The 135,932-nt window shown below is 39.2% G+C and overlaps 3 protein-coding genes across 4 annotated transcripts; 1 reads left to right on the top strand and 2 right to left on the bottom strand.

The window, feature by feature from the left end:
• Positions 1–28,747: 28,747 nt before the first annotated feature.
• LOC133994222 (GDNF family receptor alpha-4-like) lies at positions 28,748–53,852 on the bottom strand. The gene is made up of 8 exons (XM_062433446.1): positions 53,477–53,852; positions 39,427–39,693; positions 39,227–39,319; positions 38,755–39,124; positions 35,426–35,535; positions 34,771–34,905; positions 33,454–33,590; positions 28,748–31,616 (listed from the first exon to the last, which is right to left on the bottom strand). The coding sequence occupies exons 1-8, from the start codon at positions 53,529–53,531 to the stop codon at positions 31,416–31,418; spliced, it is 1,368 nt and encodes a 455-aa protein (XP_062289430.1). The 5' UTR covers positions 53,532–53,852; the 3' UTR covers positions 28,748–31,415.
• A 3,792-nt stretch (positions 53,853–57,644) lies between these two features.
• On the top strand, positions 57,645–59,977 carry si:dkey-251i10.1 (uncharacterized protein LOC100038774 homolog). The gene is made up of 4 exons (XM_062433445.1): positions 57,645–57,856; positions 58,696–59,182; positions 59,273–59,413; positions 59,538–59,977. Exons 1-4 carry the CDS (start codon positions 57,746–57,748, stop codon positions 59,693–59,695), a joined length of 897 nt encoding a protein of 298 aa, XP_062289429.1. The 5' UTR covers positions 57,645–57,745; the 3' UTR covers positions 59,696–59,977.
• Positions 59,978–64,534: 4,557 nt separating this feature from the next.
• zbtb20 (zinc finger and BTB domain containing 20) lies at positions 64,535–98,393 on the bottom strand. 2 transcript variants are annotated; one of them, XM_062433444.1, is made up of 4 exons: positions 98,379–98,393; positions 80,749–80,893; positions 77,939–79,465; positions 64,535–75,218 (listed from the first exon to the last, which is right to left on the bottom strand). In XM_062433444.1, exons 3-4 carry the CDS (start codon positions 79,443–79,445, stop codon positions 74,683–74,685), a joined length of 2,043 nt encoding a protein of 680 aa, XP_062289428.1. In that variant the 5' UTR covers positions 79,446–79,465; positions 80,749–80,893; positions 98,379–98,393; the 3' UTR covers positions 64,535–74,682. The 2 variants fall into 2 exon arrangements, with proteins under 2 accessions (XP_062289428.1, XP_062289426.1); XM_062433442.1 differs by lacking the exon at positions 98,379–98,393 and adding an exon at positions 98,209–98,353.
• Between the last annotated feature and the right edge of the window lie 37,539 nt (positions 98,394–135,932).

Genomic DNA, 135,932 nt, shown 5'->3' with positions numbered 1-135,932 from the left:
TTTACCTCCTGAGCTATAGAATCACTTGCATCACTAGGGCTATAATAAAAAGAATAATTCTCGGTATATCTGTCAGAGATCAAAGGTTCAATGAGCTTTATGTGGTTGAGGATTTATCTGCTGCAAAACCAGAAAATGCACACTCCTTCTCTGAAAAGTAGTAGGCTACTCTTACTTTTTCCTCTTCTCTCATTTCATATTGCAGCTCTGTATCCAAGAAAGGCTCAGTCTCTGTAGTTTTGATCTTCAGGGGCTCAGCGCAGGACCCTGTGATTGGCCACTGCTGATGCTGTTTAGTTGGACTGAGAACAGCCAACAGCCATGTCTCATCAGGGCAGCCACCACCTGAGCACTGGGCACTGCACCACACCGCCTTCACAAACACACAGGTCTGGTCTGCACTGGATTTTATTTATTGGATTTTTTTAATTATCATGACACTGTGGATAATGAGAAAGTCTGACATTTTATTGCTCTCTCTGTTGTCTGTTCTTTGCCATAAAGAACATGTTTTGATTGAGGTTATATGGGGAGAGTGGGGAGATAGAAAAAGATGGTGATAGCCTTCTGCAAAAGAAAAAAAAAGAAAGTGCCAGTCAGGCAGAGCAGAGCAGTAACCACATCCTTCACGTCAAGGTGGCATGTGATGTGTCCCAGAAACATGTCAGGCCGTGGATAATGGCTGAGACAGATGTGTCATGTCTGTGCACAGAGGGGGAGCGGGGGATATGTTTTGGGTACAGGATTAATTTGCCTTTTGGGACAGGTGCTGAGAGGAGCGGGAGCAGACACAATAACTCTAATGTTACGTGCAAACCTTCCCTCCCCCTCCAGTCAAATCCACAGGACACTGGGAACATGTAGCTAACTAATTCATATGGAAAATCTCTGTCAGCGATATGCTTTTACACAAGTGTTATTATTTCCTGTAATGTGATACCCTTCTTGCTCTCCTTTGAGCAACATGGATTGTGGCTCTGTACTACATTGAGCTGGTAGCACTCATGTTACCAACTGGTAACAACAAATTATACTTAGTCAGTCTGACTCTGCCTTGATTTAAACCAGATACTACATCATATTCTAACTGAAACTGAAAAAAACATCATGCCCCGGGTTTCATTGAGTACAGGCTTTTAATCATTTCATATCGCTGAGTCCCCGGTCAACTGCAAGAGTTATGGCGCATGGATGAATTTTGATATGTAATAAGCCAGTCAAACATAATTATCAACAGATGTAATTCAGGTCAAAAATGGCAGCACTCAGTTTGGATGAAGATGATGGGTTGTTGCACCCAAGGCTATGTATATATCTCATTTAATATTTAATGATTCATGACTTTATACATGAATTCTGATAGCAATTCTTTTTCCTCCATATAACCCAGAAGAGATATTACTAAATTATAACAGGACTACATGTTCTCTGTTCCTTCCTCCAAATGGTGCAATGCTGTCAGGTAATGGATGAAAGGGATCAAACGTGTGTGTTGCTATTATATCCTTTCAAGCTGGTCGACTCTTGTAAATTGGCTCTTTTTCAGAACATCAGGTGATCAGTGTGAGAAAACAAAGTGTTCCTTACTGTTGCTACTGCTTGTGCAGAGACTGAGGATGACGACACCCAAAATCAATGTAAATGTAATCTGCAAACCAGCTTGTCATATGTGGTTATTTGAGACAGCTAAACATCAGAGTTCATACCCATTTTTGGGAACGGCTCCCTTCTAGGCACCCAGAAGTCGAGAAGTCAACACTGAGGTCGAAAGACTTGACCTTTCTAGCCTCAGCTACTGCCACTGCCATGCTGACCCTATAAACCTCACTGACCTGCCCGTGGGTCAGTCATCTCAAAATTATTTACACTCACAGAATTGTATTTAAAATTCTAGTTGTAATTTGTTGGTGTCTTTAAAAAAAAGCCATATACTTCACACACAATAAGAATTCTGTATGAAATAATGCATTAGACATTTAGTATATTTACATTTCATGAAAAGTGGCAGGCACAAACAAACATGAACTCTTGGATTTGAATATTTCATTCAGTGTAAACATCATACAACTTCAGTGAAGAGCGGATACAGAACATATATGTCAGATAGCATGTACTATTTTTAACAAGTCTCCTGTGTAGAGCCAAACCAACAATGAACTGCACTGTGTGTGTATCCAAAGCCTGATATATCGTATTGCTCTGTGCCATAGACCTCTGTTGTTGCCCAATGAAATCCATTGCTGCCAAATGCAATGTCAATGAGCCACACTGCTGCACAGGGTGACATGTTCCTTCACCAGGAAAAGTTTGGTCACGGTAGTTTGTTTACAAACCATCACATTTTCACCCACACTGATGTGTTAATAGTTTTTGGACAGCAATGGAGGTCTACAGCATAGATGATTGTGATAACAAGTTAATTGCCAGTCTGGTTCTGCACTTGAGCGTCGATGACAAGCCATAGCCTTTAAGGGGTTAAATGCTCAACCGCCTGGGTAAAAAAATTATACTATTCAGAGCAAAAAAATTCATCTACACCAGAGGTGGAAATGACCCCTGCAGACCACTCGATTTTTCATGCTGACAGGTGAACTGAAATAACCTTTTAATTTAAAGGTGAGGTTGTTCAGTTCATGGTTACACACTGCTGCTGCCACATCTCCAGGAAGCATTTAACAGTTTTTCTCTCCTCACTAGAAATTTACACAGTCCATTCTTCCTCCGAGCAGAGTTCATTTCCATTGTTGTGGCCGACATTTACACCCTGCATGAAGCTATACTGCCTTCCTTTTTGAATTGGCTCACCTCATCTCCTCAATAGAAGGTTCCCACGGTAAGCGTTGTTATCGTGTTTGGTAACATTAACCACACCAATGTGGCTTTTGAGCTCCTTAACGACAGGCAACAGATGACATGCCCCAGCGGACACTCAAGCAGCATTAATGTCAAACACTGATGCTCACCGCCTGCTCCTAAAGGCTCTGTTGGGACTGTCTGACCATATCACACTGGTTCTCTCAGGGAGTGTTTCGAGTGCACAAATTGGGTTATGTTCCCTCCAGCTTGGGACACTTGATGAACTCACTGACACGAAAACATCACACACAGCACATCGTTGTGTGTGAAGATATGTGCATCACTGCAACCGCTGACAGTGAACTGCTCTTTTTGACATCAAGGCTCAGAAGAAGCAGAATGCTGAAGACCTCATCAAGGCTTGAAGAGAGGCGAAATATCACTGAGTCCCCATTATGCCACTACTTTATCCCTTCAATTCAGACTGCTTTTGGCATTATTCCTGCTTGCAGATGGTTTTTAAAAGGGAGGAAGCTATATTCATTTGGAAACAAAAAAAAAACTTCCTCTCCTTCTCTGTATTGCTCTTTGTTTCTCACTCTGAAATACACATAGTGGCCTTGAAACAAAATTAATTAAAAACGAAGCAGAATAATTAAAAACTGATAATATGTGAATAAGGACAAAGGAATCATTATGATGACTAGAAAGCTGATAAAAAAACAAAGAAAAACAGACTCACTGCTTTTAGTTTTTGTAGAAATTATGTTCAGGAAGACGTTGATCTATAGTTGCATATTCACTTAAATTTTAGTTTTGAGTGGCGTTTTTTACATATACAAGGTGCCTACCTTTCTTTAAATGTATTTAGAGGTTAACATATCTTAAGGGTTATCAACTATTCATACTTTATAGTTAGAGAGGGGAAATGTCTATTCTGATTCTGTTTTTCTGTGGTTGGGATTTATTGCAGTTAATGAAACACAATCAAGAGCATGTGGCTGAGCTGTTGTTTTAAAGTCAGATTTAATTATTTTACATAAATGACTTACTCTGGTGCACAGAGAGAAGAGCTGATTTTAAGAGTTGAATTTATTCTTATAGCACCTGTTATAAAAATGAGCTTGTCAAAGAAGATGACAAAACAAGAGAAAAAGAAATTGATTTACTTATGATTTTCTTGAACAGCGGGCACATCTCCACATATCACATCAGGAAGACTATTTGAATTTTTACCACTGAAATGTCAAAAACTGATTAAAGAATGACACTCTTGAGAAAAAATAAAGAGTTTCAAAGACGTTTTTGCCAGCACTGGATGAAGACATCCATCCATTATTTAGGTTTGACTGCATGCGTGCATATACACGCACAATCACGCACACAATCACGCACACACACACACACACACACACACACACACACACACACACACACACACACACACACACACACACACACACACACACACACACACACACACAAAGAGAGAGAGATGGAAGTGGAAAAGGAGAAATTAATTTTTCATGTGTCAACACTGGGGCAGGAGTGTGCACAGAGTTTTTACAGTTTTCACAATTCATGTTTTGGTTCAAACTTCAATATCAGTACATTACATACCCACAATAAGGTATGTAATACAATACAGTGTATTATTAATCTAGTCTTTTTATGTTTTTTGTCTAATGTGTCAGAAGCAAAACAAATACACAGTATGACCCCAAGTAATAAATATTGTATATTCTTAAAGCCCTTGAAATGAACTCACTGTAACACCCTCTTAAAGCTTTTATCATGTGATGTAATTATGATCTAATAATGGAGGCCTCTGATGTGCTCAATTACTGTGGCATTCCTCTAAATGTCAAAAAAAATTTAACATCTTTGTAGTATCCCATTTTTTATTTCAGTCTTGTCTGCTTCTAAAGGACAACTCTTGAGTCAGCTCTGGATTAAATAGATCTATGGATCAATTTTTCATCCTAAAAACCTTTTTCAAATGACTCGAGGCAATCACTGCAGAGTTTGCCAAAGGTCTGTCTCTGTCTTTCCTCTCTGTTCTTCCTTTGCTTTTCCTTTGCTTGCATCACTCACATCTGCCTTTTGTGGAGTGAATTAGTAAAAGACAGCACTAATAAAAGAGCAGTCAACTGGAGCTGACTGATTGAATTAATAAGTGATATAATCATAGCTGATCTGTAAAATTATGTACAAGCCAAAGCATTAAGAGCACTGGGTGTAGCACACTGGAGAGTCTGGCTGTCTGTCATATTTCCTGCATCTGCTCTCTGCTCCTGTCAATCCCATCTTCACTTAATTGCTTAAGATGGAGGGTTGCAAGTCTTAAAGAGCTCCCTCTCTGTTTAATTCTGCTCAAATAAAAACTTGAGATGCTTGGCTTGTTTATGGCTGCCTCTTTTGAATGTTTACTGCATTAGAATCAAAATTAACTTTGAGATTTGGAGTCCCTTAAGATATCTTAGCATTTATAATTAGACAGCTGGCAAATTTTGACATTATAATATGTCAGACTGTTTTGCCAACGTCACATATTAATATATTATATTAGAGAAACACCCTCTGAGCCAAAATAAGAATCCATCCAGCGCTCACAAATGTGCATGTGGCTGCTACCCTCTCAGTTCTGTTCATGTGTTTGTTATGTGAGGGCAAAAGAATGGTATATTTCATCAGTGATTGAAAAATTAAAATTCATGGCTCGGAGGCTTTGGGTTAAAAGTTAAAGGATGGAGACGGAGCTCCAACCAGCTAGAGTTCATCGTAATGCCATTGGAATGTATGGCACTAAATCGCATTCATTGTGTAGAGTCCTGCAATGAATCGTGTTGTTCAGCCTGGTCCTGACTGCAAAAAACTGAATGACTTCTAACTGAGCACTTCCCTGAGGAGGCAACCAACACCTCAAACACTGGGATTCAGAATGTGTAACAGACAGGAGGAAAGCTTAATTCTTGTTGTAGTATCAAGTATCAGTATCAGTATGCTTTACAGGTCATAATACTGAATAATTTAAGTGATACCAGATCGATTTTAAAGGATACTTAAGAAATACAGAATTTGGCAATTTTACATTGTCAAGGAAAACAAGTTAGCCAATGCTCCTGTAAGTTACTGCCTATTTTGGATGTGTTTGATTGTCTGTGTAACTTTATCAAATGCTGGTACATTATAACTATATCTTAATGAATCTTATGTAAAATTCATGACTTTCTCTCACTACCTGACACCCTATTTATTTTAATTTTTGAACAATCACTCCTTTCATTATACACTCCAACATCTCCTTTACAAAATACATCAAATTGAGGAACAAAATACCAGTATGCCCTTTTTACACTGTGTTTCTGTGATTTTAAACAATTATTGTCAAATGTTCAAATTTTCTGTCCACACAGAACAAAAGACCTCTGACAAAGAAGCACCAAGATGACATCATGTGTCTACCTTTGTGTTTTTTTAGACTCAAACACCATTAAACACCAGCAGTGTGTAATTTCTCTCGTCACACCAGTGGCCCCTCACAGTCATGGCAATCAACAATTCTACACGCTCATTAATGATCACACCCTTGGCTGTACTGGGGCTCTGGCCGTGTTATTAATTTCCATGTAGCGATATCTATGTTTATTTATCCACAAAATTCCTGTAAATAATCTGTGTTTGTGGTAGGGAGCAGCAGTGTGAAAGAGTCACTGATACCCAGTCTATTAACTTGTTGACACTTTGGGGTCGGCCCGACTCTGGGCTAATGTGGAGTGTGACCGAGCAGAACCATCTTCATTATCCCGGCGTAATGTTTCATTGCTTCGAGCTTGTGCACTGATGGCCACCCACCCACTTCTGTGCCTCCACCTCTCCTCTTCTATTGCTCCATGTCTCTATCTTCTGTAAATGTGTGGGTTTGAAGGGCTGCTTGCCAACCGGCATTTAAAAAAAAAAAAAAAAATTTCCTCTGATTTCTAGTTTATTTCACCCTCCGTCCATCCATCTCTTTCTTCTAGTTCCATCTTTTGCTGTAGTGTCAGAGCTTTATTGCATCATCTTTCTTTGCTGTACTTGCACTCATATTTCTTCCTCTCATTTTGCTTTCAGATGTTGCCATCTGTCTGCACTCGCTGGCCTGGCTGCTCTTGTATTATTTGTACGTCTTCCTCACAATTTTGTTGGGGTAAATCACAGCTGCTCTCTGTCTGTAATTTTCTCTTTCCTTTGACTTCTTTCCTCTCTGTGGCACATTGAGGTTTTTCAGCTGTTTTTAAGGTAACAGACCCAGGCCTGCAGGGTATCTCGTAATAGCTGATAGAAATGTCCATATCAATAGAGACATTTGTGCACTACTGCCATGTCAGAAATGCATTATAAAACAGTTAGAAATGCATACATATATACATGATATACACCATTTCAGTGTTAGTAGTTGTGACAAGATAACAGGGGAACACAGTGGCTTTTCAAACATGGCTCCATTTTACTTTATTTGCATTCTTGATCCTTATTGGAAATCATTGCACATCTATATGAGCTGTGCCAATTAAAGTTCAGGGAGTAAACAGCTCCAGAATCATTATGCATTAGAGGAATAACAAGTACTATGGAGCTGTCCAGAAGAATCTCTCACTGCCATTTCACTCCTTCCCCAATCTGTCATCTTGTCACTTGCTCTTTCAGGAGTTCTTAAGTCACGCTAACATGGATGCATGAGGAAAAAAACCCAACAAATTACCTTTTCTTCAGTAAGATTAATTGACACAGATGTGAGGAGGAAGCAAAAGAAAAAAAGTAAAGCTCAACCAGGTGCATATGATCGATCTGAATCCAAAACATGACCTTTATAACAAATCCATCCCACGTCTCTCCCAAATTTCCTCACTCTCTCCTCTCAACACTGTCTAATACAGCATAAATGCTGCATGCTGACCCTGAAACTATGCCTTATTTTGCTGTTGAAGTCATTGTGGGAGAAAATGGATTTGTAGAACTGGCTCGTCATAGATGCAGCCTTTAAGCAAGCTGAAATACTTCAGGAAGATAGAGTGAATTGTTCTTCGTTCTTCTAACTGGTCATTATCTGCTGTAGGAGATAGAAAAAGTGGATGTAGAAGAAGGTAAAGTGCAATTCTTCCATGATTTACAGCTGTTCACTAGCACATGCTCTTGGTGTCTGCAGGTCCCTAATCCATAAAACATAACTTGTAGTCTCTGCAGACAACTTGTCAGCGTTGCTGTTTTCTGCATTAGAAGCTGACTAACATATTCTGAAACTGCTCACTTGACCTTCCAGGCACTCTAAATAGGCCACTCCCATACCAAAAATTATCATTCACTCTATTGGTGAGGTTTACAGGTTTAAAGTCACCCGTAACTGAGACGAGTAGCTTCTGTGATGTTGGCCACCTGCTGCCCCTAAGTAAAAAACAGCTGGACTGGCTGTGTCAACACATCCTCCCGCTTGGCTGCAAATTCCCTGAGCTCCCGGCCAGTGAGTGTAACATGATAAGGACCATACTCCTGTTGGCTGGCTATGATCGGAATAGGCCTTAGCCCAGTCTCTCTAAGGACAGATCAACTGGATGACAAAGGAGGCCAGGTCTAGGTGGCAGATGTGGATTGACCTCTGACTGAGGCTTTACCTTTATTTTGCATTATAGTTCCATTTATTTACACACAATGAAGTGACCGTGCTTGCATTGTCAAAGTCATATCAGCCTTTGTCATCAGTGTATGAATGTGTGTGTGAATGGGTGAATGTGAAATATAGGGTGAAAGCGCTTTGAGTGGTCAAAAGACCAAAAAAAAGCACTATATAAGTACAGTTCATTTACCATACCAATTTGAAATAAAAAGTTCTTCCAGATGTTGCAAACCTTCATAAATGATTAATTGTTGTGTTAGTTGTATTAAAATAATGAAAGATAGGTGCACATAATTTTACTGTACGATGATGACATTGACGATCTAGAAAGGTGACAGAGTAAAAACATACATGTGCTGTCTGTGAAATGAATATTGTGTCAGGTTTTTTTTGTATACGATTTTTTCTGACATAGACGCCTTTATTTCACAGTAGAGAGACAGGAAATTACGGGAAAGACAGGAGGTGTGACATGCAGAAAAGTCAGCCGGTCGGGACTCAAACCAGGGTCCACTGTGTATATGGCATGTGCTCTTAACCACTCGACCACCTGCACGCCTCCAATATTGTGTAAGTTAACTCTAAAACTGTCAGATGATTTGCTAATAGATGAAATTATTTCAGCCCTGACCTGATGTCATTACAACAAGTCCTTGTCTGTTATTACTGCTGTTTTGAGCTTGATTTAATTTATTTCCCAAAAGTGGTAGCAGTGTAAACATTGCATCAGCCAATCAAAACGAATCACAACATCTTAATGAGTTCCTCTTTGTGTGAAATACTCTGAAAACAACACCAGACTAGACCGGCGCTGACTCTTGAAAGGTTCTCTGATCTCTAATTTTCTGTCACATTTCATCTGTTAAGGTCGTTTTATAAAAGACAGCATTCTCCTCTTTACTGACAAAGCTACAAGTTGATCTTATGTTATCCTGATGATAACTTGTTCTTTGTTCTGCACCATGATCCACTTTGACATCCTCAATTGATTTCACGTGTTGTGATTGGCTGAGATGCCACACAGGTCTCTGCGGCACTTGACATGATTGTACTCGTGATGAGTTTGCCACGACTGTCATGAAAATATAAGCAATACATGAGTAATGTCTGCGTTATCTCAGAATGATTTATGGTCAACCAAAACATTTCTGTTGTTTTTGTAAGTGGTGAGAGGTCTTTGACCTTAAAATGCATCAAGTCCAGTCAGAGAAGATGCTGCTTCTGCCCTTTAATTTTCTTAAACCGTCTTGAACTTCTGCAGTATTTGATCCTTTCTTTCCCTTTCAGTTCAGGTTTACGTCTGTTCTCTGTGCAATGATTCACTTTGCACAGGACCCGTAACTAATCAAAGCCTGCCTTTCTGCTTAGCTGTCATGCACACAAATTCCCAACAGCACATCCCTATTAGCCCTGAGTTTAAAGCGCACTAAAGTCAACTGACAGTCCCTCCAGGCCCTTCCAAGAGCAATTCTTAGGAAGTGTTTCAATCTGTCTGTCATACATATGTGGATCTGAACTGATGACTTTGCATCTTATGTTTGGGTATTTCTCCTGCCACCTCTGCATTTATGTTCAGGGTGTAATGATTTAATTGAAGGTGGGTTTCACTTATGTACGGCAGCTGCAATCATTTTGATCAAATGAAGCCAAATTTAATCTGATTTGAAGATCCCAGAGCTGTTTTGATAACATCACATCATCAGTAAGTGTCCTTCTTGTCCCCAGAAACTAGAACCACGTTTCAGTTTTTTGGTGGCAATGGCAACTGATAAGCCGCTAAGGTGCATGGATTTTTTCCATACCTTAGGGTTTAGTGAACTTGTGAAGAATGAAATAGCTCTCTTAAAAAACTTTCTGCATGTTGTCACTACCTCAAGCAGTGAGAGGGGACTGATTTATGTTCAAACTTCAGTTAATATCTGCAGAGTTGTTGCAGGAAGTTTTGCAAGTTTGCTGTTTATTAGAAATAGCTAAAGAAAGATACCCGAAGGATGTATCAGCTAGGATAGTGTAGTGGTAGGAAAATAAATCTAAAGGTTTTAATGGACATATAATGATGATATCAGTGCATTTTCTCTGTTTTGAGCTGGTTTTATTGCAATTGTCATCCATCACAGTTTTGACGAGAGCCAATCAACATTTCTCAAAACAGAGTGCACAGATTGTCTCACGCTGCTGCACACATATCTTGATAATGTATGGGGAAAAAACTATTATATTCTAGGCATGTTCTGTCATGATTTGCCATCTGTAATTGTTTTTGCAGAGCTGTGAGACTTGACTTATTTTATACTTGACCTGACTTGAGCCTTGAAGGTGACAGTACAGCAGTGTGATGTATCTAAGTATATATTATATATACATAATAAGTATCGAAAATATGTCATGTCATAATGAATTGACCTCTGATTTCCAAATAAACACGTGTGACTTGAGACTTCACTCTGACAGCCTTGAGGCTTGATTCCAGACTCCTGTGGATACATTAATATATTCTTAAGCATATGTGTCTTCAGTTTAATCAAAGCCAATATGAAGTTCTCTGTAGGTCTTCTTCCCGCTGTGAGCGCCTGCAGATGTGTTCCCACCACAGCTTACTCCATCCTCTGTTCTTCTGCGGCTGTGACAGATGGATTATTCAATAGTGTAATGAATGAGGTGTCAGAAACATTCAGCTCCGCTGTTGGGCACAATGATTTCTCTCTGTCTACCTCTGCCAAGCTATACATTGCTCTTATTGATTATGATGAGGCTTTCTCCTCTCCAGTTATTACAATATTGATCTCAGACAGATGCAGAAGAACAGAGCGAAAAGAGGAGTGAAATTTCAGACGCTGAGAAACTAAGAGTAGGGACAGTGGTTAGGATTGATGTGATGGGACCACATATGAGCACAATGTCAAGCTAAGTGCAGTTTAAGTATGATGGGATGCTTTTTTTTTTTTTTAATTTTGAGGTCTTCATTATGGGAGGTAACGTTCCAGGAAGGGTTATTGTAACTGTGACTTTCTCTAAGGAGGAGAAATGTGTTTTTATTTTTACATCTTGGTATTGATCTAAAACATAATTACAAGACCAACTTTTGCATGTCGAGAACTCATTGATTTTTTTTTGGTGCTGTCTTTTATTTTTTATGCGATTAAAATCCTGCGCATGCACGTTATCTATTGACATTTCTGTAAATTATATTGAAAACACTGCTGAGTTTCAGAATAGTTGGGCTCAAGTTGAACTTCACACTGACCAAACCTCCCTTTAGTCTTGTGTTTAATTTGACCAAACTTTACCTCTATTGGGCTTTACTGAGGTCATCCTCAGTTTGTCCCTTGCTGCCTCCCCTTACTTTGTCTCTAAACACAAACTCCAGAAGGTCTGGGGAGGATTGCATCCCCTCAGTTAATTTCTGTGTCTGTTTGCTCCATCCTTAGAGCTTAGCAAAGCAGAAAGCCAGTCCTCTCTCTAAACTCAGGCTCCCTTGGTGTGTGACCTCAATTACAGAGGCAGAGAGATTATGGGTCAGAATTAATACCACTCTTAATCTGTACACACTCCAACTCCAACTCCCTCTATCTCCAACACTTTCCACACATTGTTATCAGACTTTGCTATCAAAACTTTGCCTTCACTTGTAATATCAAACCCATTATTCTGCAATCAAACTTTAAAATTCAGAATTTTCCATGCCTGAAATTTCTCATTCAGTTGCTTTTAGAGAAAGTTGACTAAAATTATTATTTTTTGGCAGTGACTTGACTGTCTTTACCATCAGAAGGAAGACATTTATTTCCTTACAACTCATGTCAGTAACCCCACACATTGGCATCATTACCTTCCTTGCACACTCTATTTGCCAATCAAATTGATTATACATATGCACAAACCAAACTCCACAATCACACTTCATACCTTTTGAGGCCAAATTCTACACGAAAGAAAGCTTTTTTCCCCTCTATGTCCATGTCTCACACTGTCATTTTGTTTCCTGCCACCTGCATTTTTCTTACTTTCTTCTTTTTGGACTGATAAAACCCCAACAAATTCATGCAAAGTGCTTCAGATGAATTGCGCCTGCACTTACACACACTCATATGAATTTTGAATATGGCACACCTCTTGAATATTATTTGTAACAGGCTAAAGATGAAGGTGTGTATGAAAAATACTTAGACATACAGTATGGGTAAATGAATATATATATAATGAATATACTATATAAATAGTATGGAAAAAATATGATGTTAAAACAAAAATGAAATATATTGTAGAAAATACAATAACATTGATATCCTGACACTGCCAAAGATAATTCAAGCACTGAACATAGACAGATTAATTTGAGTGTAAGCAATAAAATAAAGAGTGAGTTATGAACATTGTGGCCTGGTGCAAAAAGAACATGAGCATGTTTATGCAAGTTGAAGATAAATGGTAGCCTTTTTTGCAAGCAACCAGTAAAATTTGAATTATCTCACAATGCAGTTCATTATTCTACATTGTCAAGAGCTCAATAAGAAGGAAATTGAGCATTATGATGCATAAGCTGAAAGGCTTCAGTTCACAGGTAGTTCAAATGATCATTTCCTGGTATTAAAGCTGAATTACCCACACTCTACTCCCTTGTCATCAACGTGAGAGCATATTTTCTTCTGTACCAACGCTTGAGGCTATCCCATAAGAATAGCTGGATTTTATAAGTAGTGCAGTGGTTCGTCTGTTGGAGTGTGTTTGTGCATGTTAGTTTCTGTGTTTCTGTGGATGTGATTGGGGGAGGGGTGGAAAGAGAGTAGAGTAAGAGGGAGAAAGAAGAAAAAAAACATCTCTCAAAGAAACGAGGATTTACAGCTTTAAAGCACTTGGCTGTATCGTTACCTGTGAGATATCCCATCTCCCCTTCTCCTTCCTTACTTGTGCTCCTATTCTTATATCTCTTCATCCCATCGTAATTCTCCATGTTCCCGGCCATTTCACTGTATTCTCTCCATCCCATCTATCTGAGCAGAGGAGAGCAGAGATGAATCCATTAAGTTGCATAATTTACCCGCAAAGCAAAAGTCTGAAAAAGGGCCTCTGCCATTGTGCGAGTTTCAGTAGAGAGGAAGTGCTTTTGTATAAACCTCAGGCTACCAGACTGTAGAATTTTAAGGTCTGACCGATAGCCCTGTTGTACTCAAAGGCAAAAAGACAGCTTGGAATCAGCTGACATCTGACCTGAACTGACTCTTACTGAAATTAAATGGAAAAATTACTAACTAATACACATGAAAATGCATTTAGTTGTATCTTTCAGAGATTAATGGTGACATATGGATATGTTGGTAAGTGTATTGGAAGCAAAGGGCTCATATGGGTCTAACAGAAGTAAGTGCAGTGACATCATCACAGACACACTCTGGCTGGCATTTATAATGTCATAATATTTTGTGTGTAGACAAGGGCAACTGTGGCAGTGTGATGTTCTTTTTTCATGTTGTGTGTGTGTGTGTGTGTGTGTGTGTGTGTGTGTGTGTGTGTGTGTGTGTGTGTGTGTGTGTGTGTGTGTGTGTGTGTGTGTGTGTGTGTGTGTGTGTGTGTGTGTGTGTGCATGTGTATGTGTAAAATGTTGCTGTATAAATACAAGCACTTTAAATCTCAAGGTGGATTTTAAAATCTCAAGGTGAAATATAACCTAGTGCGACTCGACTTCATTACACAAGAGTCTACAGCCATGCTAGCAGATATTCAAGAGTGTACTTATAGGCAAAGTGATGGTATGAGTGTACAAATCAGCAAACACTGACAATCCTTTGAACCATTTTCCCCCTACAAACTCAGTTTTCATTAAAAAACAAAAAAATTAAAAAATCTGAGATATCTTATTGTGCTCATATGAAAAAGTACAGTAGAGTGGAGTTTCTTATCCAGATTATAACATGATTTTAAAAGGTAATGAAAATCAAATGCAAAACAAGATATTGACAAACCTTTAAAGCACTGACTTCATTATACATGGTAATATATTCAAAGCAGGTTTTCAAGTCTGATAAAAGTGGCTGTTGGCTAAAATGAAATCTTTTTTTGATAGCTTGCAGCGGTGGGAATAAAACAATCAATGTGGGACCACCCCACCAAACCCACCTGGACATATATCTCCATACATATAATAGCCCAATTATTACCATTTGCAGAATTACACATTAAACATAACAACCTGTAATGTGTTACATAATGAAAACTTAATAATAATAATAATAATAATAATAATAATAATAATAATAATAATAATAACAATAATAATAATAATAATAATAATAATACTAATAAATATACGAATGTATTCATATACATATTTTAGTAGTGTTGTATTTGTTTTTTAAACAGTTGTAAAATCAGATTAAAATGGATAACCTATGCATAGCAGCGATGGATAGCGATGACATTGCCGAATTAAAACATTTACGAAATTTAAACACTCCTGATGAAATTAATAAAACAAAATGAATTTTATGTAACGGAAAATGACTTACTCACTGTTATATACAACATAGTCATTGAGTTGTTGTGTACACATCTGGGCATTTGATCTTTACATGGCTGGATGTGGATTTTGAATTGGAACAGTAGTGGGCTGTGACTGAGTACAGGCAAGAACACAGACTGAGAAAGGCCTAGAGTGATCATTTGAACATTTTTTAACAGTAATTTGCATCTATTTTGGAAAGCACAGACAAATGATGTTGTCCTGCCAATAACCACACAATGTTGTCATGTCCTGCTGATGACTACCAATAGGGTTGTTAGATTTTTTTTAAAGGCTACTATGTGTTGTTTTGAGGTGCACATGGTCAAATGTTGTATTTGGTCGTTTAATTTCAAAGGACTTGTTACACTGCACTGCAATAGTGAATAGGAATAATATTAACTTGAAAATGGAGTAGTTAACAATGTTGATATAGATTACACAACCTAGTACTTACCTCCAAAACACTTGTCCTAATTGTGAGAACATTAAATCCACCGTCTTTTATTCCTTGAAGGCCTAACCTGTGCCATAATTGTTACTTGCCGAACCCAGGCATTAACCTTTATGTTCCCAGATGGGAGCTGAGTCCCCACAATGTGACAATCGTGGCTATGGTCCTCATAATGTGTTACATACATGAACACACACACACACACACACACACACACACACACACACACACACACACACACACACACACACACACACACACACACACACACACACACACACACACACACACACACACACAATTTCAAGTTTCTTCAAAGAAGGTTGATTTATTACGGTCTTTGATATAAAGTTCACAGAAGACATGTTGAAGAAAAACCTTGAATCACTAATGTTGGCATGAAAATTACTGTCTGACATGTCTGCTGAATAAATATGTTTTCTATGACAGCTTTTATAGAGTCATGTCACATCTACAACTGGGTTAAAAAATAAGTTGTTTCATACATTTGGTGGAGTAATGAAGAGAGATTAAACATGCTGAGTTTCATTGACTGAAATTGTAAACAAATTTGTGATTCTGGTCACATTTACTGAAAATTGAGGTTTCTGATTCAGAAACAAATCATGTTTTTTCATTTGTGGCTAAACAGAGTGGGTGCTGCCACTTTTAAGTCAGCACTTAATTACAGCTATGTTTTATATTCACAGGCCTCCTCTGTGCCTCCATCACTGTGCATCCTGGAGCATGAAGGTTTAACAGTGCAAAGCTCTCACTCATCACCTTTTATGCTTACGCTGACAGTACTGCCCCGTCCACTGGCAGACTTATTCATTGGCAGTGTTTTATCATTAAGGCCACTCTTGTTCTGAAGACATACATCAAACACTTCATCTTCATTTTCCTCCTCCTCCCTCTTCCCTTGCTCTTTCTATCTCTCTTCTCTTTAAGCACAGACATTATGCCCAGAGAAACCGAGCAGATGATGAGACATTAGGACATATACTCTATCAGCACTAAACACAAATAAAATCATAGGTGAAAAAAAAATACCATTACTGCTTAAATATTAAATCAAAATTGTCATTATTTTTGTACCCGCACATTTGCAGTACCACCATCTCAAGCATAATAGCCTCATACATATCAATAGATTGTCACATTATTGCTTTTCCTAATAAGGTTCTGATAGTTATTCAGTGGACCCAGGGCTTCACCCCCTTCGCCTCCACACTGCTTTCTTTCTCTCTGGAGTATCACTGCTATCAGCAGCTCTGGGCCTCTTCTCTCCATCTGTTGCCTCATGTCTCTCACTATGCTCTCTCACAGAAACATTTCCTCCACCCTCCACCCCCACCACCCCATCACCACCATCAACACCCCCTCCAAAAGCTGCCACTCTGTGTCCTCTCAATCCCTCTCATTCCTGCTTTTGGCCATCTAAAAAATATGCAGTTTTGTTTTGTAGGAAAATAAACTAATGCATTCGTTTCTCCTTGTACTTGTTTTAGTTCTTCACACACAGTCACTTATAGGTCTGTTTGCATTGGCTTTTCACTCTTGAATTCTGCCTGTAATGGAGTATCGTAGGGGGAAAAATGGAAGGTCTGCTACAACACACACATTCTCCCATACGCCTGTTTTCTCAGTCTTTGTTTGATAGACTCTGTGGGAATAGCTCCTCTCTCTTGCTTCCTCTCATCACTCTGTTCCTCCACCCAGTGGTTTTACTTATTCAGCCAACAGCTGTGTTTTGGCTAAGGCTTATGTCCCTCTAGCTTTCTTTCTCTCCCTGCCTGTGTTGTAGAGCTTTCCTACTCTTATCTATTGTTTTTACATACAAACATCTGTGTGTCATTTCTCTGTGGGTCAATATTCAAAGCTTAGATTACTTTTCTGAGTCTAATAACAATTTATGTGCACCATTGTTGCAATGTGCAAAAGGTATTTGAGCTATTTATCTTGTGCAGAAGCTCTTTGTTGTATATTAGAAGATATTTCACAGAGAAAAAAAAAAGTTGAATGTGGAATTGCTTTGGCCTGTTAAACAATTCAGAGGTTCTTAAGTCATATTCAATATCCCATAGAATTATTTTACTGCTATTTTAGTTTAGATAAATCCCTTTGCACTGTTAGTTCAGGATATCTTCTTCAAGACTAAATTCTACTGAATTCATTCAAAACGGTTTGAAATGTTGGTTGGAACAGGAGCTTTTTACCTTTTACATAAAATATGTAAAATGTTGGAAGTTATTTAATTTAAAATCTTTCTGTTTTCGCAGCTGTTTGGTTGATCATAAAACTACAAGCTGTTGTATGTTCACACACCAAATCAATAACAAAGAAAAATTAAAGCCGCAAGCGGCAATGGCGGGTCCTCGCTCAGCCATGCCACCGCGGGGCCTGAGGCATGGCGGGGCTGTGGCGTGAAGCAGAAAGTGAGAAAAAACCTGGAAGGAGGCCAAAAATGCAATGTTTCGTTCATCCAGTAGAGGGCAGTCACAGGTAGTTACACATATGGTCTGGTGTGGTCTGGTGTGTTCAGGGCGGCCACTCATCAGTCATGTGAAGTTTGGAGTGAATTGGACAAAGCATGAAGGAGTTATGAGAGGTTGATGGTTCATCCACCAGGGGGAAGTAATGGGATGCATGCAGGTGTGTTCAGGGTCAGTCCCTCATCACACATGTGAAGTTTCGTGGAAATGGGACAAAGCATGAAGGAGTTGAGAGCAGTTGATGGTTCATCCACCAGGGGGCAGTAATGGGATGCATGCAGGTGTTTTCAGGGTCAGTCCCTCATCACACATGTGAAGTTTCGTGGAAATCGGACAATGTTGATGCAAAAAATGGCACATCCTGTTTCCACTAGGGGGCGACATGAGCGACACCCCTATCAGATGGAAGAGGTCTCCACCCTGGACCTGTGTATCAATTTTCATGATGATACGTGTTCAATAAAGCCATCAAAAAGCCAAGCGTATTTTCATGGCGAGGAATTGATGGTAGCCACGCCCCCACAGGGACGCCATTACTCGTAGCTTCACAGTGTTCATAATGTAGCTTAACCAACTGGTTCTGCATGTTTTAGAAGTGGAATGAAGTTGATGGGGTCAACTATGTATTTTTCATGAATTTAAGTTCACTTCCTGTTACCACCGGGGGGCGCTATGAGTTACGTGGGAAGTTAATATATCGGGACGTTCAGGGCGGAGCCATCATCATGTCCAGCAAGTTTGAAGCTGATTGGATGAAGTATGTGGGCGTGAGAGCCACTCGTATGTACATGGCGAGCACGCCAAAGTTAGTTGAGCCCTGGCAGACACGCCCTTTGACCTACGGATGCGCAGAGCAAAACTTAAGCTCAGTTAGTCTGGAGATGTTGCGTACCTAATTTGATCTTGATCGGGCAAACGCTGTGGGAGGAGTTAATTTTAGGCGGGAAAAATCAAAACCAAAATGGCCGACTTCCTGTTGGGTTGAGGTCATGAGGTCAAGAGGCTTTTTTGCATATGTGGGTATTATACATATGTGTACCGAATTTTGTGAGCATAGGACAAAGTTAGCAAAATTCCCTATGGGCATTTTTGGACTTTGTAGGGGGCGCTATTCCGCCATTCTGCGTCGACCATGTGCGACCACCCAAAAATATCGAATTTCGGATGAGGCCGGACGTCCGTGCAAAAGTATAAGCATTTTCGCATTTGGGAAAGGGGCGAAATTGGGGCATGAAATGTCGGAAGAATAATAATAATAATAATAATAATAATAATAATAATAATAATAATAATAATAATAATAATAATAATAATAATAATAATAATAATAATAAACATTACAATTTCAATAGGGGTTTCGCCAGGCGACTTGCAGTCGCCGCTCGGGCCCTAATAAACATTACAATTTCAATAGGGCTTTCGCCAGGCGACTTGCAGTCGCCGCTCGGGCCCTAATTAAAGCCGCAAGCGGCGATGGCGGGCCCTCGCTCACCCATGCCACCGCGGGGCCTGAGGCATGGCGGGCTGTGGCGTGAAGCAGAAAGTGAGAAAAAACCTGGAAGGAGGCCAAAAATGCAATGTTTCGTTCATCCAGTAGGGGGCAGTCACAGGTAGTTACACATATGGTCTGGTGTGGTCTGGTGTGTTCAGGGCGGCCACTCATCAGTCATGTGAAGTTTGGAGTGAATTGGACAAAGCATGAAGGAGTTATGAGAGGTTGATGGTTCATCCACCAGGGGGCAGTAGAGTGTAACAAAACACAAGCGGTTGAGTTCAGGGTGGGACAGTGATTACACATGTGAAATTTTGTGGAAATCGCACAATGATGATGTAAAATATGGCACTTCCTGTTTCCACTAGGGGGCGACACGAGTGAGATCGCCTATGAGCGAATGGAGACGTTGAGGTCGGCATCCTGGACCTGTGTACCAATTTTCATGATGATACGAGTTCAATAAAGCCATCAAAAAGCCAAATGTATTTTCATGGCGAGGAATTGATGGTCGCCGCGTCGCCACACGGACGCCATTACTCGTAGCTTCACAGTCTTCATAATGTAGCTTCACCAACTGGTTCTGAATGAAGTTGATGGGGCAAAGTATGTAATTTTAATGAATCTTAGTTAACTTCCTGTTACCACCGGGGGGCGCTATGAGTTACGTGGGAAGTTAATATATCGGGACGTTCAGGGCGGAACCATCATCATGTCCAGCAAGTTTGAAGCTGATTGGATGAAGTATGTGGGCGTGAGAGCCACTCGTATGTACATGGCGAGCACGCCAAAGTAAGTTGAGCCCTGGCAGACACGCCCTTTGACCTACGGATGCGCAGAGCACAACTTAAGCTCAGCTAGGTCTTGAGATGTTAGCAAAATTCCCTATGGGCATTTTTGGACTTTGTAGGGGGCGCTATTCCGCCGTTCTGCGTCGACCATGTGCGACCACCCAAAAATATCGAATTTTGGATGAGGCCGGACGTCCGTGCAAAAGTATAAGCATTTTCGCATTTGGGAAAGGGGCGAAATTGGGGCACGAAATGTCGGAATAATAATAATAATAATATTAATAATAATAATAAACATTACAATTTCAATAGGGCTTTCGCCAGGCGACTTGCAGTCGCCGCTCGGGCCCTAATAATAAACATTACAATTTCAATAGGGCTTTCGCCAGGCGACTTGCAGTCGCCACTCGGGCCCTAATAATAATAATATAATAAACATTACAATTTCAATAGGGCTTTCGCCAAGCGACTTGCAGTCGCCGCTCGGGCCCTAATAATAATAATAATAATAAACATTACAATTTCAATAGGGCTTTCGCCAGGCGAATTGCAGTCGCCGCTCGGGCCCTAATAATAAACATTACAATTTCAATAGGCCTTTCGCCAGGCGACTTGCAGTCGCCGCTCGGGCCCTAATAAGGGGCCCTGTCTAAATTAACTGGTTGTTCATGTGTGTATGTTTGGGGGTATGACTTAAGTCACTTTCAAGGACACAAACCAGACTTAAGATAGCTTGGGAATGGCTTGTGCAATTGGGGACAAAAGCCGTGTCCCCTAATTTTTGGCTCAGTGATAAAGGTTATGGTAAAGGTTAGGTTAAGTCTCCAGGAAATTAAAGTACGTCTATGTAAATGCCCCAAAAGTGACTTAGGCCAAAGGTGACTGAGTGTGTGTGTGTGTGTGTGTGTGTGTGTGTGTGTGTGTGTGTGTGTGTGTGTGTGTGTGTGTGTGTGTGTGTGTGTGTGTGTGTGTGTGTGTGTGTGTGTGTGTGTGTGTCAGAGGGTTGGGGACCACTTCCCTTAATTATAGCAGCCTGACAAGGACAGAACAGAATATAATGACGCTTCATCCCTCATCAGAATCAGAACCCGTGGTGTCTGAAATGTCACCTCAGATATCTGGTTTGATAGATGTGTTGAGGACAGATTTGGTCCGCATGTAGTAAGACTAGGTAGGAAAATGGATAGATATAGATTGACACTATCAGGCATTTGGATTTCATCGCTGCAGAATCCCAGTAAGATTTTGGAAAACTAAAATGTTAAAGAGCAGATTCAGACGTTAAAGCACTCCTCGTGTGGCTTTGTATTGACAGGGGAAGTAAGCCTATCCAAATTATTTAGAAGGTTTAAAGGAAAAGTTTGAAAAAAGCTTATTTGCTTTCTTGCAGCGTTAGATGAAAATATTGATACCCCAAAATAGAGCGCTGTTTTCTCACATAACTCTTGGCAATAAAGAGAATAAGAGCATGTACCAAAATGTCAAATTTTTCCTTTAAGTGCGTGTGTTAAGATACTGCTGCAAATGAAATACAACACATTGGAGTCTAAAGTCAGTGGTGCAGCACAGCTTCAGTGGGATGCAAATTAAACCAAAGAGACACAGCCAACAGGCACAGTTAGAGCTCAGACTTGATGGGATGAAGTAGGGCAGGTGCAACTTAGGCCACAGGGCCATCGGGAAAATAAATGGTTATGGAACAAATACAGGAGGAGGAAAGGAGGGTCAGAAGCTGAACTGTGCAGACATGAGGAAACTCAGCTGAATCGAGGTTGTGGAAAAACCAAACCTGTCCTCATGTACGTCCTCCTGTGATAGGAATTGCTACACAGTATCATCCCATGAACGATTAAACTCATGAGTTCATCATCAGTTACCATCTTTACATCCGCCTCAAAAATCTCTCTGTCATCTGTTTTTTTCATAAGGAGGAATCAAAACCCTCCACACGCAACAGCCAACTTCCTGCTGACATCAATGGAAACTATTCAGTACACCACACGCTCAATGACCCATTTCATTGCAGCTACAAACTATATAGCCTATAAAATCAGATTGGCCCTTAGCGTATAAATGTTCTATTATCACAGAGTCCAATTCATGGCATCATCACATAATCCTTCCATGGTTAACAAACACAATGTCCACAAAACAAAATCTGCATTTCATATTCTCAGGAAAACTCATTTCACAAAATGTGTTGACTTTAGCAGCCTGGCAGGCCTATAGTTGCAGCACTGACATATTAGCTATTTAGCAGCATTTATGTTTCACTGTAGGGCCATTTTTATATAAATAATAATAACTATAGTGAGGGTTGCTACTGTCCATATGGAGGATTTTTTTGTAAATTGCTACTTTCTCAAATATACAGCCACAGTATGAGGTGCATTCAATGAGGCATTGTGTCTTTGAGCATTTGTTTGTGTTTGCGGGGATAATTTATTTTTTGCAAACAAAGGAAAACTGAGATTTGGTAAATACAACTTACTGCAGAGTCCCAGAGTTTCAGACATGAATTACAGGTCTATAGTCAACACTTGCAGTCAGGATGCTAATTTATATTATAGAAACTGCTTGGTACATTTTCAATTGTAATATTTACCCTAACCCTAACAGTACATTTTAAGATTACGTGGTGTTACAGGTCAATGATATGAATATAAATTATTGTAAAAATCTAAGTATATCAAAGTGAGAAAATATACCAAAATATTATAAAAGAAACTTGAAAAACATCTTCTATCTGCTTGATTTTAGAAAAAAATAAAAGCCTAATTTCAATGTTATACGCCCTAACCCCCCCCCCCCCCACACACACACAAACACACACACACACACACACACCACATACTGTGCTTACATATGTGTGTTCACTAACCATAATCATTATAATTTCCTCCCTCTTCCCAAATCTTTAACCATTAACCTAATCATTATTGCAACAACCCACAACCAAGTCTGAACTATAAAATAATGATTCATATGTTCTCAAATGGGAATTCCACAATGTGACCATGGACAGTCCCAACAATAACAATGAATTAATACCGCACATACACACACAGCGTCAAACACAAAGGGAATGGCTGACTGCAGCCTGTCATCCACGTCACTTTTATCACTTAAAGACATATTAAAAACAGGAGAGTGATTTGTCAGTGACAAACAACAAATACTATTTAATTAAGCTCACCAACCTGGAATCATTAAACAAACAAAAGCCTTCAAAGGCTCCAGGCTCCAGGCTCCAGGCTGATGATCTGGACATTACACAGCTGTTTTAACAGCCCTGTTCCACTAAAGCCTCTGAGGCTTCATTCACTGGTGTAATAAGATAAAGTGCTGTGTGACAACCCAGTCAGTCAGATTTGGAAGCTGTGTGGATATTAATAAAAGAAAGGATGAGATGAACACATTTTGTTGGCTGAGATGAGGGCGACCTAATGGAAAATATGGACTGTAGTACTAAGATTAGAAAAATTTGGCGGGTTAGGGTTAGTTAATTTCTGCAAGCAGTAGCATATGAAGAACTTTTCAAAACACATTTTAGCAATACAAATTTGTTTTTGCTTTGTTTTCTGTAGATGATGTTACCACCCATTTTATGAGCTTTATTGAAAAATGTAATTTTCAAATAATAGTGCAGTATATCCATGGCATCAGAAATCTTTGGCATATGTCTGAATACAATACAATAAAATCCTTCAAAAGCTTGATGATTAAAGTTGCTCATGACTACTTTTTTCTTTATACACCTTTTTAAAGTTTTAACTGTAATTAGTAAGTAAGTAAGTAATAATAATTACACGGCATGAGACATTTCAGTACTGTAATCATATGGTCCAAAGATGTACATTCTGCTCATAATTAAGAGACTACAGAAAATTATATATAGAATTTAAATTTGATAGACCTCGAAGCATTAACGTAATTGCAGAAAGCCATTAGGGCACCTTTACGTTAACATTTTCACACCATGTCGACAGGTGACAAGTAATTATTCATTCTCACTACAAACGGAAGTGGTGAAAACCTCCAGTCACACATTCACATCGGGGGGAACTTTGTAAAATGCAATCATGATAAACTGAATAGGCCTATTTTCCTAGTAAATGTCAGTGGATATTAAAATCAAGGTCTCCCACATGTGGATGAAAATAATTGCACGGCATCATTCTTTCTTTGTCTGACAGACATGTGCTCCACAGGCACTGTATGTACAGGTGTGGTGATTGTTGTTATTGCTGCAGAAGGTCTTAAGGCCACAGAATGTGATTACAGTCATTTTCTCTGAGTTCACTTTGAAAAGTAAGAATAAAGTATTTAATGATGCAATTGTGAATAATAAACACAATCAAATGTTTTACATTTTAATATTGTAACTTTGACTGTAAGTCATCAAGAAGGAGTGAACCCATCAAAAAGCATTAATGAAATAAATAAGTGTTACATTGTTCCTCATATACTTTATTTTTTTTAGTACAAAGAGCAGCAAAGACCTTGAGACCTTTGCACAATTATACAGTTATATCAGCAGCTATGTTGCTCTCTGTGTGTAGCATGTGCAGCTACACAGGAAAGAAAAAAGAAATATGGCAAAAAAACAACTTGTACAGTTCAGTCTTTATATAGAAACTAAGGATGCACTCAAAAAAGCAAAGGAAAAAATGCTGCTGCCTACAGAGCACTTTCACATAATGCAACTTGCTATAAAAGTAATGCAATGCCCCTTAAGCAAACATCACTCACTAAATGTATGAAGAGTCCATTTGCAACATATCATAGCAACAGAAGATGTCCAACTTGCACACAAAAGAACATCCACAGCCTTTAAAGCACAGTCTGAACTATTGCCATTAAAGGCAAATTTAGACTTCTATACACAAGAATATGATTGTCCACAAAACAATCAGAGTCAAAATGATGGTTATTTTTTAATATCAAATCCAGAGCTGCATTTGCTTTTCTCTGATTGGTGTCCTTTCTGGTTGAAGGGGTGCTAATCGGTGAAATTGTGTACTGTTATGTGTTATTGTGCTGAAAGCTTGCAGTCACTTGGCCCTCCAGGGCACCGTGTTGTCCATCCCTGCTTTATTGTCTGTGTACAATTAATTCTTATTTCACTTAAAATACCATGTTTAAAAACTCATTCTGTGTTACATGAGAACATTTTTATAAATGTAATCCAGATTTCTCTTTCCTTTATTTTTTTTTGCAAATACTAAGCAGTCAATGCCCTTTTGTAAATATGTTTGTAAGTTTTTTGTCAAAAAGTCCAAGTTACATAGACTGCTATTTAGTTATAGCCATTCAACAATATGGTTACAGTCATTTCAACAGAGCAGAGCAGTGTGATAGCTTGCTTGCTACATATATTTCTGAATTTTCATCCATTTATTGGAATTATATGTTGAATCACAGACAGTATTTAACATTTTGTTTTGTTTTGTTTGGCTAATGTTAACCCATGAATATAACTTAAAAGTTATTTTGAGGCATCAGAAAACTTGAGAGTGAGAACTCAAAAGCAAATTCAAAAAAGGAATTGTTATAGAGTTTAAGTCTCTACTTGATCAGTGACCAAAAGCAGTCAGAAGTGCAAAACCAAAGGAACTACGGCCAGTCTAAAAAAAAAAAACTAAAAAAACTAAGGGTCATACAGGCTGGCAGGCAAAACAGAGACATGACAAGGAGGTGAATAATAGTAAATTAACAGTAGAATAGTCAGGCGATGGGCTAGAGCTACGACTTCACAGAGGACAATAAACCTTTGTTACAGCAGACCTTTTAGACTTGTCAGAGTAGGAAAAGTGCAGGTGATACTAATGTCATCAACAAATCACAGGAAGCCGTAACTGAAGCAGCTGAATGGAATTCAGATATAATTAATTGTATTATTATGCGCTTTTCCTACTGTGACATGTCAAATGTCAGTACCAGGGTCTGCAATGACAGGAAATGGTAAGTGGAATAAAATTACATTAATAATGGACAAAGAGAAAATAATAATTGTTAATTGTTCTCAGTCCACTGGATAACAAGTTAGGGGGTTAGGTCCTGGTTCCAAATTTTAAAACATGGTTTGTAGCTCGATTTAACACCAGTCAAGTGTGATTTTATATTTGGAGCTTTATTTAAAAAAAGTTATCAGAAATTAGACAACCCTGGCATTGCTCAGGGACAGAGGCACCCTTTTAGGGTTTGTTCATATAATATTATTAAAATGGGTAAAAATGTGTAGTCAAAGAAAAGTTGTAAAATCACTGAAAATATACGGAGTGTAAAATTACAGCCCTAATAAAAATCCTAACACGCCTAAAGCAAGTGAGTGCTGACAATGATGACGTTGAGGCCAAATTCAACCTCCTATCCAGCAGCCTACTTCTCCAGCTGCCTGCATAATATTTCCTTGACACAGAAAATATTTGTACTGGCCCACAGTCTGAATCAATGGAGCAGTAGAATCACAGGTAATGTATCACCCTTACACACAAGGTCATGCTTTTTACCTAAATTGTTTTATACCTGATTCCCTCTGGCTCTGGACCAGCTTTGTCCGTAAAGTACCCTGCACTTAAGTATCCTGACAGCATCGTTTTAGTATGCCGGTCCAATTATAAATCTGATTTCAGTAAAAGATTTAAGTAAGATTTGTGCTTTTCAAACACTTTTTAGGTAAATCTTGTTTATGTTTACACAGTGGCATCTGTCAGACACATTCCCTGAAAGTTGCCAAGACACGAACAGTACACAGTGTTGGACTGGAGAGAAACTAAGTGGGTGATCTGATTAGATAGTTTCTTGCTGCACAAATTACCATATTAATAAGAAAACCTAATTTTCCTTAGTGCAGTATGATTTTGAGTTCATGCCTGAGTTCATATTAATGCAGGCCATGTAATATGTGAGGACAAGTACTGTATGTTGACATAGGATTATCTGCAAATGAATGCATTGATGATTAACATGACTGCTTATCTTTTATATTGTGGGGATGGAGCTGGGATATTAGCAAAGTATCTCAGTTGATTACTGTCACGTCCATTATGAATATAGATAGAGGTGTGTGGAAGTGTTGTTCTCCCCTGTGTTTGCATCTTACCCCCCCCCCCCCAAAAAAAACAAACAAACAAACAAACAAACTACCTAAGCTAGTACTAGTGCTGTTTTTGCCCTTAAATGACCATATCAGTGTATCTTATAATTTCACTGATCAAATAAATGTATGTAACGCTGTTACATCTCAGCCCCCAACACAGAAATAAAAAGACAGTTTACCACGACAACTGTTTGGCTTACAGCTTTTTATGAAGAGGGGAAGATAACTGCCCCACACCTTAATGCCTAATCTACAGGAACAACTATCAAATATGGCATTGGTACCAAACAAGAAATCTTGAGGAAGTGGTGTCGTGGTTTGAAAAAGTTTGGGAAACACTGCCCCACAAATCATTCAGCAGACTCTTGCAACTTAAACAGTGAGCATTAACAGGCCATATTCACAGACCACGTTTTAACATGTCACAGTAAGAAAAGAACAGGTGTAAATAATATAACAAATTCAGGCAGATTCAGTTTCAGTGCCCTGGTGTTGTGCGTGCTGGCTCTCTGTCACACTCATGACTTACTGGGACACTTGAATAGGGCTAGGGTTAATGTTATTAGTAACACTTGGGCTTTGTCTGATACTACTAATTAAAAAAGTCTGTTGTGAATTTTTTGTTAACGTTATCATTGCATGGTAATGGAGTTTAAGAGCAGGTTGATTTGAAAATTCTGCTTTGCATTAACTCATGACGAAAATTAACACAGATTTAATGTTCCCTGTGTACAGAACTCAAACAAGTTTGGATACCTGGAACTGCAGAAAAAATGCTCTCCATTTTCTGAAAACACCAATAGCTGCATTGTCTGCAAAATATTAGGTGGTATAGTAGTACAGTAGTACAGTTGTAGAAGAAAAAAACAATTCTTTTAGGCTTTGGCCTCAGAACTAAATATTTGGTCAGGATAAAAAGCAGTAGATATTTTTTCCTCAGGAGGATTAATAAAGCATAATTTAACTTTGTAGACACTGTGCTGAATTTTGCCACAAAAATCAAAGTCTGAGGGCCCTTATGATACACTTTTATAATTAACGCACAGGCTAAAACCAGTTACTGTCACAGCCTCTTTTTTTTGCTTTAAATCATTCCACTGTAGCTTGTTCCTGTCGCATTGGTGTCATCTTGAAACAGAGAAGCCCCACAACTCTGTAATCACTTCCGTCGAGTAAAGTATAAACACAAGAGTCTTGGCTCGGTTTGTTCAAAGTGAGCCAGTAAAAACCAGTGAATTATCATTTAATTTCTGAAGCATTCAGTAATTTATGCAAATTAAAGTAAGTAAGTCCAAATAGCTTTCAAGCTATATATCTAACCATGTATTTAAAATTCAACTGATTAACACACTAATTTGCACTGAAATTGACATTAAACTTGTTCCAATCCCATCAGGAATGGTGTGTTCATCTTCTCCTGGAACATTTATGAAAATAATTTTTCTCTGTTAGACGTTGGAATTGCCAATGTGGCTTTTTATTCTTCTTTTAACAAATTGGCACACTGTTCTGCTATGTCACAAAATTACACAATTATTACACATCATAGTCAAAATCATTTGGCATGTTTGATATGTTTTAAAAACAAGGTTAGCATGTGAAACATATTACTGTACATAGTCTCTCAAATGGATCTTCAGGATACAATCTACAAACTGCCTAACTGGACGGTATTCACATATATATTTTTTATGAATTTGTGGATGAAGAAGCTTTTTTTAAATGTATAATTCATTAACTCATCAAAAAATACAAGCCATGTTTGATGCAAGTGTTTAGTTTACATAGTTTACAAATATGAACAAATGTAATGAAATGTGAAAACTCATGTAAACTCACATTCAGTCATTAAGGCCAGAGCGCACTGGATGTAATTATTGACAATTTGATGCTTTAGCTGCAAGATGAGAATTAGCAGCATCATGGATACTGCTCTACGACACTGCGATGGGTAATGTTTCTTAAGCACATTTATCTATCAATACATCTCTTCAGTGGTCGGGTTCTGGTTTTGTATATTTGGAAAGCAGCTAGACTCAAATATTCAATCCAAAGTTCAAAACATGTTTTTTTTTTCATTCCTACAACTCTTTCTGTCACACTTCAGAGCTTTGATGACCGGCCTTTTCTTCATCCACTTTTTAGCCTCCTGTAGCTGAGCTTTCAACAAGACTGGCGAAAATCCTACATGGTGTCATTTTGCCCTGAAGTGGGTAATGGTCACTGCAGTTCCTCTAACCTTACATTGATTTCCGAACCAAGTTTGATGTATAGTGATGCACCTGCATTTGCAAAAGCACAGCTCATATGCTTCCAGTGCATTTCTGCCTTTTTACAGTCTGTCTTTATCAAATGTTCAGTATTTCATGTCAATAACTCATCATGTAAACAAGTCCAATAGCCAGGGTGAAAAGGTTAGTTCATACTGCCTCCTCAAGTGATATTCAAACAATTACGTTTTATTAATACTACCAACAACATTCATAGTCAGTCTGCTGTAGGATTTGATGAGCATGTAGAGCTGTACTCCTTTAACATGTGCAATAAACCATTTTTTTGGTGTGATGTGCCTTTAAGATTGTACTGACTTGAGTGATTGACTGCTTGAAGATGGTCAGGTAAGTGTGTGTGTGTGTGTGTGTGTGTGTTAAACTTTCACATTATGATAGTAATGATCACATTTTGCTGCTCAACAACAACGCAAGGTCTGTTCGGTGAATAAATAAAAATGAACGCATAACCACAATGAATTGATAGTTTGTTTCACCAGAGACCTCATGAAGCAGTAAAGTTAGAAAGTTTCATTGCAGAGCTTTATTTGCTGCAAATTGGTCCTCAAAATTAGAAGTTTATCCCTCTAAAAAATCTTCGCTATACTTCTCTTCACCTACATCCCTGCAGCCGCGTAATTTCACCAGAAAATGAGCCATAAGAGAAAAAATCATTAACATCAGCAAAAGATATTTCAGGCAGAGATAATGGCTCAATGTGCTGCTCAATGATCAGAGCAGCCAGCAGGCTTTACAGCCTCCTGTGTCCGTCCCTATCTGCGCATCTCACACAACGTTTAAAGCACATGATGAAGGGAAGGAGCACTAAAAACACATCTCCTGAGGACAAAAAAGTGAGAGGGTATGACAGCAGCAAATTGGCTATTTCCTCCCCTGAGCCTTACTCCAGACTTTCCCTGCATGCTGCGCAATTTGAATTGTGCTGTAATTGCTTATGTTGCTTTTCTTGGCTCTTCATTTCTACAATAGAGTTTGATCTCATTGCTTTTGCCTGTGCTTGAAATCTCAGCCACTCACCATGGTAGGAATAATACCATGGTGGCTTGCTAACAAAAGAAGCAGAACAGGGTGACTGCTGCACTCTGCTTTTTAGTGAAGGTTCAAAAGACCTAAGATCTCTCATACATAATGTGATAACACGTCTTATCACTTTTTTAAATGGTGCAATTTAAAAAAAAAAAAAAAAAAAAAAAGTAGAAGTATTTTTAATGATACAAAGCAGTTTAAGAGTGGTGCAGTCTCCTATTAACTTGTTGTAAAGTGGATTATCTTACTGAACCATAGTATGAAGGAGGGAAAGGAAGAGCCGAAGGGGCAACAGAGAAACGGATGTGACATGAGTCATGAAATAGAAATCAAAAGCCATGCTCAGGCTTAGTTGCAGTAGAGAAGACTGGTTATGGTTTTTGGAAGCACATGAAGTGAAGATGGCCTCAGGCAATGTGCTTCTTGTTAAAAGAGGTGATGTACTTTGAGTGTGAAGCAGACTCTAGATAGAGTATTTGCCCAGACAGCACTTCTCAGTTCAACCATGCACTCATATATCTGCTCACGTTGTTCCCTTCCTTTCACCGGAGAGGACTCCAGCAAAGACATGACAGATACGGCAAGACTACTAATATCTTTAACTCTTGAGGAGGCAGTGATAGGAGAAACAGAATCATAAAATAAACGCAGCGGGGCATTGTGACGATGAAAAACAGAAAAGGAAATGTTAAGAAGTAGCTTTTTAATTTTCTTTTCGCAACTGTCCTCTGTGGTTTGTTCTGAGGGCTGTGATGGATTTGAAAGTGGTAGCGAGTGTAAAATGTGAGCACAGGATGGGAAGGAGGATGGATGGAGCCTTCAGTAGCTCCAACACTCCCAGTCCAGGATGAGCGTCAGCAGCAGCATTAATGGAAACACGGGTACTACTCGCGCAGCTGCTCCCCGCTGACTCCCTGTGGCCCCAGATTCAATGTTAGAGTCCTTCTCAGAGTACGGCGGGATTACGTTGAATTCCTCGCTTTCTGCTTTCTGCTGCTCCTCTTCCTCGCTGTCCTCCATCTGAAAGAGTGGAGAAAGAGTGATTTTTCCAGTTAAGAGAGCAGGTGAAGTGTGGAGGGGAGTTCAGGATGTTCAGAACTTCAAGAAACACAAGCAAGTCAATAGAAGTATTGATTATTTTCTTTGACAGTATTTGAATTGTTGTATTACTGTTTTCATATTACTGTACTATGTTGTACAAGAGTTGCTCAGATTGGGGGTCAGACTTTGTATTTTTTATTTCAGAAAAAAGAAGCACATGGTCATAAAAGATATCTGGGATGTCCAAAATCCCAGGACAAACACAAACTAAAATGTTATCTTAATTGCATTTTATTTGAAATTCTGCATAATTTAAAAGTGAATTACAACACTAACCATCTTTGATTAGCACTGTTGTATATTTTATTCATTAGAACAAACAAGACAAAGCTTTTCTTCTCATATTTAAAATAAAGCTTTCATTTTTGGTTTAATAGTCCTTTTTTGTTCTTTGTTTTTCTTTAAAGTATGTGCATTTATTATTTAGTAATCAATAAGCCTCCTAGGTTTTTTTCCTCTTCTTCCACATTAATTTTTTTTCATGTGTAATGTGTATTTGTTTGATTTTAACCTGTGCAATAAACAAAACCTCAAACAGAGAGGCCTCCTTGTGCATAAAACACTAAGAGGTGGTAACACTATCGTAAGTAGAGCAAGATGATGCCTTACTTACATACCTTATACATTATCTAACGTTAATGCTGATTTGGAGGAAACTATAAAAAGAAACCATGCATGGAAGGCTCCTGCACACTGTGGGGCAAAAAAAGATTGTTAGCTCGCTAAAGGAATTAAGGGACCAGTGCTTTAAAAGAAAAAAACAAACAAACACACCTCCAGTTACTTAGATTTTGAATAATACTCATTCATCAACCCTTAAAGCAAAACCACAACCATTTTATCTCCATTAGTTTCATCGCTGTGGCTGAGAAAACAATAACAATGTATTGGCAGAAATCCCACATCGAGGTCAGTTCCGAAAACTATCTGATAGTTACTCGGCTCAAAGCCAATCTGTCCAACAAAACCTGTTTCTGTGCTTTAATGGTGACATAAATACAAACACAGTAAGTGAAGACAATATCAAGGTGCATCGAACAGGAGTAGTCTCTGCAGTGTGATCTGGTCCCTCCAAGCTCCACATGAAGTCATATTTGCAGGTGTAGAGGGCGGAGGAGGGGCAGGTGGGGATGGATGCAACAGTGGTGTCACAACTGTTGACTCCACAATTGCATCATGTGGGCTCAGAGATATATGTTGCAGAGATATAGACTTTTTTTGACCACAGCCACCAACATCACGATGGTCAGAGGTGCAACACACTTAGTAATATGAAACTTTCAGGAGACTTTCACTTTTTTGCATAACATTATGATTTCACAATGCTACAGTACATAATAATAAAAAAACAAAAATGCATCATCTTTAAATGAACTTTGTGTGTGGATGTCAAATGCAGGCCACCAGTGGTACAGTAGAGGATTGTGGGAAGAGGAGATGCAGAATAAGGAGGATTAGGAGGGAGAGAAAATGGGGAATATGGAGCAGCTGGGTGTGCATACATAAATATTAAAAGTATGGGTTCATTCTAATGCTGCAAACACCTACAGCTAATCCTCAGCAACAATGAGAGGGAGGGGGAGAGAAATAATCTGAGTTTACACATGGAGCTGCTAGGCCCAACTCACTGCTACAGTCCCTTGTGATACCTCAGTGTTACCACCTGATATACAGTCAACCACTTCTTCAATTCAGCTTGTAACAAGTGTCTAACATCAGCATATGGTGCGACTGCGAAGATGCAGAGAGCTCTTACGCTGTTGAATTCAGGGAGAGTGTTAACGCTGACGTGGACCCTCTCCTTATAGACGCGTGTGGAGGGCTGAGGAGCTGGCACTGGAGTGTTTTCCACAGGAGGAGGTGCAGATATTCCCATGGAGCTGATGGCACCGCCTGAAACAAAACCAGCAGGGACCATCTTCACTTGCTTCACATCATTACTCATCCTTGAAGCATCACTAAAATAGTGTGAATTTATTAGCAAAGACAAAGCTACAACTAAAACTAAAGCTGGCAATGATTATTAAAAAAAAACTTTTTTGAACTAGTATTTCTTTCACTTCTGTTGTTTTACACAGTAAAGATCATATATAGGAACACATACTGTGCATTTTATAGTGGCTGAGTTACTTATACCTAAGCAGTACTTCTTGAATAGGATCTTTTGCTGCTCTTTCCACCCCTGCTGGTTTGGCAACAATTCAACAAGAAGCCGCTTTATGTTTATCAGATCTGGAGAAAGGATTCATTGACTCCACAAGAACTTGGAAACCACATTCATATTTGGCAGCCAGCCAGACTCAAGAGAGAATGTCTCTTGGCGTTCATTTATTTATCTGAAAACTTTACGGAACAGTGGTTTGCACACTCTATCAATAATAGCAAATTTGAATTCTGTATTAATGCACATTATAAAATGCATCTTAAGATCAATTTAGTGTTTGATAGGAAAAAAGCATCTAATATCTCCTCTGTCATTATCTTTACACAAGAGGAATTGCCAGTAATAGTTGATGAGCTGCTTTTGGCTTTTGCGTTTGGAAATAATCTGTCAGTCAAATTACTGGATTGAATTTTACAAATAATAAAGTGTTCATGCTTTTACTTAAATCTCTTAAATACCTGTTTCAATATCACCATGTGTAATAATCATAAATAGCTCCTGTATTGATTTGTATTTAACATATTCTTATGTGTCATATATACAGTAATATGATCATAGTTGACATGACACTAAATGCACCCTCATCTTTGCTGTAGTTTCAACATCTAGATGTTTAATGTATGCACTTTCACAGGTCTATATTTTTATTTCTGGGACTCTCTTTTATTATGATATATTAACAACAACTTTAGCAACAAAGGCTTTGGAAAGATCTGACATCATCGTGAGGAGGAAGTAGAGTTAACTTGAAGCATTCATAGCAGGCTGAAGCCATGGTGTTTGACTCGCAGGGGAGCATTTTACATATGTTCACCTCAAATTTTTACCATATTTGTGTCTTTCTGACTCACTAAGTATAAGCAACCCTGAACGTGCATTGTACAGTCTGCCACATGACTCTTCACTCACGCAGGCATATATTGTTGTTGAACATGTGCAGGATACGCTGACAGCCCTGCCATTCGTTCCCACTTCCGTCACATGTGCACCACTGGGCCACATCTGTGCTGCTGTTGCTCACATAGTTGGGAGTCATGATGGTGCCTGGATATAGAAAGAAGGCAAAAGCCATATTACAAGTGCAACTTTGAAACACTATTAGAGTAATATTTCCCTTAGCCAGAATATTTTCATTTTCAGCACACACCTCTGTGGAAGGTGAGACACAGTCTGTTAACAATATTAGTTGCTATGGGGATCCAGTGTCACCACATTTGCAGCTATCGATATTGATAACTGCAGATACACAAAATTACTTTCTGAAAAATACAGCATGGGAAACAGAAGGAAATAATATTACCTGGATCTTTTTCTCCGAGCTGCTGGAAACGCAATTTTTAATTCAAGTTTTTTAAAGCAGACTGGATCCCCAGTGCAGCCAATATAGCAGTTGACTATTTATTTATTTATTTTCTGCAACAAAATAAAAATTACATAAGGAAAATATCACTGTTAGACACCTACTGATGATTTCCAGTAACGAGTCTCTTGAGTAGCTCTATATCTGTTTTTTCCCCCTGAACTATTCCATCTTTCAGCCTCTATTTCTTTTCTTCCACCTCACCTATGAGTCCAGCGTAGGCCTTCAGGCACATGGCTCTGCTCTCACGCATACAGCCAGAGGCAGACACGGGGGAGGGCTGACAGTTGTGTTGGAAATCAGCAAAGCGGGATCTGAAAAAAAACAAAAACATATAGAAGTATAGACATGAAATGTTTTTCATGTGTCAGCACTGGGAGAAGAGTGACAATTTTAAAAGGTTGGCAATTTTATTTTTGGCAAAACCAAAAAAACAGGAAAAGATTGGTATGTACTTGTGTTTAAATCACATGTTATATTAAAACCATGTGAAAAAACGTTGTTGTTTTCTGGCCCTTAGTTTCTAAAGCCAGTAATGGTGGCCCTCCTGCACAATAACAGTCCCCCAAAACACCCACCTCTCTTTGGAAACTTCAAAGTCAAAAACTTTTTTGTTTTTGTTATGCAAAATATAAAGTCTACTATTAGTATTGCATTGTAATCCTATAGTCAAACAGAAAGTAGTTTTAAAAAAAGCAGATTTACTTGATTAGTATTGATGGTATGAATAACATCCTCAGTGCTGACAGTATCTCGGGGTGGCCCGATGTTCCCATTGTTCACAATACATCTATTAAATGTGCACACACAGTCTAAACCATTGTTACTTGTAATTTATAGCTGAATCACTCAGTATCCATGATCAAAAGCAGATATCTTGAGTTGAAACTGAAGACACTTCATGAAGGCTGTGAGTGTTTCTTTGCTTTTGCTACACTCTTCAGAGGAAACACATGGTAGCCATGAATGCAGAACAGAGGAACCTCATGTCAACTGTAGTTAGAGCTCCACTCATTTGTTTTGAATTTGTTAACAAATGTCAAAAGGGCCACCTGTATATGTGCTGTCTGGGTCACTCAGAATGGTTCATTGCATTGTTAAAAATAATAATAAAAATTACAATTTTGTCTTTGATGATTGTGATTCAAAAAGTATTTCATGCATGCAGCCCATGCAACCTTTATTATACACATTTACCCATGATTCCCTTGATGTAGCTAATTGAAAGGTCAGGTGAGGGCAGGAATTGGAAATTGAGCAGGTAAGAAATACAATTATGAATACTATTAGCTCCTGCAGCAGTTGAACTTGTTAAATCATGTGTATCACACAATAGGCTCAACCTATACATTTTTGTTGACCCTCTCCCGCATACAAGTGGCATGTGAAAGTTTCTCCACACTGAAGCTTATCAAGCATCGCCTTGGGAGCAAAATATCACAGCACAGTTTGGATGCCGTCAAGGACTCGAACAATGTGATTGACAAGGTTGCGGAGAAAAGTAAATTCCTTCATAGCTTGTTAACCACATTAAGGTAAGGCACATTTATTTATTATTATATACTGTGGCTGTGCAGTGCTCTTTTAATGTTCTGATGAAGATATTGTAATATGAACTGTGGCTGTGCAGTGCTCTTTTAATGTTCTGATGAGGATATTGTAATATGAACTGTGGCTGCGTAGTGCTCTTTTCATATTCTGGTGATGCTGTTATATTATTATGCACTGTGCCTTAATGCCGAGCCTATGTATTTGTGCCTTTAGTGGAGCGTATTGTGTTACAGCACCTAGCGCTCTGCTGCTCTCAGATCGTGTTAAATCATTGTCGGCATATGTCAGCGACTATAGCGATTATAGTGTGTGTAGTTTTGAGTGTGTGTTAATAATAATAACAATAATAATGCATTTTATTTAAAGGCGCCTTTCAAAGCACTCAAGGACACCTTACAAGGCACAAAAAACACGACAACAGTACATCAAACAATAAAAATCAGGTAAATTTTAGTGCAAAGATAAAGAAATAAATATGAATGTGACTATAAAGTACATCAGTGCAACAAATAAGCAAGAACATGATTGCATAGTTAGTGTGAGACAGAGTATGCCACTCTGAATAAGTGCGTTTTCAGGCGGGATTTAAAGGTGGAAACAGAGTCCGAAGTGCAAATGTCTGGTGGGAGAGAGTTCCAAAGGCGGGGGGCAGATCGGCTGAAAGCTCTTGACCCCATGGTAGTTACAATGTTGCAAATTTCTACATTCTATTGAGTCTGTAAGGTTTCATCTCAAGTTTTTCATATTAGCATTTGGGTGGGGTTGGTGTTAGGTTTGGAAATAGGGCCGGTCTGTTGCAAATGCCACAGCTGTTTACTGATCCCAGTCCGTCACTGGTTACCAATATGGCAATAAGGGATTTGGCACAATCTTCTCAAGTCAAAGTACAAAGTACAATTAGCCTCACAAAAGCCACTTAGTTGTGAACACAAAACTGACATCATCACCTTTTAGGTTGACAGGACACACTTCTATGAAAGTTGGGGAACTTGATAATAATGTTGCCCCGTAACTGCTGGATGTGTAAATAAGCAACTGTTTGCTAAACAGTTGCTTATTTACACATCCAGCAGTTACGGGGCAACATTATCATCCAGTTGGAGTCGTGTTTCTGTCCACCTAGTGAATGTAAGTCCAATATTTACTCTCCTTGAGCTCCTTTTTTGTCTCTACCAACTTCTGAGGGAAATATTTGTCTCTTTAGCTGCTAAATGATCCACTGTGTTCACCTAACTGTGTCTGTTTGCCATTTGATACTGAGCTTGTTTTTGCAGCTAAAAACAATGCTAAAAGGGCAGTGAGAGAGAACCATAACAGTGAAGTTGTAGCTGGACAGATAAACGATAAATGAAAATATTTATAAAGCCTTGTAGAGCTATCTGCGATGCCTCTGACACTACACATCATCATTTAATACATTGTAATTACTGTAGATTATCTTCGCTTCAGAGCAAACTGCTCTGAGCCCCCTATTCTTAGTTTTTGTCTGAAAAAAAATCCCTCTTGATTTTTTTGTGGGCACCTCCTTTTATTCCATCGCAATCAATTTTCTGGTACATTATTACGTTTCTTAGTGTGTTTCTACCGCTAAATGGTGGTCACTAGAATAGTGTGAAACCAACAGATATAACAGTATACGAGTTTCGTCCGCTACAGATTTACTACCCTCTTCAGTTAGCTGAGATGTGTATAACATTGCAAGCATGCTCATGGTACCTGCTTATCAAAACATTGCTCCATAGCGCCACTATAGGTCAAAAACTCGACAGTGTTCCTTTAAAGTTGACATTTTTGTACACTATGTTGAATGTGGACCAACTAGCTTAATCAATTTTTTGTGGTTAGCTTTGTAGTATTTGTGTCCAATTACTAGTTCAACAATTAAACTGATTTATTTTTTTCTGTGTTGTTCTATACTGAAAGACCCTTATAAAGGGCACTTGATAATGCACTGTATCAATACACCCAAACAACCTTCTTACCTACACAGCTCGTCTTTGGAGCAGTAGTTCTGCAGGCTGAGGCAGTTGGGCTTGCCCACTCTCTCCTCCCCTCTCACATTCTCCTCATAGGAACATGACGGGACGATAGTTTTCCTCCGGCGCTCCCCACACAGAGTATCAGAGCAGGGACAGAAGAGCAACGCAAAGCTGTATTCCTCTGGCACGCGCTCCAGGAAGCGCCGCAGGGCTTTGTGGCATTTCTGACGGTTACAGCTGTTGTCAGAGGCTGTTGCTCGCTTGGTGCAGGCTACAACATATTCTGACCGCAGGGCGCCACATTTCTCATACAGGCCACAGTCCTGGGCTGCCTTCAGACACTGGTTTTGTCCATCCACAGAAAGAGAAGAAGCTGGTGGTTGTCATGAGGAAAACAGAGTTATGTATATCAGGAGATAAAAATTGTGACACGCTGTTATATTTGTGGCAAACTTTTAAATATTTATAGTAGTACCTGCCATGATGGAGGCCATACGTGACATCTCAATGTTCCTCACCAGATTCAACTTCAGTTCTTCATATGGGGACACTTCATACTCATCATATGCTAAAACAGCAGTTAAGAGTATTATTACATTGATTATTCAGGTGAGAACTTAAAAAGACCCCCTTCTTGTCACACACACACACACACACACCAATGCTTAAGCCCACCTGCAAATCTCACTGTCCAGTAGACCTTGAGGCAGTGCTCCTCCCTGCGAGAGCCCCGCTGACACTTGCAAACCTGGAGGGGGCGGTAATGGTGCAAGCTATTCTGGGCCTCCAGGCACTCCAAACGGGCATCTGGACCGAGAGGCGACACCGCCTCCTCAGCTGCACAGTACTCCAGCAGTCGATAGGGGACCAGGCAGGACTGCTCCTGGATGCAGCCCTGCTCCGCCACCAGACAGTCTAAGGACGCAGACACTGGCACACTTCCTGGAAGAGAGTTGGATACTGTGAGTGGACATAGCTGCTGGTTGTCAACATTACCACCAATATGTGCATTAATGTGTTTTGCTGAGTAGCTGGGTTTATGGTACCCCCATTCACTGTTGGTCCTTAAGCTAAATAGGCTCCACAGACCCTCCACTGTGCAATGGGTTACCATAATATCCAATGCAGATGATTAAATTGAAAGCACACAAGTGTAATACGGTAGAAATGTGGGTGAAACCAAGTAAACACAGGAGTCTCCTGGATATTTAATAACTCTATGGGTTACATTAGGGTTATAATAATTTCAGAATAGTTTATTCTTCTTCTCACTAGGACTCCTTGTTGACTTCTCTCCTCTTGGATCTCTTAAGTATGCGATCTTACACCTTTGCCTTTTTATTGTTCCATCATTTTTTCAACACAGTGTTTTGTTATTTGTACTAAGGAGAGTTTCAGTGTACTGTGTGGAGTCGAGTAACATATCCTAGTCTTACGTTTCTTATCACACAACGCAGTGCTCCTGGGTCAGCAAGCTCAACATACGGTATCATAAATTCAAAGAAATTGATAAATTGTGCCTTGATGGATATCAGGCTGTGCATTATTCTCCTCCATGGAACATTTTCCTATCAGCATTCTGTAGAAACACCTTATATTCAGCCAGTGGTACTAATTAGCTTACATGTCTATTCACCACAGAGATAATGTATTAATGATTTTAGTCATTTATTTTCTTGTACCTCCTTTTCATAAGCTGGTACCCTATAAATGAACACTGCCAGTTGTCCCATTTCCAGAAAACACTAACCATTGTCTTTCATTTTTCATACCAATAAGGACAAAGATATATTTCCAAACTGTATTCAGATTAGGTTAGATTAGATTGATACCCTACCCTGATTTTTTGTAGCTTGAATTTTGTGTCTTCTAATAATCATGGGCATCCAAGATTTGAGACTGGATCTTCTACTGGTTCTCCTCAGGGCTGTATTTTATCCACCTTACTGTGCATACTATATACTGACAGCAGCAAGAACCTGTATGAGAATAGGTATATTACCATATACCTGACAATTCAGTCTGCTTCACAATGAGAAGTCTGGGCACGGGAAGGTTTTAGATGATTTTATTGACTGGTGTAAATCTTCCGACCCAAAGATCAACAAAAGCAAAACGAAGGACATGCTGATTGATTTACCCCACTCCACCTCAGGCTGTCAACACAACACAGTTGAGACTTAGTACCTACAAATATCTGGGCACAATCATCGATGACAAACTGCAATGGGAGGATAACAAAAATGCCAACCACTGCAGAGCACAACAAAGATTGTTTTTACTGAGGAAGCTACATTCTTTTAAAGTGGATGAAACCGTTATGACTCTGTTTTATAGATATTTTATTAATTCAATTTTAACTTTCTTCCTGATCTGCTGGTTTGGGAATCATACGGTGAGACCTAAAACAAAGCTACAGAGGGTGGTGAACACCTGCTCTACAATCACAGGGGTCTCCCAGCTCATTCTTTCCGCTCTGTGCAACAGACACCTGGTCAGAAAGGCCATTTATATCCTGCGATGTCCCACCTCCCATCTCCTAACCCTGGCACCAGGAAAACCACCTTCTGCCCTCTGGGTGGAGGTATTGGGTCCAGGGCTCTAGGCTTCTTTATTGCTAAGGCGATGGCTGCCTTTAACCATAAACTATGGTCTACCTTTGATTGTTGCACATTGCAAACAAACTTGTATCTTTGTTGTTTTTGTTGTAACCGTCTGTACAGTATGCTTCATGTTACTTGGTGTTAACAGTTTTTTGTTGTTTTCGTATGCACAGAATGTTTCTCCCATGTTTTTTTGCTCTGCCAGAATTGCCATCCAGTTGAAAAAAGAAAAGATTTTGTGAATTGAATTAAGGTAGTCATAAAATAAAATCTAGAAGATGAATCAAAAAGGACGTTGTGGAAAGTGAATTTGGTAGTTTCCTGCATCAATAAGGATGCTTCTCAACAGTCAACTCTCAAGTCTCGGATGCCTGATCTTCCTTTAAGTACTTCCTGCAAGTACCACACTTGTTCATTGAGTATCATGTTATTCTTGTCATATTGGCATAAACACAAACTAACTTGCACAAAAGCACTGCTGATATTATTGTGGAAGGACACATGAACAGCTGGGGGCAAAACCTTATGCAGCAAGGTCCCTTTCACTTAGAACAAGCTTTACACCAAATCTGTTACAAGTCTCCATGTAACCAATTTATGCAGCACAATTTACCTTATTTCCCACCAAACCAACCAATACTTTTGCTCCCAGTTTTGTTTTCAGCTGGATCATCTGTCTGGATTCAACTCAAATGTCCACTATGAGGATGTGTCGACCCCTGACATTCCCTCAGACAAATATTTTAATCTGACAGATGCATTTGCACATGTTGTATCAAACTATGCTACATGAAGTTATTGTAGAATTACATCTGCTGTATGCCTTGAAAAGGATTCATCCCTCTAAGTTATGAGTACAAATGTGTCGCATATCACCAATCACATTACTTTCAGTAGAAAAACATGTCATGTTGGTCCATAGTAATTAAGCATTAAGGGTGTTTTGATTGGCAGTGTTCTCTCCAGAATGGCTAGAAGTGGACAGACTACAAATTATTTCATAAAACTGATTGTTGCTCCAACATAATGCTGGAAGGCCAGAATCAGCCTGAGGGAGACGAAAGAAAGAAAGTGAAAGCCCTCTCCATAAAAATGCATTTTGATGGAGCATTTCAGGAAATTAATTTTCTCAAATGTGACACATAATTGTCCCCAAAATTACACTTTTTACACAGTGATTTCAGACTGAGAAAGAAAACAGCTTGGGAAGGCAATATACACACACATTTTCCGCTTTGTCTCATTAATTTGTTATATCCTGTCACATTTTAAGGAGTAGGCGGACAAACATTTTGAAAAAAAAAAGTTCTCCAACCAAATATAAATGTTTGAACTGCATGTCTGTTAACAAATATCCGTACCTATTTTATTCTCACATGTGCTTATGCTTCAGCGCATTAACATACACATCACACAAGCTCATGTACAAATACACACAGCATTGTGTTAGATCGGTCACACACTTCGATTAAGCTCCTGCTGACTGGTGGTACAAAGTGTGGCTGCAATCCAATTCTTCTGCAGCATATTTTGCAATCTCAGACGCCACACGAGGTCCACATCTCACTTTGGCATGAGACATATCATAAACAGAGGCTACGCTTCATCGACACTACAGGAAACCTGCCAAGGATACTGCAGTGACTCCAAAAGGGGAGGTGAGAAAAAAAAAATCAACAACACTAGTTACACACAGGGCAATGAGTCATATTCACAGTTACAGCTCCCCAAGGTGTGTAAAAGTGATGATTACATGTCTGTCTGCTTATTTATATATCATGATACCTTGATAATTACACTAAAGCATTAAATCCCACTGTGTTTAGCTGCAGTTTAAACGTACTTCATGTAATCTCCTGTTTGGCCAGTGAACAGTTTATTCATTATTCCTTCTCAGTGTTTGCTCCCTCAGGCTTACCACTGATAAAGAAAGACTATCAGCAATTTTATTTTCAGAGAGACTTCCTTTGTGCGCACTCTCTCTCTCTTCTCTCTCTCTCTCTCTCTCTCTCTCTCTCTCTCTCTCTCTCTCTCTCTCTCTCTCTCTCTCTCTCTCTCTCTCCCTCTCTCTTTCTCTCACACACTCACACAGCGATAACAAAAACCTATGAATGTACCAAGCAGCTCCGTTAAATCTTGTCCAGTAGACAGGTCATAATTATTTTAATAACTTGAACATTATTTAATATCATAATGATGAAGAGGCACTGAACTCACACCAAGCTGTTTGTGATGCAGCAAATTACTGAAGTAAAAGTCTGGGTTAAGTCAAGTCTACTCAAGTCAAACATACGTTATCTCAGGGCACTTTTCAAATAGAGCAGTTCTAGACTGTATTCTTTAATTTACAAAGACCCAACATCTCCCCACGAACAAACACATGGTGACAGTGGCAAGGAAAAACTCCCCTTTAATGGAAAGAAACCTCAAGCAGAACCGGGCTATAGGTGGGTGACCAATTACTTCGACTGGTTGGCTTGAGTGAGAAAGAGGGAGGGGGAGAGAATAGAGAGAGACACAGAGAAGCACAACAATAATAACAACAATCGTTTTAAGAAGAGAGAGAGCAAGAAGGAGAACCAGACCCAAACAAACTGAAACAGAAGGGGGAAAAAAGGCAAAACAGCACTATTAACAATAGAACAGGCAAGCAAAATAAAAATGTTTTGCATGTGTATCTTAGATTTTCTTATTTTAGTAAGCATTCGTGTAGGCTAAGTGTGTGCTATGTGGGTACATTCTCTATGTGAAAGATATAGAGGGAGAGAAAGCAAAAAGATGGAGGGGGTATTAACCAAAGGAAGACAGGAAAAGAAAAAGAAAGAAAACAAAATAACATAGCTGAATTGCTCTAGAAGGGCATCTCTGTTGGGCTCCGAGGACAAAGAGGCACCAGGGGTAGGTCAGGTCAGGACAGCTGGGTCAGGGCAGAATGTATTTATTTATTTTCCCTTCCGTTTTCTCCTTTCTTTTTTATTTTTGTTTGTTTGCGTGTTTTATCTTCTTTTTTTCTTAATCTTCAGTTCCTGGAGTGGCTGGTCTGTTGGAGGTCAGACCCCCTTTAGAACAACCTCCACTGCGACACGAAGGGTCTGTTCAACTGGATCTCAGGAGCAGCTTTCTATTTGTAGAGGGGCTTAGCAGGGGTTCAGGTCCTCCGTGCCCAAGCTGTCCCAAACTTGTCTGGTCGCCCAAGCCCCCCAGGCATCCCCTAGGCCCCCAGGGCAGAGTCTTCCGTGGTCCCATCAATCAGATATGGTTGGGATAAAGTGATGAATATAATATAACATAGATAACATAACAAAATATACATGAGTATGCAAACATGTTCATTATTATTTATTTACATGAATTAGTAAATAATAATGACACATTTAAAAAATAATTAGAAAATGAGAGAAAGAGCAAATAGAAAGAGAACATGTAGATGTAAGTGAGGAGGTTCAGTGTAATAGTTAATTGTATGCGATATATGACCTGAATGTTAAGATGCCTGTGTAATGTCCCGCTTGTAAAATGGTAGACATGAATAAAGTTAAGTTTAATAATTGAACTGAACCTAAGAGAGTGAAATTCTTCTTTTTACCAAATACTTAGTTCTATTAACTCTTCAAATTATATCAAACATATATTAATATCACAATAGTAATAATAATAACCATCAAATTCTAAAAATAATAAAGATAAATAATATCATGCAATAATTGATAGTCCATTATTATATATATTTTACACAGTTATCAGCATCATAATCATCATTCTATGAACATGGGTAGTAATATTAATTGTAGTCTATATTCTATAATCATGATAATGATCATTGACAATAATACCAATAATTATCATCATTGTGAAAGATGATAATATGTAAATATAAATCATATGCAGATAAACAACATATCAATACATCCTGATATATTATAATAACAATAACAATAGAAATACAACTGATAATAAAAATAGCAGGTGTGGGTGTCAGGTATGACCACGGCAGCAACCACAAACAATGGAAGCCTGTGATCCATAACCAGGTGCTCCGCGACTATGATCCATAGAGAGCAGTGAGACGGGTTAAGGGAATGGATGGGGTAAATGCGAAGTGTGTGTTTTAAGAAGAAAAAAATGAATCCGAGAAAACCGAATGGGAGATGAATTACTTTGATATGTGAGCCATAATACACTCTATTGATTTTTCACTGAGTTGATTAATAGAATTTGTGAAGCAAAGCTGAGGAAGGTTAACGCCATAAATGGCAAAAACGCACACCAACGTTTACAGGGAGTGAATCGGTTTGGCAAATTTCTCTCTCGTCCTTTCAAACATCTAAGATGGGCAGCAGAGCGTCCAGATTGTTGGGTAGTAATTTGACGTGAGAGGAGACCGTGGCAGGAGAGTGTGACTCTGATGTGAAGTGTGTTTGGGGACTGTAACAGAAGGGACTTCTTGGAAGGAAGTCACAGGCTCGAGGAGGCAAAAGTGACACATGCCCCCAACTTCTCTTTGCACTCATTCATCTCACCTGCAGTAAAACCAATGAAGTCCTAACTGGGCTGGACATAGAGTGTGTTTACATGCACATTAATATTCCACATAAAAGCCTGCTATGGTCTTCGTTTGTATAAGGTTACTTTGGTTCTGTGTCTGTGGATACCAGAATTGACTGATGATAACTAATATGTTTGAGCTTTGCTGGATATAATTTTATCCCGGTTTGTGTAAATGGGATATGATATTCTTATGTGCTTTCTCCTAAACTAAATATATGCATATCCTCATTATTGCACTGTAAATTTGAAAGTAAATGCACTAATTGACCTTTATTATAACAGATCATACTGGAAAACATGGCATTAACAAATGGCAGCAAATAATCTGAAGCACAATAGAGCACATGTTTGTAAGTCAAAAGTAATGATGGTTTCCCTGCCAGAATGCCTATTTTAATTTTGATGCAAGGCACTGAATTTAAAAAATATATAAACGCTGGACAGAGCAGATGGCTAATGAAAAGCAGGCCTTTGTTAACATTAGCGACTAGTAGATTAGGTCCAAGCCTAAAAATAAACAAGAAATTTCCCAATGAGTGACCCCATCTTATTCCAACAATTAAAATACCTTTATTTCACACAGTAAGGCTGGATTAAAAGCATGGCACCATAAGCTTCTTTTAAGAGGCATTAAAGGGAACACATGCACATCGTGCACATTTCCAGGTCTATATTTTTATTCAAGACCTCAACTGGCAAATCTTTGCATAATTTACAGTTTTAAAAAAACGAATTATTTATCTTATATTAGCCATTTATGCAGCCCTTCAGTTCAGCTTCTGTCTGAAACAAGCCGTTTTACCTCCTGCCCCCCTCCCGATGACCCCACTTTGTTCTGATTGGTTAGCTCCTGGATGCTGCCCCTTGGCCGACTTCCAGTGGTTCCATATGCTATGTAAACAGCTATGTAATAGGATTTCACTCCTTTTCTTGTTCTTTACTCGAAATGGAAACTTCTCTCAGATACATCTGTAAATGTTCATGCCTGAATCAGATATACATTATTTTTATGTATTTGATGGTGCCTTGTGGAGTCCAGTGCTGTTGATTACGTGTCCCAGGTATTCGACAGAAGGTTAAAAAAACTCACACTGTCTTTCCGAACTCTCAGAGCATATTCCTCTGACCTTTGTAGTGTTGCATCCAGGTTCCTTAAGTGTGATTGCTTATCTGGTCCTGTGATAAGCAGGTTGTTTAGGTAGCACTCATAAAGTGTATTGGAGCAGAGATAATCCCAAAAGGACCTGTACAGACCTTTGCATGTCACTATGGTCAATAGTTCCTGTGACTCTGGATCAATATGTATCTGGAGATATGACTGACATTAATCTATCTGACTAAACTTCTGTCCTCCAGCCAAACCTGAAAATTGGTTGTTGATGAGGGGTAATGGATACTGTTCTGCAGTCAAGACAGGGTTCACAGTGACTTTTGAATCACCACAGATCCTTGGAGTCCCGTCCTTTTTCATGATTGGAACAATTGGTGAAGTCCATTCGCTTGTCCTCTCTCGTTCCAATCCTCCGCTTTAAACTAATCTGTCTAATTCTACCTCTACCTTGGGTTTGATGGCATACAGGACTGGTCTAGCTTTTAGACACTTTGCTGTGCTTCCTGATTTGTGCTTAACAGTAATGTCTATCATGCTGCCAAGTTCTCAGTCAAAAACTTTGGAATGAGATCTCTTTTAGGGGACCCGTGTCTCCATCACTAACCAAGAACACTTCTTGCCAGTTAAATCTGGGCTTTTGCAGCCACCTGCAGCCTGGCAGAGCTGGACAGTTTCCTTGAATGATGTACAGTAGACACGTCTTTTTTTCTGCTTGTTGTGTTCAACACTGTCACATCCACAACTCCTTACACTGGAACAGCCTCACCAGTGTAGGTCCTTAACTTGAACTTGGTCAATCAAAGAGTAAGGTGCTGCAGCTTCTCCTTGTAAACAGCATCTGATACCATGGTTACACAGATACTGTGTCCTCTTGTATCTGCATTGCTTTATTCTCCAGAAGTGGTGTGAACCAGCAGCCATCATCACTGTGCATAATAGATAAAGCATGCACTGTATCTTCATCATCATTCTCACAGTCACTCTGCTTGTCCTGGCTTCAGGTTAGCCTCAGTAAGTGATAGTTTCTGTTTCTGTCACATATGGTGTCATTGAGTGAAAGTCCAAATTTACAATGTTCAAATAACTGTTTCAGTGCAGCTATGAACTGTGAAATAGATTTACTCTCTTCCTGGTTCAATTTATAGAATCTGAACCTCTCTGTGATAATCAGTGGCATAGGAGAGTAGTAATTTGCTAATATTGTCACTATTTCATCATAGGACATGTCCCCTGGCTTGTCAGGTTGCACTAGACTGTGCAGTAGGTTAAATGTTTTTCCTCCCATAACACTTAAGAATGTTGGCACTATGACATCTCTTTTAATCTTGTTAGTGAGTACAAAATATTCAAACCTCTTGATGTATGAACTCCAGTGTTTTGTGCTTTCCTCAAATGGTCCAGCATTTACAACCAGCACAATCATTTTCAGTATTCATTATTTTCCTCTGATTTCAGCAATTAGCCTTACCCGTATGCTTATTTTTGCTGTTAGCCAGTTCTCTTCCTTTTCACTTTCCTCATTTTCCTCTTCATTATTTCATTTGACATACTGATCTTATGTTATTTGTGGTCCAGACATAGTCCTTGTCTTCTCATTTGATGTCAGTCTCCTTTCCATCGTGGAAAGCACTCTCCACCATTCTAATGCTATCTTGTCTACACTGCAGTAGCTAGCTCACATCATTAACCAGCAAGTTTGACCTTGTGCCGTACACCCAAGTGAAACTTGCAAAGAAAGCATTATCTCATAACCAGTTTTGTTGTATACTCATTCTATCATTTTGTAAAACAACTAATAATGAGGGGCTATGATACCATGTCACGAATGTTACACAAGGGGGGGCATGACCATATCACAAAAGGCACACACTTTCAATACACAACAAATGTGTTTTGGTACTGTAGATTTCCAAGCATCCAAAATCAATATTCACATGAACACATAATCTACACAGCAGCCATTTACTGTACAAAACAGCTTCCTAATACCTCCAAAAAATTATTGCTGAGTAAACAAGTTATTCTGCACTCAATTTTCATAACAACTTGTATTGCACTTAATTGCACTTAAAAGTTCCCCCATTGTTCTGTGCGTCATAATCCCAGAGAAACTTTTGTGCCATCATCTTTAAAACTCCTTTCTCGTTAATCTCCACCTGACACTGATGGATGTCATTATTCTCTTCAAATTGTCTACCTCCAATTTTGGCCAAATCATTCAAAATTTGTCTGTACTTCATGTGTCGATCCCACATTTTGTCTTCAGCAGCTCCTGTGGCTTGCTTCACGCAATCACATCAGAACCACACTGATGGCGGTAATAACATGTCAGTAAAGAACAAATATGCAGTCCCACTTGATAATGAGCAGAAGAAAAATACGAAGTCCACTTCAAAGAACACCTTGAGTTCTTTTTTTTCAATCGTCTTTATGGAAAGCTGCAATTTAATTTAATCATACATTGGCTGAAACAGATGCCCTGCTAACTTCTTTACAAAAAGCTGTAGGCGTAACAAAGTTTCATATACTGTATTGTAAGTCCAAAATTGCTAGAAATTGCCTTACATATGTGAGTAAATTACACCTTTGTTTACTCCTCAATTTGTGCAAGCTAACAAGAGTTTATCTCTGTGTGACTGAGACTGCAGCACAGTTGCACTTGCCTTGATCAGTTTTTAGGCACACACCCCACAGAGACAACTCCAGCCCTGGAATTATGTGGAGGCCCATGCAGCTTTCAACAAGGTGAACACTTACAGTGAGGAATAAATAACTCACTGGGTGACCATTCTCATTATTGTGGCATACATCAGAGACCAGACCACCCAAAAAGAATAAGCAGAGTAGCTTTTCCCAAACAACTGACATGGGTAAGAACGGGTTCTAAAAACCTCTCCATACAGCTTGTTTAACATAATCCAGGCATTCTAAATGCACGTAGTGATGAAACAAACATCCAATATTAAGGCACCACCAAAGCTTACAACTTTATATCATGTACAACAATCATCATTTCATGTTCTGAATCAACAGCACATGGTTATGGCATTGGATTTTGCAGCCACGTCACGTAGGCTACATCCTTCCTCTGCACTCCAGGTAAAATGCATACTTGCATCAGGTGCCGCATCAACCAGTCAGGGTGTCTGGAGCTATGTAAATATTCCAGGCTTCTACATTCTGCTGCATGGTGCAGTCCTAAATTACGATGTGCCAAATCATTTCTTGGCCAGACGGTGACACACATATCGAACCAACAAGGACGTTTTCCATTGGGCCGTGGGTTTTTTGCAAAAATGGCTGATGCCATCAAGTGTGTGAATGTCAATCAAGATGCAGAGCACACACAAACATGTTAAGTATAACTGGTAATGACACATTGATATAAATTCAACAAATTAACATTCAGCAAAGTGAGTATTACCCCTGCAGGGTATCTTCACAGATAGTTGAGTAGTCTATGTGTCATTCAGAAACGCAGATTTTGATATTTAAGTTATTCTGTAAGAATTTTAATTAAAATTATTTCTTTAAAGTGAAACATCAAATATTTGAAATAATTGCATATTCTGAGAGTACATTTTATGTTTTTTTTATCTAATGTCCAATGGGCATGTTGCCAATTTAATCTCTGTGTGCTGTAGTCCTAAATGAAACTGAATTACAACCACGCAGTATTTAAAGACAATGTCTCAGCAGAAAGAGAGGAAAAAGAGAAGAGTATCGCACAGCAGGGAAGATATAGAAGCCAAGGATTGAATAAACCTGAGCGCAGGAGGTCAGGGCACGCCAACCCCTCAGCTTGTATATCAAATAGTCAAACCCTGAATAGAAACAGCTCAAGCATGCAGATGTTAGTCCACCTAAGACCTATGTAACGATCCTCAGCCTGAAATGAGCTCTAAGAAATGTATGACAATCGTGTGAGGGCTCAATCGCGTCCACTAAATGAAGTACCGAAATAGCAACACTCAATCACCAATTGTGGTCTGTTCTGGGACTTTAGGAAGAATTCACAGAGGCCTTGCAGCAAAGGGTCAAAGTCAGGTTTAATGTCATTCAGCTAGCGTTCCATTGATTTATCTGTCAAAGGTACAGAATGGCCATTCATACTGATTTCATGCATTATTTGTGAGATGTCTTTCCACTGCACTGTTATTAAGTTGGCAACAGATGAATGCAACAATACATGCAAACAATAAAACATAGCTGGTAGAGAATAACTGATATGTCATTTGAGTATTAGTTTAAATCAGTGAAACATATCGGGTGAAATAACAGCTTTTAAATCTTTGCTGCAAAGTATGAATCCTGCAGCTGACATGCGATTGTGCATTAGTTCACAAGGGAGTAAGAAAATACATGCAGGTGTTATTCTCCTGCTTTATTGTGGATTGTTTCAATCCTGAGAAGATACATTAATGGCGATGAGTTTTAGCCATGAGCTCTGCGGATCATCAGTGGTGACAGACATTTTAGAAAGGCTACATCTACAGCTGCTCCCACTGTTACAGTGACATTGTTGAGTCACTGTAACAGTAATATCCTACCTTGAGTTTTACAAGGTCAGATATATTACCATGTAAAAATAGCATTGCATAAAATAGAAATCCAGTATACAGAAGCTGTTTATACAAAATTTCAAGTTTCAGTTAGACTAATAAGCAGCTCCTCAAAGATTTGTCTGAAAGCAGACTAAAGTCTAGGGACATCTGTAAACATTTAACTATTCCACCTCTGCTGGAGTTTTTTTTCCAATGGAGTCAGTTAACAAAATCTAAATCCAATCATTTCTTTTGCAATTAATTATAAATGCACAGCAGTTTATCTACTATAATTTGCATTTATAATGACTCAGATCTTGATTAAATAGCACTGCTTTGCCTGGTGTGAATTGCACAAATACCTGACAGGTGGGCTCAACACATGGGATGATATACTGGCTGCCTGAAAGGTTTGACATTCACAAGAAAGCATTTATCATTTTATGATACTAATCTCTAATGGGCAGCCTTATCTGACATTATCTGAATTTTCCTGAATGTTGAAGCCCCCTCCTGTACAACAAGCACTCTGAAAAAATCGAAACAATTACAGTATTTGCGTATAGCTTAGGCTATTAGAGGTGTGTTTTACATGAAGACTATTTCATGTGGTCTGTGTTAACAGTGGGGTTCACAACATACACACAACGACATTCACATGCTAAAAAAGCATTTCTGCTCCTACTAGAGCAGTGAAGAAAACTTGTGACCAAAAATCACATAATTCAACATCAATAACCATGGATCAACAAGCTTTCTGTTCTCCTGGAAGACTTCTTGCTCAGCCACAATCAAGTTATTGACTTCAATGATTATAACTCATTTAGCAGGAGCTTTATACAGTACCAGTCCAAAAATTGGACACACCTTCCCATTCACTTGAATGACAAAGTGTGTCCAAACTTTTGACCAGTAGCTACTGTATGTGTGGATGTGGCAGCAGAGGAGCAGATTACTCCAAATTATTATATATAACACAGACAGCTACTAAATTTCTGTAGTTTTTATTAATTTGATAAAGACAAGTGCCCAGAATTATAAAACACTGAAACTGCAAACTAGTTAGTTATGTTACTGTCATGAAGTCATGCAATCAGTACGTTTTTTTTGCTATCATATAATCCTTCATCCTATCAACTTCTAAGGCACATTTCATGTAAAATATCACTGATTTATGATGTGGTAACCCAAAAGCTTTCAAGTAAAGGAGAACACCATTTAGTCTAAAAGTTGATGTGTGATATTTCCATGACCTGGGACAGTCCAATCAATATTTGGGAGATGAACAACTTTCTTTGGAAGGCATCCAAGAAAGAAAGAACAGACCTGAACCTATGATGTCATCCAGATGTAAAATCTAAGGCTGCTGCTTAGATAATGAATGTGAACCGCATTTTATGGTCGGACCTGTTTAACATCATTTTAAAGGTTGACTCAGAAGTTTCACTCAAACATGGAATAATGTTCTCATCTGTTATTAGTACTCAATATGTCTCACTTTACCTGATTTTGTCTTCTTAAAAAATAAAATGCCCTCTAGTAAATTTACAAAAAGTTACCACTGTATGATTTACTTATTATCAGAGCGTGGGGAGTCTTATTAATATGGAGTATAATCAGCAATAACTGAAATCCAGCGTTATCATGTGCATTTGGGATAGGGGGCTTTGTTATAAGCTACAATTGTTGCTCTCCCGCAGACAGATGCAGGAAAATCTCTGGCATACATGCATCTTTTTCAAAGTTCTTCATACTGGAAAATTAGATATTTTCCGGAAGGAAACACACACTCGGAGCTTCACACCGGCAGATTTAACAGACTAAATTATAACATTTCAACAGTATACATGTATGGTGGGTTATCCTCTAAATCTAAAACAAAGAGACCAGCTGTGAGAGATGAGAAAAGATGTGCTTACCATGAGAGAAGACATTGAGCAGAAGTCCAATGATCATCATCCTGCCCGGTGTCATTGGAGAGTTGAGGTTCTGAGGAAACTCGCACCCGGCTCTCTGCAGCTCAGTGACCTGTCTCCTGCCACATCCAGCCTGCTCTGCTCCCGCTGCTGCGCCCGCACGGACTGACACAGATCGGATAGGCTACAGCACTACACAAAGTTGCCAAAACTCAACCGTGCACACAAACTGAAGCGATTCAAGTTCTCGCGATTTTTGTTATCCCATTTATTTTTCGGATGTTCATCTCTAATTAACGCATTTGGTAGATTTCAATTTCATGGCAGTAGTACTAGGAAAACAGATGTATCCAAAAAGTTTTGCTGCAGCTTATCTCCAGTTCAGTCGGACACTAGTCTCCAAGTGCGAGTTGTGTCGCATTTGCGCTTGCATATGGTTGAGCTGCAGCTCCACAGTTGTCCAGCCAGAGTTGAGATCAGAGAGACTGTGAGACTGCATGGCGCATCTCTGCTAAAGGCGCAATGTGATTGGCCCCTTGAAGGACTGAGTAAGCTCATGGGATGTTAAAATGTTCCCTGTAGGAGAACAGCTGGGTTGTAGCAGCCTGCTCATAAGTTTATGCATCATGATGGACAACAAGGTGTAACTATAGATTGTAGCCTATTAAAAAGTCAGTTACACTGAGTTGGCATGTGTGTAGCATATCAGCAGCATTAACACACACTCATCCACATATTTGTAATTATTATCTGTTTCCATTTGGCTATATCTTATAGGACTATGTTTCTTTTTTATAAATAATTGGCTTGTCCCCTTATGTGTCTGATGAGGTGAGGTTAATGTTAAATGTTAAATTAAATATGTCCCTTTTCCTCTTCTGCCTGGAGACCAGTATGCAGTCCCACTAACTGGTCTGCACCTTTTCCATTCATATCAGCTTACAGCAGGACTGGGACTGTGAAATTTCCACTTGTTCCACTGCTGCAGCCTATACCTGTGGGATAGTGGAGAGGGGTTGCTTGGTCCAGCAGGGGTGACATGTTGTGAGAAATACTAAAATCCTTGGAATACACCTGCAATACTGAGTGGTGTCTTTTTTGTTTGTTTGTTGTGTTTTTTGTTCACCCAAAAATAAATTAATTGTGCTGTTTTTGTGTATACTGTTAGTCTTATACGGTGAAATCTGTGGGACTGGATCCTATGAGATATTTTATCAACCATTAGGCACAGAGAATGATGCAAGCCTCTTTAGTATCCCCCTCTAGGATATAAACAAAAAACAAATTTGCACATTTGATCACACTGTAGCTTTTCAGGAAAAGCAGTTCAGCTTCTCACACACAGCAGCTGTCAATTTTTGGTTGCACCTTCTGAAGGACACAAAGCATTAGAAAGCCTCATTTTAGGTTTGGTTAAAAAAAATCCACAAAATGGATTGCTGATCTCATCTACTTTTTAAAAAGTCTGTCAACACTTTGTTTTTTCATTTTGCAATCTTTTATAGATGTTGCTTTGATGCATTTCTCTGATACGAAATTACCCAATGTGCAGAGAAAATACTGCACTCTTCATATTATTAAATAAACCTACTGTCACCTCTTACTAAAAGAGAACAAGAGCAATTAAAAACTGCAAAGTGCAAGCTGATGACCTGTTGTCCTCACTGTAATTAAAAGACAGCAGAGGGATTAGTGGATTAATTTACACATCCTGTTCAACTGGATGCTCAAGTGGCAGTAAGAAATACAAGTGGAAAGTGAATGTCATTAACATTCATGTCCACCCAAACAAAAACAACTAAACAAAAGTGCATAATAAGGCAGCTAGTATCAACAGTAACCATGGAAGCAGGAAAACCTTCACTCCACTGACACTAAAAATGATATTCTTGCAAGGTTGCTTCAGAAATCAAACAAAAATATTGAATAACACTTAACAACTTGTTCCCAGTGTTCTCAGCAGAGTCAAATTGTCTCCCACTCCAACTCTATAAGTTGGTTTATGGATGGAAGTGGCAGGCTTCATCAGAGGAGGTATGACTCTGACTACACAGCAACACAACAACTCCACCCTGTGGTCAACACTGTGCATGAAATAAGACAAGCACTATAGGCTACTACACAGACTCCAGTACTCCAGTTATGTGGGCATTGGCCTATAACAGTGAGATAAATGACTGTATAGCATGTGTTTTAATTAGAGCAGTCTGAGTTTAGTGTGATCCCACTAAATGTGGCTGGTATAATCAACAACACATCGGAAACAACTATATTCAGCACATTTTCAATACTCTTACAGTATAGTATATATTCTTCGATGGGGCTTGAGACAATTTCAGCTTCAAATTGGGTTTGTAGGGGTCTTTGCACACTTTAAAGGCTGAATAACCCCCCCCCCCCCCCCTCCCCCCAAAAGAAACCCAGTTACGACAGTTAAAATATGTCAGTGGAAACTGTCTGTCTTTGGATGCAGCCACGATATTTATACACACTGCAATTCCTTCCCATATGTCTTATTGTATTACATGTTGGGGGCAGACTGGAGAAACAGCCTTAGGACCTTTTGAGTCCTTATACAAACTAACTCTAAAAAAAACAAAAAAACAACTCACAACAAAAATCACTGTAGGATACTGGAGAAATATAATTTACTGAGCTTTGAGAATTTAAGATTATTTTCAAATTTGTGCCTGTTTTATAAAATGTTAAATGGTTTGACCCCTCCTCCACTACATGACTTTGTGTATACTCACTCAATAAGTAATTATCAGATCCTCTAGGATATCCTCTATAAGAGTTTGTACCATAGTATAATTTTGTCCCACTACATTTGGGCAGACAGCTTTTGCTGTGAAGCCACAGCTCAGTGTAAAGCCCCACCTGCTATGATTTGAGGAGCTGCAGTTACAACAGTACAGTTAAAACCAAATTAAAAAGTCTGCATAAAGTTTATCAGCTCTTTAACCACTGACTCTACATTGTGTGTGATGTGCTTTTGTGTGTAGTTTTGTATTTTGCATGCGTGCTTTGTGTTTTTTGCTTTGTACTGTTTGCTACTGTGCTGTTATATGTTTCACTATTGACCTACTGAAGGGACTGCAGATGAAAATGAGCTACAAGGTCACACTGTTACAGTACATCAAATGGTAACATTATATATGTAATATTGTTCCCTCCAAATAAACAAATGACTTCTACTATTAATGTTACACAATGTTTTAACGTCTCAGTCTAATTTGTAGTTTTTCTATCTAAGCCTGTGCTCATCAGCTAAATAAAGATAAATACTTTAAATCTCGTGTCGCCATCTAGTGGCCAACTTTGATCTAGCATAGATTGAATCAATCAAACTTTTGGGATTTCATTACTTTTGCAGCACTTGTCGCTATAAAAGACATACCCACACTTATTATCTGTCTCTTAAAACCCATGACTTTGTAGGTACTCCGAAGGGTGATTCACTCGTGGTGCCAGCTCAACAGGTGCAGACATGACAGTATGTGTCTCAAGAACATTTTGAAGGTGAAACCAAACATCTGACATTCAAGAGGCTAGCTCCCTGGTTAGCCTTACACAGGCAGCACACACATAAATAGACACAAGTCGAAAAAAAAATCCAACAGCTGAACTGTCAATGGTTAACAGTTTATTATAGCTCTGGTAGGTTATATAATACATGTTAATTCAGAGGAATGTTATTTTACTTTGGAGTCAGTATATTCACTGAGTTTGTCTCATGTTATAAATTACAACTTACACCTCGCCCATGCAATTAAAGCTGATTAATGTTGATTGAAGGATTTTAGTCCTCCACACACTGAGCTCTGTACGACCCTGTGACTTTCCTCCAGTATTAACAGCTCAAATCTGTAAATGCGGAACCACTGCTGTCTATCTATGTCTGTGGGCGTGATGAGCGGTAAAGCGACCAGCTGCAAGTCCTCACAGTTTGATTTACTGCCTAAATGAAGTTATTTCACTAGTATTTTTTAATCATTTCAGGATTTACTGGCCTAGGGCAAACGAAAGTACGCAGTGACGATGAGCTGCAGTGTAATTGGTGCACGATGTGTAACGTCCCGGATCAACCAATAACGTCAGACCTCAGCTCTCGCGTGGTCCTGCATTGTCTCGCGAGTCATTGTTTTAGATAAATCCGCAACGCGGCTTTACAATCGGCCATTTCGTCGGTGCAGGCCATCAGCTTAAAGGGCAGTGGGGACTTCCTGAATACTGGTTATCTGAAAAAGGCACATCAAGAAACATCGCATCATGAATGAGACAGCAGTTTCTTTCGCCAAGGACTTCTTGGCCGGTGGTATCTCGGCTGCCATCTCCAAAACAGCCGTGGCCCCGATCGAGAGAGTGAAGCTTCTCCTTCAGGTAAAATCTGCTCTGTCTTCCGGATGCTTCACCGCATTACCGGGTAGATGCTAACATGCTACTGAACATATTAAAGCAGTCGTCTTTAAGGGCCTGTAATCACGCCTCCACAGACAGTTTTAAATAGTAGTTGAACAGCATTGTGTTGTAGTTGTTAACGCTGAATTCGCCAGACTATCCGAGCTAAAGATGTAAGGTCATCATTGGATGGGGGAATGACCTACACGAGCCGGGATGCTAACCTAGCTTCCCACGGTAACCTTAGCTTGGCGCAGCTAACAAAGGACAAACGCCTGTACTATCATTGGGACACTATGTACAAGCAGATGAAAACTCCTCCAAATGACTTACAACCCTGTTATTGTGTAGGCATTCTCAACTGCACAACATGTCGAACATATTTATGCTTTAATGATGGCAAAATTGTGAAGTTGGCTAATGTACTTGACGCTACTTGAGATGTATGTAGCTAGGCCCGTCATTCATACCCAGGTCAACGAGTTTTACATCCTTTTCTGTCAAACCTGCTTAACAGCATTGATGATAAAACCTTACTAGACTCACCCTGACCAGTCTCACCTTACTGCCATTTTTATTAGATGTGTCAATAATTTGATATTCATTATTTAATGGATCAAAACTCGCATAGCAGCTATTATTATTGATGGCTAGTAAACCCTGATGACTGTCAAATTGCACTTGATTTTAGATGAAGTGTTATAGCTTTAATGTGCATCAAGGTCACAACAAGGAGACCGTGTGATTGTCACATGCCCATCAGTTAATTGGCTTCCCTATTTCACACCTAACTGCTCTTTCTTTCTCTTTCATCGTTCCAGGTCCAGCATGCCAGTAAGCAGATCACCGCAGATAAGCAGTATAAGGGCATCATGGACTGTGTTACCCGTATCCCCAAGGAGCAGGGATTCCTTTCCTTCTGGAGAGGTAACCTTGCCAATGTCATCAGGTATTTCCCCACCCAGGCCCTCAACTTCGCCTTCAAGGATAAGTACAAGAAGATCTTCCTTGATGGCGTTGACAAGCGCGCCCAGTTCTGGAGGTACTTTGCTGGTAACCTGGCCTCTGGTGGTGCCGCCGGAGCCACATCACTCTGCTTCGTGTACCCTCTCGACTTCGCCCGTACCCGTCTGGCTGCAGATGTGGGAAAGCCTGGAGCCGGGAGAGAGTTCAACGGTCTGGGAGACTGCCTGGTGAAGATCTTCAGGTCTGATGGTCTTAGAGGCTTGTACCAGGGCTTCAATGTGTCCGTGCAGGGCATCATCATCTACAGGGCTGCTTACTTTGGCATCTATGACACAGCTAAGGGTATGCTGAGTTTTAAACATGTTTTTCCTTTTTTGAAGAAATGTAGCTGAAAAATCTGATCTAACATCTTTTATTCCTCTGCATTTACAGGTATGCTCCCAGATTCCAAGAACGCCAGCATATTGGTGAGCTGGATGATTGCTCAGTCTGTGACAGCTGTTGCTGGCCTGACCTCCTACCCCTTCGACACTGTCCGTAGACGTATGATGATGCAGTCTGGACGTAAAGGAGGTGAGTTTATTTGTATTCATATAAGCATTTTCAGTCAGATAATTTGAATAGCTGTCAACTGCTGCACTGCACCAATTGTTATTTCCAACCGCTTTCTCTAACTGATGCGCTCTTCTCTCCTCAGCTGACATCATGTACACCGGGACCATTGACTGCTGGCGTAAGATTGCACGTGATGAGGGCGGCAAGGCTTTCTTCAAGGGAGCCTTGTCCAACGTGCTCAGAGGCATGGGCGGCGCCTTCGTGCTGGTGTTGTACGATGAGCTGAAGAAAGTCCTGTAAATCTTCATGTTGTCACTTCACTGTCCAATTCGGCTAAATGTAATAACTTTCCATTTCTATGGACTCAGCATTCTGCCTTATTTATGGGAACAAACTATAGTGTCTCACCTCTAGCTGTGGGCAATGGCTGTACGTTGTGCATCTTTGATTTTAAACGTTCCACACCCTCTATACCAATGTCATTCCTGTTAAAACAAATATCTGATACCTCCTCCTCCTGTCATTCACTAGGTTTGTATGGTCCCAACTTGAATAAATCTATTCTGGGGAACAAACTCTAAACCATTGCTGTTAACTGTCTCCTCCACTGTTAGAGCATGAGATGAGCACTCACTGGATAATGAAATGCACGAAGTGGATTACACCCAACTGCTATATTTACTCGCGCTTATCTCCTCCTGAGCCTTCTGGTCTGACAGTGCTCACTACTTGGATTGGAGAGTTGATCACTTGAGTGTTTGGTCTTACAAATAGAAATGGATAAAGTCAGAAGCAGACAGTGATTTTTCTTTTCTTTTCTTTAATTGTGATATTTAGAAGTAACCAAACTTGATGTTTCCATAGTATATCTCAGTAAATCTAAATGTCTTTGAGGGATGCAGTTTTAGTTATTGACCACAAATGGCGAGGAAATGTAGGCATTCATTAAAAATAAACAAAATATATATTTTGTAAATGCATATAGGAACATATTACTTTCGCATCAGTTCTTGTAAATAAATACTTAACCCAAAAATCTTAATCCTAATCAAAAAGTGGGATTTTGGTGCAGACCCTGCAATGCACCATAATTAAAATCCATCTAGGTGCAGTGTACTAAGGACTAAAGTGTATTTTGACATCAGTCACTATTAGATATTAAATGAAATATGACATCCCACTGCATGAATGAAGCTGTCATCAAACCTGTTGGTACATGATTAAAAGGTGTGCCAGTGTGTGGTTAAGGTTGGGTTAAATGAACTTTTAATAGTCATATCTACACCCAATGAGCTTACAACCTTGAATAAAACATGTCACGTGTGTACTAGAATAGTGTATAGATGTGATGCCAGATAATTAAAAACTGAGGCGTCTAAATTTATTGGTTGTATAAAGATTTTGAGAGCTCCATTCACAGATACATTACTTCCTACATACTTTATAGTCTTGTGAAATATATATATATATATTTAAATGTTATATTAACTGCAAACCAGACATTCTTTATTGCTCTACAATGTCGGTTCAAGGAGAAGACATCAGGGGTGGCACCATACAGGAAGTGGCAAGGTAGACGCCTTAGTTTTAATCCTCCTTTTGTCCCGAAATACTTCAGACTCACAGCAGGGGGCGCGCGTTTCATACTTAAAAGAGCGAATCACGCGCGCCCCTGTGCTCTGCGCATGCTCGTTTTTCTCAATGAGGGAGCAAGGTTTACATGCAGACACACCCACTTTACAACTCACACCCCCCTCCTTAACCATGTAGTGTGTGGTGTTGCAATGAAGAGTGACAAGGAAGAATAAAAGCATCTGATGTGTCTACTTAACAGTATTTAATCATCAATATAGTTATTATCAGTATATTTGGTGATAAAGGGTGACTGCGTGTCCAAAAGTATTCACCTGTGCTATAATGCATTTAATACTGTGAGTTCTGCTGCTTTTATGGACCATCAATCAAGGCTGAGAGACATATTTTGGTTGTTGTGCTGTTTTGCCCCCACTCCCTTGTACAAAATAGATGAACACCTTACAGTATAATGCGCTAAACACATCAAAAAATAAAGAATAGTTCTGCTTGAATAAATGAACACTGTCTGGTTATTGAGTTGGCCACAAAGCAGTGAATTAATGGTTTATATGCTTCTGCTGTGTGCAGTATTCTTTAATAAATACACCTCAGACGTTGATGGTTTGTGTCACAGAGTAAATTTTAACTGCAGTTAACTTTATACACAAAGAAAAATTAGCATTTAAAGAAAATCACAAATACTTTTGATAATTAGGCTGCCATTGTATTTTCACTGATGTTGACAGTGTGTGGTTTCAGCCGTAATATATAAACTGAAAAGCTTAGAAAAAATGAATGAGTCCTGTAACAAAAGGAGGAGAAAAAAGCCAGTGGGAAGCAACCATTCTTCTGCTCAAACGAGCTCATTCTGAATTCATAAACACTTTCACCAAATAAATTTTTCAACGCAGCCTGACTCCAGCATCAGAATACAATAAGGAGCCTCTTCATCTTCTTTAAACTGCTGTTTTCACTCTTTAATCATACCAGATTATAACTTCAGTGTAAGGAGCCTCAACTGTGTAGCATAATAATGATTACAGATTGTACAACAATTTAATATCAAATTCAAAGTTGATTAAGGTCAATTCTCTGCCTTGCTGACATTTAATTTAATCTTCATTTAATCTCAACTGTCTGCTACTGTTGAATATGGCTATTAATAAAAATAAAAAAGACTGGGTAAATGAGTATGCTCATTTTATTTCATTTTGTGACGATGCTGATTATTATTTGTATGTGTAACAGTACAGTTTGACACTTTGCTTGGTTAATCTTGCAGTGAGTCTGAATATCAAAGAAAAATGGTACTCTAGGTCAGAGTGTGTAACAGCGACAGTGAATTCAAGAAGGCCTCAGACCCGTCAGGGAAGAGCCGTACAGCAGCTCGGGGATTAAAACACAATTACCTCACATCCACGAGCGAGACAGAGCTTGGCTTTGGCTCCTGGAAAAGCTTTTCTGTGTAGCGTTTACACGTCGGCTTCTTTAGTTTCCTCCCACTGTCCAAACACATGAGAGTCAAGTGAGCTGCTGCACACTTGAAATGCCTGTAGGTGTGAAAAGATATGTGACTGTAATTGTTTATGAATCAGTGTTGGTTTTGTAAAGGACTGGCAGTGGTGTTTCCTGCCTTCTGCCCAGTGCATTCTGGGATACAATCCAGCCTGGACTAATATTATTTATGAGCTTAATTTAGCTACAACTGTTCCTCTATTTGATTGTATTAATTTCCAGAATAACATGTATGTATGTATCTATCTGGCTTTATAGGTTCATTTGAGTTGTCACAGGCAGCTCTGTGAAAGGTCATGCGCCTCGGTGCATAAATCGTGAACTTCTGAAGACAAAGGGTTTTGGTTTTTTTTTTGGTATATATTTCTAGAACGTTTATTCACGAAGAACCACATGAAACTGTTTGGGATAAAAGAACAGAACAAAGAAAAACAGCAACAAGACTTTCTGTGAAGTACAGGAAAGTACTAGTTTTTATTCCTTCATAATCAAACTTCACAAACAGCTTGAACTTGTACAATACCTCAGAGAGTGAAAATTACAAAAAAAGTGCTGGTAACATTTACAAAAATCATCCTTACTTAGCAACAATCAGTTTATTCTTCCACACTTTTTTTAGTCTTTTGTATTAAGGCTTAATACTTCTGTATAAAGTATATGCAAGATAAGTCTTCACAGTTTTTCGAAAAAAGTCACAATATTATGTAACATAATGAAGCTTTTACGGCTATTTTCTTTATAATAACAAATACACATCACTGGTAAATATATGTGAAATACAGGGCTTATTGTAAAATGGCAAGTAATGATACTGTTTGCTGAGATAAATTGATTCCACACACTGTTATAGGAAAGTTTTGACATACCATTGCTATAACTGAAGGAGGAGGAAAACAAAATGATAAGCATAAACACTTGGGAGATCGCCTCCAAACTTTGGCACATCCCATGAAAACAATTTCACAAAATATGAGATTTATTTTCGAAATCATACATATGGAAGAAGAGCTAAACTGGCATAAGGTGAAAACATGCTGTGTAGTAAGGTGCTAAATCAGAGATATTACATTGCCAGCCTTTTTTTTTTTTCCTTTTTTTTCCCCACATGGACTGACATGAATAAGGTGCATTTGTAAGACTCAAAGCATGTAGGCCTTTTCTTAGATGTCAACAAAATATGTAATAAATACAAGTTTTCAAAAACAACCTAAATCAATTTGACCAATAGTCTTGAGGCGACCTCGTATACTCATGCATTCCCATGGATTCAGAGAAATGAATATCTCTACTGCAGTTGTGTAACTCTCTAAATGTGGCATGTGAAAGTAAAAGCTGTATTGTATTCATGGTATGTGTTATTTGATTTTTTTTCCCCGATTTTTATTTATTTCCTTTTTTCCTTTTTTTTTCTTCCTTTTTTTTCTTTTTTTTTTACAATTGAAATAGTGACAAACTTGATGAGTAAGGAGATGGAATTTGAAAAAACTGAATGCGAAACTAAGCCAAGATATATTCACAAGATCCTCTAAGCTGCACTGGTTTACAGGTCAACAGATGAGAGCTCTAGCCCTAGACTTACCAATTTCACCCTCATGCATACTGTACGGTTAAAGTGACGCAACAAGCTTGCTTAAATAGTCTACATCACAAAAGCAATTTGGTTTTAGTGCAAACACAATTGGCTGGCTTCAGCTTCTCAATAATAACAAGCTCACCAAGGAGATTACAAGAAGGCACATACTTATGCTTCCTCTAACACGCAACATATTTAGACAAACCGCAACATCTTTCAACAACACCACAAAGCGGTGAAAACAGGAAAAGCTACTACGTCCAGATAAAATGGTGAAGTTTTGCTGTTGGTGAATTATTGAAAAATGTACACTTATCCATCGACGAAATAACAACGTCAAGGTCTAGAATCACTCCGGGTTGTGAATGACCTCGTCGGAAAAAGGATGAAGTATGATACATTTTGGTGGACACATACGTAGCCAATGATGCTGTGTTTATACGACAAAAGGTGCATTTGGATTTATTTAAAAAAAAAATCTTCTTCCTCCAAGAAGTATTTGATTATTGTTTCACTTTTAAAGCATTTTTTTTGTAACATCCCAGAAAAAAGCACTCAAAGTGACCAAATATGCAGAGATATAAGACGAGTGTTTTTAAGGGGAAAGGCGTGACAGTGGACAGCAGGGTTGTCTTTTGGTATTTGTATTTATCTTTAAATGTTGTATGTGATGAAGACACGTCGACATTTGACTCATGGGTAATGATTCCTTCCCTCATACATCCCGTCTCTCACTTCATATCTACAAGAGCTGCTTGATTTGTCCAAAACAATCACAGGAGGAAACAACAGTTTTAATGCCCCTCAAATCTGGACACTAATACTCGGGGGTAAAAAATAAAATAAAATAACCTGCTACGGACAACAATATGTGGATGTCGTGTGCATTTAAAAAGGCGACTGATTCTGTACCTCTGAATACAAAAACAATGTTCAAATCAAAAAACATTGTCAAATATCAACATTTACTCAGCATTCCCACTGTGGGCAGACAACCGTCACATGCTATGGTTCGAGTGAATTATATTGCTTTTGATAGAAGAAGACCAAAATAAGTCTAGTGCAAATTTCTTTTCTGGTTTGAGAAGTGGTGGATTGGTGTAAATGAGACTCAACTGTTATATCTGCATTACCATAGCAACAACATATCAGGTGATTTTGATAACTGGATAGCTGTCAAGTGGTATCCCTTTATGATTTTACAGAATTTTTAATTCAGAAAAAGAAAAGAAAAATCTGTCACCAGTCGATGCCATGCAACAATTTGGAAGGAAAACCCTAATAATTACTTTCCTATCATGTATAACCCATCACCCAATGAATGCAAAGAATCAGCACAAAAGGAAATGTCTTAACTTCTACATGAGTCCTATTTTGAAAAAAGAAAAAGAAAAACAAAAGAAAAAGAAAAAGAAAAAAAAAAACGGGAGAGTGGCGGCCATGTTAGTCACCCCTCCCCCCTCTGTACAGCTGTTGGGAGGATGTGCTTCGTCTGCCAGCTCGCATCTGTGCTAACGGGTGTCATCTGTGCAGTTATGTCTGTCAAATACATCTCTCAACTTGGAAATGTTGGAAAACTCACTCCAGTCCAGTGTTTGACAAATCATATTATAAAACGTCCTTGCACATACATTAAAAAAAAGAAGAAAAAAAAAGAAAAACTTTATCCCCTATTTCAAAACAGCAGTCAATACATTTCAAACAAGCTTGTTTCATAACAATAATAATAATAATAATAATAATAAAATACAAACCAACTTGGAGCATAAATTATCAAAAACAAACTGAAAACACATTACTGCAGCATATATTTCAGGGTTGCTTAGTTGTGATGTTAACTACCTTTACTACAACAGCTCCACTTCTGCCAAGTTCATAACTATAAAGGAGAAGTATATTTTTTTAAGGGAAATAATAAAATAGCAAGCTAATGTAGGCAACAAAAAGCCTAACAAAATATACACATATTTATAAGCACATCTCATAGTTCAACTCAAGTGCATGTTTTACAAAAGCATCTACATACAAGATATGGCAGCAAAAAAGCCTGAAAAGCCAGATGACAAAAACCTAAGCTGCTTTATATCAGGGCACAAGTCATTTCTGATTCGTAATGTCAATCTTTGAGGAATTATGTCTTCAGCTCAGGTACAAAACTTTAGCATGAATTACAGTAATTTGATTCTTTCCTATTTTGAACACACATGATGACAAGAAATATACAGCAGATTTCACCTAGAATTAGACCTTAAAGACATAAAATAGTCAAATTCGCCAAATGGTTTACATTCTGCTTACAAAAATATACTGTAATCACCTTAAATTCATCTTACAGTTTGGTTTTGTTTTGTTTTTCATCGTGTAGTGATGGCTGGCTCTGACGCATGAAAGACTAATATTCACTCAGCTAGATTTGACTTGAATTGTTCAGACTAAATGTTGTGTATCTTGATTCTGTCTTTTCTTTTCTTTTCTCTTTTTTTGGCTTCATAAACAACCTACAAATATGTGCAAACTTAACATCTTGGTCCATCTCAAGTATAAATGGCTAAAATTGTATTTCTAAGTCACAATGTCAGATTAGTATTTTAGGGACAGCCTGAAGAAAACTGGGATAACACAAAAGAACAAAAACAAACAAAGTATTTAGATATAATCCAATGTGAAGGTGAATATTTGCTAAATGTGTATATAGTAGACAATAACTGATGAATTATTGAGTATTATGTTTAGTTTCAGAGGAACAATGCAACATTTAAAAAAAAAAATCTATGTTTTAACATGCGGTAGTTTACATCACAGCTACCGTGTCGGACTCATTTTTAATTTTTTGTTGCATTTCTTATAAAAAAATCTATTTTGGTCTACAATAGGCAAAGGAACACAACCACAAAACTATAAACAACCAATAGTGATCAAGTGACACAACATAGATGCATTTTCACAAGCACCCTGCCATGAGAAGAGAAACAAAGAAACCCCCCCCCCCCCCCCCCCAAAAAAAAACAAAAAAAACAAAAAACTGTAGCAATCTAGCCCGATTGAAGGAACCCCACACACATAGAAAAGAAAACTTATTTTCTCCACAAAACATACAGTATCTCAACCTCTTCTTTGGTTTGTGAAAACAAACATTGTCTAGAACAGCTTTTTTTTTTTTCCATTTGACGTCTAATGATTAGCATGGCCCCTGTTTTTACAATTTACCACCTGCAGCCCCCCTTTTAGGAACATGACAGTGCCAAAATATTTAGTGTGTGTCTGCACGTCCTTTATGGCAGACTACGTGTTGGCGGAGACAGTGGCCAACGTCATGGGGAAGAAGTCGCTGGGCTTAGTTTTACATGTTTTACGTCTCTGCAGGCCAACAGAGAAACCTCCATAGAGAAACGGAGCGGCAGCATAGTGCATGTTGTCTCTAGAATCAGTCTACACAAGCTCTACGCTCATGAGGTTTGCGATATAATGGCAAAAAATTTGAATAAACAGCAAGATGAGATCTTTAAAAAAAATCAATCTATTTGAGTGAAATGTAATGGGCGATGTTTGCAACTACATGATCAAACATCCAACAGATCTGTAAAATGATTTAAGCATTGGAAATCCACCTTTAAAATTAGGTTTGTTTAAGTGTGGAAAATGAGTGCCAGACTATAGGAGCTGGAATGTTCTGGACTTGACAGGAATGCATGTTTCAGTGACGCTGCTGCTGCACACTTTTTTTTGTGTAATCGAGCTGAGCTAAGCCGTGAACTACAGCGACTGAGAACACAAAGAGGCTTAATGTTTAGTCTTCGGAGGCTAAATCCCGCCTAAGTCTCCTCATCATCGTGATAAATAATAGATACTGAAAGCCTGTTATCGAGGGACACTCAAAATATAGTTGGTGCTCCATCAAAAACAAAGAAATCCCCAAAGAAAAAGCTGTGTAGACAGGAACTGCATGCTTCATTTGGACTGATAGATAGATGATAGATACCTGATGGTGATGCTTTATTAAAAACCTCATCAGGGTAGTGTAATAACTGCATGTTCGGACAGAAGCATCATAGTGAATATATAATCTAGATGTTGTTATAGCTTAGTTTAGCTTAGAATCTGGATGTTACGATGATAAAATCTGAACAGAGGCTGACTGTGTGACGGTTGGATGACAGGGACTAGCTATATCACATTGCCTATATTATCAATGCTTCATTTGAACACAAGATGTATGAAATGTTTGTTAATCACAGCTGTTTTCTCCTATTTATTTTGAAAACTATGTATCATGGAGGATTTAAAGATTCAAAAATGAAAGACAATCACTTCATTTTGGTGTGATGTATGTTTAGTTGTTATAAATGATGTGACAGAAGTTTTCTTCTTTACTTATTTGTTTATTTATTGCTTTGTTCCTGCTTGGGTCTTGCATCAAATTTAGTGGTATGATTTTTCTTTTTCCCCTAAATTTGGCACATTAACAAGGCTGGAGAGGGTTAGAGAGAAAACTGTGGTAATTAGTCCACAAGGGACAGAATAATAAGCCAACCCCAAACCTTTTATCTCACAGCCACTCAGTCATCTGAGTCCTGAAACTTGATTTGTGGTTATTATTCTACCATATTTTCTTTCAGCTTTGTTTTCACGAACTCAAAGCAACCACTTAAATATATTTGTATAATAATTTTGCATGTTGTGTGGTAATCTGTATTCAAAACTTTTAATTTGTAATCTCATTTTGAGTTTTATAAGTGGTTATAAAAAATCTAATCTCAGCCTAACATTTAATGACCAGTTTCTTTTATCAAGTTGCTCGCTGATTGCCCTTTAAAGTTTCCAGGCTGTACATAAACAACAAGGCTGCAAGATAAGATAGAAAATGTTAATGATCATTTTGAGGGGAAATTGGGCATTGGCTTGCACAAGGGAGGGCCTGGCGCCAAGGTCGAAGGACACATATTGAACATTGAACAGTACAATGTGTAAAATGTATATAAATAGTATTTTACTATATATAAATATATATAGTACAATATTAAAGCAGCTGCCAGCTCTCAAATCCTTTTCCCTCATTCACAGGAAGTGATCTGCCTCACTCACAGAAGTAATCATAATCTGAAGATTGGAAATATTTACCAACAACAAAGTCAATAAATAACCAGATCTTTTGCTTTGTACAGGATTGTGTTTTCATTTAGCGTCTCTACTTCAGCTCTTCCAGTTGATGTGTGGCTCCCTCTGCTGTTCACAAAGCGCTACTGCCCCCCCCCCCCCCCCCAAAAAAAGTACAGTCCATTATATGGCTTGTTTGCAAATGGCAAAAATTAATTAAAAAAGGGCATGTGCAAGATGCTAAACACCTGTGAGAGCGAGCAACGTAAAAGAAGAAAACGGTCATTCAATGTTAAGATTTCACATTACAATCTGAACCTACTAAACCTATTTGTATATCCTTTTAAATATAAATTGTGATTGCATTTGATATCTTTGAATCCTCCAAACAGTATGAATGTAAAATAAAAATACAGATGTAGCCTTTGCTGTTTATGAATAGGACATTTCAGGTATTTTAAAGGGTTCTCTTAGGATGCACTCACAACCACCAGGTTTTAGCAGTAATAGCATAAATAGTATATTTCTAATAGACCATTGTGTATATACTGTATATGTGCAACGTAGGAGAGAAAAACTATGAATATTCTGTATAGTTGCTGTATGTACTGATAGGCACTTGATAGGCATATTCCCTATATCCCACAAGGTACTGTAGGTAGCTGCAATTACTTGTCTTTCTATCTGAAAACTAAAACTATCTGAACATGTATTCTTAATCTGTGTGAAGATGGTGATTCTTATATATATATAGTATATTTGTAAGATCTATTTCACTCTTATGTGTACTGTAGAAGGACAACAAAAAAAATGCAGTAAAGTATTATCTGAACGGTGTTTTCTGTAATCTATTCTTAACTTTGTGACTTAATTCATGCTTTGAAAAAAAGAAAATCTGACTTAAAATGTGTGGAGACAGACTGAAAGACAAACAAGAAGACAGACACATGCTTATCAGAATAGAATGAACCTGTTCCTCACTTAACATGACCCTCACCATCTTACCATTTCCTTGTTTTCATCTCAATGCAAAGCGTATATACCGTATGCATATATATAGTACACTGTGAAATATTACTCAATAACTGACTATCCTTTATCCAGCCGCGTGAAGCTATGTATAAACAACACCACTATGATCACCAGGAAAGAAAAAGCAAGAGTAAGTGTGAAATAAAGAAGTATAACGATGAATTAAACATACTGCAAGAAGGACAACAATGTACTGTAGACTCTTTGTCTCTATGCTAAGATAAACAAAACATGAACAGTAATATATTTGAAACACAATACAAACAGCTGCAGGCTCAAGGCTATTATCTACGATTCAATATGTTTTGTTCTGGAAAATACGCGTACACTTTGCAAACATAAGTCTAGACTCTTTTTTTTCTTTTAAAAACTAACAACTAGAAGAAGCACAATTGAGATAAGGACTTATTTTCTGGATTATGTTGCAACGCTTCTGAAAAAAACAATTTTTAATCAACTTTTTTTGCAACACTGAGAAAAGAGAATTAAGCACCACCACGAGTAGCTGAAGCAGTATAAGGAATATATAACTATGGACAGTGAAGAGCATGTGATGCTAATGCAACAAGGGGACGGGGGGAAAAACGCCTGGGTATGCTATAGCATGTTTATGACACACTGGAGAGAAGGTTCTTCCCCTTCCGAGCCTGGTCTGCTATCAAACACCTTATGATACAAGAAGTCAACTTGACGATGGGACGAGTTATTAGCCCTCATCCGGATAACGTTGAGATTGGCTACTTTTGTTATTCCAAGAAAAAAAACAAAAATCCAAAATGATAGAGAAACAGTTGATAGTGTAATTCTGAAATCAAATATCTCAAAAAACCAACATCGAGCTACTTAACCTACTATTTAGACCAATGATACCACAAAGCTGGTTGTACTCATCTAGCTACAGTCAATAGTGCATTTGATATATGTGTTTACACAAAATATGCAAAAATTTAGGTGCCATGAAGGAATGCTAGATTACTGAATACACACATTACACTGAAATTTATGTCTCTGCCTTTGCTTTCAAAGAAGTGATGATGTTCATTTTTGGCAGTGTTTAAACTTGGTACTGAACAGACAACAAACACCAACGTCATGAGCTGTGTGCCAAACTTGTGGCAATACTGTTGGAAAGAGATCTCGGCAGTTGCTTACATATTCTATTTAGTGCATTGTCTGTTAAGGCAAGAGATTACCCTCCACGTGCTGTGTAGAGACAAATATAGCACTAGCATGCAGCAATATTGCCATCCTGGCAACCACAGCTACAAACAGGAACCATACAATTTAGGCTTATATGCACACCTTTGGAGACAGGCCCGATCAAATGTTAAATAATGTGCTACTTTTACTGAGGACTCACCTCACGCTTTTTTTCAGCATATTTCACGTGTGACTGATTTTTTTTTTTCTTAGCAGAGGAGAAACCTGAATACAGGAACTTTCTGGGTCTCATACTGTATGTTCATCACTTGACCTCACTTCAACCGACTCCACAGGGATTTGAAATCTAGTCGCAATTATATGAAATTCAGCATCTAAATGCTTGACATTACTTCTCTACACGGGCACAATGAAGTCAACAGTACTTGACCTAGGCTTGAGTCAAATCTCCGAACAAATGTCACAGGTGCCTTATTAGCCCAATAGGTTTGGAGAGCTGCTTTTCATAGTACCTGCGCTGCATATTGCAAAGGAAGCCCTACAGTTCAGATATTCCACTTATCAACTGTTTGATTAGGCTATATACCAACACACAGACACTCACAGACATACGAACACTAAGGAAGGGACACAACTGTGTACAACTGACAGACAGATATCAAAGAAGCTGCATTCCATCACCTCACCACACCCTTAAACCCACACAAAGTTGTTCTAGGACACGTATATCATTTATGTTACACACACACACATTATAAATGTATTATTATTAATAATATAATAATAGCTATTATTATTACCTCCGCCAACGGAGTTGGACGGGAGTTGTGTTTATTATTACTGTTGTTGTTTCACTGTTAATGTTGTTTGGCTTGGATGTTCTTGTAGGAAAAGTCTGTCTGTTTCTAAAGAAATGCAATTGAATAACTGTTATAGGGAACTGACTCCATAAAAGAATGAATTAAAAGGTTAAAACATAGATGAGCACACGTAATGGTACAAATTTAAATAAAAATAAATGCTTGCATTAACACGGCATGAGTATATACTGTAGGTAACTGCAAGCAATAACAAAAGCCAAGAACCGCTGAATTACTTAATGAATAACTGAAACAAAGCTATTCTATTACATGTGAACTCTACAACCAAATGTTAGATTTAAAAAAAAAATCCTCTTTTTTTTTCTAAAACTATAATATCTCTGTTAACAGTAGTGCACTTATTGGTTTAAGCAGTGCAACATATATGCAAGAAAATAATGCAGTCCACTTATCAAGATTTAAAAAATGTTTTTTTTTCCTTTGAAATTGAATAAAAGAAATCATAGTTCATTTAAGGAAAATGATTAAATATTAAGCACAGGCATTTTAAGAAAATGTGCAAAGTAGCACTTTGTTTTTTGTTTTTTTAAACCTACAGCTGGGTCTTTTTAAGACCGCTGTATGCAGTTAGTTATTCTTTTTAACCATACAACTACAAAAAGTGTTTGCTCACATAAATGAGCAAATCCTTCAGAATGCAGTTGCATTTGTGTGGTGTGTGTTCGAGTGTGTGTGTGTGTGTGTAAGTGTGTCTGTGTGTGTGTGTGCGTGTGTGTGCGTGTGTGTGCGTATGTGTGTCCTATTTTGGATGAAAAGCAATTTTTAAAAAAAAACAAACAATTCAAATATCAAAAATGAGCCTTAAGTGATGTGATGCATGGATGACAACTTGCGCACACTAGCTTCCGAATCTATTCTGTACATGTGTGTCTAGGTTCTTTTTTTTTTTTTTTTAGAAAAATCAGGAATGTATACTATTGTCTAGAAAGTCCATCTGCAACTTGTGGTATATCATGAAACAGTGTGATATCAATGGAGCTACTTGTTTTGCTTTGAGGCCGTATTTCCTTTCAAAATGTTGCATGCCATTTGAGCCTTCAGGGGGAGCCAGTACATAAAGAGTAATGCATTCAGCTCCCACCTGCTAAAATAGCTTTGCAATAGTAATGAACAGGTTATACAGGGATTCTCGGATCAGGATGGCATTTATTTCCAATTCAAATTTGATTCAAATTAAATTCCTCCCTCTTTAACACTGTTCCAATCAACAACTAGCCTAAACCCCCCACCCCCAATACATAATTCCATTATCAAATTAAAACTGTGTAGGCTATTCAATAACAATAGTTGAAGTGACAAGTCCTTTTTTGTCTTTTTTAAATCTACATCCCATAACAGTCAGGTGCAAGTTGAAGAGCAGCAATTATGAAGGAGAGAGTTTAGTCACATGTTCCAGCCTGCCATAAACTGTGAATGTAAAAGGCTCAAAAAACCCATCAGCAAAAGAATCTTTCTTTTTTTCTCATGTTTTGAAATGGAAGAGGTCTACTAGCCTTAACAGTCTTTTTAAGATATTAGTGGCAGTGTATGCAAATGAGTTAAACTCCAAACTTCAGAAAAAAAGAAACATATTTTTGCTCAAATATTGTCTCATCAACACACCCTTAATTTAGTCAACTTAATTTTAACCATCAAAATGCATGGACAATAATTATAAAACATGTGAGAAATATTTGTCCCCATCACCAACAATGGGAAGTTACATCTCAGTAAAATAATTGAAATTGGTACCTTGACAACAGCTGCATTATAATCCCTTAATACCATAGGAATAAATAAAACCCAGTGTCAAATTAACTACTCTCCTTTTTTTATTTTACATAAGAAGGCAATCTTGTGACCATCAGTATTTTAGAGGGAATATGTAGCCCGACCCCAGATGATTTTTTTGTTATTGTTGTTGTAAATTATACCACAGTAAGCTTGGACATCTATAGTTTCCAAACTGGTCAGTATGGGTTCACAACTGCCATGATTTATGTTTCATGGCAATGTACACACACACACACACACACACACACACACACACACACACACACACACACACACACACAGGCTTGCACAGACGAACAGACAGACACATGCGACGCTCAAACATTAATGCACATGTATATTCTCTCAGACATATCTACACTAAAGGTGTGTTTGTGTGTATGTGTTTCTTTCGTAGGCCTTTCGGTAGTGTTCAACACATAAATCAGTATTTTAGGAAAGCATACATTTAGAGGCCTGTAGTTAGGATCCATCCAGTAGATCAATATCAAACTACTAAGCCTTAAGGCCACCATCTTTTTTTTTCTTTTAGAATAACAGAAAAAAAAAATCTTTTTTTTTTTTTGGGAAACTTAATGTGCCAGTGTCTATACTCATTACTCTTCATACCTCAAAATAAGAAAAGGAAAATCTAGTGCCATTTTATTTGTCATTCTTTTTGAAAGAAGTTTATCTATTTGTACTTATCCATCGGAGACATGCATTCGCATGTGGTCATTGAAGTGCTCCATTTGGTCGAACTTGGCAGGGCAGACGGAGCACACGTAGGTGGTCCCTTCTTGGCAGCTCGCTTCTGCAGCTACACCCACTCCTGTTCCAACCCCAGCCCCAACTCCAGCACCTCCACTCACTGGCATAGCGAGGGCCACCACTCCAGCTCCAGGCTCAGGGACAGCCATAGGGATGGAAATGGAGACTGGGCCTGGGGTACCTGCGCTCCCCGACAACCCTGTGATGGCGCTACCTGTGGTGTGCAGGGCCATGTGCCTCTCCAGCAGGGTTTTGTGTGAGAACTTCTTCTTGCAGATGTAGCACTCATAGGACTTCTCTCCACGGTGCAGCCGCATGTGGACATTAAGAGAGCTCTTCTGGGTGAAACGCTTGTTGCAGATGCTGCACTGGTAGGCCCGCACCCCTGTGTGTGTCACCATGTGTTTGATTAAGTAATCCTTCAGGGAGAACGAGCGCCAGCAGATGCTGCACTGATGAGGCTTCTCACCTGGATGTACATGCAAGACAGAAGCATTAAAGAGAAAAAAAGGGAGACACATTTTTAGAATTAGGTTTAAAAAAAACATGGAAGATATGGTCTCTGTGCAAGCACAGATGCTCTGAACGTTCATTCAAAAAATTATTTCCAAGCATGTTGCGCATCATCACTGAATGGTGACCTAGCAGTACGATAAATGTAAATAATATTATATAATATCATATTGGCATCATCGAGGGGGAAAAAAAACGTGTTCTTATGAATCTATTTCTTTTTCTATGGCTAGTTTAGTTGCACATGCTTATTGCACATACTGCCACCTTGATAAAGGCATTCCTTGAAATGTTACAGTTGCTGTGGTCATTTTTAATATGAATATCTGCACCATTGTGCATGCAGCTGAAATAACACATAAACCTAAACTGAAGGCATGTGTCTTGGTTTTATTAATGGCAATAATTATGAACATGCCAGCAGTTGAGAATTGAACCCAGTCAAATGTTATGCTAAAACGCTCCTGGAAGCCACAGCCAGTGGATTACCTATACAAACAATGTGGTGAGTTCAACTGACATAAACTTGTGGAGCAACATTGGAGACCTGAAGGGATAAGGTGATGGATGACTTTAACCTGTACTAGCCTGTTATTACACTGTTTCCACTAGGTGTTGTATGCTACGGCAACCGTGTGGCTTTGATGTGGTTTTGGATACATGTACACTTTACAAAAGTGTAACAAAACTGATATTTTAAGTAAAAACTGTTGTAATGACTTCATAGACACAGAAAGGTGGGGTTACAAGGGGGAGAAAAAGTGATAATACACAATAGTGTTAATTCCCATATGATCAGGAACCAAATAATTAATATACAGTATTTTTCCCAGTTTGTTAAGGTGTAAACTCATTTTACATAATTGTCTCTTCTGGCATTATGGGCTGTAAAACATTACCATATTAATAATTATGTAAAACTAACAGGTAGAAGAAGAGATGGATAACATTGCGAATGAGCAAGGTGTACCATGCAATTTAATTAAGTCCTGTGTATCAACTGTGTGGTGCTGCGCTGAGTGAATTAATATGTAGCCAACTGCTTTGATTAAATGAATCCATTAAATTATATTTATACTTTATCACTTATTTTTGCGTGACCTGCTCCACTGAGAGGTCAGGGGTCAGGGTCACTTTCATATTAACTGCCTCTTCATCAGGGAAATACAGTGACTCGTACAGTAGAAAAGCTGCCTCCCTTGTCTCAGTGATTTTTTTTTTTTTTTTTTTTAAGATTTTTTTCAGGCATAGACACCTTTATTTGATAGTTGCCAGACAGGAAACATGGGAGAGAGAGGGGGGGTGTGACATGCAGTAAAGGTCCGCCGGCCGGGATTCGAACCGGGGTCCACTGCGTACGTGGCATGCGCTCTAACCACTCAACCACCTGCGCGCCCATCTCAGTGATTTTTTGATTGCAGCCATCCCCTCTGCTGCACATGTGTATAATGTAATAGAACTGATGTGTAATCTGTCATTGGCTGTGATTGGACATTTAGGGGGCTAACTGATCAGTGACTTTTTTCTTCTCAGTATGTCATCACTCTGCTCCGCATAATTATGTGAGTAAAACAGGACATTTGGTTTTAAATAACCTTCATATAACAGGTGGTTCTGGCCAAGTGATGGATTCTGATAAATAAAAATGGCTATTTAAGTAGGTAATTTTTATGAGATCATCTAATTATATGATATCTAATTCTTTCTTTCTGTGATGATGATTTCAGTTACTGATTGATGCGGCTGTCAGTGCTGAGAGCGCTGCACAGTGTAATGATGTGCTGCGTGAGCCGTCAACTTGCATTGTTCAGTAAGTCAGACACAAATGACGGCAAAGAAATTTCCTGCACTATGGCCTAATGAATGTCGTTTTTGATGTTTTTTATCAGTTTGTATTTAAGTTTAAATAGAAAAACAGCTTTTGGCTTTTTATTTGAAGAAAGCTGTGTGACTGTTGCAGTGGAAGAGCTGTGTCCAAATAACATACTATAATACTCTCTGTTCTGTGCTAATCTTATACTGTTTTAACAAATTAAATTAAATTAGAAGGAAAAGATAAAGATGGACACTGATGAAAGTTAATTGTCACTAAGGTTAATTGAAATCAACTGCCAATTGAATTGAAAGAAAAAGCGAAATTATTTTTTTTCCTGAGATGTTCTTGGTGTTTTTAATGTTGTCAAACTCTGTGTCGATTTGTATGCCCCCCGACTTTAACCAGAACCCAATCAGTCATCTCTGTGACAGCTACCATAACAAGAAACAGACGTCCACACAGGACTGGAAATTTGTCACAATTTGTCTGAATTATTTGCAGTTGTGAGCAGCTCCTGCGCATTGCATTGTGGGATATCTCTATCATTTACAGATAAAGCAAATTGAGTGAGCTTACTCACATCAGCGGGTATACCTAATTACTACCTCAAAGACCTGCATTACTTTAATATAGTATGTAGTATGTAGAGTATAGTATGAGTATAGTATGTGTATGGGAGTAGCTCTATATCGTTACGTTGCCAGCATTAACAAACATGGATATACTTTATTGTTTCTGTATTCTGAGGAAGAAACAATACACCTGTTTATATATAATTTAAAATGGAACCTTCTTACAAACTTTAAAAAATAAATAAATTATCCTTGCACTACATACAAGAGCCATACCATTTGACTTACCAGTATGGACAAACATGTGTTTGACGTAGTTCTGTTTTGCAGTAAAGGTTTTACTGCAGAGAGTGCATTCATAGGGCTTCTTTTCCCCCGGACCAATTCCTCCTGCAGCCTGTTGCTGCTGAGCTTGCGGTTGCTGTACCGACATCGGGTTCGGGAATGATGGCATTGCAGGGGGCGGCACTGCCACGAACTGGGGTTGCTGCTGGCCAGGAAGGTAAAGGAAAGGCTTGGTGTCTCTAGCCGGCTGTGTAGGAAAGAGTGTGGGCAGGAAGGTGCTTCCAGCAGTGCCCATCACTTGAGAATTGCTGGTCACGGTGAGCGGCATCCTCAGGTTGCTGGTGTGTGATTCTACCTGGCGCATGTAGTGCGTGGCACTTGGCAGGGACTGGGACATGACTGAGTTTGGCAGGGGCTGCATCATGCTACTGTCACTAGTGCTGTGGGATGTGTCCCCATCCTCTGTGTCGTGCACTTGCTCTGGGGACGAGTCATTGACCTCTATCTGTACCGGATCCCCGTGCTGCCCGTCCCCGCCCCCCTCTCGGCCAAAGCCCGTCAGGTACGGCTGCTGCTCCATAGCATCTGGCTCAGTACTGATGGAGGAGCTCACCCCTGAGTCAAAACTTTCAACCTTGGATTCACTCTCTACACCCTCAGTCTGGTCAGTGTCGTCTTGGCAGTCCCCCAAATTATCATAGCAAGTGTACTCATCTTCAGCCTCCTGCTTTATGTGCATCCCTCCTGTCTGAATGCGTACCGGTCGGGGTTGCTTGCGGCAGTGAGTGGACTCTGCTGTGGTGATAAAGCGATCAACCTGCTGAGATCTTTCCTGGATGCGGTTCATCCAAGGTGGATCTTGAGATTGCTGGTCCTTCTGAGTGCTGAGAGTTGGATCGTAATTTGTTGACAGAGGGTTAAGGTAAATAGGGCGCTCGCGGGTGCCATTCTGCACTAGGTTAGAATAGGAGTACAGTGATGTGTATGCACGATCCACGCTTTGCTGTGATGTTGCTTGCATATAACCTGACTCTGCGTCGCTGCTGGGCCCGGAGGTGCCGGACTCTGGTGTGCCACGGGGTGTTTCCTGACCAGAATCTCCTGGTATAACAGGGAACCCCCCGGGCCCAGCCAGGCCCACATTCTGGGACACGATGCGGGTACACTCATCTATGACGGTCTTGATCTGTAGGATGCTGGCAGCAGTTAGGATCTGCAGGGCCTCTGACTGAGATACCCGCAGGATCCCGCTGTACATAAAGTCAATCAGCTTTTGGATGGATTGCACTGAGACCACAGAAGGGATCTCAATGTCGCTGTAGCCCAAGAGCAGCTTGTCCTGAAAGAAGGGGCTTCCAGCAGCCAGCACGCACCGGTGAGCTCGCAGCATACTTCCATGGATCCGAACAGTCACGTCACAGAAGTGCCCACGGTTGCGCTGCTCATTGAGGGTCTCAAGTACAGAATTGCTGAAGTTGTGGAGATTGATGTTATGAATGCGCTCGGTCATCCCCTTGCAACTGATGTCACCTGAAAGCAGGAAGCAACATGCCTGACTTAGAAACTCTGACACTCATATTCACTATTTTGCTGGATTGACAACATCTGTATGCCTAAAATGAAGAAGTGAATTTAGATGTTTTTAAATGTTTCTTTTACACACATAACAACGATATATTTCTATTATTAGTTTACATTGTTACAGATATTAGGAGTAATACAACTGTAATTTAATAATTAAATATACACTATGTTATATAATATAGTAAGCTCTTTTACAAAGAAGGAAATTCCCTTTTTTGGCTGTATGTTAGAAAACACACCATGTCACAGTATTATGAATACATGTTCATTGGGGGATTCTTAAAAGATGAACAGATTTTGTAATTCTAATGTTTTCCTCAAACCCATCTCATAAAAAACAAATAATTTAACATCTGAGCCTAAATTTGTGTTTTGAATCATCATTTAAAAATGCCACACTGCCATGGTGAAAGACAATTAAGATGGTTCCCGACTAATTACTACAAGTTTTCCTCAGTATGTGTATTTACTGAAATTCCTCCAAACACCATTAGGTGGTGCACTGTGCTCAGAGGACAACAGGCCTCTTTTGTTAGCCATGTGTTCACTGTGATGGCGCTTCCTAACTATCCTAGGAATACACTAGATGTGACCCGGCTGATCAGTGTGTAAGATAAACTTAAGAAGCTTTTCTTCCAGGTTAGATGTTAAAAGAAATGAAAATTCAAATTTAAATGAGATATGTATTACGTGTAAGAATTGTGCAAATTGTAGGTTTTGGTGATTTCTGTCAAATTAATTTCTTTGGCATATAAACATGCTTGAGTAGAATTTAAGTAAAGCAGTTGACCTTATTTGAATGACTACTGAATGCAGCATTTTTCTTCAAAAGCAAGGAAACTCTCATTTTGATGTTGGAAAGTGCACAAATATTTTTTTTAGATATTTAGTGTACACAATGGCTGTCTATGAATAATGAATATAATTATTTCTGACAACATAGTGCACATGACTTTACTATAAAATATATGAAAAAAAAACTTGAACATGTGGATTTATTTTGCTTCATAATTCATAATGCAGTCACACATGGAGTAGAAATAAGATAATAAGAGTGGTACTAACAATAAAACCATGTTTGACAGTAACACACTATTTAAGATTTATCTCAAATGTCATGCAGAAGCAGTGTGATGGTATTAGTGTTCAGCACGATGCTTTCCAACTAAGTTATTTCTGACTGAGCGATAAGGGGAAGAAAAAAAAAACGGAGGCAGTCCAGTACTCACAGTTAGATGACGTTTTGTTACGAAGATGCTTGTGTGGCTGGTGATGAAGTGCGGGTCAAGCCTCAGTTTGCTGGTGGAGATGGCTGATCAGAGGCCGGGTGCTAGGCAAGGCTGTCAGTCCTCTCTGTCCAAATCATGTGTTGCTCTGCCACAGTATTTGGAGGGGAGAGAAAAGACAAAGACAAATCTTAATGCCACATACTGCCTCGTCGATATTGCCACTCCCTTAATGAACCCAGAGCAGTGTAACAAGAATATCTAACCAGCGACACGCTGCAACAGATGTGTGAAGAGTTTTCAAGGAAAGACAAATGGAGGTTCCAGTGTGCACTGTCGCATAAAACTGCCTCAAATTCCTCTGAAACTTACACAAAGCACACAAAACACTTGCAGGTGTCTAAAATAATGAATATATTGTACAATTTGGAGATTACGGGAATCTCCAAGCATCTCAAAGATGGGACACAAGGGTGCGTTTTTTTTTAAGAAACTAGACAAAAGAAGCTCTTATCCATTGGTCAATCATCACATCATCTGGGGAGTTAAACCTATAGAAATCTTGAAACATATTGCTGTGACAACAAAAATATGCTGACAACTTAATAGTAACACATCACAAGACACTGATCCATCATCAAATTAACAAAGGCCATAGTATTAACACATATACATGTGATATATCCATCAACAAAGAACCACTGTTTCTCTGAAGGCATATGATGATTGCAATACACATTATGCTAAAAGTTGGCCTACATTTACAGTGACCGCCATATATGAAAGCACATCTAATTGAATGTATATATATGATAATTAATAAATGATTACCATAGAAATAAACCATGAACTATAAGCATGCAACTGAGTTTCCTCTCTCAAAGCACATGACCACCTATTACAAATAAGGTTGAAAATAATATTGGTATTGAAGCGAGTTCTTCTCAGCAGTTATCTGAGTCACTGGGCAACAAAACCACACCCTTACGAAGAAAAACGATCTAAATTCCACATTAATTTATGCAGATTCAATATTTTCGAAAAGGTCTCATTACACTCACCAGGAAGAGAGAGAGAGAGAGAGAGAGAGAGAGAGAGAGAGAGAGAGAGAGAGAGAGAGAGAGAGAGAGAGAGAGAGAGAGAGAGAGGGAGAGAGTGAGAGTGTGTGTGTGTGTGTGTGTGTGTGTGTGTGTGTGTGTGTGTGCGTGCGTGTGTGTGTGTGTGCGTGCGTGTGTGTGTGTGTGTGTGCGTGTGTGTGTGTGTGTATGTGTGTGTGTGCGCGAGCGGATATATCTTTGTTATTTGTCATTCACGAATGCACAAATTAAACAAGACAATGTCTAATACAGACACAGGAAAGACATCGAAGTCGTAATAATAGAAAAGGGTCAAATATTAAACACACAAGGCATTCATTGAAAAACACAAGAAAGGCATTCAACAACATTAAGCATGTGATGAGCTGGTTTGGTGACGCTAAGACAGCCTTACACAATTGCTCTCATACTGTACACACACATTAGTTGGTAAAAGTTTGACAAATCTGGAAACAAAGTGATGTGAAACTGGCCACATTAAAGTCACATACTCAGGGTATCATTTAAGGTCAGGCACTCTGAAGAAAAAGAAAAAAAAACCCCAGTGAACCAGTGCATGGTCCCTGAAACAATTTCTCTCTCATTAGTCCCACACTGGTCATAGCACCTTCAAAAATTTCAACCAATAAAGCTGAAAAAGTATCGTGGAAATGACTCAGCATGTTGAGACCATGCGAGTATTTATCATTACTTGTGGTTTAAATCATAATTACAAGTATGATCTGACACGTTAAATATTTTTGGAAATGGAGTATAGAAAACCTTTAGTAGCTGTCACACTGCCTACAACACTGACATCGAGTGTTCTCTATTAAATGCCAAAGTGTTTTTAAAATGAACAGAACCATGCTAGGATTTGACCAGACCTGTAGGCTTTTGTCGACACATATTATTCTTTTACAAATCTCAAGCACTCTGAGAGAACACACCTTTCGCCTCGTGAGACGGTGAGTTAAAATTCACAGATAAAAACTAACCGATTTGAAGCAAGTGACCTTTTTTCTTCCAAAGACTCTCACCATGCTATGGTGGCCATACTTTTTTGTGCCAAGGTAACAAATACATATTAGACTATGAACAAGCTAAAAAATGTCATGTAAGATAATGACTGCATGTATAGTTTTGTATAAACAAGAAAGGAAACATGAGTTGAACTGTGATAACGGTGTTCAAAAGCCCCAGTTTTGATAAGTACTGCAGACAGAGAGACGTGCTTGTTTTCTTGAAATGTTGTCAACTAACACATTTGATGATTAAATATAAGCAAGTAATAGCGTGTTTAACAGTGCTGGGCGATTGCTCGATACTGCGCTGGATCATTCTTTGGCACGAAAACATACACCGACACACACATTTGTTCTTCTGTCTCAATCAAGACACAAAATGTGTTTTAAAACAAAAGATAAATCCATAACTTAACCCCTAAATCTGGGATTAAACTTCACCCAAAAGAACCCCTTTTACACCTTTTATTATAGATTTCAATATAACCCCAAACATGAACCTACATAACTTAAAAATGAGATCTAACCCAAACCTACTTTAGGTGTAACCCTTACCTAACTCATGCCAGTCAAAGTATCCTGAATTGACTTTGTCAAAATAAAAAAGCAGCCAAAACAAATAATTTTAAAGACTTCTCTTTATCGCTCTACACACACACGTGCCAAAATGTTGGAATCCATCACCATGGCAAATATTTGACCTTTTTTTTTTTTTTTTCCTAGCTTGAGATGCAACTGTAGCCCGCTGCCACAGGGCCTTTTCTTTTCTTTTCTTTTTTTTTAAAACGAGGCTTCAGTTAGACAATGCAAACATATATGTACCCTCTTGGGCTTCCCTCGCCCATCCAGACATGTAAATCCACCTGCCTGAGGGGTAAAGTGAGGTGAATGCTGGCAACAAAGGAGCAGGCCAAGGGAAGCAGGCTTCAGTTGCCCAGACTGCCACTCACAACAGTGATTCCATTTTAGCCGTGACACAGTGGGTGAGCAGCAGCCAGCGCCTACCTGCAGTGAATTCTAATCAGCCCAGGGGTCTGTCTCCCTCCCTCCCTCCCTCCCCTATCCTGCCTTGGACTAAAGGGGCTGATGATCCTTCAAAATTAATTAGATCCTTGTAGGAGGCGGCCATTTTCTTTCACATCCTAATGCTCCACCAAAAAACAAAATTTTTCAATCAAGCCAAATTTAGGGTGTTCCCCCCTCCCTCCTCATACTGATCTCTTTCTTTCTCTTTACGCCTCTACCTGTTTCCTGTTTCATCACGTTGAAACTCTCTCCTCTCGCCGCCTCTCCCTCCCATCTGTCTGTCTGTCTGTCTATCTGTCTCTCTGTCTGTACCCCCTCCCCTCATCCTCTCCTCTCCTTCCTCCCTCCCTCCCTACAAATCTTCCCCAGCACCCGCGCCCACACCCCCCCCACCCCCACCCCCACCCCTCCGCCCCCTCCCTGGCTGCCTCCATGCTCCCAGCTCTGTGTCTGCCTCTGTGGAGTTTGCTGTCAATAAATCCCCAGAGGTCAGTTTGTCTGCTGGAAATCAGACACAATGCTTCAGACCGCCAATGCAATGCATGCTCTGCTGCTGCCGCCACAACAAAGACTGAGGAGGGCTGAGGGGGGCGGGGGGAGGGAGGAGCAAGGGGGTGGGGGTGTAGGGGGGTGTGGAGGGATGAGAAAAAAAAAGAAGGAGACAGGGACATGAGGGTTGCAACTTCACCAGCCAGACTTCAGGTTAATCAGCTGCCTGTATTAGGTGACAAGCTGATGAAATACGCTGCATCAAATTGGACATTAGTTAATCAAGGGGGGAGGGGGGGGGGGGGGGGGGGTGAAATTGTGAGGGATGGGGGATGGGGTTGAGAACAGACATAAGAGGCGTGCTTATGAAAGGAGCAGTATCAGCCATGTGTATAATATACATCTTGAATATGCAAATGCTGCTTACAGCACACACTATAAGCATAGGCCCTTGGTACATTTACATGTGCAGACAAAAGGGCCACGGGGCATTGTGAAGAGCTGCAGTCCACGCATGTGCACACAGCACGTTGATAAATTCGACGCAGATTCGCAGTTATCAACAGTGTTTTGTGTTACACCTAATTAATAGTAATTTATGAGTTTGTTTGAAACCTCTGCTGCTTAACGATCACTGCCCGACATTGTAATTATTAATTTCAATCATCCATTTAACCCAACTGCATTAGCATATAAACTACAAGAAATCATGTTTTAATAGTATGGTTTGGATATGTGATCTAATGTAATTTAGTGCACAATGTAAATGTGGCAAATTTGAGGCGATAATCGAGTGATGAAGGGTTGATCTGACAAGTGATAATTGAAGATGTGTTCAATAAAGACACAGTTTGTTCATTTTTCACTCCTCTGACAAAACAATACAGTTATAACTAACTGTAATCAGTCAACATCTCAAACTTTCTTTTTTTTAAAAAGAGAAAAATAACAACAATATAAACCCCAGCTAACGCTACAGTGCCTCAGCTCCTTTTGACCGGCACAATTAAAAGTGATTCTTTTACAGTAGGTAACTTAATATTCATCTTCAGCCAACAATGTTCTGTTGGCTGATTAAGTCAGAGTCATTTAAAGCTCTCTGTCTCTTTTTACAGTTGAGAGTTTGCCTGTAACGAGTTTCGAGGCAATTAACAGGTAAGGTATCTAATGCACCTAAATAATACACACTTCAGCAGATGTAGCAGGAAACACCTCTCGTTCTCAACATTTAATTGATTTGCCTTCACAGCAGTCACTAAAACTCATCAAGCGCACGTAAGCTGTTGTCAAGTTGAGCCAAGATTTTCCGATTGCTGTGGAACATTTCCCTCCTTCCTTGACTGAAACTATATAGTGTGTTACAACATCACCGGTGAGGTATTTCTGAAACATTTCCAAATGTCTCATGATAATTAGAGCGTGTTTAAATTATATTTGTGCAAAGCGTTTAACGGACAATTACAACACGAAACCTCTGTCTGACCTTTGAACTGGCTCTTCACCTACAACACAGGCTTACGTTCAGTGATTCTTTCGGGTTCGTTTAAGGACAGAGAAAATATAATTCCACTAAACCACAGCAGCAGTTTTTTTCTTCCGTGATCACACTTTTACTTGGTCAAAGCGTTGTGAAGTAATGACTGAGTAACAGTTTGTGACTTACCGACCGCTGTTCAGTTAAGGTTTCTTGAATAACTGTATAACATTCATGCAGTACTGTTTATTATATATTTACTGGAACTGGTGTTAACTCTTTACGGTCTCTTAGACTCAATCTGGCTTTTTATGTTAACTTCTACCACAACTGAAACATCTGAAATAGCACGGCTGATTAACGTGTTGAGAAGAGGGTTCGACTGATACTGATACCGATACTGATATTAGGTATAAAGAAAATCTGATATCAACATATTGGCCGATAATTTTATATATACACAGAATGAATACATATACACACATTTGTCGCAATGATCCTTGAAATGTGGTAATCAAACTTTCTAGTATACAGTTATCAGTACACTGAAATAGTAAACTGGGAATTTAATAATTATAAATAACTATGATTTAAAAACTCACACAACAAAAAAACATGTTTGAATATAATTAAAAAAGGATTAAATATAAAATACATTTTAAAATAAAAGTATATATATATATACATACACACACATATACATACATACACACACACACACACATACACACATATACATGTATATGTATATACATATACATATACATGTATATTAATACATACATACAAACATATATATGTGTGTTTGTGTGTGTATATCGGCACATATATCAGCCAATCATATTGACAGACCGATATATCAGTCGGGCTCTAGTTAAGACATCGAGACCAACAGTAAGCCATTAATATGTGACAGGATGTGGAGCTTTCAAATAAATTCCTCAAGCAAACAAACAACAATAAACACTAAAATATCATTATACAAGTGCAGAAAAGTAAAACGATTTTCTTTTCCTTTTTTTTAGACAGGACAGCTTGTTCAACTTTGTCATTTTCTGTCAAGAACACATGTACAACCAGGCACGCCCCGGTAGCCTTCTGGTTTAGGACGCATGTCACCCCTCCATCACTCACTCCCTTCCATTTCTGTCATCTCTCCACACTCTTTATAATAGGCAAAAATGCCCAAAAAATATATTTTAAAAAAAACCCAAAAAACTAACACGCCTACAACCAGCCGCTATCCATAGCACATCCATTGTCCAGTTACAGATGGGAGGATAATCTACTCCTAATATACTCTTTTTCAGTAAACACAAACATGAATTAGTGCAATCAGTAGATTCCATACTGTGTTTTATGAAGAGCACAGGAGGGAAAAACAAGCTGCCGTTGCCTGATGGCCATTAAAATAATAAAGACAGTATCTCACTTTGGTGATGGAAAAGGACGCTTTCATCAAATATCTCAGAATTGGCAAATGGCTGTGCTTTTGTTAATGAGCATTTGACCAAAAAGAACCATCTGACTACTCATATGATAGTCTCCAAAACACCTCTAACCCCCGAAGCAGATAATGCTAAATTCAACAGTTATCATTTAGACACAAGTGTCCGCAGCAAATGCCTCTCTACAGCTACTACACACGTCGAGGACATTTTGCCTCTCCAAAAAAGGACCTCACGGGCCATTAAGAGATCTTCATGAACCTACGTAGATGCTCGTACAGGGCTTCTCTGTTTATTTCCAGTGTATCACAATAAAGAGTGATTAATAAACTCTGTTCTAGCAAGAAAATCAGTTTGTCTGCTTCCACAGTATATAAGCAAGCAAGAGCTCAACAAGTGGACTGTGTAGTATAGAGGGGATATTGCACCTTTATATCACCGTAAGAAAACAAAGTGTCCACTGACTTTCTGTCCTTGAGAGATAAATCAGAACAAAGATGCTTTGTGCTGAATTATGAGAGGATAATGTGAGAGGTCTGCTAACTGTGCTGTCCTTGTACAATGTAGACAACTGCACAGCTTCTGGATATGTTTAGGTTAAATGTATACTATATTTGTCACTAGAGACACCAAACAGAATGAAACCACACTCTCTCTCTCTCTCACACGTGCTGTACTTAAAAGTAAAAAAAGAAGAACAGAAATAAAAGATGTTCAAATGAGCCTTACAAATAGTTGAGTTTCATATGTATTGTTATAGTAAGAGTGTGTCCCACACACACACACACACACACACACACACACACACACACACACACACACACACACACACACACACACACACACACACACACACACACACACACATTACTTCTCTACAGTCTTACAATATGGCATGTCTTGCTATTTAAACTGAATATATACTGTAAGATAGTCAGAAAAGGAAAAGCTTAAAAAAAGCTAAAGTTCTGTGTGTTATGTGTTTCATCTGCAGCTGCACAACACTGCACGAGCCAGTGCCGAGGTGGTCCAGCATAGAGCTGAACTTTCACAAACACACAAGGGTGCTTTAAGCAGTTCAGCCTAACCCTGCACTTTTTGTTAGCTGGTCTGTGCTTCAAGGGTCAGCAAAGTAACCCCTCTCCCAGAGTCGTGTGAGCTCAATACTCGCCTTTTAAAAGGGTTTGTAAAAAAAAATTAAAAAAAATAAAAAGATGTGCAATAAAATTGTTAACATGCTGCCTGTTAATACAGACGCGGAGGAAACTAGGAAAAATGGACTTTGCAAAAAGGTTTTATGATGTAACATATTTCTTCAGCTTGTAGCTACGGCAACATTAACACACATGCCATCAGGCTGAGATAAATCTGAATCATTATTCAGGTAAACCGACGATATCTTCAACATACCACAGATTTCCCTCAATAGGTGAATAAGATATTAAATCCAAATGACTGAATATGAATATGAATACTCTGTGCTTATTTTCAGTCTTTTGGATATTACCACTGTTCAGTGTATTTATAGTTGGTCAAGCTGTTGCATAGTAAATACAGATTATATATGTTTCATCAGCTCATCTGACACATGACCCATCTAAAAGTGTAATGCTGACACACTGTAACACAGTCGGCCGCATGAGTGCCCTATACACACTTTAACCAAGTGCTCGCACCTCCTGTTCAGTAGTCTGAAGGCTAGCTGAGCAATACAACTTAGATATAATGACTTTAACATACCACATTACTGTACTCAAACACTTTGAAATTAGCATGAAGTGGCACAAAGGTAAGGTTTTCTGTTAATCCGGCAGGGAGGGGGTGCTGTCTAACCACATTAGGAAACTTTATCCATACAATACTGTGTTGCAAAACAAACTTGTTAAGCAAGCCAGCTACAGAATTTCACAAGAAATGAAAGAAAGGCCAAAAACTCAAGATTTCCCCCTGTTTTAGTATCGTGTCAATGACACTGTAGTAAAACCAAACTCAGAGAAGAAGACTGGATGTTATTTGGAAATTTGAGCTGATTTGAAATGCTTCCAATATACAGAGCAGTACACAGGACATGCAGATAAGCCACCAGTCCCATGAAAACGGGGTTTCACATAATAAGATCAGCAATCTATAGAAAGTACTAGCTAAAATCAGCATTATTTGTCTTGAATTTCTACTATTCAAAAGAATACTGTGAGTAACACACACTGTTACTCAGTAAAGATAAATTCACTCACCAACAGCAGCCCTAAAAACTGATGAACACAGATGAAGTTACAATAATTTATTTAAACTTTGATTTATAACACGAAATACTGCTTAAGAGTTTTGTATGAGCCCCACAACATTCATCAATACTTATTCAGCTTTCATGGTTTGCTGGCATTAACACTCGAAGCAGAAACAGAAAAAAATGATGTGTCATATTTTTAATCCAGATGACATTCTCTGCTAAAAGGCATTTAAAAATATATATTTAAGGCTTGTGCTTTGTGGTGAAAAATGATGTTGTAAGTTACCTTTGCAGACAGGTTTCCTCATATGCACAGCCTCCTTTTATTACCCATAATTCTTGTGTATTTCTTAAGAAGCTGAGGAGTGACTACTAGTAAAAAGTATGCTGAGGCCACCGGTTGTTGTAGTTATACTTGTTCAAGTGCATAAAAAGTTGTGTGTGCACATACCACTTATACTGATCACATATTATTCTTTACTCAAAGACATTCAAACGTTTGGACACGCCTTCCCTTTCATTTGAATGAGAAACTGTGTCCAAACCTTTGACTATTAATGCCTGTTGGGTTGTGTTTTTCATGTAAGCTGCCGCTAGCTCTTTTTTTTTTATGTCTCTCCTACGAGATCAAAGACATTTTAAGAAGTAAACCTATGAATGAATGAATACTGATTTAAACAGATTTACATGATGGTGCTGAACCTACTGGACAATTAAGTACAATTTATATTTTTTACATATTCTATGGAGAAAAGCTAGTCTAGCTGACAGTAATAAAATCAAGGCCTAGTTGGTTTGTGCGCTACCTGGCTAGCATTGTTAGCTGCTTTGCAATGTATCACAGTAGCATCAGGATACCACCAATATCACCAGGTATTTGACTGCTGGCCATCACAACAGTTTCTTGACTGATGTACTGCCGAATAATGAATGGTAAATATTAGTGTAGTCGTCTGTGATGTGTGCACACAGAGAGAGGAGTCACTACATAGTCACCTCGCAGCACGGAGTAGAGAGATTACACGATCACGCCTTCAGCGCCGTTTATGATAATCATGTGGCCTTTTGGCCTCGCTAATGCACATGAATCGTTGGTCGGTGCGGTCTGTTTAGGTGTAGCTGAATTATTATCTTTGATGGTAACAATCTATAGCTCGTACGCCCCCAGAGTGTAACCCAAGCTCATCAGCTGTTTCTGGTATCACTACTATAAAAATCATACCACATGGCCGTGAGTATTTTCAGCAGGTCCTATCATAAAGTCATTTGTACTGACATTTTAAGGCTGATGGATGTGTTTTTTCGGTGATCTTTGTGCAACACTGGGTTTTATGTTAACTTAAAGTAAACCTTTAATGACTAGCTCCTGTTACTTCTGTGTGTCTGTCTGTGAGTTAGTTAAGCAACCTGCCCAGCGTGTTGCCCTGCCTTCCTTTAAATGCATGTCTTGATATGCTGGACGGTCTCTGAACACGTGTAAGAATTTAAAAGAAATCAAATTAATGAATAAGTGAGTGAATGGACGTCAATACAGTAACCAACAGCGGAGCCTGCTACACTCAAAGGCCCCAAAAGACATTTTGTTTAAAATGCATTCATGCCATTTAACCTATTCATACAACATATAAAAGAAAAGCAATCTTAATGTTAGTTTACACAGCAGCTGCAACAAGGTCTTTTACTGTAAGGGAAAAACACAGCACCACCGCTGCCACAAATGACAACTATTACATCGCTGTACTAACCACCTTAACATCTCATGGAGCCTGACACATGGACTGCATCTGTGCAGAAAATGTAACACAGGTGTCTATAACTCAGAGCTGATGCTACCAGGATGATCAGATTCAGTTGTTTTTTTTTCCTCTTTATCACTTATAAATTCTCAAAGTGTTGTGAAACAAGCTGGGCAACTTTAATTAAACTGAAAATAGCTCTGTCATGTGTTTGTTGCCGAACAGGTTACACACTCGTCCTAACAGTCGAACACAGTATAAGAAGATTAAACATTGGGTTTCTAGCTGATTTTCCAGCTACTGGAATCTATTTTGAAATCTGTCTTCATCAAGGTCAATTTCGGGGCAATAAACTATGCAGGCTGTACCGAGCAGATATTCCTTTCACTTTCATGGTTTTAAAAAATGAAAATGTAAAATGAAAATTACTTGTAGAAGAATTTCTTTCAAAAGACAAAATGTCTGATAGCAATTCCCTGAAGCTGTATTTCAAAAGACTAATGACTTACTCGATAAAAAGGGAAAAAAAAAAGTTTTACATTCTGTGAAAATACTTCCAATAATCTTCATTTTGAGGTAAAACCACAACACAAATACTATTGTGTAAATAATTCCCTCTGAGTTTACACATGGCAAAGTACATACCGATGTACCTGGATTGTGCACAATCTTAACATTTTGGCTGCTGCGGCTGCTGTTTACTAGCGTGAGGCTTAAAAAGTCTTCCTGGAGCCAAGATGGAAGGAGAGAATATACAGCACTTATTGTCTGTATAATAGTTTAAAAAGTTACTGAAGACTCTGTTCCTTTTTTAAAAAACGTTCTTAAACCCTCTTCAGATACTTTTCCCCCGTTCAGCTAGGCAGTGATCTCACCATGACTTGTAGAAAACCATATGGGCAGCAGGGTGAACTGAGGACACACATGCACCTTGGCAAACATACAACTTCGCTATTAGAATCCAGGATACATTTTTCACATCAGTTGAATGCCTGGGCCTGCGTGTGTGTTCAAAGAGAGAGAATACAAATTAGCTTTAAATGCTTGTTTCTTTCCTGCTGATGAAAGTAAGGTAGTTTTGTCCAGGATTAAAACATATATTATTACAAAAACAACACGTTTCTATTAAGATTTTGACTTGGCAAAAATCTAAAAAAAAATAAGACAAACTTTTGTGCTAGTTGTACAAGTACTTCTGGTAAAGTTGTTGCATTATATTTGGATCTTATAGCACCAAACAAATCAAAAGCTTTAAAACCAGCACTGCAGATATAAAGAGGCATGAATCAAGAATCTGTTAGCAATTTCAGCAAAGGTAATGGAAACACATGGTCACACCCACAACTGCAATCTGTTTGTACTGTACGTACTGTCGATGTATCAAACAACAACTGTACATATGGATTAAAATCATGGACTCTAACTAAATTCATCCTGAAAATGCTGAAAGCTTTGTTCACTCACACACATGCAGATTACTTTATCATTAGGCCATTATAAAAAAATGTTGCAATTACCTTGAGGACACTGTACAAGAGTCCATAAATTCTGGTGCTGTACCAAATGTATAACAGGCTCGTCCTGGGGCGAGTGTGTGATGAACTGTTTGGAATGTTAATTTTATGTTTATGTATACATATTTTGGGAATATTCAACAGTAAAACCGTGTTGCATTTACCATCAAGCTACAGTATCTGGGAACATGAAGGCATTAACTGTGTTTCATAAGACTTTTATAAAGTTTTATATCCGAACAAAAGCTTCCTGACAACAACATGGCACATTCGCAGATACTTATTCAGTCTCAATGTGTGCTTTCATTACGCATTCCTGTGATACTTGCAGGGAGGGGAGATTCCAAAACAAAAGTCCTTTGAAAAGTGGAAAACATGCCTTAAAGATTTTTCGTTTGTCCGTTTTTTTTGTTTTTTTCCTGCATGCTGCGTGCTCTGAAAGTCACTGGGCTGTGACAGGAGCAGAGTTTTATGAAAGTTATTTTCATCAACAGCTTTTTAGATTCTCAATACCATTCAAATCAAAAGGGGGGGGAGAATTTTAAGAATTCCTGCTCAGTGAATTGATAAATTGAGCCAGTTAATGTGAAATATAGAGGCTCTGGAAGTTTTCTTTAGGCAATATGAATACATAATAATGGTTGCAAAATAAAAAAACCTTCAGTTTTATTCCAAAAATGTTTTTTATCCTAATAAAATGATCCCCTCACTAAAAAACAAGACATTTTCCTCCCCTTAAACATACATATTATTCTCTCTCCTTGCCTTACAGCTGGAAGGAAACCATCAGGACTCATTTTTATGTTGCATAAACTCTCCTTAATTACAAAGGAAGCCTGTATGGATTCTCAACAGGTTTTTGCAATTGTGTTATTAGTATTTCCAAGAACAAAAAAAATAATAATATAACGTGAGGAGAAGCATGTTATGTGTGAAAAAGGTGCTTTGTGGGTAGAAGGATCCAAGCCAGTTAGCCAGGAGGCAGTTAGCCTGCCAATAATCTCCAGTTTGCAGATATGGTAACTATTCACAAAGGAGGAGTTTAGCAAGCGGTCACTAATTTCATTATATGATTGAGAGATAAGAGAAAATAAATGAACATATGTTTGATATAAAATAATTAAAGACCTCTCTACAGCTTTAAAGGTTTTTTTAAGTTGCTATGGTAACTGGGGACTCAAATACAGTATTACAGCTGCAGTTGCTGTAAAACAGCAGTTTTGGCAGTAAACATCAGGTGAGAAACTATATGTGTTCTTTCTAAACAAAAAAACAAATCTTTGAGCTCAAAGTCTATTAAAAGGCTTTAAGGCGTTTCTGTAGTTAATTATGTGACTTATCATTAACTTTTAGATGTGCACCTGAAAACAGTCTGTGTTGGCAATCACGTCAAAGATTAGTTTTGCTTCATGGGGGAATATTCCTCTAACGAGTATCATACCGAAACAAACTTAAAAAAAAAAAAAGAAAGAAAAAAAAAAAAAAAAGGAGAAAAAAAAGGGGAAGGGAGGAGGGGGGGGTAAACACTGTCTGAGACAACAAGGCCAAGCAGTTAACAAGCACTGACTGTGCCATTCTGGACGTAATCCACAAAGTGGCTCGTTATATCGATGGATTTCAACTGCATTCCCAAAATGGCTGCCAAAATATGTTCAACTAGGGTAGAGGAAGTGCCAGGATGGACTCGAGTGCATATTTTTATTTTAACATTTCTTGTCATAAGATGGTAAAATACTCTACTTGGAATTATAAATTACAAAATTAATTTGATTTATTCTGTAAAGCTTCACCTGTTCTACGAGCAGATATTTAAATTATTTTATTATTATTATAAAGCTGCTCCATATATGCTTAAATTTGCATCCAAATTTAAACTTCCTGTATTTTCTTACACTTTAATATAAAACTACAATTCCTTTAAATTACATACATGGCAAAATAAGCAGCACTGCAAGATTGAGTGGATTAATGTGAATTCCACTCATGACCAATATTACATGCTCTCTCTCCCACACCTTCCGTCCTTCCCACTACATACTGTCCATAAAGCCTGACTACTTTTCTAGAGAGCTGAATTGAAACATTAGCATGAACATATATTTACACACTCAGTTATGTAAGTTACTGGCCAACAGGATTACCTGGTGAAAGCCTGGTGAAAATGGTCGGTGTGGGAACAACTACCAGTAAATGTGGCATTGCGGAGGCTTCACAGAGATGTCTCTATTTGGGCAGCAGTTCCTCTACTGTGCTTCAAAATTATTTGGAATACTGACCTGCCATCTGTGCGCATGTACAGTACAAGATGATTGTTTTTTTGTGATATGTGTTTTCCAAAAAAGCGCCCATTACATTAGCGCAGCCTGGTACCCTTAAACATTTTCACTTGACTAAACCCAAATAATCAGGTGGGAGGCAACGTGTGAAGGAGTGAATAAGTCAGCTGGAAACATTTTGAAAACTGAATGCTACAGGCGCCCGCTTGTGTTGGTCGGTTGGTCGACAATACATTGCAGAATGTGAAGAGAAGGTGACAAGCTGCAGAGCAAGAGTGAAGGATGGTGAAGCCAAAAGAAAATTGGGATTGATTGCTGCGTGTGGATTAACAGAACACCTCTCTCTCCTCTCTCCCCTCCCCTTGCTTTCATCTGAGCAGGTCTACAGTTTATCTGCTGGGTCTCCTTCATATAATAATGAGTTTCCTTCGTCTGCAGACATGCTCTTAAATATTCATTAGTCATGGGTGGGTTTTAGCAGTGACACAGAAAGCGGGCAAATGGCGATGGCTCAAACACTGTGCATATTAATGCACATGTGGAATATATACATATAAATACTCATTAACGACTTAACAGAGATGAAACTGGGCACCTGATACTCTGGAGGACAACACACACACACACACACACCCAGGGCACATAATGGCTGTCTCTCTTTCAGCAGCTAGTGTACACCTCTGTGTTGATATAACAAGAGTTTTTGACATTAAGCTGTGGTGAGAGCTCACTTACACACACAGAACAAGGACTCTCCAATTTACCAAACAATAAAATGTCCAAAAATACAGGTATTAAGTTCATTCTCTTCACATGAGGGGGATTCAATCCAGTTTATACTTTGTGACAATGTACATTTCACTTGGCTCACCCACATGCAGCCTGTCAATCATTCTGGTGCAAAGAAAGATTTCTAAGTATGACTTACAACAAGGTGAAATGTGGCATTTCTGCTACACCAGGCTGCAGGCTCTGCTCCTCCAAATGTGCCCATTCAAAAAACAAATGATCCAGTGAAGCCATCAATTACGTAAGGGATCCTATAGGATTATAACTCATTTACGTTGTGGGGGACATATTGTGAATGAAGGGAAGGGAGGGGGAGTGATCACAACAAAAGAAGAAAAAAAAAGGATGAACGCACAATTATATGGTAAAAACCTCTCTCATGCACACACACACACACACACACACACACACACACACACACACACACACACACACACTCACACACAGGTGCAAACCCACAGACCGTGTCTACGCTGGAGGGAGCTGGACGCAGCGCTGCGCTCTCATGCAGCCCCCCTCCAACAACCCTCCACACCACCACCACCCTACTCCCGTGTCAAACCCGGGTCCGGCCTACTTGTTTTTGGCCACTCGCGTCTTCTCACGGAAACAGCTTCAGTGACCAAACCAAAACCGACCTGAGACATGAGTAATATCACAGCGTTTTACCTGCGTGGAACTTCTGGGGCTACAGACGAGCCCGCGTCTACTAATCATGCACAGAACGTGTCGTACTGTACAAACTATAACTGGCGCTTATAATAGACACGAGAACATGCTGTATTACTCTCTTTATCTGACAAAGCCAAGCGCCTTGGGTCAACATCTGTTTGCCACACACATACACACACACATGCTCTCGTGTCTCTGTCCCCCTCTCTCAGCCACACACACACACACACACACACACACACACACACACACACACACACAGAGGCGCGCACGGGTGGACAGAGCCCTAAAGAACAAGACTGACATGTTGCTCCGGCTCAACTCCCCCAATGGCCCCCTTCAGAGAATTTTGGGGAGTCGCTGCTCCATTCATTTTTATTATCCTTAACACTCAACGTATTTTAACTTTTATCCAAGTGGTGAAGTGCCTCCTATACTGTCCTCTAATAAGCGGCAGCAAATGAATCACGGGTTGCCTGAATATTTTGCAACAAAAACGTCTCAAAAAGGCGCACAGGAAGCGTCTCTTGCAACTTTAATTACACCAGAGCACGTCCTCATATCTAGGCCACCCTTTTGCCATAACATCATCAGACCGTAAACACATTTTTTCTTCACATACTGTAGGCTATAAATAAAAGCGGATTGCGACGATTTTTTTTTACGTGTTCATTCATTTTTGGCGAAGCGTGGCACCAAAATCAAAGACCGGAGTCCCACTGGATGGATCTAGTTCAGATTTCTCTCAGAAACTGAACCTGCAGTATATTGTTTCACCCCACGACAAAATATTAGCCCGCCTTCCTCCTTGCTCTGCTGAGCTTAACCCCATCTCATAAATCCGTATTCATATTAATGCATTAAAAAAATGTAGGCTAGACATCTGTCTGACTATACGCGCTGGCTGTGTGAGCCGCTCGCTATAATGATTGATTTCAGGCTTCGAAACCATCTTTCCGGCAACTTCAACAAACTGAAATGTATTTAAGAAATTGGGGGCTTTTTTTCTCAACTAAGAGTGTGATACGGTGGTTAATTACAATAAGGAAACGCGTTTCCTCTTATTCAAATAACTGACCTAAAAGCCAAATGCGCACGTCGGCTGCCACAGTTGTTCCGGGGCTCACAGTGTGTAAAATGTGAGCAGGCATCGCTGAGGCTTTCGCTGATTGAGAGAAACAGACCTGCGAGCACAGTTTGACCACAGTATTGTTCTCAAGTGTCGCCTGTCCGGCTCTGCACGGGCAAATCCGAAAGTGAAGGGCTAAAGGTAAAGGGGCATGTTTGAGAATAGTGACAGATGGGAAACTTGCGTCATGCCAGGGCAGCGCGTTTTTGTACTCGAATATAAATGGACAACAAAAACCCCTGGCAGCCCAAAAAAACTGAGCACCCCCCTTTAAACACGAAGGACTCGTTGCATATCATTCCACACACACTGGCGTCACATTTATTGAACGTCTGAGATCCTCTACGGGGTGAAGTTTCCGATAATATAGCCCACCGCGTAATATTTAGGATGGTAAAACCAGCCAAGAAGTACAACATAGAAGTCTGTGGTATTTCATGCATTATCAACCGTAAGCAAACGAGCACGTTTCAATCCCCGATGTAAGGAAATTCCCCTCATCTCTCCCTTTTAATAACAGCGTCAGCCTATAGATAATGCAAAGACCCGTCCCTTCTCCTACTTTTCTCAATTTCTTACCCGCACTTCGAAGCTCGTTCAAAAAGTGGCGACAGCGTTTCCACGGCTCCCCCTGTTTTCCCCCGACGAAGCGCGTATAGTTTTTTTTCTTTAATATGTTCCTTTACTTTGTTTCATTTCTCACTTCCATCTTCTTTTCATCTCATCAATAAACACACGCTGCAGCCTACCTTCATAGAGCAGCTCGGTTCAAGTGTGCCCTCCCATTTTTTAACTATACATCGAGTACTTTGAGGGGTGGTGGTGGTGGTGGTGGAGAGAGAGGGGGGTGGGGGTGGTGGGGGGGGGGGGGGGGGGGAGGGAGGCAGGCACGCCTTTTCACTTAAAGCTGCTATTGGAAGAACAGTGCACTGTCTTGGGTTGGATCAGAAATCCGTCAACATTGTTGTGCCCCCCAATCGCAGGGCGCACGGTGGGACGGCGAAACCGGCTCCATTATGGCTCTCTGGAAGTGGTGGGAGTTATAGTAATAGTAGTTGTAGTAGTAGTGTTCCTCCTACTCGAGGTGTTTAAGTTCTCTCCTGAGCAACAACACATCCTTTTATGAATAGAAGACATAGTGCATAACGAAACCTGTAAATGCTGCGGGTTTGAATGTTGCACCCATGTGAGAGCGCTCACTTCACCCATTAATCCCACCTTTTTATTCACTATAAATATATATTTTTCGTTGTGGGGCTGCAACGCCTACTGTTCAAAATATCCGCGTTCACAAATGTGAATGAACTCTCAAATCTATCCCCTGTCTGGATCAAAAGGACAGGGGAATTGTCAGTTATATGTCCATCATGCGTCTGAACTTTGCATTGGACGCCGCCTCTGCCAGTACAGTGAGCCAGCTGCGCCGCGGCTTCTCATTGGACGGCGGCGCCGTCAATCATCGACGGCACCAACAAGCTAGATTGTCTGCCGTGTCTTCTACTTTCTACGCATTTTCTATTTTCTCATTTATTTATTTTTTAACGTCCCGAGCTGACCTCCAGTTAGTGAGCAGGGAAAAAATTTGGTGTCGGTTCAGTCCGGCCAATCAGATTTGGTGGAGCGATTGGCTTTTTCTCCTGTTGTTGTTGATTTTTTGTGTCATTATCCAGCGCCTTGAGATATATTCTGGCTGGTATAGAATAAAGCAGTAATGGGTCATGTGGGGATCCCCCCCCACACCCACCGCCTTAATGCCCCCTCCCTGTCTAGACAGTGACAGGTGTGCGTGTGTGCGCACACGCTTGTCTGTAGTTCAGATCAGAATAATGAGCCATGCTGAGGGTCGTGTTTAATAGATGCTTTCAGTATATCACTCATGGCTGTGAATTGTATGTAGTGTACTGGGTGGAGGGCGTTAAGTGTAAGCAGCTCTGCACCTTGAAAGGCAGGCTTTTACTGACAAAGAGGTCAACTAAGGTTACTCGATCAACCCGTCTGATAAACTGTCCTGCCTCCTGAGCTGCTGCGCGTAATGGGTGTGAAAAACTCTCCTTTTCTTTAAAAAAAAACCCCGCTGCACTCTTGAACTTTGCTTTCACAGCCTCCCTCCAGCTGTACAGGGAGACAGAGGTGTCGCCTCAGACAATCGCCATCTCTCAAGCTGGGTAGGCTCCATACGGATATTGTTGTGTGAGCACCGTGGTGAGCACCGAGGGCACTCGGTTGACTGTGCGCGCCATCTGCAGGACTGTGGATGAGGTTTAATACCGCGGGTTCAACGGAGGACACCCTTCCGTCACTGCTTTGACCTACATTAACCAGGAACACCGTAGGAACAGCGTCACCGGCCTTAATATGCTGGTTTGCACGCCGACAATCAATCTCGTTTTTCTGCTATTAATATTCATAGTAAAGTGTAAATTGTGTCATTTTAGGATCCTAAACTAAACGTCCGTGTGAACAGTGATTCAGATACTTTGCTTGATTGCCGTGACTCAACCAGTGACACGTGCAGGGAGGATTCAGCCTAGAAAACATTTTGTTTCAGTTGTGGCATTAAGTGCTTAGCATGTACCGGACATGCCCTTTATTGTTGCCACGGCGAGAACAAAAATATTCAGATTTAGAAATATATTTATTTTTGCAGTTGTTGTTGAAGAATAGGATATTCATTGTTCACAGTTCATTTTAATTTGAGAAGCTTGTTCCCATGCTTATATTTTAAAATGCATGCAGAGTGCAATGATAAAATAAAAAATACAATACAATTACACAAACATTTTCCTTAATTGTACCCGTAATAATACCTGGATTAAAATATTAATATGGAAAAATGCAATAACACAAAAATAAGATTTAAAAATATAGTGATTGAGAATATACTTGATATGATTTCTTAGCCCTCTCACTGTGGGAGAATTTACCTGTTCATACCCAATTCTCATTACGGTCTCATCTTTATCACCTTTTCTTTGCTCCTGCACTCGTTTCAGGCTTAATACCTCCTGACATTCCTACGAGTATTTGCTCAGCTGATGTCTGATCCTTGACCTGACTCTTTTGTATTTTTGCATGGATCTTTGTTTGCTGCGTTTCTGACCCGTCTGTGTCCGCTGGGCACTTTGAGTGGATTTTGGGAGTGGATTTCTGACCTGCTTATAGGATTCAGAGCAGCTGCATATTCAGTGAGCTGCCACTGACTATCTGTGCGGGGTGTGGGTCGTAGGAAGGGATACAGGCCTGCTGGCGTGGGTGTGTCGAGCTTGTCAGATTCTCCCCTCCCCTTCTTTTAGCAGTTTTGCTGGTTTTCTCATCGGGATGTGGCTGAGATTTTAACCCGGGCAGAGAAGTAAAAGAAGCACTTGTTATTGAAGTTGCCCAGGATACTCTGGTCTGACTTGCTATTTGGGAACACCTTATCTGCAAGGCTGGTGCCTGATAAGATAGCAAAATCTGGCCAGATGCTGCATTCTCAACAATGATCCACAGCTCTCTGCCTAATCACTTTCTCCTTTTTATCTGCCGAGGAAAAGGTGGTTGGCTCATTTTCTGTTTTAGGTGGCTTGTGTTTCTTTACAATTTTGCATCCTTGCATATACATAGGATATCCCAGTTAGGATTTCCCTCTCCAGGCCTCACAGTTTCAATCGTTAATTTTATTTTTGGGGGGTGCAAACAAACCCTCTATTGCCCAACTCCCCTCTCTGGACTCATACAAATATAGGAGCCAATACAAAATAATTGCCTGCTTGTTTAGAAACTATTTCTGCTGGGCTATCGGGAAGAATTATTGCAGAATCCTTTTCGAGCTTATTCCTTTTCAGTTTTATTGGTTTCGCTCTCCTCTGAAGGGACTTGGACCTTTAAATTAACCTGTTCCTACCTCTTTCACTGTAGTAAAATCCTTGTTACTCACAGATTGGTTGGTTAAGGAATTGTTGATGGAATTTATGTGCAGTCGCTCACAGAAGCTTCAGTTTCTCCTCTTTCTTTGGTCCCTGAAAGTACATTCAATTGAAGGCAGCATTACTACACGAGCAACAAAGATTTACAGAAACAACCGAGCAAAACCTCTTCAACATAAAGCATTTAGAATGGGTTCACTATTATAGAGCAGGCTAATAGCATTTGTCATTTTTAAGATAGTAAAAACAGTTAAAATGAAGTCTCTCACTATCTTAGTGTTTCAAAGTTGGTTAGGATACAAAAAGGTCTCAGAGCACAACAGTTGAATCAGATTTGACTAAATTTGTATACTGGCTTGCAAAGGACCAATCACATTCTCCTCTATGGTCTAAACCTTGGATCAACAGCAGCTGTACTTTATTATTAAATGCTGGAACAGTTTTTGTGTTTGGATTCCCTACATTTTTTTCCTCATCAATAGTTGAGTTGAGCACAATGTGTTAGCTTAAAGAAAATATAATGACACTGCACTGAAATGTTTCTATAACTGTAAAAATATTAACATTTTTTAAGTGATTAAATCAAATTTGAAGCCTTGCCACTTGGACGTGTTAAACATGATGGCTGTCAAATTTGACCACTGTCGTAACTGACACAGACAGATTTCACCACTGATGAATACAACAGTGAAAATTCATGAACAGATAGCAGCGTAGGAAGAAAAACATGAACTTTGATTTGATTGAACTTGACCTTTGACTTGACCTTGACCAACTAACGTCGTTACAATCAGCAGGGGGAAAAAACTATGATTAATATTTAACATGAAAATCAAAACTTGCCTCAGCTAAAATGTTCTCAGTGGTAAAACTGGAGCATAGTTTGATGTTGGTAGGTCAAGTATTTGTCACTCAGCTTTGAATGGAACCAACAGAGGGCAGCATTATGACTTTTCTTTGTGGACATTCATTCATTCATTCATTCATTCTAGTTCTCTGGCTTTCTCCCCCATTCAAATGTTCGCTTCAGATTTTCTCTCAGATGCAAAGGACTGAATAAACTGTATTTAATGTTAATGTTTGTGAATCAACTTTTTGGCGAATTAGCAATCAACACCAAAAAAATCGCTTTATTTAACTTAGCTTGAACTTTGAAAACTACTACCCTTAGGTGAAGGATTTAAGCTTAAAAGTCAAGAAAAGGCAAGGGATTACCTAAAAGTAGCCAGAATATGGAAATAAATCATAAAACATTCTCTGTGCTTCAGTATAACAGCGTAATTGTACAAGTCCACTCACAATTCTTGTCCTTATGTCTCTTGTTCCGTTTTTAATATATTCCATTTATTGAACGACCCGCTGGCTATTCATTTTTACTGAGAGTCTAGACAACTCATTACAGGTTGGATGGCAACTGACACTGCAAACTAGTTTAGGGCAAGTGGAATTAGTTTTTCATTCAATTTGCAGCGCAATTAAAAATGTTATTTCTCTTTCAAAATGTACCTTCCTAAGCCTGCTTTGTTTTAAACGTACTAATGGGTGCGGAGGAGCAGGTCGTTGCTGAGGATTGATCTCTCATAATACTGAGATTCTTACATCTTTAATTTGTTGCACAAACATCTGACAGGCTTTTAAAAGTCACAGTCCAGAAAACAGTTTGGGCCCTAGTTTAATTTATGCTAGCTATAAATATTATCAAGCACTAGCACAGACATTGTGGAAGAATATCACAGACTACAAGCTTAAACAGTATGTGCTCAGTTCATTTGGTCACATGTCATAAGTGCTGAACTTCTTTACCGTAGCCTTGAATGTAAATAAAACCCTCTTTTACATGACTAATAACACTTTCTAATCCTGAAGTGTTTCATAAAGGTGTGGCAGTCTTGCATGGTTGCTGTTCCTTTTTACTGTCGAGTTTACATTGAGGCCTGTATGCTCTTGAAATTGGTCAGCAAGGTCTAACCATATTCATCCACGATCTTTTCACCACACATATTCTTTGATATTCAGTGGTATCTCAAGGACAATTCGGCATAGATGTGTGTTTTCCTCTCACAGTGAATTTGCTTTGCAGGGTACTGTCCATGCATGACTAAAGCAAGACACACCTTTGAACTCTGAGTCTGGGTTTGTTACTTAATCAGTACAATGACTCAAAATGATTCACAACTGGGAACACAAGTATGTAAGCATGCATGTAAACATATAAATGAGCAGATCGTTTCTTATAGAAGCTCACTTGTTTTCACAGCTACAGTGCAGGCATCACACCCAAAGCCTCAAGGGTGTACCTAGTGTATCTGAGCATACATACAAGACATTTTACACATGCTGCGTTGATCTAGGAGCGAGCAAGCGGCTACATTAGTGCTACCATCCTACTTCCTTCTGCGTCACGTTTCACCTACTGCAACTATAAAGAAACAACAGCAAAGACAACATATTTTCCTTTGTAATGTTTTATGTTTTTGAGAGAGAAAAATGAATGGCCTTTAAAATTAAAAATTGCTAACACGCTACCCAATTCGTGCAACATTTTGTAATGCACAGTAGCTTTGCAATGCAGAAAGCTTCTTGCCTCTCATCTTCAAAACTGACTGTAGACAGGTGACAAGCACAGACGATAACTTTACTTTGTTAGCTACTTTTCTCTGTCTTTTTTGGTCTTTGGTCTTAATTTGTCAATTATTGGGCCTAAAATAACTTTTTTTGTGTGTGTGGCAGTGCAGTGTGTCAGCGACAACATTAGTATTACATGTTTCATTGAAACTCACAAGAAATGATCATAGACAAACCAGACGTGACAGAAAAATAAGCCTCTGCACATTACTGCCAAGTGTTGTTTTTTCCCTTTAGGCTGGGAGTCCTCTCTTTTCTACCTAGGTGTTATTAAACTCTGCAGAAACAGTAAAACGGTACTTATTTTATTCAGGTGGTGTTACATGTGTGAGTTGAGACAAACTGTGAGACTGTAGCTTGTGGCTTTAACAGAATGGCACCTATTGTTCAGTGAATCACACGCTGTTTAAAGTTAAAAATTTTAGAGAGCAACCAAATAAAAAGAAAGAGAAAGAATCTATTAAAGCTTGTTCAACGCATTTAACTCTGCTGGTTTGATTTTACCTTCACAATTCTGCAATTCTGAGGTTGTTCAGGTTAGACTGAATCTGTCATAATCTCAGACAGGGACAACTGCAACAACGTGTTCAACCGAAAACACTGCCTTGCTCTTGTCCCTTTTAGAATGACAATCTAGGTAACATAAATGAGTTATCACAATGCTGTCTTTTCGGGAACACGGACCAAGCGGTGTAAATGATTGATAGGCTTCTTCACTTGTCTTGCAGCTCACAAGGGCCTCGGTCTGTGTCAGCCCTCTAGCTGAGATATAAGAATAACATGCTGACGGTCTCCACAGGTTCTTCCAAAACTCTCTGCCTTATGATTCATACCTCATCTCACCTCTGTTTGCCACAATCGCAAACTAATGCTTCAGAATAGCGATTAGATAACTTTAAGTCTTCTGTGATGTTGACAACAACGTCTCTCTCCTGGTTATAATTAAAGTTTTACACCGACTCCCTTAAAAGTGCCTGGAGGCAGAGCACATTTCCTTCACTTTTATTTACCTGACACAAAACGACCTCACGTTTAGCACTTTAAAAGAGGCTATTCATTACGTTTAACTTGCCTTCATTCATAGTTGTAAACGTTACATCTTGTAAATATTAATGTTAAGCAGTTGTTCTTACAAGTTTAGAAGGTGTAAAAAACATACATGGATGAAGTAATGGTGCATGCAGGGGATTTTCCATTAGGAGACACTGTTTGAGTCATCGTCTTTACACTTTCCATCAATATGTAAATCATGTCAGCAACTGGAGCGCCATAAGCCCCTTCCCTGACCACATCTGTCTTTCAGCAGCCCCCTTGGAGCTTTCATGGATGACCTGATGACGATAAGTGCCCTGGTGCACGGCGGCAGTTGGCTCCTCCGAAGGCCTTGGGAAGCTCATCAGCTGGACATGGCTGTTCTTCAAGCGAGCAAATTCCAGGTGTTGGCGGGAAAAAGTGCCGGAGTAATTTTGCTTCTCCCTAGGAGGTATGGACATTCATCCTTCAATGGCTGCTCTGTCAGAAGCCCGGCCAAGACCTTGAATGACCATACAGGTGACTGGTTGGCAGTAACAGCCGTGGCAGGTGGTAGTGGGCACAAGAAGGAATGTCAGAGCGATTCAAAGCCTGGACTTTGACAACCTCCCATTTGTCCTGCTGTCAACTGCTGGGGGTAGTGAGACGAAGAGCGTTTTCTATTTCTGCACGTGGCAGGTCCCTCAACAAAGCCAGGGCGCAATTGTTTTATTTGGCCAGACATAGAAGGTTAAACTTCCCATTAGCATCCTGAAATTCTTCTTGGCCTCATTCATTGATTCATTCATTGGTGGAGTTCTTAGCTTAAAACACTGCTGTACATCTTTGATAAGTGTTGTTTTTTTTGTGTTTTTGACTTGGTAATTCTACATGTAGCAACCTAAATGCCCTGATTTGAAGGTAACATTTTTTTTTCTTTCTCTAAGGAGTGGCATATTGTTAGATCTGCCTTGCTTCCCCTCAGTTATAACAGCTCCTTGTCAATGATCTTAAGAGTTGAACACCTTGAAATGGGACCTATAGCCTGTAGCTAAGTAACACTGCCATCTGTTACACTGGTTTAACACGGCAGGTGTTGATAAGGCAAAGTGCAAACACAGACTGTCTGCAGTGGAAAAAATGAAAATGCTGGCTGTTTTCAAACAGGTCTTTGTGCTGTATATGTTTAGTTTCATTGTTCTTTCTCTCTCACTGATTTTTTTTCAGTTGTTTTCAATTCATTATGAGTTCCAGACATTGAAGCCACAAGCCTTACTTTAATAAGTACAGCCCTGTTCACTGCTGACAGCAACCCTATGACATACACAGGCAGGAAAAGTCCCAAAAAACATCCTGAACATCGATGAAAAGATAATTCTACATAAAGGGAGTTTATTAATTTAGACCTACTTATTATGAATGTAGATACACACATGGTCACTCACTGACAATTAACCAAGCATGCCTCTTTGATATTTAAACTTGCTCTAATCTCCTGCCACAGTCACATTTACAGTAATGATGCATAAGGGTAGTAAACATTTTTTATTGAAATTAATGTGGTAATTTGTAGATAGTTTTTCAATATGTAAAATTCAGGCCCATTTGCTGTAGTGCATGATTTCACCAGTAGATGGCATTCAACTCCAGGTAATAAGAGACAGCGTCTTTTTTTTCTTTTTTTTTTTTTAATCAACCACAGCACAATGTTAGGTAACATCTTACAGAGCCTTTGAACTGTCATCTTGAGTATCAAGGCTGAAAAGTCTAACAATGAGCAGTAACTGATGTGATTTCTACTATTTAGTGGATAAGAAAACTTGCCTTTGTGTGTGTTCAGACAAATATTGTAGCCTCTGTGAACACTAATTCATTCTTTTCAGATGTAAATTCTTAAAATCCCTTGTTTGCATACAGTAAAATCTGTATTAATCATGGTCTGAGCTGGGTTTAAAAAAAGATATATTTTTTAAATTAAATTGAGGAAAAAACTATTCATATGATGCAACTTCAAACTGCAATTTTGCATGTATACATTGTCTTTAGATATTAAGTCCTCACTAATCCAAAGCAACCATTTGCCACTTTTTAACCAAGTGGGGAGAATAAGACTTTATCTCTGGCTGAGAAGATGAGTGAAGCACTCTGCCACATGGCGTGTGGTTGGCTGGGCGAAGATTGTTAGCCAACTATTGGCAGCCTTAACGAGGCGGCTGCCTTCCAATCAACAGTCAGGTGTAGAATAAATGCTCACATACCTGGTGGGTGTCCTCAGGGCGCACAATCTCAAATACATATGCTTAATAATAATAATGATAACAATAGAATTTTGGACCAACTATCTATCTGTCTATTTAACTTCTTTTGACTTTTTATTCACATCCATCATGCCTTTGTGAGTGTAACTGGCTTATTCCCCACACCAACTTTAAATGCATACATTTTAAAAATCCATGCAAACATTAAAAGCCTTGGATTTGAAAAACAAAACAAAAACAAAAAATCTCAGTTCCTACCACCAGCTCTGTTACTCAGACTGATATGCCAGGAGGGTGAATGTGAGCTATATCCTTACATGCTGCAGTGGACAAGTCAATGTATTAGCAGCCTTGGAATTCCCCAGCTGCTTATTAATTAGCAAGTTGTGTGTTGGTGGAAATAATCAGCACAGAAAAGCTACTGAAAGCTGTAGCGAGCTAGGCTAGTGTTAATCAAGGAAGCGCCTTGCTCAATGTGCACCTCAGGTTTTGGTTTAACAGTGTGCCAAATGCCATTTTGCCAGGCTGTCAGCTGAGCAGACAACATGCACTGACAAGTGGAAGTGAGCAGTCTAATCATACAGTGTGAGTAGCAGTGAGGTGGTTAAAAATGTGCTGTTTGTTTTCTGAGCTGTCTATCTGGCAGAAAATGGTGATTAAATGTCTAATTGTTTTGTTTGTTTTCTATTTGTATTCAACTTCCAGGTGCAATCAGCAAAGAACTTGCAACTTAAATGATCGTTTCAGTGATTTTCAGATTTGTTTCCATGTATTAGTCACGGCGCTGGCATGTGTGTAACGCCCACAAACACTTTGCAAGTGTTCTCTGTAGCAGCCTGGTTTACTTCCACCATCGACTGGCGTACCAATAACTACAGGGAGGGTTTGAGTTCCATTCTCTGTCCGCCTGGTGGTATCACAGCACAGTGTGAAGTCAGAGAAGCATTCTGGATGGCCAAACAACTTCTCAGCTTATCTGCATATTTCCCACAGTATACCATGTTGTTCGACTCAGAGCAGTGCATACACAGCTGAGGAAATGCAAACAAAGAGATGAGGAGGCTTGAGACTGTCTCTCGTGCCCACCTGGCATCAGAAGCAGCCATAATGATGAAGACTTAGGTTTTTTTTGGTGACTTAGAATTTAACCAGTTTGATGATGATGATGAAGTGGCTTTTCACAAACCCAGCTCCACACATGTTTGGATAATTGGTGGCACACATATTTCAACTTCACTTTATAAGAATGATACATGTCCCTTAAAAGTGCTGAGCAATACTATCAACTCTAAAATAATTGGATTTTTCGCCACTGACTCATCACTAATGTGAAGTGCATGCTGGTACATGTAGGCACTGCGAGACAGGCTCTCTGAGCTGGAGAACAATGATTTCTCTGTCAGTATGAGTGGCAAGGAGGCGGTAATACTGTATCTTCAATAGACTACAGAGACTATTGGCATAGACTGAATGCATGTCCACATAAGTAGTAGCATGTTTTTCCTTTAGTTGTGGGTTATCTTCAAGCTCCAAAGCACTCAACACTCAACTATGAACCTTTAAATTGTGTAACACGTTATTTTGAATTTTTTCAAAATGTCAAAAGCAGAAGAGAAAGAAATTAGGGTAGATTTTGACAGATTATAGGTAGCGTAATCCAATTTTTTAAGTAAAAGCAGATAGAAATGAGCCTACAATATGTTTTTCTTGTGAGTGGCTGATTATATACTTAGACTACTATACTCACCTCTGTCAAAGCTTAGCAGGTGTACAGCTCCACTGCTCATAGCATCTAACAAACCTCAAAATCTGCTTCCACGCAAGCACAATCTGGAGAGATATTTTCCTTCATATCCCTCAGAAAACAAAAGCTACAAACATCTGCCATGGGACACACACACTGTAAAGCTCAGAATCCAGCCTGCAGCCAGTTTCCAGAGGAGCTCAGACATGGTACGTGGCTCTCATCACATGCACTAAGGATAGTTTACTTCAGGGAAGCTGCAGTGACATACATGCTGCAAAACCAAGAGCAGGCACATCCAGCTAGCATCGGTGATGCCCCTAAACAATACAAAAAAAGTGACACTGCCTCGAGTGAGTGTGCAGACACCTGTAGGTGTCTCTTGTCCTTGACAACTCTGAAATGGTCTCTCGCTTTTAATGCCAGCTGAATATTTTTAGACCAGGGAAAAGGAGTTTCTGCTAGATAGAAGCCGACAAGACCAGTACTATTTTAAATATTTGAAAAATACCTCACTACCTAACAGCTCACTGTGCGATGTATGCCTGCATTATCTAACTGAGGAACATCTTTATGTATTCTTGATTTAAATGGTGGATATTCTGAATCAAAATAACACATCTTTGAGCATGTGTTATTTCCTGACTAATCTAAATGTTATCACAAACCTGTCATAAATAATATATGGTTATTTGAATGAGTCAGTTCTAATGAAAATTGTGTCCCTGCTAAAGACATATTTGGCCACTTTTCAGTCAGCAGCCCTATGATCTGGATGTTCTGCTTAGGTTTAGCCTGTTTAGATGACCAGCACTTGTCCTTGGCCTACTTATTGGTCAGAGGCATACCATAGAGCCAAAAGAGTATAGTCTTTAAGCAAAGCGGCACAGGAGGATGGAGACAACATTTTTATGGGTGAGTCCAAGTCTTAGAAAGGATTATTATAATGGAGGTTTGTGGATGTACATCAATGAGAATGCTCTCAGTATTCAAGCTTGTCCACAGGGAGAGGTTTTTTCTCTTTGCTACTTCTAGCATGATGTATTTTTAACAGCGTGTGTGACTGTGTGTGTGCATGTGTGGGAGTAGTAGAGGCGATGGAAGGTTTGAGTATTTAAAATGTATGCTTTGTCCTCATTTATATTATTATCAATATCACGCTATTTTTCTGTTACTCATTTTTGTGCTAATTAAAGGTTACACTGAGCACAGACATGCAAACGCCAGAAAAATCCTAACTTTGAGAATGTGAGAAATTCTCAGGTTTTGGCAAAGGAAACGTGAACACAGAGCTCCTTGCTCACTCGAGAGCAGAATTATATAATCTTGTATACAGGTCAAGCCATATTAGGATTATCTTCTGAGAGAAAACGTGCTACGTATATGGCCCATATCTCAAACAATCCCTTTCATGTGTATAACAATTCTCATATTTACCACTTACACCCTTGAATGTACATACACAGCTGTCACACTCACTAGATTACCTCCCACACACACTTGCATTAATTACTAATGCATTCCTATAAACATGATTTGCTTCCAGTTCCCCACTAAAATATTTACACAAACATAAAGTGTTCTTGAATCCATTCTGGAAATGTACAGAAACAGTTTTCGCCTTCATATTTGGACACTTTTGCTCACAGATCGGTTTACATTTTCTTTATGTGAGAGATATTTCAGTTTAGTGGTGAAAGATGTCAGAGTGCTGCTGCACAAAGCAACAACTCAATTAAAAACAAAAAGACAAAAACCTCAACATCACAACAGATGTGATACAGAAAGTGGAAATGGGCCCATAAAGCTATTTCTGATTGTAAATCCAGTGTAGTACAACACAGCACAGGAGCACGCTACAATACACAATAACATAATACTGCAGAGTGAAGAGTGATTACACTGGAGTTAATAGATATTGTAGGACTGATTAGTGATTAAAATTGATTAAAATGATTAGTCGATTAATTGATTAGTTGATTGAGTTGTTGACATAATTTTTTTCTACTTTGCAACAATCTGACATGAGCTTATTACACATGCCCATCAACGATTTTGCTAAGGTTTTTCTGGTGATGTTTGTGTCCATTCTTAAATCAGATTTCGTCTCAGATATGCACAGTTGTACTTTTTCTCAGGTAAAGAATGAGAAAAAGTAGTGAAATAACTACAATAGTTTGTTTTATGGTTTGTTGGCATAACCTCTGAAGTCAGTGGAAGTCTTCTGAGGGCTTCCACGAGGTAGCCAATCACAACAGAGTGGGCTACTCGGGAGGGTCATAATGAGTTAAATAAAGAGTTTTTTGAGAAAGAAAAGGTCTGGAAGGTCAAACAAGTGTGATGAAGGTGCTCTCTGGGTGAAGGCACTCTTCTGGCATAAAAGCCTTTATTCAGATGGCTATTTCATAGTGAAATTCTTAAAAAGATAAAGAATACCTGTGTCATGTTAAAATAGAGCTGGATTACAACACACTAATAGCTACACAAACAGCCTTCTTCAGGGTGTAGCCCTCAGCATGCAGTTTCCCCTTTTACAAATATAAGATTATTTCAAACACCTGAACAAAAAGCCAGTGAACTCCCAGGTGACAATTGCAAAGTATGACCACTAGATGGCTCTACAAAATGTATAGCGGGAAGAAAAAGGTTAATAAGAAAAATAATGAGAACAAAACAATAAAAACATGGATGCACAGACATGACAAAAATTAGAACGTTAGAAAAAAAGGACTGAAGATACTTTCTGCCTGGGTCTGCTGTGGTCTGCATTTGGTTTCTCTCTGCAGTAATAATTTGAGTTGATCATCACTCCAAATGCTTCCCCTTCAAACCTTCAAGCATAAGGCTGTCTGTATTACTGTAATGTACATTATAAAAGTGCACAGCCATAAGGAAATCCAAATGAGCTTTTCTGATAGCATACTTTTGCTCAGAGAACATCATACACCTTATGAGACTTAAAATCACTGGATTGCTTACATTCCTTAATATTAAGCACAATGGTTGTAAAAGTAAGTACCCTTCAATGGTTGATGAAGTTTTTGAAATTAGTGACAGGGAGTTTTTGAATAGTAAATCCTGCAGATATTTTAGTAGAGCCCCAAATAAAAATATAGACCTGTAAATGTGCTAAATGTGTCCCTTTTAATGTTTTTAAGTAATCTACCAAAGAAAATTGGTAATCACTTTTAGGTTTCAGCATCTCCAATGTGAGGGGTTGGACATTTTCTCAATTTCCTCTAATTAAAAAATAATTCCTTTGGGTTTTTTAACCATTGTTTAGACAAAATAAGCAACTGGATGAGAACACCTTGGACTCTGAGCATTTCTCACTGTTGAAATGAATACATAATTTACCATTAGTGGCTGACCCTTTTTACAAACAACATTTAAGCAAAAACAATTTAGTGTTGTCCCTTTGTGTGTTGTACTGCCAACACCACCACTCGCAGCAACATTGAACTACTAGTTCAAGACTCATTATTGCCACTGTAATATAATTCAATGGACTCTACACTGGGAATGAACAAAGCAATAACAATTAAATCTTATTTCTATCTCTTTTTTTTCTTCTTTAAAAAAAAAAAAATGTTCTGAGATACTTAGAGTGCACTTCAATATCAGAGACATGGAGTGCATGATGTGCTTGTAAATCTGTGAAGTTAAACATTTCTACTGAATACTTTAAACTGCTAAATACAAAACAAGTATGGCACACATTTAAGATAACTAAAATTAGCTTATTACATAGTTTATTTGTTTGAGAGTACAACATATTAGCATTTTAAACACCAACTTCCTATGCACTGTTTACAGATTCACAGTATTCATAGTATTTTTTCTGTCTCTCTATTTATAATTGAGAACAGACTCTCTAAAAGACCAATCTTTTACCTTTGGTTGCAGTCCTTTAGTCTTTCTATGTATAATAAATAGAGTTGTCAGAACGCATCAAAGGCTAGTGGGAGTTATTAAATGTTATAAGACGGTGAAATACTGCTTTAACTACCTCTGCTGGAATCTCTCAGGATGTCTCATTAAACTGCTGTCACATTAAGCAGCTGTCTTGATTCTAACAAGTTACATTTGTGGTTTACCAGTTCAATATGAGTCAAAAGATGATGAAACACCTAAAAAACAGAATAACTAGTCTACAGTGTAGACCACCAGGTATGTACAGTGACAGAGTGGTGATTAAAGTAATTAAGGTCTTTGCATGTAATTACAGAGGCCTGGCATTTCTGAAAGCATGACTGCGAGTGTATTTAAAACACTTGCCATCTGTAGAGTGTGGCCATCTGCAAGTGTCTGTGTTTGTGGTGTGCACGCCATACATTTTTCGATCAAAGCTTCCTGCTCTTCACCCCGGGGAATAAATGTGTGTTCATCATTTAGAATTGCTTTATTGCTGCACCATTGCTCCGGCATTGTGGGGAGCTGGAAGTGGGGGGGAGAGGTGGGGCGCAGGGTGGATTTGTACAATTATAGAACTGATGATGCAAAGACACTGTAGCGCACATTCCCCCTTACACAACCCCCGAGTGGTATGGTCCACTGTCTTAAAGGCAGAGTGTACAGCTGATACATTTTCACACAATTTTATTTCAACTAAACTAAATAGTGAACATTGTGATACAGAGTAGAAGAATACACATAATTATTAAGGTTGTACATAGATAGTAGGTTCAAAATCAAATGTCGCAAATCATTTGGAAGTGCAGTGATAGTTCAAATTGTCTGGATCATTTCTGGTGATTATTTATTTAAATCCGATGTAAAATGAATACACACACACACACACACACACACACACACACACACACACACACACACACACACACACACACACACACACACACACACACACACACACACACACACAGAGATAGTGATGCACAGGAGTGTAAATCCAATGCAGGGTTACTTCCTCAGCCCTCAGCACTACAACAGTGACCATATGACAACAACAAGCCTTCCTATTGCCATGGCAACAACTGCACCATTGCTAAGGCAACAGCTGCAGAGTGCTACAACAAGCAGAAAACCCTTCATGCATTTTCAGTCTCATTATTTAATCAGGTTAACGCAAACTCCTGTTTCTTCTTCTCGTGTTTGTTTCGGTCTTCTTTAAGTCTATCTCGCGGTGCTTCGTGTTTTCTCTTTTTTTCTTGTGTGGTGCATATGTAATTCACACTCTCCTCCTCAACACATTTTCTTTCGGTCTAATTCCTCAGTCTTCTCTCTCTCTCTCTCTCTCTCTCTCTCTCTCTCTCTCCTCTCTCTCTCTCTCTCTCTCTCTCTCTCTCTCTCTCTCTCTCTCTCTCTCTCTCTCTCTCTCTCTCTCTCTCTCTCTCTCTCTCTCTCTCTCTCTCTCTCTCTCTCTCTCTCTCTCTCACGCGCACACACACACACACACTCACCCACTCTCCCTCTCCTTTTCTCGCTCCTTCACTGTCCCCTCCCTCAGTTCTTCCTCTCCATCCTCTGCTGTTTCGCTGTCTTATTCTGTTTCTCTTTTTTCCCTTTTATTTCCATAGTGTGAACCCCCCCCCCCCTTTTTCTTTTAAATCCCCGCCACCTCTGCTTTCCATCTCCATCATCCTTTTCTTCAATCTCTTTTTCATATTCACCCCATCTTTTACGCCGCTTCTCTCTCGCTTCGGACCCCCCCAAAAAAGCGGATATATTCTTCCCTTCTCATTTCTACACTCTTTCTCTCTCTCATACTAAATTTCAGAGACCACCCTCTCTCCTCTCCTCTCCTCTCTCTTTCTTCGCTCCCTCTCTCTCTCTCTCTCTCTTTCTCTCTCTCCCTCTCTCTCACTCTCACTCTCTCTCCATTTCCCTGTGGCCCTCCCCCTCCCTTTTCATGTTTCCCCCTCCCTCCATCCTCTCTTTCCCTCGCTGGTTCAGTTAGTCAAAGAAGAGATTCACGGAAGGAACGAAAAGGGGGGAAAGGCAGGACGAGAGTGAGAGTGCAGGAGTGGGGCAGGCTGGGGAGAGGGGTGTGGGGTCTCAGCCCTCTGTTGTGGGGGGTTGGGGGGGTTGAAATACACCCCAATATTTCGCTCTAAATACCATGGACTGCCCTCTGCATTGTGACTACAAAGGTAAGCTTATCTGTTTCATTACGCTGGCTCAGTGTGTGTGTGTGTGTGTGTGTGTGAAGGAGTGAGAGGTGCCACAACTGTATCTGAGCACAGAGGTGAAGCAACTCATCTTTCTGCTCATTATTAAAGCATCTACGTCCATTTCGTCTTCTGTAAGACACAAACATATCTATATCTTTCTGTTTTTGTGTTCTTTTTTGGGGATCTGTGTGTTTCAGAAAAACCTCCGGGTGAGCTGGGCTACCTGAGTGCTGTGTAGACAGCATACTCTTTGATATTTCCCTCTCTGGATGACCCTCTCTCCCACTCTCTGCATCTCCTACTCTGTGTCATGCTTTGCGAGTGTATAAACAGGGGCTGGCTGACCTGCGTGGATGTAGTAGAAGCAGAGACAGCCAGTGCTTGGGTTGCTTGTGCAGGGCTTTTGTGTCACGCCGGAGCCGCAGAATATGTCAGGGAGAGACCATGGCAGGGCACTCTGCATGCTAATGTGTCCTCATAATATTCAACTGCTTTCTTTTCACCTCAAGTGTAGGCATACGTTAGCAACCCACCATACATCCACACAACATCTGCCTCTCACACACAGGATATGAGCGACGTGTTATATCATACACATGTGCTGAGCGTCAGACCTCCACGGAGGCAGTGCTAGTCAGGAAATTGGCAAAAAAAAATTAATAAAATGAAAAATGAAAGAGCATCTGTGTCTTACAGACCCTCTCTGGGGTCAGAGTGTTTGTTCAGATGGCTGCTTTCTGTCCGCCACCTTCAAAAATCCTGGTGGACATACACAGATTCAAAAACAGGTGAACAATGTACTGTAGCAGCTGCACCTGAATGCAGTTTCTGGCAGAAGTGATGAGAAAAAGTGGGAAATATACACACACAGCAATTCTTACAGCTGTGTGAAGATGGGGATGGCTTGAAATTTTGAAGGCTTGTGTATGAAGCAGACATAATTACAGGTGGCCCTTTCAAATGTATTACGTAAATTTGTGCTTAACTGTGGCACATAACATACATTTGCTTGTCAGCCTCTGCGTTTCTGTGGCAACAGAGATTATTGGCCTGTTAAACATAGGTGCAGTCAGACAGAGAGACAATGTTTCACACTGTGGAAAGCTTACATTAAAACACATTTTTATCTTTATGGTATAGACACAAAATAAAACCTTTTGATTTCTCTAATGAGCTAACTTGCAAGCTGATACCGCCTGTTGGCTCTACTAGCCTATTTTTGTTACCTAACACGATGCACAGTGTGACAAATTCTTTGTGAGAAAAAAAAAAACTGAAGAGAAATGAAAATGTCAAGGTATCTCTAGAAGCCTGGAACATCAGTCCCTCATGCATCTGATTTTCCTCGAGTGTGACTCACTGAGTTAGCTGAGAAAAGAAGAAAAAACACTAAGTGGTAACAGTGGATAATTTGACCAAACGTTCCAGAATTGCTATCAAAGTGAGAAAAGACTTACTGTAAAGCTGGCAAAGACCATCTGACTGTTGCCAAGAGATTGTGAGACAGATGGTCAGTTTATAAAGAGGAAAGTTAGTGCACAAAAGCACGTAAAGGGACGCAATAACTAATTGGCAGAACGGGTCTTTGATCAAACAATGAGATGATTGATTAAGCTGTCATTGCAGTATACTACACTGTATAACTTTAAAATACAAGCTATGATTATCATATCACATTAACAAAATGTGCTAAACCTTGCGTATCCAACACTGTTAAGTTAATAAAAACAAGAAAACTGTGGATTCACTTGTCTTTCCGCTGTGCAAATTTAACTTGAATCTGGTTTGGATTTGCCAAAAAAAATCTTGGTGTATTCCTTTAAATGTAAGTTATTAAACTTTAATGGAGGCTGGCTGCATTGCAGGTGAGGAGTGTGACTTGCCATCATGTAGCAGATGATGGGCGAGCTGTTCCCTGGGTAAGCTGTTCCCTGACACCCACATAGTGTAGAGCAGGTTATGTGAACAATGTTGCTTCCCTGTGCAGGTCTGTGGACAAAGTTTTTTTGCTGTGTGGGTGAAACCACAAGTAAGCTAGTGAGTGACAAATATCTGATTACATTGAATAGGAAGTTGTGCTCAATGCTGCTTTAAGTTTGAACGACAGCAGCTTGAGTACGCTCTTCTAGACCAAATTAAGTGGCATTACCGCTGAGCCAGTGTGCTTAGTATTTTGGTGACAAAACTCACCAATTTACAGTGAGCTGTACTGTAATGAGAGGACTGACAGTAACACTTCCTGATAGCAACTGAGACAGAAAAAGTACCATTCTGAGAGGAAAAATTAAGAGCACTTAAAGTGAGCTCCTTTATACTAAAGAGGAAGTCATTTTAGTTGAACAGGAGTTTCTTGTCCTTGAGGCAATTTAGGGAAAATTAGACAAGTGAGTATTTAGTTTTCTTTTATAGTACTAGTATTATCTTTGCACATCTGTCTACTGACAAGTTCCATCTGGTCTCCATAAAAATTTAAGCAATATTGCTTTTTATCTCATAAAGTGTGCAAAATGCCTGAAAAACGTGTTAAGTGGGATATAGCGTTTCATCCGTATGCTGTCCAATATTTTTTCATGACATCTATCTTCAGGAAACTGGCTGAAAATCCATTTTAATAGAAACTATCAAATAAAAATAAAAAATAAAACGGTAGAAATACTGATAAGGTCATGTTAAGTCATCGTGGCTGGTGTGGAGTGAAAGCTGCTCTGATGCTACCCAGAGCAGCTTGTAATTTGATTTAATTTGTTAGCAAATGTTTCAGTCAATGTTGTAGCAGCACCTGTCAACACATATGACCCAAGAACACTCAAGAGTTTCACTTCTTTTCTCCTGAGTGTTGATTTGGGCTTTTAAGCAGCTTATGCAATTTTCTTCTCCTTTTCTTCTCCTTCCTACACTCAAATCTCGGAAGAATTAAATAATAAATTGCAACATATGACATCAATCCATCACACAGAGCAGAAGTGTGATTACATAACATTTAAAACTGGAATATTGGGGCATATCAGCTTGAGGAGACGTCACAGGATTTATATTTGGTTGCAAGCCTGACAATATTTTTTGACTCTGCGTCCTTGTAAGTCAGAGAGGAGTAGTTTGATGTTTGAGAGCCAAGAACAAAGGCAGTGTGCAAAGTAAAACAACTTTTCTCAATGCTATGGTGTCTGATGGAAAATGATTGTAATATAAAATCCAGGCTCCTGTGTAGAAAGGATGTAAAGTATATTTCTAACTCCTTCTCCTTCTCCTTCTCCTGCTTTGCTTGTCTTACAATCCTTTGATTATTACTCCTCTTCCTGTTGTCACCCTCGTTCCACTTCTCTGCTCGCACATTTCCAATTCAGCCCTTTCCACAATTCTGCCTCCTTCACCTCTGTAATCCCTCAGTCAGTCTACCCTCCTCTCTCCTTTATCTCATTTTACCTCATTTCCACCCCCCCTCCTCCTTCTGCTTACGCTCATCTTTCCTGCTCTCCACTCTCCAGCTTACCTTCTGCCCTGCTCTTCAGCACTTTCGAGGCTTCCCTAGTTAGTGCTCCTTCAAATAAATTATACATTTGACAAGATGTAGTCAAAGTCAGCAGCTCCATGTGCACATTATTGGCTTCATGTATGGCCACATGCTCCGACATGAACATTTTCTTCCCCGGAATGGGGTTTTAGCACTCACATTTATGATTATTTTTGTGCTGCCAGCTGTTCCTATAGTTCAATATATATAAATATTTATATGTTGTGGATGTCTGTGTTCACACGAGGATGAAAAGCTTATGGCTGCTGCTGCTGCCTGCTGTATTCCTGAGAGTCTCCAAAATGGAGTTTGAGCTAAACCCTCCGCTTCGCCACTCGGATGAAATCAAACAGAGCCTCCTCAGTATTCGTTCAGCTCGTCCGCAAATTCTGCTCGTCTTAACAAGTGTCCATTCACCGTACTGTGTGTGACTGTGTGGGACACGCAGTTTATAGTGTGCTGTTAGTCGAGATCAGTGATCGAGTGAGGGGGCTCATATGATCTCCGCTCAAGGGCACGGGCAATCTCTCGTCCACGGGGCCTTTGTATGTAGCCACAGAGACACTGATCCTGCCAAGTTGCTCCCATGGCACAGTGAAGTGAAGCAGGGCTTGCCCCGGCGCAAGTCTGATGCCATGACTGCACAGTACAGAGCTTTTCTGTTGTCTGATGAAAAAAATGAAAAAAACACACAGCAGAATGGAGGGGATGACAAAGATGTGATTAGGCACAGATAGATGTTTTTTTCCTCTGTCATTATTTCTGCTCGAATGACAGCTTGCTTTTATGCTCATGAAGAAATATCGCACATTACCGTGGTCAGCTGTGGTTTTGTTTCGTCTTTAAGTACATATTGCACCACTCACCCACACGTTCAGCCGCTTTCCTGAAAGAAAGCCACACACCTACATGAGAAGACAGAACTCCCACAATCGGCAGAGCATCCTGCTCCAGCACAAGGGGCTTAACTGCACTGTGGATTGTAACGGCAGCCTCGCCTGAGCTAAGAAATTGGTGTCGAGTTCACTTCTTAGAAAAACTTGTCGGATGAAGGTGGAGGCTTGCTGTGTGGTGCTGATTTTTACTGCATGTGCTAAAGTCAAAGAGCTGCAATTATTGTGAATGCTGTTATTGCAAATTCTACAAAAGTGGTGACTTAGAAAAGCCAATCACTACATATTAGCTTTATTTTTCAACGTATGTGCTCGTCAATCACTTTGATTTACCGCTGGTGAGGGTTTGCTTCATATTTGAGCTTGTCAGTCTCTCTCTATGTTGAATGTGATGCCAATGAAAGCTATCCTCTAGTCATTCAGCTACTATATAATGCCCACTACCCCCACCTGGAGCCTTGGCCAGCTAGGAGGCTGTTAAGAGCTTGTCTTTGTCAAAAGCACACAATACAATCTGTGCTTCACTCTTTTCTCTCCGTGTTTTGCTTCACCGGCTCATCAGGTGGAGAGGCTGAGTAATGTCTTATAATTTCTTCTGAATTTTACCTTGAATGTTTTGACGCAATTGATAGATATCATGATGTATATTGTGGTATGTATCCTGATGTGATTAGGCCACAGGATCATTCCGTATATTCACTGATTAATGATCAATCATCTATGAAAAGAAAAGCTAAAGTTTAAAATAATAATAAGGGAATCAAACATGATATATGACAATCTGTTAATAGTTTAAAGATATAAGAGCCAATAGCTAGTAATCTAGTAAAAACAGGAAAGAAAAAAATCTGTGTATATTAAAACCACAGCCTGCTTGCTGTTCACCAGCAGACCGTGCTTACAGGCTCTGCCACTTAATTTCAGTGTTTTGGCTGTCAGCATCACTGTCCATCCTGAGATTGTCCATATGACAGGTGACAGATCAGATCCATCATGGGTAGTTTGGGTTAGAGACTTTGTCGTCTCACATTGAGTGAGAAGGCTAATGGCGAAACATGATCCTGCAACAGTGGACCACGAGGAGGATTGAGGCTGATGGCTTCCCCTGACAGTGTATGATGCACTGACTGGACAAGACGCAGAACAAATCGTTGTGGTAATTTTGTAAATCCGACTGAGGAATAACTAAATCAATAAAGATGATGATGTGTATTTAAAGATGCGGATAGATTCAATACAGGAGGTCCTGTGGGCCTCATTATGTAACAAGCTAAGGTCAAGGAGGGTCAACTTCTCACCAGGGCCTTTTGTAATAAAACACAATATAGGCATTTTGGTTAAAGGAGTTAACCAAACCGTATCTGTCACGTAATTAGAGTAAATGTGTGTGTGTGTGTGTGTGGGGTGGGATTTTGATGTCAGGAAGTGAGGAAGATAAACAAGACTTGAACAAGAATGAGGATGCTGATATCATCAATATGAATAGCACTTGAATTAGCCTTGCAAATGGGATCAGGTTTTCTTACAGTGCTGTGATCATATTTTTTTTCATTATAGCACACAATGACACCTTGTGGTACGTTCTTAAACTACAGCGCAGGAGTCCATGACAATCCGACTGAGGGATATTGTCAAATTATAACTGCTAATGTCGTCCATGTGAGCAGCTGGATGCTATTATGCATTATGCTACATTACCCTGGGCCTCACAGCGCTTACACGGTCTGCGTTCACAAAGGTTGAAGGCCTTGTGTATTCCTTATAATTAATAGGAATTGGGCATCTGAAACGCTGGACCCTGTGTCAGTTATTCAATGAGCAGTCCCTTGTCCCAGACTTTCGTAATGTTTTCATCTGAAATTCAGGTCATGGATATAGAAGGCTGCCCAGAGTACCAGTCATACTTGAATTATATGCTTTCTCACTCTAATGATACACCTTGCTGCCTCCATGTATGACTTAAGCAATAAAAATGATACAGTGAAGATTTAAATGAAAATCACAACGTGAGCTAATGACATCGTGAGAGTTCAAACACACACGCACGCTCACACTCGTCACAGTGATGTGCAAGCGCACATATTCTGTGTGATTTGTTTGTCTCTGGCTTTGTATCTTCATGTTCCTCTTATAGGTGATGTCAGTTGCCTAGCAACCAAGCAATCAGGGCCCGATTGTTGCCATGACAACATGGCAGGGGTATCATCATGGAGAGAATAGAGATGAAAGGAGGAAGGGAGGGAGAGAGGAAAGGAAGAGAGAGAGAGAGAGAGAGAGAGAGAGAGAGAGATAGGGGGAGGAGAGAGAGAGACAGAGAGAGAGAGACAGGGAGAGAGGGAGAGAGTCCTGCCATTGAAGGGTGTTGATAATGTGAAGCCCACAGTGTGCAGGTAGGAGGATGACCTCTGTGTAGGCGGTGGCAGAGAATGCTCATGAATGCGGAGAATAGAAAATTAATGTTTGGTCTTATGCGGCTGGCTTCGCGGGTTACACAGCGTTTGACACTGTTCTAACAGCGCAGGGTTCATTCCAGATGGAAATGTCACGATGTGCTCAAGTTGTCTTTAGTCACAGACAGTGAAGCTGATGCAGAAGCCATAGCTCAGTGTGTCTCTGAGGTCCAGAGGGCTTTGGGCCTAACCTCTGCAGGTGTCATAACCCATCCATCACCCGACAGCAGTCCACTGTAAAGCAGTCCAATGGGGTCATGGTGCATTTACTCTGTTTATTCCCCTACTCAACTCTGCTTCCCTCTTAATACAGCTATGTAGCAGAAAGAGATGCCTGAGAAGGGAACTACACACACACACACACACACACACACACACACACACACACACACACACACACACACACACACACACACACACACACACACACACACACACACACACACACACACACACACACACACACACACACACACACACACACACACACACACACACACACACACACACAATATGATGCCAATTAAGCTACTGTATGGACCATTATTATATGTTGTGTGGACAGATTGGTCAAGTGTCACTAAAGTCGGCCAGCAAGGTCTTCTAAAGAGAATCGCTGTAACAACTGTGCTTCGACTCAAGCTTTTATTTTATTTCTATTATAGTAAATACAATAAAATGTTGCTTAGCAGTTGCGTAAATCACTGGACTTTATGTTACCTTTATTCTTTCGGTTTTGTGGCGCATGATGGAAATGTCCCCAAAAATCCCTATTTGTACATTTCATAAAATACTTGATGGTTAATTACCGCTGTTATATTTATTTGATAACTTTAACAATTGATGTTACTTTTTGATACATGGCATAAAAATTTCATGGGCAAATCGACTTTCACAGTCCAGTCAGGATCTATTTCGTTTCACTGCAGATGCAGTGAATCAACTCCACAACTCAACTTTAGAAAAAAAACAAAAAACAAAACATGTAGTAAATATCTGGTCTCAGTTATTGCTCTAAGTGAACACAGGAAAGTGTGATTCTGTGACAAGGAGACAGAAAGATAATAACAATAAAGTGTTTTTTAGGCTTTTCATAATAATATTTTGCCTTTGATGTAAAATCATACAAAACTAACACATGAAATTCAGTGAATAGATACATGTATACTCATCTGAGCACAAACAGTAGACCTGAAGTGTTTTGGGTAACATCATGCCCATAAGTGATATTTTTGGAAAAAAATAATGTTCTCTCTTCTCTTTAAACACATACTGTAAACACCTACTGTAGCACCCGTCCATTGACAACTGATGACTGCGTCAGGCTGCTGTGGATTGGTAAAGTGGAAAAATACAGTAAGCTATATTAAGATACTATCTGCATCAAAGGCAGTCTAAGAGCTCCGCTTCTGAAAAGTGTGATAAAAAAAGATCCTTTAGAAATAGAAAGGGAACATACAGGCAACAATACCGGCAACTACCACTCACATTTTGAAGGTCCAGGATGATATAAAAATAAAAATGTGGATTTAATCAAACCTTTTGTGATAGAAAATGTAGTCATCCATTTGAGGACATTTGAGAAATAAATTAATTCAGATGTTACATAAATGTGTGTTACAACAAATGATTAATTAATGATAACCTTCAGAGACAACAGTAAAGAGAGAACGCCATTTACTCAAATGAATGTTTGATTGATATACAGAGGTAACATACTGCCCAATTCATCATTGTTAAGTACAGTAGTACAGTAAATAGTTTACAGGGAATAAAACAGTGTTGGAGGACAACGCAAAGACAAAATCACCTGGCATAAACTCTGTGGGATTTAAGCATTTTCATCTGATGACAACAAATTCAACAGAAAATTAATTGTTTGCTGAATCCAGAAACTGCTTTGAATGTTGAGAGATAGCAATTCATTTCTGCAGATATCATAATGATGAAAGTCCAAATTCCCTTTGAGTATCAAACCTATTCTAAAATACTTTTATTTTTTTTTTTTTTAAATAAATATAATGTTGCTTAAAAGAGTGTTGCAGTTGCACTACATCATTAAATATCAAAGCAAAGGTTTTCAAAGTTTATTAGTCGGGAAAATGGGGGAAAAAACACTCCAACAGTATGGACTGGAAATGCTAAATCAGTTAGATCAAATGAGCATTTCTGTTACATTACTTTAAGAAACTGGGTTCCTCTTTCCTCAGTGGGCAGCATCTTGTTTTTTCTTGCTGGGCTTTTGATTAAAAAACACAGAATGTTTTCAGTGGTGTCTGACTGATACTGGGGTTTTGGGGCCAAGACAGATACTGATAGTAGGGAGATATCAATACATTGACTGATAATCTTATACAGATACATAAATGCACGTTTCTTGCACTGATCCCTCAAATGTGGTTATCAAACACATGTGACAAAGATATGATATGATATTTTACTGTTTAACAATAAATATATAAAATGATATCAATGCACTGACAGTAAAGTTCAATGACAAATAATTACAAATACATATAAATAAGAAAAACAGAACAAACAAAAAAACATGGACAAGTATATTAAAGTTGATTTAGGAAAAAGATAAAATATACACAAAATGGTGCCTATAAAATTCATAGATTTTTTTGTGAGTCAAGGATTTCCTTTTTTCCTGTGGATTGACGTCACAGTCTTGCTAAATATGCCTAAATTCCATTCCTCACATGGGCCCATGACTGCACCAAATGATTATTTCCATGACCTAATAATTAAATATAAATATGTATATGTAAATATTTAATAAATAACTATATTTCAATTGATAAAGTAATCATTTATTATACAGTGACAAAGTTGTCTGCACAAGTTCCCATAAGCCAAGCAAGGTAACAGCGTCATATTACCTTTTTTTTCCTAACTGTTGCTGCCAGTAGATAATCAATTTAGAAATATAGCTGAGAGAAGTATCAACATCTCACATTTGTGTAGCTTGTACTGGTGACTGTTTGGCGTTTTTGATTAATAAATGACAATCAATCAATTAATGATTATCAAAATTGTTGGCAGTTAATTAAAACACATTGATCAGTTCAGCATTATCAGTGACTGAGCTTTTTTTGATACTCTTTTAATTCATAGTCTAGTGCGAGCAGTAGAATTGTCTCTCTGACCGAGACAGACATGACGGCAATGACGCGTGTTTGCACCTCAGAAATGAGCTTATGAGCTACAGTTAAAACACTAGCTGCAATGGGATAAATCTGTAATTATATAATGGTTGCATAACTGAGAGATATCTGTGTCAAAGTAAAATCTACATCATAATATTTAGCCTTGATGTATGTGTATGCTTGGTAACGTATATATGTGTGCGTGTTTGTGTGTGTGTGTGTGTGTGTGTGGCGGTGTGTCGAAGATGGCGAGGTTTCAAAGAGCAGCGTTGGATGGAGGATGGTGGATGGTGGATGTAGTGATTATTTCATAAAAAGAGGAGGAAAAAAAAAAATAATATATAGGGTTTACTCTCTGTCTCTACGTCTCCTTCTCTCCCCCTCCCTCACTCACCGGCAGTGACAAACATATTATGAGTCACGGCTGGAGCAGGCTGCCAGTCCTCTCTATTCAGACCCTTGACTTAAACATCAAGATAGATCCAACACCAACAACTCTGGCTTCCAGGAAAACTCTCTCTCCTCGTCTGCTACGACATCTCCCCTTCCCCTTCCCTCTCTCCCCCTCCCTCTTTTTTTTTATTTCCCCTTACCCTTCCCCAGCCTCCCATCTCTCTCTCTTTCTCTCTCTCTCTCTCTTTCTCCCCATCCCTCTCCTTCTCTACTGCGGGTGTCTGGGAGGCTGTTTTTCCTCTGTCTCTCGCTCATGAAGGGCCGCACTAAGCTCCCTTCTCTCTGCCCGTGTGTGGTAGGTAAATCCACCTCTCTCTGTTTGTGTCGTTCTTCTCCTTCCATTCTCTCCGTTGCTGCCTCTGTTTTGCATGTTAGCTCAAAGTCTGCTAGACGTTGTGACAGGCTGGTCTGTGTCTACATCTGTGCATATTGCATCGAACACGCATGCAATCTCTCACACTGTCATAGATTAATCAGACATATGTGTATGAGGTTGTTTTTTTTCCCTTACCCTTCTGCGTATGCTCTGAGTATGTTTATTCATGCACTTTGGGTATTACGTATGAACGTGGCCTGGCACATGTGGGTGTGTATGTGCCAGTGAGCATGTTGAGATATGCAGAGGGAGTACAACTCCAGCAGACTTGTTGATTAAAGCATTATAGATTCATGTATGCAATGGTTTTATTCTGTTTGGATAGGTTTTGTCCCTATCTATGCATATATTTCAATACAATTCATATTTCTCTGTGCATCTCTATCCTTGTGAGGACATTAGGACACAAGCCCAGTGTCCTCCTAAGATTAGTGAAATCGTCCAATTGAAGAAAAAAAGAGTCGTCACTTTGACAGAGGACGTTTTACTGTAAGAGTTAAAGACCCTGAAGACCAGTAGGGTTAGAGAGGGTTACATGTGAGGGAATTAGTTTTCTTACGTCTAGGGTACTACAAGTCCCATTATGCTGATTACAGCACATGTACGCAGTTGTATGTGTGTGTGTGTGTGTGTGTGTGTGTGTGTGTGTGTGTGTGTGTGTGTGTGTGTGTGTGTGATGGTAAAAAATGAAAACACTGAGCAGGCGAGAGAAGTCCAAAGCTCCTCCAGTCTTAATTAGCTGAGTGAACAGCTGAGCCTGTACTGGGCTGGATGAGTGTTATGGCACCATGATGCCACTTAATGGAGTTCCACAGCTACAAACAACTGTATGTGTGTGTCCGTGGGTGTCCTTGTGTGTGTGTGTGTGTGCGTGTGTGTGCATGCATCATTCGACGTGTGGTCCAACAGAGCTTTGGTTATTCATGTTAGAGATTTTAATGCAAATGTGAATGTGAATAGAAGCTGTGTGTTTGTATATGTGTGACAGAATCACAGTTCATTGTGTAGCAGATTTATAAGTGGCTCTGATTAGGCAGAATTGACTTCATTATTTGAATAGATGTGGTGCAGTCAATATTGACTTTAATTTAAGGTTATTTACATCCACATCAGATGAAGCATGTAGCAAATATTGCCCAATTTTAGTGGACTAATATTATATCTATCATTTTATGCAAAAAACAAGTAAACAAAATGTCTGGAGTTCTAGTCATGGCATTTGCATTTAGGATCTGTTGTTGTCTGTCAACATCAAGATCAAAGAAGTGTCAGTGGCAATAAAATAGGCCAAAGTGGAGCTGGATTTTTAAAAATCAGTGTTGTAGCTGAAAAAATTTGGTGTGTCAAAATCATCTGTTCAGAAGCAGAAAGGTTGAAGAGAACTCCCTCAAGGAGACAGTATGATGGCACACACATGTCAGAGACAACCATCACAACAAGACTACACCAGTATAACCTCAGCAGGTTCACCAGAAGATGCAAACCTCAGAAAGGCCAGGTTACAGTTTGCTGCAAGTACACCAGGAAACTTGTAGTGCTCTGGATCAAAGTGTTATGGACAGATAAAACAAATAGTGGCCTGTGCCAGAGTGATAGACAGATCAAAGTGTGAAAAAATAGAAAGAGCCGTGCCACCTCATTTGTCAAACTTGGCACAGGTGGTGTTATGACTTGGGTGTGTATGGCTGCCAGTGGAGTCATCTCACTTGAGTTCATTGATAATTTCACTGCTGACAGGAGCAGCGGGATGAATGTGGAAGTACAGAGAAACATTCTGACTATTCAAATCCAAATGAATGCATCAAAACTCATTGGACGATGCTTCATGAGCAGGCAATGATCCTAAACATACAGCCAAAGCAACAAAGGAGTGAAGATTGCTGCTGTCCAGACCTGTCGGAGCATCAGCGGGGAAGATACCAAATGTCTGTCGATGTCTATGGATCATAAACTTCAAGCAGTTACTGTGAAGCATTTTAAAACAAATATGATGCCTTTAGTTACATTTGTCCATTTACAACTGGTTCTCCAAATTTGGGGAACCATAAAAAAGGCTACAATTCTTACACGGTTCATCTGATGTGAACGTAAACACCCCAACTTTATAGCTGTGAGCCACTAGTTTAATATCATAGTCATTTCAATTTCAATGTGGTGGAGATCCCTGCACCCATCCTTACCATTACCGTCTTGATATGAATAATATCACATATAACACATCATTAAAATGTGTGTTGCTTTTTATATATATATATTATATATATATTTGGGGCAATGCAATTACTTAAATCCTCCATTATTTGCTTTACTGGTCAGAAAACAAAATATTAGTTTTATATTGTGTTTGGCAAGCTAACATTACTGTTTGGCTACACACAGTAGCAACAAAGTGATTAATCCTTTCTTTTTGTCAGTAGTGGTGGAAGACTGTTCCAACAACAAAATGCATGTAGTGTGAGTTTTACTTTGCACCCATTGTTTTCTGTTCGTCCTTCAATATGTCAAAAACTGATTGGAAGAGAGGTTTCAGCATATTGCAATTGTATTGCTATAAACAGCTTTATAATGACTAAAAGACTGAGTTTGATTGGCTGATTTGTTTACCCAACCACCAATTACCTAAAAGGGACAGTGATGGGTGAGTGGGGCCCTATCAAGTGTTTTCCTTATTGCTGTATTTCATATCATAGTATTTTCTTTTAGACATTTTCCTCTTTCACTCTTGTTCCTCAGTTTAAAGCAGCTAATCAGTTAATAGTATTCTGTTTGGTTCTCGTGCTATTTTCTGCAGTTGTAGTAACAGCCCACATTCAACCAAAAATTGCTTACTAGTTAACACACTGGATAATTATGGTATGCTGTTAATTACTATGTACTCTTAAGTCAATGCTGGTTAGGCAGCGTATTACTGTTGAAGATTAAAACTGTAGGATTTTCATATAGAACAAGGTGATTTTCTGTACAAAGGTACCAGAAAGGATGTAAAGTTGTGAAGCTGACTAGCCCAAAAATGAATGACCGCATATTACCTCTGTGTACAGGTTATTGTTACCAGCTTTGCAAGCTGTTAAACAGTCATAAAGATATTCAATATTATATTACTGGCTATATAAAAACAGGCATTTATCCAGTTGAGTCAATAGGTCTCTTGGTTCTTTTGTCAGTGGTGTTTCCTCCAGTTTAAATCTCCCCAATGTCACACACTTGTACTCCATTTTGCTCGCAACATAATTTGATTAAACAGACCATGTTCGACTTGCTTTCAGGTGGAAGTGGTGGACAACAGGAGCATTACTGCCAGTCAGCTCTACCTGTTAGCACCTGGTGGCTCTATCTTTATCACCTTGGCTCGAAGTGGTTGCCGTGGCAGACCAGACTGATACCCTGCTGTGCATGCTACGTGCAAAGGCAAAGCTGTCAGCGGTGGCCTGAGCCTCTTTGTTTGACTTTCATCAGAGGTGGCTCCAAAAAAAATCTACTTTTACCCTGACAGATTGCTAAATTTCTAACTTTGAGAACACACACAGTGAGGTGCAGACCAGCATGAGCTTCACTGCAAGTCTATCATAATTAAAAGTCAGCATATGACTCTTCTCCAGTACACTATGTTTTAAGCTCGTCTTTATCAGGGGTGTGAAGCAATCCATCATGTCAGCTGCTCATTTATTCTAGAAAGTTGTGTGTATAGGTATAGGTAAAACTCAATGAGGTCACTCTTACTGTACTGGCATAGTAAATTGATGTAAAGTGTAAAGTGCTGTAAATGTTTGGCACATTTGTAGCAACTGTAGGGCCATAAACTGGTACTTTACACTACCTGGTTCATAATTTGGAAAGAGCATCATGGCTGTATTCTAGTTTAGCATACAAAGGCAAGTATTATGTAATGATTAGCAATGAGCTGTCCACTAAGTGAAGTGAATCGTTGTGCTCATGCTAGAAAACACAGTCCCACCATGCAAATCTCATGTCTAATTATAGATTGAGCCGTAGTGACGCCCCCAGACAAAGAAAGTTTAAAATTCTCAGCCAAGTTTGACCACAATCTATCAGCATATTTCAATAGATGGTAGCAGTAAATTAATGCTAAAGTTGCTACAGATGTCGACCCCATGATTAATACATAAAAACAGGGTCATAAATCTCTGAGGTTTTGGCCCATGATAATTGTTAATTCATGAAAAGGCATCAGTGGTGTCTTTCTCAGTGAATGATTTGGCTAAGACATATAGAACCATTTATTAGACACTTACATTTAATGTTGTTTCATGCTAGGCAAAGAAAAGCAGCACACGGTTTATCAAAAGCAGGCATAACACATCTGCTTTAAACAGTAGAGCTATAATTAAAATGTTTAAATACGAATTGGTATTAAAATACTAAAAGTGTTTTTTTTTTTTTAAATTGGCCCTTCTATCAAAAATCTGAAATACAAATAAAATCCGTCCCCCCTCCAATAATATAGCTCTAACTAGCATTTTGAAAGGGTTTGGCAGGTGTTTTTGTTATTTTAAAGTACCAGTGTTTATCAATGGAAGAGGATAAGGGCCACATGTGAAAAAGTAATTTGAGTTCTGCGTTTAAAGTCAGAATTCTGACTTTAAATAAATTCTGACTTATTGCCCTAATCCTCTGCCATATTTATCAAAGAAAGTAGTATATTATATTTCATTTTGCTTATTACATTGTACCAGTAAGATCTTACACACTGTCCACTTCATAATAATCACTGGGGTAATTTGATTTAATGATTCAAGTACTGTTCATTACAGTGATCTGATTTGGTGAGCTAATTCGATATTAAATAAGCCGAACATGATACAAACAACTAACACACTAGAGACATATTGAAGAAGCACTAACATATTATCTGTATTTGCGAAGCGAAGTTACGTCTTTTGATACACAGTATATAATGGTATATATAGCAAAGCCAGCCTTTGTGGTAGTATGTTCAGATGTTAGAAATGATGGAGAGGTGTATGCTTTCAGCTTTAGAGCATAGACAGGCTGAGAGAAAGCCTCTCAGCTTGTAGGAGGTGCAGCTTTACAATAGACAGATTCTGGCACATGTTGGAGCCCGATTTGACAGTCAGTAGTGATCTTCCGTCCACATTTTCTCATCATTTAAGTCTCAGATGGAGGACAGCTGGCAGAGGATTGTCTCAGTGCTGTGGACAGCACGCTGCTGTCTTCTTTAGTGTGGGAGGAGGCGCAGCAGAAGCAGACTGTGATAGAGGAAGCGAGGTGATGGCTGTATAGAATTAGACCAGTAGTTGCTGTGAGACATTCTTCGCTTGTCACAGGAAGAAGATCATCCGTTAGGCTTTCATGATTATGGTGTAGATGTTCTCATCCCATTTGAGGGTGGTGCCGATAATTATACCCAAGAGCTCAATTTAACCATTTAATATCTGTCTCTAAGCGTGTCTGCAGCTATCAAGAGGAGAAAAAAAATTGCATACGAGGGCAAATCAATTTTGTGGAGGCATTTAAACTGTTCTGAAGGTGAGGCATGCACAACATACATCATGCTTAACCCACTGCTCCAAGTCATCACTAATGGTGATGACTCCATTCTGGCATGTAAAATTTACGCAGCTGGATGGTTTTGCAAGAGACAACCAGGAATATCAGATGTGAAATATTGTGGTTTGTCTGTCTTTGAGTGCATGTGTTGCACCTGTAGCTGAGCTCTACCACAGGACCCCAGCTGTCCAGGTTGTGAATGTAATTTTGTTTTGCTCATGCTATGAGAACACTTTATGCAAGTTAAGGGAAGGGGGAATTGTTTTTAAGGGTAACCACAAATCTCAATTACATTTTTCCCCAACGTTTCAAATAAAGAATTTGTTGAGATACATTTTAGCTAACAGATTTTAGCCGACCATGTCCTGTCTGAAGTGACAATATTTAGCTATTTAGAGCAGGTAGAATCAGATATTGAAGCTGAGGGAAATCATATATAGCAGGTTCTGCCTGGGTGTGAATACTATAATTCTCACCTTGGGTATTTTCCTAGTCAGTACAGCTGAGGCAGTCGCAGAGCCTCGGGAGATTCCCAGTTGTGTTTGCACTTAAGTTAGACTATTTCATTGTCAAAGCTGCTGAGTGTTTGAGGTTGTAGAGGGCGGAAGACTGGAGGCTGGTTGTGTTAGAGTGATCCAGTTTGTTTCCTCCCAATTTAGGTGGTAAGCCCACTGTTTCTGATTAATTAAGATACCCTGCTTTCTTTATATGACAGTAGTTAAAAATGCCACTGAATGCAATCACTGTAGAATTCAGTTCTCTGGCATTTACCTGCCAGTACAACACAGGTTTACCTAAATGTCCTGACCTGTTTAGAGGATGCACACTAATAATCTTTACATCACATGTCATATCATAGTCTTATTTGCCAGTTGTTTAGAGACTCCAGACAGAACAAATACTATCATCGAATGACATTATCTAAAACCTTTATTATCAATTTCAGAATTTCAGAATCAGGACAATGTCACACCCAACAACAGATTCAAAAACTCTTGTATACTTTCAAATAAAGAGAAATTTATCAGGCAGTGATAGGCTTAATCAGTATTGTGTGAACTCATATGGCAAGGGATTAAATGTAAGGGACATTCAAAGCCAATTCTCCAAATATGGATTGCTTGTATAGACAAATCTATAGTGTAATTCATATATTAATGAAGAATGTGTTCAGTCCAATAGCACAGGAAAGATGGATCAACACATATGTGCATTGAAAGTAGTTCCAACTTAAATTTAATTGTAAGGATTGTCGTGTTTGTGAAAGGGTCTGATATGAATATTATATCATATTAATATTAAAGTGTGGGTCCCCACATTTGGTGGAGCAGCTGCTATGTAAATGATGTAATAACTAGGCTGAGCTAATCGCAAAAGATGTCTGTGAATTTTCTCTGACTCTGGATTTAATACGTCCATAGGCAAACAGTCAAATGAAAATGTTTTGAGTGGGCTTTCCTGATTTATATGTGAACATCTCTGCCACTGATGATAACAAGATTTTAAAATAACTGTTAAGGCCATGCCTGACTCTCAGAAAAGATGAAAAATAAAAGTCAAGTATGGCACATCTGGCTCTACATACAATGAACTGGGCTTAGCACAATTTCTGGCACTCACAGGCTTAGTGAGCTGCTGTAACAGCCAGTGGTGAATACTGTCAGTGCTAGCAGCTAGACTCATGGAGCTTCTTTTCACTCACTGTGTATTTGAGAAAACGCTGGCATGTGTCTCGTAGGTGTCGCATGCAGTAGTAGCATGAGGCACCTGTTATTGCATAAACAATCAACCATGACAGAAGCAGTCGTCTTATAGATGACGGTGACCAGAAAGCTGCTGGCAAGTGGACTATTTGTTAGGGATCTGCCACCTCCTGCAGATGTTGTCATGGAAACACTCCGGCTCTTTTGGGGTGCTCTCTCTCTCTCTCTCTCTCTCTCTCTCTCTCTCTCTCTCTCTCTCTCTCTCTCTCTCTCTCTCTCTCTCTCTCTCTCTCTCTCTCTCTCTCTCTCTCTCTCTCTCTCTCTCTCTCTCTCTCTCTCTCTCTCTCTCTCTCTCTCTCTCTCTCTCTCTCTCTCACACACAATGCAGCATTACGATGTTAATGCTATACACCACAGCTCAGGTTTCCATGTGACACCCACGCTTACATAATGCTGTGTAGTGGAAGTGGGGAAGCCACCTACAGTAGCCTATACCATCACCATAGAAATGATGATGATTATAGTCAGTCATATCCATCTTTATGTAACACTTGTATGTGAATATGAATCTTAAATGCTGCTTGAATTTAAAGAAATCTACTTAAGAGGTTATATCTAGAGGAACATCTGTCCTTAGTCCTATACAGGCTGGTTATGTATATAAAAGACATGTACCAGAAAATTGTGTTATGTACTTGTACTGTGTAGTCATGCCTGGGATAAAATGACTTCCTCTCATGCTGTTTCTATACATGTCAGAGCTCAGTGGACTGAGACATGAAAAGGTTTCTTTGCATTTTCTCTGTTACAGTCAATGTTAAAGCAGAATCATGGCCAAGATATTTCTTCCAATGATGACAGCTGATAAATCAGGTGCATCATTATATTGTATAATAGATAAAAAAAATGTAAAAGAAGTTGTAATCATTTTCCTATATTTTGTATTTTGTACAAAACCTGTTTGTATAAGCCATTTGCAACGTAGCTGCTATTTTAGATCTTTGATTGAATGTTTCCATATTGGTCTGATCTTGTATGTTAGGAAGCTATACTATGAACTCAGTTAGTGACTCTCAGAGAAACTGTGTGGATGTCATTTAAAGAAAAAGCTGAGGAACCACCCTTATGTGGTAATGAAGAAATGGCCTATTGCAGGTCTGTTACTCATAGTTGCAATCTCTTTCAGTATGAGACCCTTATCAACATACATTCACTGCCGCAATCAAGGACCGAGCTTTCAGCTTTACAAAGCAATAAGCAATATCCATGGAAACCATGTTGTGGGTTTGAAAAGTATTTTCTGTAGTGTTATGTGATCAGAGACAAGAGTCAAAGTATAAAGTTAGAACGACTGCGAGGAAAAACAACGTCATACATCTAGAATACTAAAAGAAGAGTGTGAACAAAGCTGTGCCCACACACACACACACACACTCTAAAATAGTATTTGCACAAAATTGAGGCCCCTTTATAGATGTTCAAGTCCTCATTGTGGATATTACATTACTGTTCAGAGTGTTTTTTGTATTGATTTTATTGATCTGTTGATTTATCGCCTGCTTTCTTTGTGAAGATTTTTTCCCTGAGAAAGTTACTCTGGTCTCTTCATGACCTCCTTCCAGAGGCCTGTGAGAAACCTGCTGATGTTTTTAGCACATTGCAGGTTTCCCAGGATATCCCCGACCCTCTGGGAGGTTGATGATGTTTGAAAAAAAAAATATCTATCAGCAGCCCACTGGAGTATTTGGAATGGTTTCTGTGATCTATGCAAAGCTGACGTCACCCGGGAGCGTTGAGCCCTGCGCCGCAGTCGGTCCTGAGATGAATGCACAATATTTAAATCTAGACTACCTGGTGCTCTCACTCCACCCTGTGGGCTCAGCATGTCAGCACAAGCCTATACAGGAGGGGAGAGTACAAAAACACAAATGAACACTAAACAAGGCATTCCTCTTGACTATTTGTATGAAAGTAAAAAGACAGTTGTTACTGTTACTAATATTGCAGGCTATCTTGAGTACTTTTCTGTATATTTTTTCAGAAATCAGTAAGACCAAATATATATAAGTCAAGTATGAGTTTATTTTATTTATACAAATCCACACTCAGTTATTTTAATTATTTTAATAGTTTTGAACGGAAAACCAAAATCAATATCAGCACTATGACACACTTCTTAATTTAAAAAAAATTAAAATCAATACAGAACCCTCGACCTATCACATTTTATGTAGTACAGTTTTGACGTGATAAGTGGCTCTTTTAGTCTGAATCAATTTAGATTAAATCCTTCATATTCTATGAATAATTATACAACAATAATAGGGTCTATTCTTTCACTGTGTGTGTGTGATTGTGTGTGATTGTGTGTGTGTGTGTGTGTGTGTGTGTGATTGTGTGTGTGTGTGTGTGTGTGTGTGTGTGTGTGTATGTGTGTGTGTGTGTGTGTGTGTGGGCACAGCTTTGTTCACACTCTTCTTTTAGTACTTTAGATGTATGACGTTGTTTTTCCTCGCAGTTGTTCTAACTTTATACTTTGACTCTTGTCTCTGATCACATAAC

Source organism: Scomber scombrus, chromosome 14 (genome assembly GCF_963691925.1).
Source record: "Scomber scombrus chromosome 14, fScoSco1.1, whole genome shotgun sequence".
Taxonomy (NCBI): Eukaryota; Metazoa; Chordata; class Actinopteri; order Scombriformes; family Scombridae; genus Scomber; species Scomber scombrus.
Note: the sequence above shows the minus strand (reverse complement) of the source record. Positions and strands in the feature narration are given on the sequence as shown.

Coding starts and splice junctions, on each gene's coding strand:
- LOC133994222 (XM_062433446.1), bottom strand. CDS start 53,531: ATGACACCGGGCAGGATGATGATCATTGGACTTCTGCTCAATGTCTTC. Junction 39,320..39,426: donor CTGGACAGTGAGATTTGCAG/GTGGGCTTAAGC, acceptor CTGCTGTTTTAG/CATATGATGAGTATGAAGTG. Junction 35,536..38,754: donor TCCAAAGACGAGCTGTGTAG/GTAAGAAGGTTG, acceptor GTTTTTTTTCAG/ATCCCGCTTTGCTGATTTCC.
- si:dkey-251i10.1 (XM_062433445.1), top strand. CDS start 57,746: ATGAATGAGACAGCAGTTTCTTTCGCCAAGGACTTCTTGGCCGGTGGT. Junction 59,183..59,272: donor CATCTATGACACAGCTAAGG/GTATGCTGAGTT, acceptor CTGCATTTACAG/GTATGCTCCCAGATTCCAAG. Junction 59,414..59,537: donor GCAGTCTGGACGTAAAGGAG/GTGAGTTTATTT, acceptor TTCTCTCCTCAG/CTGACATCATGTACACCGGG.
- zbtb20 (XM_062433444.1), bottom strand. CDS start 79,445: ATGACCGAGCGCATTCATAACATCAATCTCCACAACTTCAGCAATTCT. Junction 75,219..77,938: donor ACACATGTTTGTCCATACTG/GTAAGTCAAATG, acceptor ATGTACATCCAG/GTGAGAAGCCTCATCAGTGC.